At 37.9% G+C, this 144,179-nt stretch overlaps 2 protein-coding genes, 1 long non-coding RNA gene and 2 pseudogenes across 3 annotated transcripts; 1 reads left to right on the top strand and 4 right to left on the bottom strand.

Moving 5' to 3' along the window:
- Positions 1 to 13,539: 13,539 nt before the first annotated feature.
- Positions 13,540 to 69,712, bottom strand: LOC125963068 (uncharacterized). Its single transcript, XR_007474829.1, has 3 exons — positions 69,586 to 69,712; positions 68,272 to 68,337; positions 13,540 to 13,663 (listed from the first exon to the last, which is right to left on the bottom strand). It is a non-coding gene; the product is annotated as an uncharacterized LOC125963068 (long non-coding RNA).
- Positions 69,713 to 118,124: 48,412 nt separating this feature from the next.
- On the bottom strand, positions 118,125 to 119,913 carry LOC125963060 (melanoma-associated antigen B1-like). The gene has a single exon (XM_049704800.1). The coding sequence runs from the start codon at positions 119,868 to 119,870 to the stop codon at positions 118,824 to 118,826; it is 1,047 nt and encodes a 348-aa protein (XP_049560757.1). The 5' UTR covers positions 119,871 to 119,913; the 3' UTR covers positions 118,125 to 118,823.
- Positions 119,914 to 128,134: 8,221 nt separating this feature from the next.
- On the top strand, positions 128,135 to 128,786 carry LOC125963107 (ubiquitin-conjugating enzyme E2 D3-like; annotated as a pseudogene).
- A 1,944-nt stretch (positions 128,787 to 130,730) lies between these two features.
- Positions 130,731 to 135,544, bottom strand: LOC101285837 (melanoma-associated antigen B4-like; annotated as a pseudogene).
- Positions 135,545 to 138,278: 2,734 nt separating this feature from the next.
- On the bottom strand, positions 138,279 to 139,310 carry LOC125963108 (melanoma-associated antigen B3-like). Its single transcript, XM_049704951.1, has one exon. The coding sequence runs from the start codon at positions 139,308 to 139,310 to the stop codon at positions 138,279 to 138,281; it is 1,032 nt and encodes a 343-aa protein (XP_049560908.1).
- Positions 139,311 to 144,179: the final 4,869 nt, after the last annotated feature.

Genomic DNA, 144,179 nt, shown 5'->3' on the forward strand with positions numbered 1-144,179 from the left:
AACAGCATCCTCCCAATACTATTTCTCCTTAAGGGTTTGAAGTTCAGATATGATGAATTTCTTGACAGTGTGAGGAGTGATTAAGTGGAATTTTGTGGTGCCTCGGACTTCTGCATCCTTCTCTTCCCCTTGAATTCTCTGCAGCTGTAGGTGCTTAAGCAGTTCACCTATATCATTTATCAGAAACAGTAGCTGTTGTACCCCATAGAAATATTAGTTCACAATCCAAACAATGAAACACTTGAGGTAAAATTATACTGAAAGAAGAAAAATATTAACTGCAAAATGGGTACAGATGGACTAAACTTTCTAAATAAGCAATATAAATGTAGTAAAAGACATAAGGGAATATATTAGGAATACAAGAGAAAAATAAGAACTAGTAATAAAAGAACAAAGGGGAAATATTAATATGAAAATGTAACAGTAGATGACCCAAGATAAATAGTAGGATGTACACAACTGAAGAAACATGTGTGAATTTAAAAACCAGGTTGAGAAACTCTCCTGATAGGAAACAGAAAAGAATTAAAATTATAAAAGGAAAGGTAAAAACATATGAAAGAAAGATGTAGAAATTCCAAAATCCAAATAATAGGAATCCTGGATAAAGAAAAATAAAAATTAGAAATATTTGAAGAAATATTGCATACATATTTCATGAAATATAATTCTGAAATATATCTATAGATTTAAAAGGAGCAATAAACAATGCCAGATTGAAAAATCCATTGAGTGACAGAGATTAATAAAGAAAAACAAAGTTTTACCAAAATTTAGTAAAACTGAATACCCAAGACAAAGAAAAATTTGTAAAGATCTTTTAGTGAGAAGGAATAGATCCATAGATAGCATTAGAGGCCTTAACTAAAGAATTTTCAAGATGAAATAATGGACGATTTTTAATGATTCAAAGAATAGAAAATTTAAACATGAAATCTGTCATTCTCAATGAAATTATCATTAAAATGTGAGATCATAATGAAAATAGTTTTAGGTATCACAAGACCACAGAAAATTTGCCACATAAAACCCACATAAAACAAATTTTCAGTAAATTATTTAAATAAGAAGAGAAAAAAATCTCTAGTTATTACTGTAAGACATATGGCACTAATTTTGAACAAATATCTTTATTAAATTGGCTATTTAAGAATAAAGAAATAAAAATATACGTACATACCTAAGAGGAAAGACAGCATATGCATAATAAACCAGCCTTAAAATTTATAAAATATTAACACAGTAGCAATATGAGAGGTAGCTGAGACTCCAGGACATGAGAGAATGAGAAAATTCTCAGCTTTTAACCATTATATAGATCATTTTTTAAGGTTTGTTGTTTAAAGAGAAACAAACTCAAAGAAAATGGAATGTTTGAATGTATAAAGATAGAATAAAGCTATAATTAAATATTAATAACGCCAAAAGCTGGTGTAGGTATACAGATACAATCACATTTAATAATAAAATTGCCAAAAACTATAACAATTCTGAATACGTACTGCAGCGGATACCAGATGATGCCACCAGATCCTTCATCCTCCGTACCAAAACACCTCATTCCCCAGCTCTTGGGAATATCAGTAGCTAACAGCTTTCAGTTGAGTCCATCATCTTATTATTACCCTCAACTGAGGAGTGTTGCCTTGCCTGAAGTCACGCTCACATTCAATGACTGGTCAAGGCAAGAATATAAAGGCCTGGTTTCCTTTCCCAGTTTGTATCTACCCTGGAGGGCTCATCCCTCAGAGCTCCTTTTGGGATTGACTTTGTTCTTTGTTGTGACCGCATCACAGCCTACCTTCTTCCTCTGCTAAATACTTAGCTCAGCCCTCCACAGACAATAATAGTAAGAGTAATTCCTGAGTGGTAATCTCCATCTCACAGTCTCCTTTCTAGGGCACCTGAATTGCAACACCTGGTGCCTGGATTATTGCCAGAAAGCAGAAACTAAGGTGGTATTTTGGAACGGATCACCTGCAGCTCATCTAGCAAGGAGAACATCACTGGTGGAAGATGGAACACCGATAGCACCTGGCACATGGAGGCATGCCAGTGTTTACAACTTTCACTCATGGTGAACTGGAATGGTGTACCGTAGAAGGACATGCCCTAACTAGGGTAATGTATCAGGCATATGATAAGTATAGACGAAATAACAGTTATAAGAATAGTGTAAGTAGATGGCTGTTTCTGGGGGCAATGAATTCTTGAAAGAGATGCAACCAAAGGCTGAGAGTAATTAACACAATTGAAGGGTAAGTGTGAAACTAAAAGGGCCTTATTAGCAGCATTAAAAAAGTATTTCATTTCCTGCTAGAAGAGGGGAGAACAAGTTTGGCACTGAACCTACAGCCAAGAGTAGCAGAGCTTGAGGTATATTTGACTTCTCAACCCAAACAAGTCTGCTGTGCCAGGGTCAAGCCCCTCACTGAAAAGAGTTGGACCCTAAGTATGATATGGGAGACATCTAAATTGATACACTTGAAAATCTTGAATCTCCATATTCCCTTGAGTCCTTTGGGCATGCAGAAGAGGCCCACTCTTTCCTGTTAAAGCCTATCACTCCCACTTTCCTTGATGATTATACAGAGGCCTCTGCCTTGCAAGCAACATTTGTCCCCTTCAGAATTTATCTCTACCACTCAGGCTGGCCTCTAAACCAAAAACTGGAGTTAAGTTTTATTACGAGCTGGCCAGAGAAATGCTGGGTCTCCTTCAGAAGAAAGAACATATCCCAAAGGAGCTGCATGGCTGCATGGTCTAGGCAATATATACCAGAAAGAGCCAGAAAGGTACTTCTTGAACTATATCCTGATTGTGCTAGATGAAGGGTATAGGAGGGCTGTACATAAACTTGAATAAGAAAGAGTATATTTCCCAGAGTATATAATTTAAAATCCAATGGAGGACCCTGGAAAAGGTACTAACTTGCTGCTAACATGACTCTTAGAAGTTTGGAAAAGTTCACTTGGGTCACAGGAAGTGAAATAGAAATGCCAGAACTGCCATGAGAGAGAGAGGAAGAAGGTATCAAAGTCTCTGAGAAGAGGACATGCTAGAGTGGTGTGCTATATAAGGATGGGAATATCACCAGATAATCTTATTATATGAGGAGCTCAGATAATATTCTGTTTATCAGAGCAGCAAGGAATGCTCTAGTAAGATAGGCAACTGTATCACTGTGAAGCTCAGTGGTAGCTATCCTCATCAGCCAACGCTGATGCCAGGAGATTCTGTTACTGAAATGACCTACCTGAAACAATGAGGATGACAGCTTCCAAAATAAGAGACCACGTGATGGTGCTTAAACATCAGAGGCAAGGTTGGCACAATTATTTGAATAAACAGCAAAGTCAGAGTGACAGCAAGGGTGGCCTGATCTACAGAGATTTATAGAGATAGTTATTGGAGTGTGACATCCTTAGAGGCAAGAAAGATGAACAGCAAATAAGGTCATTGACCAATTTATAAAACTACAATAAATAAAAGATGGATAATCAAGAGACAGACCCACTACAGGTCATGATTCTTTGCCTAGTTGCTGAAGCAGAACCAGTTTTTAGAACAGAAACCCCTTGACTGAAGGAGAATCTGGTTGCCAGAATAAAGGCTTCTGTAACAAGGGAATACAGTAATTATTCTCCTAGTCCTTCCCCCAAAAGGCCTATGTCATTTTACTTAGGTAACTGTGCACTGGGAAAAGAAACATTCAAATAATTCACGTACTCTTGGACATGAGGACTGAGTCTTTATTGATACTTGGAGACCTGATATATCATCACACAACCTCTGTTGCAGAAGTATATAGGGACCAGGTAATAAATGGAGTTCTGTCCCATTCAGGCTTAGAATGTTCACTAAGTTCAAGGACCCACCTAACAGTCATTTTCTTACTCCCCAAATGTATGTTATAAATGGACATACTTGGGCAGTGGCATAAATCCCATATTAGTTTTTTTTTTTCCTCCCTCAGGAGTAAGACCTATTAGACTGAGGGGCCTATAAAACTTCCTCCACCACCTCCCCGCAACCAGCCAGCTGAGATAGTAAAATACATAGATATAGACACAGATATATGCTCATATAAGTGCATATATAAAACATCTGGGGGGAATGCAAGTGATAAGCACCATATATATACTATATATATATATATATATATAGTGTATATATATATATATATATATATATATAGAGAGAGAGAGAGAGAGAGAGAGAGAGAGAGAGAGAGAATATATATATACACACATAAAGGTTTCAGTTGTTGTGGTTCCCATATTTCAGTTTATTCAACAGTCTGGACCCTCAACACCCAGACAGATTCTAGATGATGTGTTAGTGAAGTATAACAAATTCAACCAAGTATCAGCCCTAATTGTAGTTGTTCATACAGGTATACTTGCTAAACCAGATTAACATAGTCACAGTACACGTGGCCATTAATCTGGAGAATGCATTCTCTTTCATCCCTATCAGAAAGAGTTCACTTTTATTTGGAATCGAAGCTCTCCTACCCACTGTTATAAAATGGTCAAAGTAGGACTGGACCATCTGGACATGGTGCAAAACACCATATTGGTCACCCATATCAATAATATCATGTTAATTGCACTAGATTATAAAAAAGTGGCAAGTACTTTGCAGGTGCTTATAAGGCATATGCCCTCCACAGGGTAGAAGATAAACTCCATGAGGATTCAAGTTCTTGGCATATCAGTAAAGTTTGAAAGGGTCCATTCGTTTGGGGCATGTTGAGGCTTCTTCTCCAATGTGAAGAACAAATGCTTTCATCTTACACATTGCACTACTACCAAAGTAGCACAGTGCCCCGTATGCTACTTTGGGTTCTGGAACCAACATATAACATGCAAATAGCAACCACAAGAGAACTGTAGTAGTAATACAAATAATAAATAGACATTAAAAATATTACTTAAGGTAAAGTGGCTTGTTTTATATTGATAAAAGGGTCAATCCATCACAAAGATATAGTCATTGTAAACATATATGCATCTGCTAACCCAATACCAAAAAGATGAAGAAAAAACTGGCAGAAATGAAAGGAGAAATGGACAATTCAGCAACAAGAGTTGAAACTTCAGTACCCCACGTTCCATAATGGATGGAACAACTATATAGAAGAAGATAAACAATAAAATACAAGACTTGGACAACACTATAATCCAAATATACCTAACAAATAATGGGATTTATCCCAAAATGCAATGATGGTTCAACATACAATAATCAATTAAAGTAATACACTTTATCAACAGAATAAACAAAGAAAACACCTGATCATTTTAATTATTGCAGTAAAAGCATTTGACAAAATCCAAAACTCTTTCATGATTCAAAACAGAAACTCAACAAGTCAGGAATAGAAGGGTACTTCTTCAACCTGTTTAAGGGTACCTATAAAATATCCACAGCTAGCATCATACTTGATGATATAACAGTTAAAGCTTTCCCACTGAAAATAAGAACAAGACAATGATGCCTACAGTTGCCACTTCTGGTCAACCTTGTATGAGAGGTATAAGCCAGGGCAATTAGACAAGAAAAATAAATACAAAGACATCCAGATCGGAAAGAAAGACATATAACTATCTGTATTTGCAAATGACATGATCTTGTATACAGAAAAATTCCAAGGAATACAATAAAAGGCTTTCAGAACTAATAAACAAGTTAAGCAAAGCTACAGAATAAAATATCAACATATGAAAATCAATAACATTTCTATACATTTGTAATGAAAAATTTTAAATGAAATTAACAAAAATTCCATTTACAATAGCATCAAAAGTAATAAAATGCTTAGGAATAACTTTAACAAAAGAAGTGCAAAACTTGTACCCTCTAATAAACTACAAAATATTTGGAATAGAAATTTTAAAAGATTTAAATAAATGGTATAACATGATCATAGATTAGAAGACTTAATATTGTTAATTGTCAATACTCCCCACATTTATCTATGATTTCAAGGCAATCCCTATCAAAATCCAGTTGACTTCTTTGTAGAAATTAATAAATTGATTCTAAAGTTTATACAAAATTGCACAGGACCCAAAATAGCCAAAATAAACTTGAAAAAGAATAACCAAGGTTCACTCACACTTGTAAACTTCAAAGCTTATTACAAAGTAACAGTAATCAAGATAGCGTTGTACTGGATTAGGATATATAAATAGATCAATGGAATGTAATTAATAGTCCAGAGATAAACTCACATGTCTATATTCAACTGATTTTCAACAAGTTTACCAAGACCATTCAATGGAGAAAGAATAGTGTTTTCAACAAATGGTACTGGGGCAACTGGACAGCCACATACAAATGAATGAAGTTGAACACTTACCTCCTACCATATATAAAAATTAACTCAAAATAGGTCAAAGACATATAAGTAAGAGCTAAAACTACAAAACACTTAGGAGAAAGCACAGGGGTAAATCTTCATGACCTTGGATTTGGCAATGGATTGTTAGATATGTCACCAAAAGCACAAACAGTAAATTAAATACATATATATGTATAAATAAATAAAATGAGCTTCATCAAAGTTAAAGACTTTTGTGCTTCAAAGAACATCATCAAAAAGTGAACAGGCAACCCACAGAATGGAAAAAAAATATTTGCAAATCACATATCTGATAAGCAACAGTTATCTAGTATATATAAAAGCCTCATAAAGCTCATTAATAATAAAGAAAAGCTGTACAATTCAAAAATTGCAAAGAGACAGATCCAAAAAAATATTACTGTTATTTATGTCAAAGAGTGTTCTGCCTATGTTTTCCTCTAGGACTTTTATAGTATCCAGTCTTACATTAAGGTCTTTAATCTATTAGGGAAACAAAAGCAAAACTAAACAAATGGGATCTAATTAAACATAAAAGCTTTTGCACAACAAAGGAAACCATCCACAAAATGAAAAGACAACCAACCGAATAGGAGAAGATATCTGTAAATGATATGACTGATAAAGGATTGATATCCAATATATATAAACAGCTCATACAACTCAACATACAATAAAAAAAAAACTAGATTAGAAAATGGGCAGAAGAACTAAATAAAAATTTTTCCAAAGAGGAAATGCAGATGGCCTACAGGCACATGAAAAGATGCTCAATATCACTAATCATCAGGGAAATGCAAATCAAACCCACAATGAGTTATCACCTTATACCTGTCAGAATGCTTATCATCAAAAGAACACAAATAACAAATGTTGGCAAGGATGTAGAGAAAAGGGAGTCCTCACACACTGTTGGTGGGAACGTAAATTGATGCAGCCACTGTGGAAAGCAGTATGGAGGATTCTCAAAAAACTAAAAATAGAACTATCGTAGGACTCAGCAATTCCACTCCTAGGTTTATATCCAAAAAAACTCAAAAAAACAAAACCAAAAACATTAATTTGAAAAGATACGTACATCCTAATGTTCACAGCAGTATTATTTACAATTGCCAAGGGTATGGAAGCAAACTAAGTGTCCATCAGTAGAGGAATGGATAAAGAAGATGTGGTATATATATACAATAGAATAATACTCAACCATAAAAAGAATGAAATTTTGCCACTTGCAGCAATATGGATGGTCTTGGGGGACATTATGCTAAGTGAAGTAAGTCAGACAAAGACAAATATTGTATGATATCACCTATAAGTGGAATCTAAAGAATGCAACAAACTTGTGAATAAAACAAAAAAGAAGCAGACTCACAGATACAGAGAGCAAACTAGTCATTACCAGTGGGGAGAGGGAAGTGGGGAGGGGCAATACAAGGGTGGGGGAAAAAAGGGTTTTTATGGGATTATATGAAATGATGTGTATGAAACTTTTGAAAATTTTTTTTGAATTTTATTTATTTTTTAATACAGCAGGTTCTTATTAGTTATCCATTTTATACATATTAATGTATATATGTCAACCCCAGAAACTTTTGAAAATTTTAAAGCACTATAGAATTTAAAGAATCTTGCATTCAATAAAAATATTTTTTAAAAATATAAATAAATAAATAATTGCAAAGAATCTGAATGAATATTTATCCAAAGAAGATATAAGAAGGCCAATAAACATACAGAAAGGTGCTCAACATTATCAGTTACCAGGGAAACGCAAATCAAAATCGCAATGTGATACCACTTCACACCCACTATGATGGGTATAATCCAAAAAGGGGAAAATAATATGTGTTGGTTAGGATGTGGAAAAATGGGAACCATCATCCACTGCAGGTGAGAATGTAACAAATCTGACAGTTTCTCAAACAGTCAAATATAGAGTTACCATATGACCCAGCAATTCCACTCCTAGCTATAGATCCAAGAGAAATTAACATTCATGGCAGTATTATTTATCTTGGTGAAAAGGTGGAAACAACTCAAATATCCATAAACTCATAAATGGATAAACAAAAGTGGTATATCCATACAATGAAATATTACTCGGTCATTAAAAGGAATTAAGTACTGATACATGCTACCACATAGATGAACCTTCAAAACATTATGCTAATTGAAAGAATCCAGTTACAAAATATCACATATTATATGATTCCTTCTATATTAAATGTCCACAATAGACAAGCCTATAGACACAGAAAGTAGACTAGTGGTTGCTTAAGGCTTGGGGAGATGGGTGAATAGAGGGGTAATAGCTAAAGGGTACATGGTTTCTTTTTTTACTGTGGTAAGAAACATATAACACAAAAATTTACCACTTTAACCATTTTAAATGTATAGTACAGTAGTGTTAACTATATGCACTATGTTGTGCAACAGATCTCTAAAACTTTCTCATCTTGTAAAACTGAAATTCTATATTCACTGATATCCATTAGAAAACAACTGTCTCTTCCCCCTTCCTCTTCCCCATGCAAAACCTGTCTATTTTCTAATAGTTTGACTACTTCAGATACCTCATACATGGTTTCTTTTTGAGGAGATGGAAATGTTCTAAAACTGACTGTGGTGATTTTGCACATATCATTGTTGAATATTCACATCAAATTGTATATTTTGATTAGGTAGATTGTATGGTATGTGAAGTAAATCTGAATAAAGCTGCTAAAAAAACTGGAATATTAGCAAGGGAGACTAAGCAAGGCACTCAGAGTACCTCCAAATCCTCCCAAATAGCACCATCTTATTTTTCAGAGTCCTATTTTTATCCCTATATCTTTCACTTAAGAAACATGGTGAGGCTATGCAATCAATCTGTATTGTAATTCAATAACCCACAGAAATAGACTTTGTACATGATTTTTTCTTGTGCTAATCTGAAATCTTTGAGTTAATGTCTTTTGAGGACTAATGATAATGGTGCCATGAGCTGGGAATTTAAAAAACAGTGAACTTATAATTTTCTTTCTTTATGGTCTTCATTACAGTTAGAAGCAGCCAGTCTCAACACTGTACCTGTATTCTTTGAACTTTTCATTAAGATCTATCACAGAAACTATGTGGTCCATCAAGGTTAGTAGATAAAGAGAGAACTGGCACTCAAACAATTAGACTAAAAAGCATTCATATTAGAACACAATAAAAATTCTAAGTAAACATAGATATCAATTTAAAACATCAGTAGGCCTTTTTGAAATAAAAAAATGTTTAATTTTTCTGCTTTGTTTAGCTAACAGTGCCATGTGTCACCCAGTTGTCTTTCAGACAATCTCCAGATAAAAGATAAAAGACCATTAAATCAGCCAGTGGGGCGGGGAATGGACTTCGTCAGAACACCAGAAGGCTGGGATTAGAAATATTGCTCAAGGAAAGCCTACGGTCTTCCTTTAGGAAAGTGCATTCCCTTTCTGATGCTGAATTTGATCCAAGAACAGAGAGAGCGCAAGGTTAATAAAAATTTCCTTAAACAGAAGTGTTTCACTTGTTGGTGTAAGTTATTTCTGTTGGTGACTCAAGACCTGAATCAAAAGGGGCAGTTTGATAGCAAGAATTGATCTTACCTTGCACAATCCATGTCACCAGCATCCGTGTTCCTTTTGTGAGGGACTGTGGGGACCAAGATAAGTTATGCTGAAAATTGCTGCATCTGCTTCTACCCTAAGCTGCCACTTCACATCTGATAAGAACTTGTACCTTGAGAAAATTAACTTGGAAAGTAAACCTTTTACTCTGAGCGTATGATTTTGTTTGCTACCAATCCATAACACACCCAATACCCTGATCCTAAAATTTCACATATTATCCATTGAAGTGTTTACTCAGAACTCTGTGCATATTAACTTAAATTTGATTTTTATAAAATCCATTCACAATGAGTTCAAGCAAACATTTATAATTGCTTGTCTTTTGCAGAGAGCCAAGTGTCACTCTTTGCCAGCTGTTAACCTCAGGCCAGACCAATGTAATTAGTTTTGGTAATTACTTCTAGTTCTTCAGGAATAATTGAAATTATTCCATCCTTACTTCACTCTAGAATTAAATTGATTGATTCTTCTTATGTGAGAACTTATGACCTTTAAGTCTACCTACTCACAGTATGTTCCATAACTAATGAAATATACTTTTTCAAGTCTTCCTTCTCTATAGAAAAACATAATAATCAAAATGCTCCAAAGCACACTTAACTCAGACATTCAAGTATATTACTCATATCGAGGTTATTAGTTTTAAATATTTCTGGTTTAATAAGTTTTTACTTGTCTGCTGGGATAGTTGCTCTCTCCCACACATGTGAATTTTGGTTTAAGAAATGCATGAATAGTGATGGATGGCCCTGAGAGCCTCAAGTTTTGTCAGGGTCTTTCAGTGTCAATGAACATGTGCTCATGCAAGCAACAAAAATGTCAATTTCAACTTCAAATAGTCTCTGAAATCAGTAAGTGCATAATCAACATATAACCATTAGTTTTTTCAGATTATTTTTCCCTCATTATTCTTGGAATGGTATACAAAAGTACTTAATAATATTGATTTTGGTGTCAAACATAACAGAGTTTTCTAGTCTCTTCCACTTATTAGCTGTTTTGCCTTGGGCTAATTACTCAATCTTTAAGCCCCTAATTTTTTATTTGTGCAATTGGAATAAGGCCTCATATCATTTTTTATTGATTAAAGAAGATAATAAATATAACAGTAATCTAAACATCAAAAGCATACAAAAAAAACAATTCAAAAACAATTAAGAGTATCCCTTAAAGAAAAGAGTATAGTGTAATTGAAGGATGGTTTGCTTTCTTTTGCAATGCTTGGAACTAGAATTATCTACAGGAGTCTCAAGTTGGTAATATCATAATGATACAATCTATGTGACAAATCTATAGAAAAGATGGTATAGAGCACAAAAGACAATCACTTTAATGTCAAAGGACTCTCTGGAAGCATATATTGCATTTTTTCAATAATTTGTGTTTTCCTAAGTAATAAGTGCTCTTAAATGTGTAATGGCAAGTGTATATGTATGTACATATCTACACCCACATTTGTGTATAAAAACTGTGGACTATTTTGAAGTTAAAATATCAATACCATAAAATATATTTTAATTTGGAAAAGATAAAGTCCAGATATTCAGGGAAAAATATGTCCCATTTTAATAATTATTATTAAGTTTTAGAAAGACTGGGGAACTAAGTTCAAATAACCAAGAACAGCAATTGATTCTTGTTAATTTGAGAAAGTAAGCTGTTTTATTCTCTAAGAAAGCCAAATTACAGCTGTTGGGTTTATTTCAAGAAAACCCCTATGCATTTGTTACTACCATTACCATTACTGAAGTAGAAATGAGAGATCAGTCTGTTACATATCATGGAAAACTTACTTGGAAAATGAAGGTGCTTATTAATTGAAAATGCTATGTCATGTTCATTGTGACACCAATGTAAGAGCCAACTCTTTCTAAGTTAGTCTCTAAATTTAATGTAATTTCATTAAAAAAATCTCAACAAGAGGTTTATGGAACTTGCCTAATGGATTCTAAACTGCATAAGGATAAAATAAATATCTGAGAGTAGCCACAGTCAACTTGTTGATGAATAAGGACTAAGACTATCCTACTATTAGTAAGTATTGCTATAAAGCTATAGTAATTAAAACCGTGTGCCATTAGCACAGGGGTTGTAACCCTTAGTCAAAAGAACAGAATAAAAATAGCCTGGAAGCATATCCAATAGCAACATGGGAACTCAAAATATGGCAAAAGTCACATGGAAATCACTGGAAAACTATGGATATTTCAAACAATGATGATGGTAAACATGACTGTTAAGGAATAATAGGGTTTTACTTCCTACTACACACAAGAATAAATTCCAGAAGTATTAATGACTTAAAGAGGAAAAACTCAATTTTTAAATTATTGAAAAGCACACAAGACTAGATATCAAAAGATTTGAGGCAGTTTTAACTCTGAAGTTAGCAACTATGAAATCTTACGAAATTTTTCAACTTATTGAGCCTCACTTTAGTAATGGGAAAATATGTTTACTTCATTTATCTAGGATTTTAATAAAACATGATTTGAAAAATTATATTTGTGAATTGAAAATCAACCACTTTATTTGGTAGTGATATACTGACAGAATGAAAGAGAAATTCTACAAATAAAATCATCTATATGGTCTCCGTCTGTTAGTTTACATGTGAAACAGTATTATAACATTTGTTCCAAATAGCCAGTGGGTATGTTCATAGACTAAGGGGTAGGATTTCTTCACACCACACTCCAGTAGAGATACCGGCTTAAAAAATCTTAATATAATGCTCAAAAGAAAGATGTATTTTTTAGGGCGCAGTGAGTGACAAAAAAATGTAGTGTCAGAAATTGCCCACTCCTCAGAGTATTCAAATTGGTCTCCAGGCACTCTTTGCAAAGTCTAGGATTCCTTCCTTAAAATAGTTACAGTTGGTTGCAGCAGTTTTGAATGCCCCCAGAGCATGGCTTGACTATAAGAATCCTGATTTAAGAATTTAATTTAAAAAGACATTCTGGAGAGCAGCCATGTTTCAAAATATCATAGGAAAACTGAGATGCCCACTTCTGCTGCCCTAGTCAGTGGCCAGTGTCCAACCTTTTTACAGATTTTTTTTTCCCCACTGCTTCTTTCATGACTAGCAGGAACCTGTTGTACACTGGTCCATTTCACCAAGATTGTGACCCCAAAATGAGAGCTCATGCTTATTGGCTTATTAATTCTTAAGGTGAGCTTGTCAGAAATATTAGACTATATTTCTCACTCACTCTTTCTTGTCAAAGCACATGTAATGAATATTTTAAAGACAAGAAACATCTACCAATAATTACAAATAAAAAAACTGTTTTACGAAATAACTAAAATGTAGCACAAGTAAAGTTCAAGCAACTTGTTTATGCAATCCAAAGATGATGCTTCAAAGGCTACTCTCTTTCCCTCTCTCTATAAATAAAGAGCAAACTTCCCATGATGGCACATAATGCCATCGTTATTCTGACCTAATGACTACTCAGCTATAAACTAGTATCAGATGATGCAGTAATGCAATTAAGTTTACTCACATGTCATACTCACCTCAGAAGACACTATTTACACTCATCAGAATTAAGAAATGCTGAAAAACAGTATTAGTCCAACTGAAATTTGACCTATTTTATCCATATTCCAAAAGATGTAACATTTTCATGGACAGGTGACCCGATTTAAGCTGAAATTAAAAACAACAAGCAATAAGCCAACAGCTGTTTATTAAATCTATTTTTCTCAGCATGGTACTGAGATAGGTGATAAAGGGTAAACATATTTGCTTTCAATCCATGTTGTCAATGTGCTTACAATCTATACATAAAACGAAAAAAATCTAAAATGCATGAAAACATATAAAACGTCTATCTCCTTATTAATTTTTACCTGAGCTACCATATAAAGAGGTTCTCTTCCCAATACACAAACCCATGCTTCCTCCAGTGTTCTCCATTTTGTACAGTTCGAATGCCTTTTTCTTATTTGCTTTATTGGCCTAAAATCTTGCACTAGATTTTTTTCATTTTTAAAATTTATTTTCCCCAGCTTTATTGAGATATTTGCATATAGCATAGATTTTGGTGTGACTGGCTTTCTCATCATTCATACTTTGACTAAAATGTCATTATATCAGAAAGTTCTTCCTTGACCATATTTTCTAAAGAAGCACCCCATCTACAGTTTCTTTTATATCACCTACTTTAAAACACATATTTAATTATCAATTATATAATGTATATGATTTATATAATACACAGTTCTGTGTATATATATTTTGTATACATATGTTAAATATATATTCAAACTTACAAAAATTACAAGAATAGTACAAGACACCTCCAGATATTCTATACCCAGAGTCACAAATCGTTTATATTTTCTCCATCTGTTTTATTGTTATCTCTGTAAAATCATACATAGAGACACCTTACTTTTTTTCTGTACCACTTGAAAGTAACTTTGGGACATTTTCCCTTTATTCATAAGTACTTTAATAGGTTTTTCTAAGGAAAAAAGGACTTTCTTTTATACAATGATAGTATGGTTATGAAAGTCAATAAATTTTAAATTGAGAAAACAGTATTCTAATGGTGCGATGGAGCTGGATGTTTGTTACATTTTTAGGAATTTTTCAAGCTCTTTGTTAAAGTCTTGGTAGCTTGAAATCAGCCATTGTGGCAATATACAGTCCATGGAAATTGACAAACACTAAGATTTAGGGCTTCTATTTCAGAGTTTCCATTTAATAGCATACTGCTAATAGTATCTACCCCAGAGCCCATATTCAAATTTTGTCAATTTTTCCCATATTGTCCTTTAGAGCTATTTATTTTTTTCTGCCTTAAGTTTGATTCAGGATCACACATTGCATTTATTGCCATACCTCTTTACTCTGTTTTACTCTGGAATACTTCCTCAAACTTTCTTTATGTTTTTGACCTTGACATTTTGGAAAGTGTAGTTATTTTGTAGAATATACTTAGTTAGGGTTTGTTGAATGTCTCCTCATGATTAGGCTAGGTTGTGCACTTTGTGGAAGAATACCACAAACGTGCTGTTTTATCTTTTTCAGAACATCATTTATAAGATACACATGAGGATAATGGTAGCCTAGAAGAAAATTGATAATGGTAGTCTAAAACATATGGTTAAGGTGATGACTGCTGGGATTTCTCCCTGAAAATTTACTATTGCTTCTTATAATTAATAAGAAATCAGGGGCTTCCCTGGTGGCGCAGTGGTTGAGAATCTGCCTGCCAATGCAGGGGACACGGGTTCGAGCCGTGGTCTGGGAAGATCCCACATGCCGCGGAGCAACTAAGCCCGTGCGCCACAGCTACTGAGCCTGCGCGACTGGAGCCTGTGCTCCGCAACAAGAGAAGGCCGCAACAGTGAGAGGCCCGTGCACCGCGATGAAGAGCGGCCCCCGCTCGCCACAAGTAGAGAAAGCCCTCGCACAGAAACGAAGACCCAACACAGCCAAAAATAAATAAATAAATAAATTTATTAAAAAAAAAAAAAAGAAAAGAAATTTATGTGGAGCTACTTTAAGACTACATAAATATCCTCATGCTTATCATCATTTTATCTATGAGTTTCAGCATTCATTGGTGATTTTCTAACTTCATATTTTTTCCTATATTTAGAATTGAAGAGCTATATTTAGTAAAGAACTTCCCTTATCATTCATTTATTCACTCATTAATTCAGTTATTTAATTATTCATTAATTCAGTAATGTGTATATATATCAGTATATTTTTTATTTTATTCATGTTATCACTTTTAAGATCACAATTAATTTTGAGGTATGTTTTGCTCCAGATTTGGGAACTGGGATCACCTTAAAGTGGTTCCCAATGAGATTTGAGCAATTTCTTACTTTCTGAAACAGAAATAAATTCTGGGTTCATTTTATACTTTTCCTGTCCCAACCATAGAATCAGGCATATCTTTAAGTAACCCTGGTAACATCTGGAGCATGGAATTTAGAAATCAAGATCTGGGAGCTGAGTATGTTCAATGCTAATGATGTGTCATTGCTTCTATGCTCTCTCAGTAAACAGATAAGAAATACAAATTTATATATTTTTCTATGTGTTATTTACATCTATTTCTCAATCTATATATATATTTCTCTCTCTCTCTCTCTCTCTATATATATATATATATGTATATACATATATATCTACACAACTCTATATAATTAAATGAGTATATACTGATCTCTCCAAATCTAATCTCACAGCACAGAGCATATTCAAGTCTTCCCTCTTTCCATGTATGTACATCACTTTCTCAAAAATGAGAAAACTAGCTTTCATTATGTTCTATACATTGAGGAATTCCTCAAGGACAAAATATACATAAATTAGTTCAAGAATAGGTACTCAGGAGACCTTCAAGATGGTGGAGAAGTAAGACGTGGAGATCACCTTCCTCCCCACAAATACATCAGAAATACATTTACACGTGGAACAACTCCTACAGAACACCTACTGAACACTGGCAGAAGACCTCAGACTTCCCAAAAGGCAAGAAACTCCCCACGTACCTGGGTAGGGAAAAAGAAAAAACAGAGACAAAAGAATACGGATGGGACCTGCACCTCTGGGAGGGAGCTGTGAAGGAGAAAAAGTTTCCACACACTAGGGAGGCCCTGCATGGCAGAGAGGGAGGATCGCGCGGGGGGGAAGCTTCGGACCCATGGAGGAGAGCACAGCAATAGGGGTGCAGAGGGCAAAGTGGAGAGATTCCCGCACAGAGGACCGGTACCGACCAGCACTCACCAGACTGAGAAGCTTGTCTGCTCACGCGCCAGGACAGGTGGGGGCTGAGAGCTGAGGCTTGGGCTTCGGAGGTCGGATCCCAGGGAGAGGACTGGGGTTGGTGGCGTGAACACAGCCTGAAGGGGGCTAGTGTGCCACGGCTAGCTGGGAGGGAGTCTGGGAAAAAGTGTGGACCTGCCGAACAGGCAAGAGACCATTGTTTCGAGATGCATGAGGAGAGGGGATTCACAGCACCACTTAAATGAGCTCCAAAGACGGGCGCAAGCCACAGCTATCAGTGCAGACACCAGAGACGGGCATGAAATGCTAAGGCTGCTGCTGCAGCCACCAAGAAGCCTGTGTGCAAGCACAGGTCACTCTCCACACCTCCCTTCCTGGGAGCCTGCGCAGCCCGCCACTGCCAAGGTCCCGTGATCCAGGGACAGCTTCCCCAGGAGAAAACACGGCGTGCCTCAGGCTGGTGCAATGGCACGCTGGCCTCTGCCACCGCAGGCTCGCCCCACACTCCGTACCCTTCCCTCCCCCCCAGCCTGAATGAGCCAGAGGCCCTAATCAGCTGAGCCTTTAACGTCCTGTTTGGGCACGGAAAAGACACGCTCAGGCGACCTACATGCAGAGGTGGAGCCAGATCCCAAGCTGAGCCCCGGGAACTGTGAGAACAAAGAAGAGAAAGGGAAATTTCTCCCAACAGCCTCAGGAGCAGCGGATTAAATCTCCACAGTCAACTTGATGTACCCCGCATCTGTGGCATACCTGAATAGACAACAAATCATCCCAAAATTGAGGCGGTGGACTTTGGGAGCAACTGTAGACTTGGGGGTTTGCTTTCTGCATTTAATTTGTTTCTGGTTTTATGTTTAACTTAGTTTAGTATTTAGAGTTTATTATCATTGGTAAATTTGTTTATTGATTTGGTTGCTCTCTTCCTTTTATTTAACATATATATATATTTTTTCCTTTTGCTCTTTTTGTGAGTATGTGTATGCTTCTTTGTGTGATTTTCTCTGTATACATTTGCTTTTACATTTGTCCTAGAGTTCTGTCCGTTTACTTTTTCTTTTTTTTTTTTAACTATAGTTTTTAGTGCTTCTTATCAATGGTGGATGTGTTTTTTTGTTTGGTTGCTCTCTTCTTCCTTTCCTTCTTTTTTTACTGCTTTTTAATTTTCTTATTTTTAATATTTTTTAACTTAATAACTTTATTTTATTTTATTTATTTCTTTTTTTCTCCCTTTTCTTCTGAGACATGTGGCTGACAGGGTCTTGGTGCTCCGACTGGGTGTCAGTCCTATGCCTCTGAGGTGGGAGAGCTGAGTTCAGGACATTGGTCCACCAGAGACCTCCGAGCTCCACATAATATCGAATGGCAAAAGCTCTCCCAGAGATCTTCATCTCAATGCTAAGACCCAGCTCCACTCAACAACCAGCAAGCTGCAGTGCTGGACACCCTATGCCAAACAACTAGTAAGACAGGAACACAACCCCAGCCATTAGCAGAGAGGCTGCCTAAAATAATGATAAGGTCACAGGCACCCCAAAACACACGACCGGACACGCTCCTGCACAAAAAGACAAGATCCAGCTTCATCCACCAGAACACAGGCACCAGTCCCCTCCAACAGGAAGCCTACACAAACAAATGAAACAACTTTACCCACTGGGAGCAGATACAAAAAACAACAGGAACTACAAACCTGCACCCTGCGAAAAGGAGACCAAAACACATTAAGTTAAGCAAAATGAGAAGACAGAGAAACACACAGAAGATGAAGGAGCAAGGTAAAAACCCACCAGACCTAACAAGTGAAGACGAAATAGGCAGTCTACCTGAAAAAGAATTCAGAGTAATGATAGTAAAGATGTCAAAATTTTGGAAACAGATTGGAGAAATACAAGAAACGTTTAACAAGGACCTAGAAGAACTAAAGAGCAAACAATGATGAACAACACAAAAAAATGAAACTAAAAATTCTCTAGAAGGAATCAATAGCAGAATAACTGTGGGAGAAGAACGGATAAGTGATCTGGAAGATAAAATACTGGAAATAACTACCGCAGAGCAGAATAAAGAAAAAAGAATGAAAAGAATTGAGGACAGTCTCAGAGACCTCTGGGACAATATTAAATGCACCAACATTTGAACTATAGGGGTCCCAGAAAAAGAAGAGAAAAAGAAAGGGACTGAGAAAATATTTGAAGAGATTATAGTTGAAAACTTCCCTAACATGGGAAAGGAAATAGTCAAGTCCAGGAAGCACGGAGTCCCATACAGGATAAAACCAAAGAGAAACATGCCAAGACACATAATAATCAAACTATCAAAAATTAAATACAAAGAAGAAACATTAAAAGCAGCAAGGGAAAACAAAAAATAACATACAAGGAAATCCCCATAAGGTGTAAAGCTTATCTTTCAGCAGAAACTCTGCAAGCCAGAAAGGAGTGGCAGGACATATTTACACTGATGAAGGGAAAAACACACAACCAAGATTACTTTACCCAGCAAGGATCTCATACACATGTGATGGAGATATTAAAACCTATACAGACAATCAAAAGTTAAGAGAATTCAGCACCACCAAACCAGCTTTACAACAAATGCTAAAGGAACTTCTCTAGGCAGGAAAAGACCTACAAAAATAAACCCAAAACAATTTTAAAAATCGTACTAGGAACATACATATCAATAATTACCTTAAATGTAAACGGATTAAATGCTCCAACCAAAAGATATAGACTGGCTGAATAGATACAAAAACAAGACCCATATATATGCTGTTTACAAGAGACCAACTTCAGACCTAGGGACACACACAGACTGAAAGTGAGGGGGTGGAAAAAGATATTCCATGCAAATGGAAATCAAAAGAAAGCTGGAGTAGCAATTCTCATATGAGACAAAACAGACTTAAAATAAAGACGATTACAAGAGACAAAGAAGTACACTACATAATGATCAAGGGATCAATCCAAGAAGAAGATATAACAATTGTAAATATTTATGCACCCAACATGGAGCATCTCAATAAATGAGACAAATGCTAACAGCCATAAAAGAGGAAATGGACAGTAACACAATCATAGTAGGGACGTTCACACCCGACTTTCACCAATGGACAGGTCATTCAAAATGAAAATACGTAAGGAAATACAAGCTTTAAATGACACATTAAAGAAGATGGACTTAATTGATATTTATAAGACATTCCGTTCCAAAAGAACAGAATACACTTTCTTCTCAAGTGCTCATGGAACATTCTCCAGGATAGATCATATCTTGGGACACAAATCAAGCCTTGGTAAATTTCGGAAAATTGGAATCATATCAAGTATCTTTACCAACCACAATGCTATGAGAGTAGGTATCAATTACAGGAAAAAATCTGTAAAAATTACAAACACATGGAGGCTAACAATACACTACTAAATAACCAAGAGATCACTGAAGAAACCAGAGGAAGTCAAAAAATACTTAGAAACAAATGACAATGAAAACATGATGAGGCAAAACCTATGGGATGAAGCAAAAACAGTTTTAAAAGGGAAGTATATAGCAATAAAATCCTACCTCAAGAAACAAGAAACAACTCAAATAAACAACCTAACCTTATACCTAAAGCAATTAGAGAAAGAAGAACAAAAACCCCAAATTAGCACAAGGAAGGAAATCATAAAGATCAGATCAGAAATAAATGAAAAAGAAATGAAGGAAACGATAGCAAAGGTCAATAAAACTAAACGCTGGTTGTTTGAGAAGATAAACAAAATTGATAAACCATTAGCCAGGCTCATCAAGAAAAAAAGGGAGAAGACTCAAATCAATAGAATTAGAAATGAAAAAGGAGAAGTAACAGTGGACACTGCAGAAATACAAAGGATCATGAGAGATTACTGCAAGCAACTATATGCCAATAAAATGGACAAATTGGAAGAAATGGACAGATTCTTAGAAAAGCACAACCTTCCGAGACTGAACAAGGAAGAAATAGAAAATATAAACAGACCAATCACAAGCACTGAAATTAAGACTGTAATTTAAAATCTTCCAACAAACAAAAGGCCAGGACCAGACGCCTTCACAGGTGAATTCTATCCAACATTTAGAGAAGAGCTAACAACTATCCTTCACAAACTCTTCAAAAATACAGCAGAGGGAGGAACACTCTTCAAAAATATAGCAGAGGGAGGAACACTCCCAAATTCCTTCTGTGAGGCCACCAACACCCTGATACCAAAACCAGACAAAGATGTCACAAAGAAAGAAAACTACAGGCCAATATCACTGATGAACATAGATGCAAAAACCTTCAACAAAATACTAGTAAACAGAATCCAAAAGCACATTAAAAGGATCATACCCCATGACCAAATGCGGTTTATCCCAGGAACGCAAGGATTCTTCAATATATGCAAATCAATAAATGTGATAAACCATATTAACAAACTGAAGGAGAAAAACCATACGATCATCTCAATAGATGCAGAAAAAGCTTTCGAGAAAATTCAACACCCATTTATGGTAAAAACCTCCAGAAAGTAGGCACAGAGGGAACTTACCTCAACATAATGAAGGCCATATATGACAAACCCACAGCCAACTTTGTCCTCAGTGGTGAAAAACTGAAACCATTTCCTCTAAGATCAGGAACAAGACAAGGTTGTCCACTTTCACCACTATTGTTCAACACAGTTTGGAAGTATTAGCCACAGCAATCAGAGAAGAAAAAGGAATAAAAGGAATCCAAATCGGAAAAGAAGAAGTAAAGATGCCACTATTTGCAGATGGCATGATACTATACATAGAGAATCCTAAAGATGCTACCAGAAAACTACTAGAACTAATCAATAATGAATTTGGTAAAGTAGCAGGATACAAAATTAATGCACAGCAATCTCTTGAATTCCTACACACTAATACAGAAAAATCTGAACGAGAAATTAAAGGAACACTCCCATTTACCACTGTAACAAAAATAATAAAATACCTATGAACAAACCTACGTAAGGAGACAAAAGACCTGTATGCAGAAAACTATAAGACACTGATGAAAGAAATTAAAGATGATATAAATTTGGAGAGATATACCATGTTCTTGGATTGGAAGAATCAACATTATGAAAATGACTCTACTACCCAAAGCAATCTGCGGATTCAACGCAATCCCTATCAAACTACCAATGGCATTTTTCACAAAACTAGAACAAAACATTTCACAACTTGTATGGAAACACTAAAGACCCCGAATAGCCAAAGCAATCTTGAGAAAGAAAAATGGAGCTGGAGGAATCAGGCTCCTAGACTTCAGACTATAGTACAAAGCTACAGTAATCAAGACAGTATGGTACTGGCACAAAAACAGAAAGATACATCAATGGAACAGGATAGAAAGCCCAGAGGTAAACCCACCCACATATGGTCACCTTATTTTTGATAAAGGAGGTAAGAATATGCAGTGAAGACAGCCTCTTCAATAAGTAGTGTTTGGAAAACTGGACAGCTACTTGTAAAAGAATGAAATTAGAACACTGCCTAACACCATACACAAAAATAAACTCTAAATGGATTAAAGATCTAAATGTAAGGCCACACACTATAAAAGTCCTAGAGGAAAACATAGGCAGAACACTCTATGACATAAATCACAGCAAGATCCTTTTTACCCACCTCCTAGAGAAATGGAAATAAAAACAAAAACAAATGGGACCCAATGAAACTTAAAAGCTTTTGCACAGCAAAGGAAACCAAAAGCAAGACGAAATGACAACCCTCAGAATGGGAGAAAATATTTGCAAATGAAGCAACTGAGAAAGGAATAATCTCCAAAATCTACAAGCAGCTCATGCAGCTCAATATCAAAAAAACAAGCAACCCAATCCAAAAATGAGCAAAAGACCTAAACATACATTTCTCCAAAGAAGACATACAGATTGCCAACAAACACATGAAAGGATGCTCAACATTACTAATCATTAGAGAAATGCAAATCAAAACCACAGTGAGGTATCACTTCACACCAGTCAAAATGGCCATCATCAAAAAATCTACAAACAATAAATGCTGGAGAGGGTGTGGAGAAAAGGGAACCCTCTTGCACTGTTGGTAGGAATGTAAATTGATACAGCCACTATGAAGAACAGTATGGAGGTTCCTTAAAAAACTAAAAATAGAACTACCATATGACCCAGCAATCCCACTACTGGGCATATACCATGAGAAAACCACAATTCAAAAAGAGTTGGGCTTCCCTGGTGGCACAGTGGTTGAGAGTCCACCTGCTGATGCAGGGGACACAGGTTCGTGCCCCAGTCTGGGAAGATTCCACATGCCACGGAGCGGCTGGGCCCGTGAGCCATGGCCACTGAGGCTGCACATCTGGAACCTGTGCTCTGCAACGGTAGAGGCCACAACAGTGAGAGGCCCATGTACTGCAGAAAACAAAAAAAAAGATTCATGTACCACAGTGTTCACTGCAGCTCTATTTACAATAGCCAGCGCATGGAAGCCACCTAAGTATCCATCGACAGATGAATGCATAAAGAAGATGCTGCACATATATGAATGGAATATTTCTCAGCCATAAAAAAATCGAAATTGAGTTATTTGTAGTGAGGTGGATGGACCTAGAGTCTGTCATACAGAGAGAATTAAGTCAGAAAGAGAAAAACAAATACCATATGCAAATACATATATGTGGAATCTAAAACGAAAAAAAATGGTTCTGATGAACCTAGGGACAGGATAGGAATAAAGACGCAGATGTAGAGAACGGACTTGAGGATACGGGGAGTAGGAATGGTAAGCTGGGACGAAGTGAGAGAGTGGCATGGACATATATACACTACCAAATGTCAAATAGATAGCTAGTGGGAAGCAGCCGCATAGGACAGGGAGGTCAGTTCAGTGCTTTGTGACCACCTAGAAGGGTGGGATATGGTGGGTGGGAGGGAGACTCAAGAGGGAGGAGATATGGGGATATATGTATATGTATAATGGATTCAATTTGTTATAAATCAGAAACTAACAATGAAAAAACACAGACGAAAGAGTTATAGCAAGGCATATATGCTGGCTTAGGTTGTGTGTTAGTAAGGAATTACCATTGATTGTGGTAAAAGATATTGGAGATAACAGGGAGTTAAGATAGAAGTTTATTTCTGACTCACACAATAGAGGTTGGAAGTAAATATTTCAGAACTTGTATCTTTGGTGTGCATCATCAGTATGAAAAGGAACATACATTAGTAAATACTTTCTGAGGGGCAGAATTTACCTCAACATAATAAAGGTCATACATGAAAAATTTACAGCTAACATCATACTCAATGGTGAAAAACTAAAATTTTTTCCTCCAAGATCAAAAACAAGACAAAGAGGCCCCCTCTTGCCACTTCTATTCAACATGTTACCGGAAGTCCTAGCCAGAACAATTAGACAAGAAGAAAAGTAATCCAAATCAGGAAGGAAGAGAAGTTCTCTCTCTTTGTAGATGATACATTCTTACATGTAGAAAATGCTAAAGGCACCACAAAAACTGTTAGAACTAATAAATTCAGTAAACTTGCACGGTACAAAATCAACATATAAAAATTAGTCATATTTCTATACATTAATAACAAACTATCCACAGAAGAAATTGAGAAAACAATTTCAGTTCCCATATCATCAAAAGAATAAACTTCTTGGGACTTCTCTGGTGGCGTAGTGGTTAAGAATCCACCTGACAATCAGGGGACACAGGTTTGATTCCTGGTCCGAGAAGATCCCACATGCTACAGAGCAAGTAAGCCCATGCACCACAACTTCTGAGCCTGCACTCTAGAGCCCGTGAGCCACAACTACTGAGCCTGCGTGCCACAACTACTGAAGCCCACGTGCCTAGAGCCTATGCTCTGCAACAAGAGAAGCCACCGCAATGAGAAGCTCGTGCACCACAATGAAGAGTAGCCCCCACTCGCCACAACTAGAGAAAACCCGTGCCCAACAATGAAGACTCAACAAAGCCATAAATAAATAAATAAATAATTTTTTTTAAAAAGAATAAACTTCTTAGAAATAAACTTGACTAATGAGGTAAAACTCTTGTACACTGAAACCTACAAAACATTGAAAGAGATTAGATACAAATAAATGGAAATACATCCTGTGTTCATGAATTAGAAGATTTAACACTTAAAATGTTCATACTACCCAAAGTGCTTTACAGAATCAATGCAATAGCCATTACATATCAAAATTTTAAATTCATTTTTTGAACTTATCCCATAAAGATAATCACAAAGCACATAAAGATGTATTGTCATCACAATGTTTTAGAATGGGGAGAAATTAAAAACAATCTGTGTCCATCACAATAGTACAATGGAATAGTGTGTAGTCATGAATGTGTTTACGAAGTTGTACATTAACATATTAAAATGTTCACAGCAAAAAAAAAAAAAGAATAGGTAACTCACACAACTGTGAAAAGTACACCTACAACTACTAATTAGACAATGATAATAATTTTTAACAGTTCTGAGGTAAAATTTACACAGTCCAATGCACATATATTCAATATACAAATTAATGAGTTTTCACAAATTTATGCAGTTATTTATCATCCTCAAAAGCTTCCTCCATACAACTTCCAGCGACCACCTCCAGAAGAGTCTTCTGATTTTTGTCATAATAGATTACTTTAGATTATTCTAAAATTTCACATAATTAGAAAAATACAATATGTACTTCTTAAGCCCAGCTTCATTTTCTCAGCATGATATCTGCTAGCTTCATGTACAGTTTTTACATACATATATATATATATATATATATATATATATATATATATATATATACACACACACACATAGTTCATTCAATTTTAAATGTTGAGTAGAGTTTATGGATTTTCCTGTTAGTGGCCATATAGGTTGCTTTCAGTTTCTGACCATTTTGAATAAAGTTGCTATGAGCATTTATGTGTAATTCTTTTTATGGACATATATTTTGGGTTCTCTTGGATAAATACGAGGGTGCAGATTTGTGGAGTCATAACATTAAGTGTATGATTTTTTTTTTAATTAAGCTCTGATGTTAGCTGTGAGCTTTTCATAAATGATCATTATTATTTTGAGGAAGTTTCTCTCCTATATTGTTGAGTGTTTTTATTATGAAAGTTTAATTTTATCAAATTTTTTTTCGGCATTGAGATTATAGTTTTTGTCCTTCCTTCTGTTCATATAGTGTATTACATTTATTGATTTTTGTATGCTGAACCATCCTTTCATTCCAGAAATAAATCTACTTGGTAAGGGTACATAATCATTTTAATATGTTATTGAAATCAGTTTGCTATTATTTTGTTGAGGATTTTTGCATCATTATTGATCAGGAATATTGCAGTTCTGTAGTTCTCTTTTCTAGTAGTGTCTTTGGCTTTGGTATCAGGGTAGTGCTGACCTCATAGAATGAGCTTGAAGTGTTCTCTCCTCTTCAATTGTCTCAGAGAGTCTTGGGAAGATTGGTGTTAATTCTTTAAATGTGTGGCAGAATTCTCTGGTGAAGCTATCTGGTCCTGAGCTTTTCTTTGTTGGGAGGTACATAGTATGGGTTTTGACAAATGTATAATGTAATGACATGTATTCACCATTACAGTATCATACAGAATAATTTCCCTGCTCTAAAATTCCCCTGTGATACAACTATTTATCTCTCTTTTCCTCCCCTGGTCCCATCCCTGGAAACCACTGATGTTTACACTGTCTTCAGAGTTTGGCCTTTTCCAGAATGTAATATTTTAATTACACAGTATGTAGACTTTTGAGATGGGCTTCTTCCACTTAGCAATATGCATTTAAGGTTTCTCCTTGTCTTTTCATGGCTTGAGCGCTTATTTCTTTTTATCACTGAATAATATTCCTTCATATGGATGCATAATAGCTTGTTTATTCATTCACCTATTGAAGGAACTATTAGTTGCTTCCAAGTTTTGGAAATTATGAATAAAGCTGCTATTAACATTCATGTGCAGGTTTTTGTGTGGATGTAAGTTTTCAACTGATATGAGTACATACCTTGGAGCATGGTTGCTGGATCATGTCGTAAGTTTTGTTTAGTTTTGTAAGAAACTGATAAAACATATTCCAAAGTGGTTGTACCATTTTGCCTTCCTACCAGCAGTGAATGAGGGCTCTTCTTGTTCTACATCCTCACCAGAACTTTGCATTGTCAGCTTTTAGAACTTCAGCCGTTTTAGACGTGTGGTGGTATTTCATTGCTGTCTTGAGTTGTATTTCCCTAATGCCATATGATGTTCAGCATATTTTCATATGCTTCATTTCCATCTGTTTAACTTCATTACTAAAGTGTCTGTTCAGATCTTCTGCCTACTTTTAAACTGGGAAGTGTCTGTTATTGTTGAGTTCTATGTGTTAATCGTATATTCCAGCTACAAGTACTTTGTCAGATATGTGATTCAGAAACCTTTTCTCCCTGGGTCTGTCTTCTCCTTGACAGTGTCTTTTATAGAGCAGAAGATGCTAATTTTAATAAAGTCCCACTTATCAATCTTTTCTTTTATGGATTGTGCTTTTGTGTTGTTTCTAAAAACAACATCACCAAACAAAAGGTCACCTATATTTTCTCTTTTATCTTCTAGAAACTTTCTAGTTTTGCATTTATATTTAGGCCTATAACCTATTTTGAATTAATTTTTGTGAAAGATGTTAGCATCTTGAGTAGTTTTTTCATATGCTTCATAATTACCATTTGAATAGCTTTCTTGGTGATGCATATATATAGGTCTTGTGAACATTTTTATTGCTTTCTTTGTTTTTTAATTATGTAGTTTAAACCATTTTTATATATTATTGTTACAAGAACTTTGTCAAATATATGTTTTGCTAGTATTTTTTCTCAATATGTGGCTTGCCTACTCATTTTTAATAGTATAATATCATTTGATAAGAAAAAATTTCATGAAGCTAATTTCTTTTTATTTTATGATTACTATTTTCTTTGTCCTGACTGAGAAATATTTACCTCTCTCAAGGTAACAAAGACATTCTCTTATAATTCTCTTAAAGTTTTAACTTTAACATCTAGGTGTCATGATTCATCTCAAATTAATTTTTCTGTATAGTAGCACTTGAGGTTTCATTTTTGCCGCCCTATGACTATCTAGTTTTGCCAGAAATATTTATTGGCAAGTCTTTGCATTCCCCATTCTATTGTTTTACTTCCTGCCTTGAAAATGAATTATCAGTATGACAGTGGTTTATTTCTGTACTATTCTGTTGCAATTAAACTCTTTATATGCCCTTATGCCAATATTGCACTGTCTTGATCATAGTTGCTTTGATGCCACACATTATAAAGTCTTGTATCACTGTTATCCTTTTAAAATACGGTTTTGGCTATTATAAGTTCTTTAAATTTTCATATAAATTTTAAAATCAGTTTCTCAATTTATATTTATAACAGCCTCTCTCTCTCATTGACCCTGGGCAACCAGTAAGCTACCTATAATATTTTTCTTCTGAAGAATGTTATTCAAATGGAATCATACACTATGTAACTATTGGGATTGGCCTTTTTAACTCCTCATAATTTCCTTACGATACATCTAAGTTGTTGCATATACCAATAGTAGTTACTTTTTATTTTTTAGTAGTATTCCATGGTATGGACATAGCACTGTTTGTTGAACCATTAACCAATCGAAGGACATTTTGGGTTTTATTTTCTTTCATTTTTTGGCTATTATAATAAAACTTCCATAAACAATTGAATTGTGCATAGGTATTTGTGTGGACATAGCTTTTACTTCCACTTCTCTGGGACAGATGTCTAGGCGTACACTTGCTGGTGCATATAATTTTACATTTAGTTTAGTTTTTTTTTTTTTTTTTAATGAAACTACTCAACCACTTTCCAGAGTAGCTTTACCAGTTTAAATTCACTCCAGCAATGAAAGAGAGACTTAATTTCCCCACATCCTTGAAGGCTTTGGCTTTTTTACTAAAATTTTTTTTGTAATGATTCTAGTAGGGAATGGTGTTGTCTTGTTATGGTCTTAATTTGCGTTGCCTTAATGGTGAGTGATGTTGGCCATCTTTACATGAGCTTATTTGCTATTTGCATACCTTATTCAATAAATAAGATATATCTCTTCACTTTCTTTGATCATATTTAATTTTTTACTGTTGAGTTTTGTTTGTTTGTTTGTTTGCGGTACGCGGGCCTCTCACTGTTGTGGCCTCTCCCGTTGCGGAGCACAGGCTCCGGACGCGCAGGCTCAGCAGCCATGGCATGTGGGATCTTCCCGGACCAGGGCACAAACCCATGTCTCCTGCATCGGCAGGAGGACTCTCAACCACTGCGCCACCAGGGAAGCCCTACTGTTGAGTTTTGAGGATTCTTCATATGTTCTATATGTGAGTTCTTTATCAGATATGTGGTTTGAAAGTATTTTCTACTAGTCTGTTATATGTTTTTTCATTCTCTTAAATATGACTTTCACAGAGAAAAAGTTTAAAATTTTAATGAACTCCAATTTAGCTATTTTTTAATGGATTGTGCTTCTGCTGTCATGTTTAAGAACTCTTCACCAAGCCTAGATCTCCCAATTTTTTCCTAGGGTATCTTCAAAACATTCTATACTTCTATACTTTACATATAAATCTACTATCTATTTTGAGTTAATTTTTGTATAAGATGTGAGGTCTAGGATGAGACATTTTTCCCACTGTTGATATCCAAAATGCTTCAGCAACGTTTGTTGAAAAGATTATTCATCCTCAATTGAATTGATTTTGTGTCTTTGTCTGACTGACACTGAGTGCTGCCTCAGACACCTCTAGCTCAGGTGCAGCTCCCCACTAGGGTGAAGGCTGCATCTGCTGAGGAGAGTGTACAGCTGGGGGTGGGGCACAGCCAGCTCAGACCTGGCACTGCATCTGAATGGGACAAGGGAGGCCTTTACTGGTGCTCATGGAGGCTGCAGATCAGGAAGTGTCTCAAGCTCTGAGTGGTGTGTGGGGTTCACATCAGCGAGTTCCCTGGCCTGCACTGGGCATTCACTCCAGCTCCTCTTACTCCAGTGCTGCTCCTCTCTGGAGCAAACATGCCATTGCTGGGAGGGAGAAGAGCTCAGACTTGGAGGGAAAGAAACCAGCTCAGACTTGACCCTCATGGCTTCTGCCTCAGTACCTTGGGACATGACCCCACCCCTGATAGGGTGGTGACAGCCACTGAGCATAGGAGAAGCCCTGCTCACACCTAGCTCTGGATCTAGCCCCTCTATCTCCAGCCCTGCCTCCCAGCAAGGTGATAACTGCCAGAACTCCCTGAGGGAAGACGTGACCCACGTTCACTTCAGATCCATCTCTCCCACCAAACCACTAGGCACACAAAGACTGCATACAGAGATTCCCACACAAGCTCACTCATTCAAGACCTGTATAGGTAACTGTTTAACCTAATTTCATAGAGACAGAGAAACTTAAGCAAAATGAGACGACAGAGGAATTTGTTCAAAATGAAAAACAATAAAAAACCATGAAAAAAAGTAACTAATAAAACAGAGGTAAATAATTTACCAAATAAAGAGTTCAAGCACTAGTAATAAGAATGCTAACTGAACTAGAGGAAAGAAGAGATGAACACAGTGAGAATTTTAAAGGAACTAGAAAACATAAAAAAGAACCAGTCACAGCTGAAGAATAAAACAACTTTAATGAAAAACACATTAGAAGGAATTAACAGTAGACTAACTGATACAGAAGAACACATAAGTTATCTCCGGAAGATAGAATAATGGAAATCACCCAATCAGAACAGTAAAAAGAAAAACAAATTTAAAAAATGAGAACAGTGTAAGAGACCTCTGGAACAATATCAAGTGTATTAACATTCACATTATAGGGGTCCCAGAAGGAGAAGAGAGAGAAAAAAGGGTGGAAAATGTATTTGATGAAATTATGGCTGAAAACATTCTGAAACTGAAGAAGGAAACAGATACGCAGGTAAAGAAAGCACAGAGCCCCAAACAAGATGAACCCAAAAAGATCCACACAAAGACATATCATAATTAAAATGGCAAAAATTAAAGAGAAATTCTAAAGGCAGCAAGAGAATAACAAAGAGTCACATACAAGGGAACCCCCATAAGGTTATTAGCTGATATTTCTGCAGAAAATTTGCAGGCCAGAAGGGAGTGACATGATATAACTGAAGTGCTGAAAGAAAAACCCTACAACTTAGGACACTCTAACCAGCAAGATTATCATTCAGAAATGAAGGAGAGATAAAGAACTTCTCAGATAAGCAAAAACTAAAAGAGTTCATCAATACTAAACCAATCCTGAAAGAAATGTTAAAAGGTCTTCTCTAAGCGGAAAAGTAAAAGCTACAACAAGAAGTAAGAATTTATAAGGAATGGGGATTCCCTGGTGGTGTAGTGGTTAGGAATCTGCCTGCCAATGCAGGGGACATGGGTTCAAGCCCTGGTCCAGGAAGATCCCACATGCCGCAGAGCAACTAAGCCCATGCGCCACGACTACTGAACCTGAGCTCTAGAGCCTGTGAGCCACAACTACTGAGCCCGCATGCCACAACTACTGAAGTCCGTGCACCTACAGCCTGCGCTCTGCAACAAAAGAAGCCACCGCAATGAGAAGCCCATGCACCACAACAAAGAGTAGCCCCCACTCGCCACAACTAGAGACAGCCCGCTCACAGCAATAAAGACCCAATGCAGCCATAAATAAACAAATAAATAATAAATAAATAAGAAAGAATTTATAGGAATGGAAAAAATCCTGCTAGTAAAGGCAAAGTATAATAAAGGCAGTGGATTAACTACTGAAATAAGATAGTATGAAGATTAAAAGAGAAAAATTGTAAAATCAATTATAACTAAAACAAACAGTTAAGGGATAAACATGATGATGTAAAATATGACATCAAAAACACAAAATGTGGGGGAGGAGTAAAAAAATGTAGCTCTTTTAGAATGCATTTTAACTTAAATGACTATCAGTTTAAAATGAGTAGATATAGTTATAGTAGATATAGTTTTAGTTCAACACGAATCAAAAAATCCACAATAGATACACAAAAAACAGAGAGAAAGAAACACAAGTCTCTTCAATAAGTGGTGCTGGGAAAACTGGAAAACTACATGTAAAAGAATAAAATTAGAATATTTTCTCACATCATATACAAAAATAAATTCAAAATGGATTAAAGACCCAAATGTAAGAGTGGAAATCATAAAAACTCCTAGAAGAGAACAAAGGCAGAACACTCTTTGACATAAATTGTAGCAATAGTTTTTTTGGATCTGTCTCCTAAGGGAAAGGGAACAAAAGCAGAAATAAATAATGGAAACATAATTAAACTTAAGAGCTTTTGCACAGCAAAGGAAACCATAGACAAAATGAAATGACAACTCACTGAATGGGAGAAAATATTTGCAAATGATATGATCGATAAGGGGTTAATATATGAAATATATAAACAGCTCATACAATTCAATATCAAAAAACAAACAACCTGATTTAAAAATGGGCAGAACATAGTGCTGCAGTGAACATTGGGGTGCACATGTCTTTTTGAATTATGGTTTTCACTGGGTATATGCCCAGTAGTGGGATTGCTGGGTCATATGGTAGCTCTATTTTTAGTTTTTTAAGGAACCTCCATACTGTTCTCCATAGTGGCTGTATCAATTTACATTCCCACCAACAGTGCAAGAGGGTTCCCTTTTCTCCACACCCTCTCCAGCATTTATTGTTTGTAGATTTTTTAATGACGGCCATTCTGACCAGTGTGAGGTTATACCTCATTGTAGTTGCATTTCTCTAATAATTACAACACTATTTACAATAGCCAGGACATGGAGGCAACCTAAATGTCCATCAACAGAGGAATGGATAAAAAAGATGTGGTACATATATACAATGGAATATTACTCAGCCATAAAAGGGAACGAAATTGGGTCATTTGTAGAGACATGGATGGATCTAGAGACTGTCATACAGAGTGAAGTAAGTCAGAAAGAGAAAAACAAATATATATTAACGCATATATATGGAATCTAGAAAAATGTTATAGATGATCTTATTTGCAAAGCAGAAATAGAGACACACACGTAGAGAACAAACGTATGGACACCAAGGGGAGAAAGGGGGCGTGGGATGAATTGGGAGATTGGGATTGACATATATACACTATTGATATTATGTATAAATAGATAACTAATGAGAACCTACTGTATAGCTCAGGGAACTATGCTCAATGGTCTGTGGTGACCTAAATGGGAAGGAAATCCAAAAACAAAGGGGATACCTGTATATGTATAGCTGATTCACTTTGCTGTACAATAGAAACTAACACAACATTGTAAAGCAACTATACTCCAATAAAAATAAAAATGGGCGGAAGACCTGAAGAGACATTCTTCCAAAAAAGATATACAGATGGACAACAGGCACATGAAAAGATTCTCAAGAAAAATGCAAATTAAAACCACAATGAGATGTCACCTCACACCTGTCAGAATGGCTATCATCAAAAAGCCCACAAATAACAAATGTTGGGGAGGATGTGGAAAAAAGGGAACCCTCCTACACTGTTGGTGGGAATATAAATTGGTTCAGCCACTATGGAAAACAGTAAGGAGGTTCCTCAAAAAATTAAAAATAGAACTTCCATATGACCCAGCAATTTCACTCCTGGGTATATATCCCAAGAAAACAAAAATAATAATTCGAAAAGATATATACACCCTAATGTTCACAGCAGCATTATTTACAATAGCCAAGATACGGAAGTAACCCAAGTGTCCATCAACAGATAAATGGATAAGGAAGGTGTTATATATATATATAACATCTTAACATTGTAATATATTATATATATATATATAACATCTTAACATTATAATATAATAGACACAGAAATATACTCACCCTTACAAAAGAATAAAATTTTGCCATTTGCTCAACATGGATGGACTTGGAGGGTATTATGCTTATTGAAATAAGTCAGACAGAGAAAGACAAATACTGTATGTTATTACTTATATGAAGAATCTAAAACATAAAACAAACAAATGAATATAAGAAAACAGAAACAGATTCTCAGATATAGAGAACAACCTACTGGTTACCAGTGGGGAGAGGAAAGTGGGGAGGGATAAGATACTGGTAGGGGATTAAGAGGATTAATTGTACTTAAGGGGATTAAGTACAAACTACTATGTATAAAATAAATAAGCTACAAGGATATATTTACAGCACAGGGAATATATCCAATGTTTTATAAAAACTTTAAATGGAGTATTATTTATAAAAATATGGAATCATTATGTTTTACAACTGAAACTAATATAAATTGTAAATCGACTATTCTTCAATTAAAAAAAAAGACTTCCTCATAGAAGCATGTTGGCTATTTTCCAAGTATTTGGAATTTTTCCTGTTATATTTCTATTTGATATCTAGTTTGATTCCATTGTGGACAGAGAACACACTCTGTATTATTTCAATTACTTTAATTTTGTTAAAGTTCATTCTGTGACCCAGGATATCTTCTACTTTGGTATATATTTCATGGATGCTTGAAAAGAATGTGTATTTTGATGTTGCAGGGTGAAATACTCCATAAATATAAATTAGATCTTTTCAGTTGATGGTATTGTTGTGTTCTTCTATATCATTGCTGATTTTATGTTTTGTCAACCTGGTGATTGTTAATCCAGGGGTACTGAAGTCCCTAATTATAATTTTGGATTTGTATATTTGTCCTTTCTGTTCTATTAGTTTTTGATTCATATATTTTGTGGTTCTCTTGTTTGGCATATACACATTCAGAATTGCTATATCTTCTTCTTGGTGGACTGATCTTTTTGTCATTATGTAATGTCCTGTCCCTATCTTTGATATTTTCTTTGTCTTAAGTCTACTTTTCTGATAATATACCCACTGACAGTTGTTTTTGATTATTTGCATTCCATTCATTCATATATATATATATATATATATATATATATATATATATATATATAGAATGAGATACTTGAAGTCAAGAAATGGTTGGGTCATTTTTTAAAATTTTTTATTGGAGTATAGTTGATTTACAATGTTGTGTTAGTTTTAAGTGTACAGCAAAGTGAATCAGTTATACATATACATATATCCACTTTTTTTTAGATTCTTTTCCCATATAGGACATTACAGAATACTAAGTAGAGTTCCCTGTGCTATACAATAGGTCCATATTAGGGCTGGGTCATTTTTCAAATCCACTTTGACAATCTCTGTCTTTTAAAGGTATATTAGATTATTTATATTTACTGTAATTATTGACATGTAGGGCTTAAATCTGCTGTTTTATTTTTCATTTTCTGTTTGTTTTCTCTCTCCTGGCTCCTGCAGATTTGCTGAACATTTTTTTTAGAATTTTATTTTTATTCATCCATTTTTTTAAAGTGCATATATCTGTATAGAATTTTGTGTCTGTATAGAATTTTGTGTGTGTGACTGCTACAGGCATTACATTATTAATATATTCTTCCTCAGTCTCCTGGTGTTGACATTTCACTAGTTCAAGTGTAGTGTAGAACTCAAAATTATTCCTGGGTGGACTTCTGCTTCTGGAGAAATGCAGTAGATACACTATTCCCTTTTATTCTCATTAAGCACAACTAAAACCCCTGGGCATTACATATAAAACAAACATAAGAAAATACTGATAGCTGAGAGAAGAAGGCAGACTGGCCAGGGACCTTGGAATTTGCTATGGACTAAACTGTGTCTCTCCCAAATATGTATGTTTAATCTCTAACCCTCAATGAGAATTTATCTGGTGAAAAAATCTTTAAGGAGGTTATTCAGGTTAAATGAGGTCATAAGGGTGGGGTTCTAATATGATAGGACTGTGGCCTTATAAAAAGATTGAAGAAGATTGCTCTCTCTCAATCTCTGTGTCCTTCTCTCCCTCTCTCTGCCACATGAAGACATAGCAAGGTGGCAGCCGTTTGTAAGCCAGGAACAGATCTCTCACAAGAACTTGGCCATGCTGGCACCCTAACCTCAGACTGACTCCCAGTCTTCAGAATTGTGAGAAAATAAATTTCTGTTGTTTAAGCCATCCAGTCTACAGTATTTTTTATGGCAGCTTGAAACAACTAATATAGGGCCTGACTAACGACATGGTGAAAGGAATCTTGGAATATAAGAAGGAAAAACAAAAAGAGAAAATATATGGTTAAATAAAATTAAATAGACTTTCCTTTTCCTATTGAGTTTTCTAAATTATGGTTTTGGGTGAAGCAAAAATCATAAGTGTCTAATGTCGCTCTCACTGTATGTAGAGGAAATATTTGACAATTATATTATAAATTAAAGAGAGCAAAATGAGGCACTGTAGCCTTCATTTTTAAAATAACAGCTTTATTAAGATATGATTCACATACCATATGTTGAGGAAATATAATTAAAAATAAAATCTGTTAACCCAAAAAACTTCTCCACAAAAATAGAAGAGAGAGAAAACTGTTTTAGTATTGGATAAGCATTAAACTATGATGTGATGCATATTACAGGCAATCTGCTAAAAGACTGCAAAGACAGAAAGAATTTTTATCCTTTTATATAGCCAAGCAGATACATCCCATTGCATACGTTTTCTCCAGATAAATGATAAATTATTCCTCAATTAAAAGAACACTGCGGCCCCATTTGTCACACGATTTATTCTAAGCTCTCCTCGTTATTGGGGTAGCCACCTGTATTTATTAATTACCACTAAAAAGGAAAATAAACTACTCATATCTTTATGATAGGAGGTAGATTCGTAACTTGGAGCCAGGCACCAGCTAAAGTTAAGCTCTTATCTTCCCATGGAAAATAGGAGATATGGGTGCTATCTTCTGTAGAGATTACATTTCAAAGCCATGGCTGCCAAGTTTTGAGAAAAATACTTCTGGGTTGTAATGCTAGTGAGGAGATTATTTAGCTTTTAAAAATATTCACACACCTGTCTAAGTGGCAGAGGGAGAATTCACAATTATTTATTTATTTATTTAAGTAAACGTTCTAAGAAAAGGGAAGGGCTAGAATCTCTTTTCCTTTTTGTACTAGGTGGAATTAAAGTTCGTTTTTCTTACTTTTGTGTTTGCCATATACATCTGATTCACTCATTTAAAGTGCACAGTTTGATAGTTTTTAGTTTGTTCACAGCAATTAAAAATCACCACGGTCAATTTAGAACATTATCATCCTCTAAGAGAAGCCAGTTCCCCATTAGCAGTCACTCTCCATTTCCCTCTCAGTGACCCTCCCAGACCTAGGTGACCACTAATCTACTTTCTATATACATTTGCATATTCTAGACAGTTTACAGAAAATAAATCACACAATACGTGGTTTTTATTACTGGTTTCTTTCATTTAGCATAATGTTTTCAAGGGTCATCTTTTATTTTTAATTTTTTATTGAAGTATAGTTGATTTACAACATTATGTTAGTTTCAGATGTATAGCAAAGTGATTTGGAGATATAGATAGATAGATAGATAGATAGATAGATAGATAGATTTTAATTCTTTTCCATTATAGGCTATTACAAGGTATTGAATATAGTTCCCTGTGCTCTACAGTAAATCCTTGTTGTTTATTTTATATATGGTAGTGTGTATCTGTTAATCCCATACTCCTAATTTATCCCTCCTCCCCTTCCCCTTTGGTAACCATAAGTTTGCTTTCTATGTCTGTGAGTCTGTTTTCAGCTTTGTAAATAAGTTCATTCGTACTATTTTTTAGCTTCCACATATAAATGATGTCACATGATATTTATCTTTCTCTGTCTGACTTATTTCACTTAGTATGATAATCTCTAGGTCCATCCATGTTGCTGCAAATGGAATTATTCTTTTTTTATGGGTAATATTCATATATATATATGTGTGTATATATATATATATATATATACACACACACACGCATACATACCACATCTTCTTTATCCATTCATCTGTTGATGAACACTTAGGTTGCTTCCATGTCTTGGCTATTGTAAATAGTGCTGCTATAAACACTGGGGTGCATGTATTTTTTGTCTCTTTTGGATATATGCTCAGGAGTGGGGTTTCTGGATCATATGTTAACCCTATTTTTAGTTTTTTTAGGAACCTCCATACTGTTGTCCACAGTGGCTTCACCAATTTACATTCCCACCAACAGTGTAGGAGGCTTCCCTTTTCTCCATGCCCTCTCCAGTATTTGTTATTTGTAGACTTTTTAACGATGGCCATTCTGACCAGTGTGACATCATACCTCATTGCAGTTTTGCATTTCTCTAATAAGTAGCGATGTTGAGCATATTTTCATGTGCCTGTTGGCCATCTGTATGTCTTCTTTGGAGAAATGTATATGTAGGTCTTAGCTGCCCATTGTCTTTTATTGGGGTGTTCTTTGCATGTTTGTTTTTGTTTTTCACATTGAGTTGTATGAGCTGTTTGTATATTTTAGAAATTAAGCCATTGTTGGTTGCATCCTTTGCGAATATTTTGTCCCAGTCCATAGACTATCTTTCTGTTTTGCTTATGGTTTCCTTTGCTGTACAAAAGCTTATAAGTTTGGTTAGGTCCTGTTTGTTTATTTTTCATCTCTTTTGCCTTTAGAGACTGACCAAAGAAAACATTGCTACGATTGATGTCAGAGAATGTTTTGCCTATGTTCTCTTCTCTTCTAGGAGTTTTATGGTGTCATGTTATATTTAAGTCTTTAAACCATTTTGAGTTTAATTTTGTCTATGGTGTTAGGGAGTGTTCTAACTTTCTTGATTTACATACAGCTGTCCAGCTTTCCCAAAGCCACTTGCTGAAGAGACTGTCTTTTCTCCATAGTGTATTCTTGCCTCCTTTGTCAAAGATTAATTGACTGTGGGTGTGTGGGTTTATTTCTGGGCTCTCTATTACATTCCATTGATCCATAAATCTCTTTTTGTGCCAATATCATGCTAGTTTTATTACTGTGGCTTTGTAGTATTTTCTGAATTCTGGAAGGGTTATACCTCCAGCTTTGTTCTTTTTCCTCAGGATTGCTTTGGCAATTATGGGTCTTTTGTGGTTCCATATAAATTTTAGGATTATTTGTTCTAGTTTTGTGAAAAATGTCATGGGTAATTTGATAGTAATTGCAATAAATCTGTAGAGTGTTTTGGGTAGTATGGTCATTTTAACTATATTAACTCTTCCAATCCAAGAACATGGGATATCTTTCCATTTCCTTGAGTCATCATCAATTTGCTTTTAAATGTTTTAGAGTTCACAATGTATAAATCTATCACATCCTTGGTTAGATTTATTCCAAGTTATTTTAGTTTTTGATGTCATTTTAAATGGGAATATGGTTTTAATTTCTCTTTCTGATATTTAATTGTTAATGTAAAGAAATGCAACAGATTTCTGTATATTAAATTTGTATCCTACTACCTTAATGAATTAATTTATCAGTTCTAATAGTTTTTGTTTGGAGTCTTTAGGGTTTTCTATATACAGTATCATATCACCTGTTATAATGATGACTTTACCTCTTCTGTCCCAATTTGAATATGTTTTATTTATTTTTCTTATCTGATTAATGCAGCTTCATCTTCCAATACTATATCGAATAGAAATGGTGAGAGTGGACATCCTTATCTTGTTCCAGAATTTAGTGGGAAGGCTTTCAGCTTTTCACCATTGAGTATTATGTTGGCTGTGGGTTTGTCATAAATGGCTTTTATTATGGTGAGATATGTTCCCTCCATACTCACTTTGAGAAGAGTTTTTGTCATGAATGGATGTTGAATTTTACCAAATGCTTTTTCTGCATCCAATGAGAGGATCATGCAGTTTTTGTCTTTTTGTTGTTGTTGATGTGGTGTAGCACATTTATTGATTTGCATGTCTTGAACCATCTTTTGGACCCTGGAACGAATCCAACTTGATCATGCTGTATGATCCTTTTTATGTGTTGTTGGATTCTGTAATTTTCTTTTTTGGTAGTGTCTTTGTCTGGTTTTGGCATCAGAATGATGGTGGCTTCATAGACTTTGGAATGTTCCCTCCTCTTCAATCTTTTGGAAGAGTTTGAAAAGGACAGGTATAAGTTCTTCTTTGTATGTCTCGTAGAATTCCCCAGTGAAGCTATCAAGTCCTGGACTTTTGTTTGCAGGGAGTTTTATTATTGTTAATTATTATTATTACAGATTCTGTTTCACTTTTAGTGTTCAGTCTGTTCAAATTATCTGTTCCTTCTTGATTCAGTTTTGGCAGGCTGTAAGTTTCTAGAAACTTGTCTACTTCTTGCAGGTTTTCTATTTTGTTGACATAGAACTGTTCATAATATTTTATAATTTTTTGTATTTCTGTGGTATCAGTTGTTATTTCTCTTTTTTTTTTTTTTTTTTGCGGTATGCGGGCCTCTCACTGTTGTGGCCTCTCCTGTTGTGGAGCACAGGCTCAGGACACGCAGGCTCAGCGGCCATGGCTCACGGGCCCAGCCACTCCGCGGCATGTGGGATCTTCCCGGACCAGGGCACGAACCCGTATCCCCTGCATCGGCAGGCGGACTCTCAACCACTGAGCCACCAGGGAAGCCCTCATTTTTTATTTTGTTCATTTAGGTCCTCTCTCTTTTCTTCTTGGTGAGCTTGTCCAGGGGTTTGCTTATTTTGTTTATTTTGTTTATCCTTTCAAAAAACCAACTCTTGGTTTTCTTGATTTTTTTCAATTGTTTTTTAAATCTCTATTTTATTTATTTCCTCTGTGATCTTTATTATTTCTTCCCTTCTGCTGACTTTATTATTTCTTCCCTTCTGCTGACTTTAGGTTTTATATGTTCCTTTTCTAATTCTTTTAGGTGGTATGTTAGGTTATTTGGGATTTTTCTTGCTATGAACTTCCTTCTTATGACTGCTTTTGCTGCATCCCATAGATTTTTTATGGTCTTGTTTTCATTGTCGTTTGTCTCCAGGTATATATTTTTTTTATTTGCTCTTGATTTCATCATTGACCCATAGGTTTTTCAGTAGCATGTTGTTGAGTCTCCATGTAATCGTTTTTTTTGTTGTTGTTGTTTTTTCTCATTTTTCTTTCTCTGGTTGATTTCAAGTTTCATGTCTTTGTGGTGAGAAAAAGATAATTGAAATAATGTCTATCCTTTTAAGTTTGTTGAGGCTTGTTTTGCATCCTAGTATGTGGTCTATCCTAGAGAATGTTCCATTTGCGCTTGAAAAGAGTGTGTATTTTGGTTTGTTTATTTATTTATATGTAGTGTCCTGTAGATATCAATTAAGTGTAACTTTTCTATTCTATCATTTAGGATCACTATTGCCTTAAATGATTTTCTGTCTGGAAGATCTGTCCATTTATTTCAGTGGAGGGTTAAAGTCTCCTACTATTACTGTATTCCCAGCAATTATTCCCTCACATCTGTTAGTATCTGTTTTATAAATTTAGGTGCTCCTTTATCAGGTGCATATATGTTAATGAGTGTGATATCCTCTTATTGTATTGATCCTTTTATCCTTTTACGGTGTTCTTCTTTGTCTTTCTTTATGGTCTTTGTTTTAAAGTCAATTTTCTGATATAAAACCTACTCCTGCTTTTTTACCATTTCCATTTGGAAGAAATATCTTTTTCCATTCCCACACTTTCTTTCCTTTTAATTAATTTTTATTGGAATATAGTTCCTTTACAATGTTCTGTTAGTTTCTGCTGTACGGCAACGTGAAGCAGTTATAGATATACATATATCCCCTCTTTTTTAGATTTCCTTCCCATTCAAGTCACCAGAGAGCACTGAGAAGAGGTCCCTGTGCTATACAGTAGGTTCCCATTAGTTATCTATCTTATACATAATACTATATATATGTCAATCCCAATCTCCCAATTCATCCAACCATGCCTCCCTCCTTGGTGTCCATATGTTTGTTCTCTACAACTGTGTCTCTACTTCTGATTTGCAAATATGTTCATCTGTATCAATTTTCTAGAATCCACATATAAACGATATTCTACAATATTTGTTTTGCTCTTTCTGAATTCACTCTCTATGACAGTATCTAGGTCTATCCATGTCTTTTGCTCCTTTTTTGGGCCGAGTAATATTCCATTGTATATATTTAACACATCTTTATCCATTCTTCTGTTTATGAACATTTAGGTTCCTTCAATGTCCTGGCTATTATAAATAGTGCTGCAATGAACATTGGGGTGCATGTATCTTTTTGAATTATGGTTCTCTCTGGGTATATGCCCAGGAGTGGGAATGCTGGGTCATATGGTAGTTTTATTTTTAGTTTTTTGAGGAACCTCCATACTGTTCTCCATAGTGGCTGTATCAATTTACATTCCCACCAACAGTGTAGGAGGGTACCCTTTGCTCCACATACTCTCCAGCATTTTTGTTTGTAGATTTTTTGATGATGGCCATTCTGACCAGTGTGAGGTGATACCTCATTGTAGTTTTGATTTGCATTTCTCTAATAATTAATGATGTTGAGCATATTTTCATGTGTTTGTTGGCCATCTGTATGTCTTCTTTGGAGAAATGTCTATTTAGTTCTTCTGCTCATTTTTTCATTGAGTGCTTTTTTTTTTGATATTGAGCTTCATGAGCTGTTTGTATATTTTGGAGATTAATCCCTTGTCAGTTGCTTCATTTGAAAATATTTTCTCCCATTCATAGGGTTGTCTTTTTGTCTTGTTTATGGTTTCCTTTGCTGTACAAAAGCTTTTAAGTTTCATTAGGTCCCATTTGTTCATTTTTGTTTTTATTTTCATTATTCTAGGAGGTGAGTCAAAAAAGATCTTGCTGCAATTTATGTCAAAGAGTGTTCTGCCTAAGTTTTCCTCTAAGAGTTTTATAGTCTCTGGCCTTACATTAGGGTCTTTAATCCATTTTTAGTTTATTTTTGTGTATGGTGTTAGGGAGTGTTCTAATTTCATTATTTGACATGCAGCTGTCCAGGTTTCCCAGCACCACTGATTGAAGAAACTGTCTTTCCTCCACTGTATATTCTTGCCTCCTTTGTCATAGTTTAGGTGACCATATGTGTGTGAGTTTATCTCTGGGCTTTCTATCCTGTTCCATTGATCTATATTTCTGTTTTTGTGCCAGGACCACATTGTCTTGATTATGGTAGCTTTCTATTATAGTCTGAAGTCAGGGAACCTGATTCCTGCAGCTCTGTTTTTCTTTTTCAAGATTGCTTTGGCTATTTGGGGTGTTTTGTGTTTCCATAAAAATTGTACATTTTTTTGTTCTAATTATGCAAAAAATGCCACTGGTAATTTGATAGGGACTTCATTAAATCTGTAGATTCCTTTGGGTAGTATAGTCATTTCACAATATTGATTCTTCCCATCCAAGAACATGGTATATCTGTATATCTGTTTGTGTCATATTTGTTTTCTTATATCAGTATCCTATAGTTTTCTGAGTACCTGTCTTTTGTCTCCTTAGGTAGGTTTATTCATAGGTATTTTATTCTTTTTGTTGCGATGGTAAATGGGATTGTTTCCTTAACTTCTCTTTCAGATTTTTCATTGTTAGTGTATAGGAATGCAAGAGATTTCTGTGTATTAATTTTGTATCCTGCAACTTTATCAAATTCATTGATAAGCTCTAGTACTTTTCTAGTGGCCTCTGTAGGATTTTCTATGTACAGTATCATGTCATCTGCAAACAGTGACAATTTTACTTCTTCTTTTCCAATTTGGATTCCTTTTATTTCTTTTTCGTCTCTGATTGCTGCAGCTAGGATTTCCAAAACTAAGTTGAATAATAATGGTGAGAGTGGGTATCCTTGTCTTGTTCCTGATCTCAGTGGAAATGCTTTCAGTTTTTCACCATTGAGAATAATGTTTGCTGTGGGTTTGTTGTATATGCCCTTTATTATGTTGAGGTAGGTTCCCTCTATGCCCATTTTCTGGAGAGTTTTTGTCATAAATGGGTGTTGAATTTTGTCAAAAGTTTTTCTGCATCTATTGAGATAATCTTATGGTTTTTATTCTTCAGTTTGTTACCATGGTGTATCACGTTGATTGATTTGCGTATATTGAAGAATCCTTGCATCCCTTGGACGTATCCCACTTCATTGTGGTGTATGATCCTTTTAATGTGTTGTTGGATTCTGTTAGCTAGTATTTTGTTGAGGATTTTTGCATCTATATTCATCAGTGATAGTGGCCTCTAATTTTCTTTTTTTGTAGTATCTCTGTCTGGTTTTGGTATCAGGGTGATGGTGTCCTCCTAGAATGAGTTTGGGAGTGTTCCCTTTTTAAGAATTTGTCCATTTCTTCCAGGTTGTCCATTTTATTGGCATATAGTTGCTGGTAGTACTTTCTTATGATCCTTTGTATTTCTGTGGTGTCCACTGTTAGCTTCTCCTTCTTCATTTCTATTTAATGATTTGAGTCCTCTCCCTTTTTTTCTTGATGAGTCTGGCTAAATGTTTACCAGTTTTGTTTATCTTCTCAAAGAACGAGCTTTTACTTTTATTGATCTTTGCTATTGCTTCCTTTGTTTCTATTCATTTATTTATGCTCTGATCTTTGTGATTTCTTTCCTTCTACTAACTTTGGGGTTTGTTTTTCTTTCTCTAGTTACTTTAGGTGCATGGTTAGGTTGTTTATTTGAGATTTTTCCTGTGTCTTGAGGTACGACTGTATTGCTATAAAGTTCCCTCTTAGAACTGCTTTTGCTGCATCCCATAGGTTTTGGGTTGTTGTGTTTTCACTGTCATTTGCTTCTAGGTATTTTTTGATTTCCTCTTTGATTTCTTCAGTGGTCCATTGGTTATTTAGTAGGATGTTGTTTCGCCTCCATGTGTTTGTGTTTTTTACAGTTGTTTTCCTATAATTCATTTCTAATCTAATAGCATTGGGGTTGGAAAAGATGCTAGATATGATTTCAATTTTCTTAAACTTACCAAGGTTTGATTTCTGATCCATGGTGTGATCAATCTCTCCTGGTGAATGTTCCTTGTGCACTTGAGAAGAAAGTGTATTCTGCTGCTTTCGGATGGAATGTCCTATAAGTATCAATTAAGTGTATCTGGTCTAATGTGTCATTTAAGGCTTCTGTTTCCTTATTAATTTTCTGTCTGGATGATCTGTCCATTGGTTTAAGAGTGGTGTTAAAAATCCCCCACTATTACTATGTTACTGTCTATTTCCTCTTTTATGGCTGTTAGCATTTGCCTTATGTATTGAGGTGCTCCTATGCTGGGTGCATAAATATTTACAATTGTTATATCTTCTTCTTGGATTGATCTCTTGATCATTATGTAGTGTCCTTCCTTGTCTCTTGTAACAGTCTTTATTTTAAAATCTATTTTGTATGATATGAGTACTGCTACTCCAGCTTTCTTTTGATTTCCATTTGCATGGAATATTTTTTTCCATCCCTTCACTTTCAGTCTGTACGTGTCCCTAGATCTGAAGTGGGTCTATTGTAGACCACATATATATGGGTCTTATTTTTGTAACCATTAAGCAAGTCTGTGTCTTTTGGTTGGAGCATTTAATCCATTTACATCTAAGTTAATTATCGATATGTATGTTCTTGCCATTTTCTCAATTGTTTTGGGTTTGTTTTTGTATGTCTTTTTTTTTCTTCCCTTTTTCTTTTGTTCTCTTCTCTTTCATTTTTTTGCCAAGAGAAGTTCCTTTACAATTGTTGTAAAGCTGGTTTGGTGGTGCTGAATTCTCTTAGCTTTTGCTTGTCTATAAAGCTTTGATTTCTCCATTGAATCTGAATGAGAGCCTTGATGGGTAGAGTATTCTTGGTTGTAGGTTTTTCCCTTTCACTACTTTAAATATATCCTGCCACTCCCTTCAAGCCTGCAGAGTTTCTGCTGAAAAATCAGCTGATAACCTTATGGGGTTTCCATTGTATGTTATTTGTTGCTTTTCCCTTGTTGCTTTTAATATTTTTTCTTTGTATTATTTTTTTGTTAGTTTGATTAATATGTGTCTCGGCTTGTTTCTCCTTGGGTTTATCCTGTATGGGACACTCTGTGCTTCCTGGACTTGGGTGATTATTTCCTTTCCCATGCTAAGAAAGTTTTCAAGTATGATCTCTTCAAATATTTTCTCATGCCCTTTCCCTTTTTCTTCTTATTCTGCAACTGTTATAATTCGAATATTGGTGTGTTTAATGTTGTCCCAGAGGTCTCTGAGATTGTTTCCATTTCTTTTCATTCTTTTATCTTTATTTTGTTCTGCATCAGAGATTTCCACCATTCTGTCTTCCAGGTCACTTATCCGTTCTTCTGTCTCAGTTATTATGCTATTGATTCCTTCTAGTGTATTGTTCATTTCAGTTATTGTTGTGTTAATCTGTTTGTTTGTTCTTTAGTTCTTCTAGGTCTTTGCTAAACTTTTCTTGTATCTTCTCAATCCATGCCTCCATTCTGTTTCCAAGATCTTCGATCATCTTTACTATCATTAATCTGAATTCTTCTTCAGATAGATTGCTTATCTCCTCTTCATTTAGTTGTTCTTGTAGGTTTTTATCTTCCTCCTTCATCTGCAACATAATTTTTGTCATCTCATTTTCTCAAACTTACTGTGTTTGTGGTCTCCTTTCCGCCAGGTGCAGGATCATAATTCCTCTTGCTTCTGGTGTCTGCCTGCTGGTGGGTGAGGTTGGTCCAGAGTCTTGTGCTGTTACCTCCTTGATAGGGGGTTTGATTGTTGTGTTGATTACAGCCTGCCCCGGATATTGAATGTGGCCTCCCCTTTGCTCTGTGGTTGTCACTGCCCTGTCAGGGGCAGGGTCTGCTCCCTAGTTATTGGAATAGAGGCCCCCAAATCTGCTTCTTAGCTGTGTTTCTGATCTGTGGTGTGAGGTAGGCAGGGTTGGAGCCCTTCTGCTGGGAGGGAAGCCACTGAATATTCCTCCTCTGAAGGTGTTCACCTGTGGTGTTCTCCGTTGTGTCACCTTTCACCTGTTGTGCAAGCTCTCAGATTACACTGATGTTGGCACTGCTCTCGGCCCCACCTTAACTGTGGGTATGACAGCAATTGGCCCTGGTGTCTCTTAGACGTTGATTTCACCAGGCCACCAGAGTAGATCCACTGAAGTCAGGTCCCAGGATTGCAGTAATCATGGATCTGGACCTGTTGTGGGTGTTATGGGGGCAGCTCAGACTTTAGCCTGGCACCACCCCTACATGTATGTGCTCACAGAGTCTACAGCTGCTAAAGCTACGCCTGTCTTGGCTGCAGGAGCACTCATCCATTCAGATGTTTTGTAGGCACTGAGTTTTTACCAAGCCAGTCACGGGGGTGTCAATTCATGGTTTGCGCAGCTGTGAGGAGAGATTTCAGCTTTTATTCCTTGGTTGCATGGCCCCTGGGGCTTGGCTGTGGTTTTAGCCCCACCTCTACGTATGGGCTAGCCACATGGGTCTGCTCCAGAGATTGCCCTGGAGCACTTGGGTCTGCCCCGGTGAGGACAGGGCACGGAGGTGGCATGGCTGCCAGGCTGCCAGCAGTGACAGGTGTGCAGGGGGATTGGAGGTTGTGAGAGACCCACCCTCATCAGTGACAAGGCGTGCAGGGGAGCCAGCGGCCATGTGTCTGAGAGATCTGGCCCTGGTGGGAGCCTTTCCTAGCTCCTGGCCATGGGCACCTCCATTCCCTCACTTTCAATCTATCTGTTTTTCACCTTAAAGTGGGTCTCTTGTAGGCAGCATAGTGTAGGTTCTAGTTTCATTATCCAATCTGCCTCTCTATATTTCTGATTGGAACATTTAGTCTAACATTGACATTTAAAGTAATTATTGATAACTGTATATTTATTGCCATTTTAAACCTGGTTTTCCAGTTGATTTTGTACTTCTTCTTTGTACCTTTCTTCTCCTTTTTCTTTTCCCTTTTGTGGTTTGATGGTTTTCTTCTGTGCTTGAGTTCCTTTCTTTTTGGATTTTGTGAATCTATTTTATGTTTTTGATTTGTGATACGTTTTTTATTTGTTTTTGATTTTCAAGTATGTTAATCCATAACTCCATCTCCTTGCTTTCAACTGATAGTCACATGAGCTCAAACACATTCTAAAAGATGTACATTTTCTTAATCCCCTCCACACATTTTGTAATTTTGATGTCCTCTTTTATATCTTCATGTTTATTCTTTTGCTGTTCATTGTAGTTGTAATCGCTTTCACAGAATTTTTTTTGGATAGTTTTTTAATCTATATACTGCCTTATTTCAGTGATCTTCAATCCTTTTATATATTTGCCTTTCGTATTGCGATTTTCCCTTTCCTGTAGATTCTTGCTTCTTTTCTATTTGGAGAAGACCTTTCTTTAGGATAGGTTAGTATTGCTGTATTTGTTTAGTTTTTGCTTGTTTGAGAAATTCTTTATTTTTCTTATTCTAAATGATAATCTTGCTGGGTAGAATGTCCTCGGTTGCAGGTTTTCCCCTTTCAGGACTTTGAATATATCTTCCCATTCCTTCTGACCTGCAAAGTTTCACTAGAGTAATCAGCTAATAGCCTAATGGAGATTCCCTTGTAACTGACTCTGTTTTTCTCTTGCTGCCTTTAGAATCCTCTCTTGATCTTTAACTTTTGCCATTTTAATTATGTTAAGTCTCAGTGTAGGTCTATTTGGGTTCATCTTTTTTGGGACCCTCCGTGCTTCCTGTACCTGGATATCTATTTCCTTCTTTAGGTTTGGGAAGTTTTCAGCCATAATTTCTTCAAATACATATTCAACCCCCTTTTCTCTTTCTTCTCCTTCTGGGATCGCTGTTATGTGTAGATTGGCATGCTTTATACTATTCCATAGGTCTCATATGTTGCCTTCATATTTTTTCATTTGTCTTTCTCTCTGCTGTTCTGATTCGGTGATTTTAATTATTCTATCTTCCAGATCACATATTCATTCTTCTGCATTATTTAGTTTGCTATTTATTGCCTTTGCTTGGTTTTCTTTGTGGCAATCGAGTTGTCTAAGTTTGATTGGCTCCTCTTTATAGATTCTAGTTCCTTGCTACAATGATTTGCATTTCTATTGATACTCTTTCTTAATTCCTTCAGCAGTTTTATTATCTCCTTTTTGGACTCAGGGTCTGGTAGAATGGAGAGGTCTCTTTCATTCTTTGTTCTTTCAGAGGATTTCTGTTCTTTTAATTGTGACTAATTCCTCTACTTCTTTACTTTACTTATATTTCTCTGACTCTACGATTTTAGGAAAAACTTATTTACTGTGGGCCTGAAGGCCTGCTTTTATGTGGAAGCAACCCTATGTAGATTGTGTGAGTCTAATATTTTTGGTGTGAGGGCTGTTTTTGTTATGGATGCTTGCCAGGTCCTTTCCTCATGGTGTGTTTATCCTTATACCCTTTATAGGAGTGCTTATGGCACTGTGGTGACTAGAGCCTGCCCTGAACTTTGAATGGGGCCTACTCTTTGCTCTGTGGTTGTCACAGCCCTGTCAGGGGCAAGGCCTGCTCCCCAGTTGTTGGAGTAGAAGACCCCAGATCCAGTTCTATGCTGTAGTGAGAGGTAAACGGGACTGGAGTGCTCTGTCTGGGAAATGAGCTGCTGAATGTTCTTCCTCAGGAGCTTTCCACCAGGATGTGTGACCCTGTTACACCACCTGCTACCTGGTGTGCATGCCCACAAAGATCATTTTTGCTGGCACTGCCCTTGGGGACTGCCTCATCTGTGGGGGTGCCAATAATCGGCTTGGACATCCCTTATCCTTTACAAAGCCACTGGTGTGAAACCTGCCGAAGGTGTGCCTCAGTGCCTGCTCTGGGAGTGCTGTTAATCAGCTCATATTTCAGCCCGGCCTCCGAATGTGTGGGCCCACAAATTTCACTGCTTCTGGTGCCTGGACCTGCCTCTGTTGCTGGAGCACTGCTAATCAGCTTTGATGGCCCTCACGCGCATGTGCGGTCCTGATCCCAAAATCTGCGGGCGTGAGAACCTACCAAAGTCGTTCCCCCATGTCTGCATTTGGAGTGAAGGTGACTGGCTCATATTTCAGCCCTGCAGTCCCATGAGCATGCCCACAAAGTTCACAAAACCTGAGGCAACTGGAGCTGCATCCTGCTGTGAGCATGCTGATAATGAGGCTGCTATGGCAGACCCCTGACCCTCCCTTCCTGTGTTGACAATGGGACTTCTACAGTGGACCCAAGCTCAGTGCTGCATGCACCCCCAGTTGTGGAACAGGCCACACTCCAGGCCCTTGGAGCTGTCTCTGTGCAACCAAATGAGTCCTTTCCCAGCATCTGTCCACCGAAACCTGAGTTTCAGCACTTAGTCACTGCACACATCAGTAGGCATGTGACTCATGCCGGAAAGGGCAGCAACGTGGGAAAGACCATCTCTGCTGGTTTCTCTCTATCCTTCCAGGACTTCAGAGCAGCTCCTGCACTCTGCTCTCAAGCCTCTGAAGCTCCCTATCTGTCCCAGCAGACCTCCCATCCAGTGAAGGAGGTTCCCAGGATGAGGAACCTTTGCTTTTTCACAGCTCTTCCCCAGGAACACAGGTTCCATCCTGATTCCTCTTCTCACTTTTTCTTTGTCCTACCTAGTTATGTGGGGATCTTTTTTTCAGCTTTGCTTACATGAGATCTTCTGCAATCTTTCAGCAGGTAGTCTATGAGAACTGTTCCACACGTAGATGGATTTTTGATATATTTGTGGGCGGAGGTGAGCTCCACACCCCTCTACTCCACCATCTTTATCTCCTCTCTCAAGGTTCATCTTGGTTGTAACATATGTCTGTACTTCACCCCTTTTATTGGTAAATAATATTTTGTGGTATAGATATACATTTTGCATATCCACTATCAATTGATGGCAATTGGGTTATTTCCACTTTTTGACTATTAAAAATGCTGCTATGAACATGTATGTATGAGTTTTTGTGTGGGCATATTTTAAAATTTTTCTTGTATATATACCAAGGAGTGGAATTTCTGGGTCACATGTTAACTCTATATCTTTCTGAGGGACTGCCAATTGTTTTCCAAAGTGTCTGCATCATTTTATATGCCCATCTACCATATATGAAAGTTCCAATTTCCCCACATCCTTGTCAACATTTATTATTACCAGGATTTTTTATTTTAGCCATTCTTGTAGATGGGAAGTTCTATTTCATTGTGTCTTTTCATTTCCCTGGCGACTAGTGATGTTGAGCATATTTCCATGTACTTATTGCCTGTTCGTATATTTTCTTTGGAATATTGTATATTCAGATCTTTTTTCCATTTTAATTATTTGTCATTATATATTTTAGTTGTAAGATTTCCTTTTATACTTTATATACAAGTCATTCATCAAGACTTATTAGGATAATATGCTTTAAAAATATAAATGAAATTCAACTTTAAGACAGAAAAATTTACTTAATGCAAAAGAAGCCATTAAAATAGTGAAACAAATGTATCAAGGGATATATAGAAAATAAAAATAAACTGTCAGATTTACATCTGACAGTATAAGTAATAACATTGAAGATGAATGGATTAAATCCTCCAATCAAAAGGCAGTAATTCTCAGGCTGGATGAAAGAAACATAACATGATCCAACTATATGCTCCTTAGAGGAGACGCATTTTTTATTCAAATATACAAATAAACTGAAAGTAAAATAATAAAAGAAGACATCTGATGCCAAAAGTAACCATAAGCTAGTTTGAATTACTAGATTAATATCAGACAAAATAAATTTTAAAACAAAAAATGTTACTAGAGATGAACAGCGACATTTTATAATGAAAAAAATAGTCAATCCGTCAGGAATATATAACAATCATAAAAGTATATGCACCTAACTAGACAGTCCCAAAATACATGAAGACAAACAGAATGGAAGGGACTAGAAAACACAGAGGAGGCAGAACTGTGGGAGTACTGGAGATGGTGCCTGCAATTCTGGCCTTCCAGGCAGGGCAGTTGAGCCTACAGCCCCAGAGGACCTGGTAGCAGCAAGGGAGGCAGCACACACAACTCTGGCCTCCTGGCTGCAGTGGCACCCATGGCCACAGGCAACTGGGCAGCAGAGACAGTGGGGCCTGGGGCCCCATCCCTCCAGCCACTGAGGCACCCAGGACTCTGGTCCCCTATCCCTTGCAATGGTAGAGCCCATGAATGTTACATCACTGGACATGGAAGAGGTCCCTACACAACCCCAGATCCTCCCACCTATCCTTCCCCACCCCTTGCAGCAGCTAAGCCCGTGACTCAAGGTATCCCAGATGTGAGGAAGAGCCCACCATCCTGGTGCATCACACACTGACATCAATGACACTGGCAAAATCAAGGTACTAATGACCCTGGAGGGAGAAGGAGTGATAATGAGGGTGAGGGGCCACATCCCTGACAGAGGCAGTGGCGGGTTGACAGTGCCAACTCTCAAATATAACCAGAGGCAGCTCAGGTAAGAGACACCAAAAACATGTGCTATAGCATCACCTACTGTAAAACAAAAGAAAGACGTCTAATTTCTAACCTGTTGCTACTTCAAACATGCCAGCTAAGGAGCAACTCCAAGCACCATGAAGAACCACAGTAACACTGTACCACAGAAGAAAATGCCAATTCTCCAGAAACCAAACTTAAAATCATAGAATACTGAAAACTAATTGATAGAAAATTCAAAATAGCTGTCATGAAGAAACTCAATGAACTACAGGAAAACTCAGAAAGGCAGTTCAATGAGCTCAGAAATAAAATTAATAAACAGAAGGAATACTTTACCAAAGAGATTGAAAATAAAAAAGAACCAAAGAGAAATTCTGAAGCAGAAGAGCTCAATAAATGAGATGAAAAATGCATTAGAAAGCACTGGAAATAGAGTAGACCATATGGAAGAAAGAATTAGTGAGCTGAAAGACAGAAATCTAGAAATGATACAAGTAGAAGAGGAAAGAGAAATAAGATATTAAAAAATGAGGAAATTGTATGACAGCTATGCAACACTTTTAGGAAGAGCAAAATTAGGGCAATGAGTATCTCAGAATGTGAAGAGAGGGAGAAGGGAGCAGAGAGTTTACTTAAAGAAATAATACCTAATAATTACCCAAACCTGGTGAAGAAACTGGAATATACGACCTGGAACATACAAGTGCATGAAGCTAAGAGAACACCTAATTACTTCCATTCAAAAAGACCTTCTCTGAGATATATTAAAACTGTAAAAACCAAATTACAAAGAAAGAGTTGTAAAGGCAGCCAGGGATAAAAGGATGGCAACCTACAAAGAAATCGCCATTAGGCTATCAGCAGATTTCTCAGCAGAAACTCTACAGGTCAAGAGGTAGTGGAGTGACCTTTTCAAAACACTGAAAGATAAAAACTGTCATCTAATATTACTGTATCCAGCAAAGTTATCATTCAGATATGAAGGAGAAATAAAGACTTTGCCAGAAAAACAAAAGCTGAGGGAGTTCATCAACACTAGAACTGCCTTACAAGAAATGTTGAAAGGAGCTCTTCTACCAGAAAAAAAGGCACAAGTACACAAAACTTTGAGTAAGTGATAAATAGGAAGACAGAATCAGAAAATTGAAACTCTTTATCAGAAGAGGTGTTTAAACACTCTATAATAGTGTAAAGGTCAAAGGGGGAGAAAAGCAGAAAAAATAACTATATTTACTTCAATTTGGTAACAAACTCACAACATAAAGAGGGATACTTTGAGACAACAAAAACACAGAAGGGGAAGAAGAAAAGGACAGAACCAATATAGGAAAATGAAGATAAGACATATCAGCAGAAAAATGACTATTTTGAAATAGTCAAATGAAACTTTTTTATGCAAACCTCATGGTAACCACAAAACATAAATTTAGAGCAGAGACACAAAACATAAAAATGAGGAAACAGAAAAATATCAGAGAAAACCATGAAACCAAAATGGAAGGCAGAAACATAAGGAAAAAGGAAACAATGGAGATACAGAGTAACCAGAAAACAAAAAATAAATGCAGTGCTAAATCCCCATCTATCAATAATCACCCTAAATGAAAATGGATTGAATTCACCAATCAGAAGACAGAGAATGGATGGATTAATTAAGAAACAAGTCCCAACTATATACTGCCTCCAGAAGACTCATCTCAGTTCTAAATACAAACATAGATTAACAGTGAAGGGATGGCCCATGATACTCCAAGCAAATGGCAGTCAAAAGAAAGTGGGTGTAGCCATACTCACATCAAACAAAATAGACTTCAAGCCAAAAAAGGTAACAAGAGACAGAAGTGGACAGTATATGATGATAAAGGGGACGATTCATCAAGAAGACACAACAGTGGTAATATATATGTACCTAACATAGGAGCACCAAAATATATAAAGCAATTATTAACAGACCTAAAGGGAGATATTGAAAGCAGCAGAATAGAAGGAGACATTAACACATGTCCCTTACATCAGGGATAGATCATCCAAACAGAAAGCCAACAAGGAAACAGTAACCTTAAATGAAACATCAGACCAGAAGGGTTTTATAGATTTGTAAAGAATATTCCATCCAAATGCAGCAGAAAAAACATTCCTCTCAAGTACACATGGAACTTTCTCAAGAATAGACCATATGTTGGAACACAAAACAGGTCTCAATAAATTTAAGAGACTGAAGTCATACCAAATATCTTTTCCAATCACAAGAGTATGAAACTAAAAATCAACTACGAGAAGAAAGCTGGAAAAATCACAAATATGTGGAAACTGAAAAACATTATGCTACTGAGCAAGTTTGGGTCAATGAAGAAATCAAACAGAAATCAGAAATTACTGGAAGACAACTGAAAATGAAAATACAGCATACCAAAATCTATGGGATACAACAAAAGTGGTACTACAAGGAAAGTTTACAGCAGTAAAGGCCTACCTCAAGAAACAAGAAAAAACTCAAACAATCTCACCTTACACCTAAAGGAACTAGAAAAAGAAGAACAAACGAAGGCCAAAGTCAGCAGAAGGAAGGAAATGATAAGGATCAGAGCAGGATTAAATGAAATATAGGCTAAAAAGACAGTAGAAAAGCTCTATGAAACTAAGAGTTTTTTCTCTGAAAATTAAAGAAAATTGACATACTTTTAAGTAGACACACTAAGAAAAAAGAGAGAAGGCTCTGATCAATAAAATCAGGAACAAAAGAGAAATAACAAATACCATAAAAATATAAATGGTTATAAGAGAATATTATGGACAGCTAACTGTCTTCCAACAAACTGGACAACCTAGAAGAAACAGACACATTTTTAGAATCGTACACTTTCAAGGAATGAATCTTGAAGAAATATAAAATGTGAAAAGATTGATTACTAGTACAGAGATTGAAACAGTAATCAAAAAGCTCCCTCAAAATCAAAAGTCCAGGACCAGATGGCTTCACAGGTGAATTTTACTAAATATTCAAGGAAGATTTAACACCTATCCTTATCAACTATTCCAAAAAATTGAAGAGAAAGGAATGCTTCCTAACTAATTTTACAAGGTTACATCACCCTGATACAAAACCAGGCAAAGACATGACATAAAAAGAAAATTACAGGCCAAACTCTCTGATGAACATAGATGCAAAAATCCTCAACAGAATATTAGCAAACTTAATAAAACAATATATAAAGGATCACACACCATGATCTAGTGGGATTTATTCCAGGGATGCAAGGATGGTTCAACATCTGAAAATCAATCAGTGTGATACACCCCACTACAAAATGAAAAATAAACACCATATGATCATCTCAATAGATGCAGATAAAGCATTTGACAAGATTCATCACACATTTATGATAAAAACTCTCAATAAGTAGGTATAGAAGGAACACACCTTAACATAATAAATGCCATATATGACAAAAACCCAGCTAACGTCATACTCAATGGTGAAAAACTGGAAGCTATCCCTCGGAAATCAAGAACAAAACAAGGATGTCCACTCTCACCACTCTTATTCAACATAGTACTGGAAGTCCTAGCCAGACCAATCAGGGAAAAAAAAAGAGATAAGACATTCGAATTGGAAAGGAAGAGTAAAACTGTCACTATTTGCAGATGACATGATTTGATATATAGAAAACCCTAAAGACACCACAAAAATTATTAGAAATAATAAATGAATACAGTGCATTTTCAGGATACAAAATCAATATACAAAACTCTATTTTGTTTCTTTACACTAACAGTGAGCTATCAGAAAGAGATATTAAGAAAACAATCCCATTTACAAGCAGAATAAAATACCTAGGAATAAATTTAACCAAGGAGATGACCAACCTGTACATTGAAAGCTATAAGACATTGTGGAAGGAACTGAAGAAGACACAAATAAATGTAAAGATATTCTGTGCTCAAGAATGGGAAGAATTAATATTGTCAAAATGTCTCTATCACATAAACAAATATACAAATTCAATGCAATACCTACCAAAATACCAAGGACATTTTTCACAGAAATAAAACAAAAACTTCTGAAATTTACATAGAACCACAAAGACCTGAGTAGCCAAAACAATCCTGAGAAGAACAAACAATGCTGGAGGTACCACACTTCCTGATTTCAACTATATTACAAAGCCATAGTAATCAAAACAGCATGGTCTTGGCTGAAAACCAGACACATAGGTCAATGGGACAGACCCAAGAACCAAGAAATAAAGCCACACATATATGGACAATTAATTTTCAACAAAGAGCAAAAAAAAAAAACATACAATGGAGAAAGAGTAGTCTCTTCAATAAATGGTGTTGGGAAAATTAGACATTCACATGCAAAAAAATGAAACTAGATCACTATCTCACACTGTATCCCAAAATTAGCTCAAAATAGATTATATATTTGAATGTAAGACCTGAAATCATAAAACTTCTAGAAGAAAACATAGGAGCTATGCTGTTTGACACTGGTCTTAGCAATATCTTTCTAGATATGTCTCTTCAGGAAAGGGAAACAAAAACATACAAATGGGACTACATCAAACAGAAAAGTTTCTGCACAGCAAATGAAACAGTCAAAGAAATAAACAGACAAGATACTGAATGAAAGAACATATTTGCAGAGGATATATTGAATATGGGGTTAATATTCAAAATATTAATATATAAAGAAGTCATAAAACTCAACAACCAAAACCACACAACCCTATTACAAAATAGGCAGGGGGGCTGAATAGACATTTTCCCCAAGAAGATATACAGATGGCCAACAGGCACAGGATAAGATGTTCAACATCACTAATAGTTATGGAAATGCAAATCATAACCAAGATCACCTCAGGCCAGTTAGATTGGCTTATTTCAAGAAGGCAAAAAATAACAAATGTTGGTGAGGATGTGGAGAAAAGAGAACACTAACACACTGTTGGTGGGAATGTAAATTGGTGCAGCCACTATGTAAGGCAGTATAGAGATTCCTCAAAGAATTAAGAATAGAACTACCATATGATTCAGACATCCTATTTATTTATTTATTTATCCAAATAATTCAGAAACACTAATTTGAAAAGATTTATGTAGCCCTAAGTTCATCATGGCATTATTTTCTACAGCCAAGATATGGAAACAACCTAAGTGCCCATCAATGTATAAATGGATAAAGAAGATGTGGTATACACACACACACACACACACACACACAATGGAATACTACTCCATTCTGGGATGGAGTTCCAATGGAATACACAATGGAATACTACTCCATAGAAAAGATGAAATCTTGCCATTTGCAACAACATGGATGGACCTTGAGGGTATTATGATAAGTGAAATAAGTTAGAGAAAGACAAATACCATATGATTTCACTCAATATGTAGAATATAAAAAGCAAACAAAAACTGCAAAATAAATGAACAAACCAAACCAAACAAAAACAAACATGTAGGTGCAAAGAACAGAGTAGTGGTTTTGAGAGGGGAACAGGCAGAGGGGAGAGAAAAATGGGTAAACAGGATCAACTGTATGGTGACAGATGGAAACTAAATTTTTGGTGGTGAGCATGCTATCGGGTATACAGAAGTAGAAATATAATGTTGTACACATGAATTTTTTATAATATAAATGAATGTTACCTCAATAAAAAATAAATCTAAAAAAACACTCAGCAAACTAGGAATAGAAGGAAACTTTCTCAATCTGTTAAAGGGCATGTAGGAAGAACCCATAGCTAACATCATAGATAAACCTTTGGGATCTCATTAAGGCAAAGCCTTCTTAGACATGACATGAAAAGCACAAGCAATCAGAGAGAGAAGATAAATAAATTATACTTCTATATGAAACATTTTACTCTTCAGTATACCCTATCAACAAAGTGAAAAACCCACAAAATAGGAGAAAATGTTTGCATTTTATATATGTCTTGAATGTGTAGCTTTTTTTCATCAAATTTGTTTTTATTTTTTCTAATACTTTTTTTCTGCTTGTTCCTTTTCTTCTAATTCTGATACATCCATTATTCATAAATTGGTATGATTAATAGTGTCCCATATTTTGCTGAAGTTCTGTTCATTTTTCTTTCTTTTTTCTCTCTGTCCTTTGGATTCCATAATCTCTATCAATCTATGGTCGGAGTCACTGACTTTTTCTCTTGCCAATTCAAACTGACTGTTGTGACCCTAGTGAATTTCTCATTTCAGTTTTTTATTTACAACACATGAAACTGAATTTGGTTTTTAAAAATAATCTCTATCTTTTATTGATATTCTCTATTTGATGAGATATTGTCATCAAAACTTCCTTTAGTTCTTTGCCTGTGATTTCCTTTAGTCCTTTGAATGTATTTATAATGACTGCTTTGAAGTCACTGTCTGTTAAATCCAACATCTGGGCCCTGTCATAGGCGCTTTCTGTTGCTGTTTTTTTCCCTATGTATGGCTTACATTTTCATGTTACTTTGCATGCCATCTAATTTTTTTTGAAAACAGGACATGTTAAATAATATTGTAGGAAATCTGAATATTCATCCCCTCCCTGGATCTTGTTAATTTCATTTTTTTTAAAGTGACTTGGCTGGATTTTTTTAGTGACATCTCTTTCCCCTACACTGTGGAGTTTCTGATGTTGTTCCTTAGCGGGTTCAGCTTTGGGCATGTTCAAGTTACCTTAGCATGACAGTGTTTTTTGTAGGGCTTTCTTAGACTGTCTTTTTCCTGCTCACTATATGGTCTTATCTCACTCAACTGTTAGACTCTACTAATTGTCAGTTGATTGTTCTACAATAGTGAATTTTATGTGTCAACTTGACTGGGACATGGGGTACCCAGATATTTGGTCAAACAGTATTATGGGTGTTTCTGTAAGGAATCATTTTAAAGAGATTAACATTTAAATTGGTATACTGAGTAAAGTAGATGGCCTTCCCTAATGTGGGTGAAACTCATCCAATCAGCCAAAGATCTGAATAGAACTAAAAGGCTGATCCTCTCTCAAGTTAAAGAGAATTCTTTCTAGCTGACTATAGCCAAACTAGTATATCAACTTTTTCCTGACTTTGAACTTGAACTAAAACATCAGCACTTCCTGGGTCTCAAGTCTGCTGGCCTTTGGACTGGAACTACACCATTAGCTCTCCCGAGTCTCCAACTTGCCAACTCACCCTGCAGATCTTGGGATTTGTCAGCCTGCATAATTGTGTGAGCCAAATTTTCATAATCAATTTCTTTGTACATATATACATTCTATTGGTTTTGTTTCTCTGGAGAACCCTGACTAATACATCCTCTATTGTTTTCAATAATGCCTTTGGGCATAAAATGTTAAACAATCTGATCCAATTAAACTTGAGTCCCTTTGCAAAAGCAGTTTTTGTGGTCAATTTTTGAATTTTATTGACTCCAAAAAGACTTTCCTTATGGATCTTTTTTCCTGGATTTTCTGATAAATTTCTTGGCCTACAATTAAATTTGTTACCCTCATGGAGTGACCAGCCTCTTCTTAATTGCTTACCACTCAAACATACATTGTTTCTGAGATAATTCCTAGCTTGCAGTTTCCCACACCCTCTCCCAAATAAACTCAGTTCCTTTGGGGAACATTTGACAGATGTTGGGGAAAAGGGAGTCCTGTTTTCCTGGCCACACCACTAAGAGTGGAGCTTCCATTATGCTAAGCTGGGAGGGGAGTTGGAGCAGGTTGTGGCTCAAGGGCCAAAGAATCTAGCTGTTCTTATTGAGATTTAGTAAAGTTTCTTAAATCAACATCTCTTCATTTAATGTACGTCCTTAGACTGTTTTTTTCTTTCAGCATTTAAAATATATCAGTTGAATATTTTCTGGATTCCATTGTTTCCGATGAGAACTAAAAAACATTCATATCATTACTTTCTTATATATAATATTTCATCTTATTCTGGCTGTTTTCAAAATTTTTTCTTTACCTTGGGTTTTCTGTAGTTTGGCAATGAAGTGTCTATTATTTAATTATATTTATTATCCTGTTTGGATTTTGCTGAGCTTCATGGATCTGTAAGTTCGTATTTTTCACTAAATTTGGGGAACTTTTATCCATTACCTCATCAAACATTTACTCTGCCCATTTTCTCTCTCTTTTCTCATAGAGAGTCAAGTATACATATGTTAGACCGCTTAAAATTTTCCCATGTCTTATTAAAGTTCAGTTTTTCTTCTCAGCATTTAAAAAAATAAATTGGATACTTTCTATTTATATGTATAAAAGTACAATGATACCCTCTTCTTCTACTTCCATCCAACCCATCCAGGATAATTTTCATTATAGATATTGAAATTTTCAGTTCTACACTTTCCATTTAGGCCATTTTTTAGTTTCCATTTCTATATTTTTCATCTGTTCATTCAAAATGACTTTATTTTTAAAATCTGTATACATATTTATAATAGCTATTTTAAGGTCCTGTGTGATCATTGAAACTCCTTACTCATCTCAAATTTTATTTTGACTATTATTTTGGAAATGAGTCACTTCTTTGCACACCTATTAATTTTTTATAGTGTTCTGTGTATTTTAGATTTTGTATGTTGAGAGTCTGGATTTGGATTTCTTCCTTAAGAGATTACTGAGATTTGTTCTGGCAATCAGTCTATTTACTAGTGGATCAGAAGCTTTTAAGGCTTGCTTTTAAGCTTTATTACAAGAGGTCTAGTGTAACTGTTTCTCAAGGGTTTTAGCACCCCAATTCCTAAAGTGTTGTTATTCTAGGGCAATCACTGAATGCCACCAGTGTCATTAAGGTCTCTAAAATCCAGCATGACAAAATTTCTGTGCCTTATAGCACTGTGTGATTTAGTGAATAGCACTGTACTTCCAGTAATTCAACAACTGATTATAAAAAGAGAACCAAGTGACATGTCTCATGCTGAAGGTCAAGATAGAGAAATCAAAAATGAGTGAGAAAAAATGAAAATAAGTTAGAAGTTACCATAATCAAACATGCCCAAAGAAAAGGTAATACAACGTCCACAATATTTGTTTCTGTGCCCATTTATAGAGAGCATTGGAATTACAGCAATTAAATAATTTCAAAACAACTTACACTATGTGTATATATATATATATATATATACACATATATATATATAAAATATAAAAGTCTATCAATTTAAATACATTTATATATATAATTTATATATAGGAATATAGACTATTTTTAGTAGTTTTAGGTTTACAGAAAAATTGAGCATAAAGTACAGAGTTCCTATTTATCCCTCCTCCCTGTCCCCCCCAGTTTCCCCTATTTTTACATCTTATAATATTGTGGCACATTTGTTAAAATTAATGAATGAAGATTCATATATTTCTATTAACTAAATTCCACAGTTTATACTAAGTTCATACTTTGTGTGATGATTGGTATCCACCATTACTGTGTCATATATTCACTGCCTTAAAAATCCATTGTGCTCCACCCATTTATCACTCCCTCCTTCCCCCTAATCCCTGGCAACCACAGATATTTTTACTATTTCCATAGTTTTCCATTTTCCAGAATGTCATATAGTTTCATATTGGCTTCTTTCACTTAGCAGTATGCATTTAAGGTTCTTCTTTGTCTTTTCATGGCTTGATAGCTCATTTCATTTTATCACTGAATAATATTCTATTATATAGATGTATCACAGTATTTTTTAAAAATCCATTCACCTATTGAAAGACATCTCTGTCACTTCCAAGTGTCAGCAATTATAAATGAAGCGGATATAAACATTAGTGTGAAGGGTTTTGTGTGGATGTTAGTTTTCAACTCACTTGGGTGAAGACCAAGGAGTATGATTGGGGGATTGTATGTTACAAGTGTATTTAATTTTGTAAGAAATTCTTAAACTTTCTTCCAAAGTTGCTGTACCATTTTGCATTCCCACCAACAATGAATGAAAGTTTCGACTGCTCCCCATGTTTGCCACCTTTGATGTTGTCAGTGTCTGGATTTTAGCCATTCTAGTAAGTTTGTTATGGTATCTTATTGTTGCTTTAATTAGCAACTCCTTAATCACATATGTTGTTGAGCATCTTTTCACATGTTTATGTTCCATCTATATATCTTCTATTGTGAGGTGTCTGTTCAGATTTTTGTCCAATTTTTAATTGGGAAGCTTATTTTCTTGGTGTTTAGCTTTAAGTGATAATTGTATATTCTGGATAAAAGTACTTTGTCAAATATGTGATTTGCAAACATTTTCTCCTAGTTTGTAGCTGTCTTTTCATTCTCTTAACAGTGTCTTTTGCAGAGTAGTTTTCAATTTTAATGAAGGCCGACTTTTATACTATTTTTTCTTTCACGAATCTTGCTTTTGGTGGTATATCTAAAAAGTTATCGCCGAACTCAAGGTGAAAACTACATTTTAATAGGCTGCTTTGATTTTGCTTCTTGTCATGCTCATTGTTTTCAATCAAAAAATGTTTTTACCCTCTAAATCTTATGGAATATTTTGAAAGATTTGAACACCTCTTAAAATATTTCAAGAGTCAAATGTTACTTCATAAATGTTGAATTTAAGCTAATAATAATAAATATTTTAATTTATGTTCTCTATAAATTTAAATAATTAAGGATGCCTTTATTTTTTTATTATTTGAAAAAATGAGAACAAATGCAACAAAACTACAAAAATGTATTGTAAACATTTCTTGAATCCTAAAAAAATTAAACTTGAATAGCATATATTTAATGTAAAGTAACTTTTTTGAAATAATGCTGAAATTCACTCTCATGCTTTTTTCATTTTCACTGTTATGACTAATTATATGAGGAAAAAATAAATTAGTAGAATAGATTGAGATTAAATGGTTTATATATATTCCCCTCTCTTTGGAACCCCAGGCTCACATTTATAGCATTAGAAAGTGCTTTCATTTTGCAGTCCAGAAGGGGATTTACAAATTACAAATGAAATACTCTACTGCCTGCTGAAGGACAGCTATCTCAAACATGTAAAAGGTTCAGCAGGCTGGCAAGAAAGTTTTATATGAAGATGCTTTGAAATCATAGTAAAAAAAAAAAACCTCGGGCTTCCCTGGTGGCGCAGTGGTTGAGAGGCCGCCTGCCGATGCAGGGGACATGAGTTCGTGCCCTGGTCTGGGAAGATCCCACATGTCACAGAGCGGCTGGGCCCGTGAGCCATGGCCGCTGAGCCTGCGTCCGGAGCCTGTGCTCCACAACGGGAGAGGCCAAAACAGTGAGAGGCCTACATACCGAAAAAAAAAAAAAAAAAAACCTCTAAAATTTGAGGAATATATGTTTAATTGTTTAAAATAGGATGCCTTCAAGATGTATATTTATCAGAGATCATGATCATTCTAATATTGTGTTGGAGGATTTGGTTTTGTAAGACCTGTATGCAGAAAATTATAAGACACTGATGAAAGAAATTAAAGATGATACAAACAGATGGAGAGATATACCATGTTCTTGGATTGGAAGAATCAACATTGTGAAAATGACTCTACTACCCAAAGCAATCTACAGATTCAGTGCAATCCTTATCAAGCTACCAATGGCATTTTTCACAGAACTAGAAAAAAAAATTCACAATGTGTATGGAAACACAAAAGGCCCTGAATAGCCAAAGGAATATTGAGAAAGAAAAACAGAGCTGGAGGAATCAGACTCCCTGACTCCAGACTGTACTACAAAGCTACAGTAATCAAGACAATATGGTACTGGCACAAAAACAGAAATATAGATCAATGGTATAGGATAGAAAGCCCAGAGATAAACCCACGCACCTGTGGTCAACTAATCTATGACAAAGGAGGCCAAGAAACATACAATGGAGAAAAGACAGCCTCTTCAATAAGTGGTGCTGGGAAAATTGAACAGCTACATGGAAAAGAATGAAATTAGAACACTCCCTAAAACCATACACAAAAATAAACTCAAAATGGATTAAAGACCAGACACTATAAAAGTCTTAGAGGAAAACATAGGAAAAACACTCTTTGTCATGAACCTCAGCAAGGGACTTCCCTGGTGGCGCAGTGGTTAAGAATCTGCTTACAAATGCAGGGGACACGGGTTCAATCCCTGGTCCGGGAATATCCCACATGCAGCGGAGCAATTAAGTCCGTGTGCCACAACTACTGAGCCTGCACTCTATGCCCGTGAGCCACAACTACTGAGCTCACATGCCACAACTACTGAATCCCACACGCCTAGAGCCTGTGCTCTGCAACAAGAGAAGCCACCACAATGAGAAGCCCATGAACCACAACAAAGATTAGCCCCCACTCGCTGCAGCTAGAGAAAGCCCGTGCGTAGTAACGAAGACCCAATGCAGCCAAAAATAAATAAATTAAATAAATAATTTTTTTAAAAGTACTCTTCTTTAAAAAAAAAAAACACAGCAAGATCTTTTCTGACCCACCTCCTAGAGTAATGAAAATAAAAACAAAAATAAACAAATGGGACCTAATTAAAATTAAAAGTTTTTGCACAGCAAAGGAAACCATAAACAAGACAAAAAGACAACCCTCAGAATGGGAGAAACTGTTTGCCAGTGAAACAGCGGACAAAAGATTAATCTCCAAAATATACAAACAGCTCATGGAGCTCAATATCAAAAAAAAGAACAAACCAATTAAAAAATGGGCAGAAGACCTAAATAGACATTTCACCAAAGAAGACATACAGATGGCCAAGAGGCACATGAAAAGATGCTCAATATCACTAATTATTAGAGAAATGCAAATCAAAAATACAATGAGATATCACCTCACACCAGTCAGAATGGGCATCATCAAAAAAAATCCATGAACAATAAATGCTGCAGAGGGTGTGGAGAAAAGGGAACCCTCTTGCACTGTTGGTGGGAATGTAAATTGATACAGCCACTATGGAGAACAGTATGGAGGTTCCTTAAAAATCTAAAAATAGAACTACCATATGACCCAGCAATCCCACTACCAGGCATATACCCTGAGAAAACCATAATTCAAAAAGAGTCATGTACCAAAATGTTCACTGCAGCTCTATTTACAATAGCCAGGACATGGAAGCAACCTAAGTGTCCATCAACAGATGAATGGATAAAGAAGATGTGGCACATATATACAATGGAATATTACTCAGCCATAAAAAGAAACGAAATTGAGTTTTGTAGTGAGGTGGATGGACCTAGAGTTTGTCATACAGAGTGGAGTAAGTCAGAAAGAGTAAAACAAATACCGTATGCTAACACATATATATGGAATCTAAGAAAAAAAAATGGTCATGAAGAACCTAGGGGCAAGATGGGAATAAAGACACAGACCTACTAGAGAATGGACTTGAGGATATGGGCAGGGGGAAGGGTAAGCTGTGACCAAGTGAGAGAGTGGCATGGACATATATACACTACCAAACGTAAAACAGATAGCTAGTGGGAAGCAGCCACATAGCACAGGGAGATCAGCTCGGTGCTTTGTGACCGCCTAGACGGGTGGGATAGGGAGGGTGGGAGGGAGGGAGACACAAGAGGGAAGAGATATGGGAACATATGTATATGTATAACTGATTCACTTTGTTATAAAGCAGAAACTAACACACCATTGTAAAGCAATTATACTCCAATAAAGATGTTTAAAAAAAATCCTTTACTTCAAATGGTACAAAGATATTTAGATCTACGAACTCTACAGGAACTTACTCTGCTGGGATTACACACATGTATTGTCTTTCTGCTTTTGTCAAGATATAGGATTAGAAGCCAAAGTTAACTAATTTTGGAAATATTAACTTACCAAGATTTTAGATTGCGCAGCATTTAATATTATAATGATCTATTTTCATTGTATAGATCAGTGGATACAGAAAACTTCAGAAAAAAGGAGAAAGAGACAAACACATTTCAGTCTCTCTCTGAACTGGGAAGACCTGACATCTAAATGTCCTACACATACCCAAGGCTAACTTATCACTGCTCCCTCTCCTGCACCACATACAGGGCTGATGGTTGGCACAGGAATTATCTACTGAAACTTTTTTCAAAACCCCCCTCTTTCATTCTCATCAGAGAAATTGTACACATGGCACTTGTATGTTAAAATATCACCCTCAAGTTTCCTGATAGAACTGAGTCTGAATTAGGAGGTAATTTTGCTTTGCTTCAATACTGGGTAATTTTGCTTTGGATTGATCCTGATTACCTATTTCTGATGACCTTCAGTCCTCAGTCTGCTTTAGTATTTGCACCAAGTGCTGGTTTTGAAATTACCTATTATCTTGGTTGCCTTAGCACACTTAAAACATGCTACTCTTTTTAGGGTCCCAGAAGACCATGTAAAGTTAACGTCTTGTCTACCAAAGTTCTAAGTGTTGACACAACAGAATTCGCCACCACTCTACTTTATGCATCTGTCAGAAGAGATCTCACTGGTCATCTTATGAAGTACCCACACTTTTCAGGTAGATTGATTTTCATTGCCAAGATTTGCACTCAACTACCTGACCTAGTACCTATCCTATTTTACAGAATAGGTCTAACCTATTCTGTCTCATTTTGCTGTGAGAGAGAATGCTGAATTTTGACAGAGTGCAAGCAGGGTGATATTAAAGTATGAAACTATTACAACTCATGACCTTCCTAAAACTATAAAACACAAACATTCTAGAAAAGACTTTCTCCTTTATTTGTACTTCTTCATTAAATTTTGAAAATTGCTTTCCACAGAATTCTATCTCAACTATAGTCAACAGCCCCTAGAAACTAGCTTTTTGTATGACTGAAATAAATAAATACATAAATGAATGAATAAATAAACAGTTTTGGCTTATGTCATAATTTACATGAACTACTTACTAATATTCAGTTTATATTTGGTGGGTCTTCAGATTAATATTTCTACCTTCCACGTGACCCGAAGTTCAGCTAGCACCTCTGTTATCAATAACAGCAATATTCTCATAATTTTCTATAATTTTGATTGTCAGTGTTTACTCACCTTGGCTTTTCCACAGTCATTACTCCTTTGAATAAGTGATATTTCATTCCATTTGGAGTTTATTCAAGTTGATTTTTCACTATGGTCTATAAAATTATATTCACCTTCCCTACCCAAGCCTTTAATTTCTCTCACTCAGCTCTGTATGTCTTTTTTGAGACTTAGTAATATGCTTTGGAGGTCAAAAGCACATAAATGTAGTTGCCAAATATTATCTTAATATATATAATTCAGTTCTTTTCCCTAACTTAATTATTCCTGCTTAGTCTGGTGATAAGGCCAAAGCCATTTACATAGTTCTGATTATCTATACATATATAGTAATTATATGTTGCATATATTATTTATTACATATAATATATAATTATTGATGTGTACATACAGTCAATTCTCATTATTCATGGATTTATATTTGTAAATTTTTCCACTCACTAAAATTTACATGTAACCCCAAAATCAATACCTGCAGGGATCTCACGGTAATTGGTCGACATGTGCAGAGCAGTAAAAAAATTTGAATCAACCAATGTGCATCTTCCCAGCTGGTATCTAACAAGGCCACACTCTGCCTTCTTATTTCAGCTCTCATACTGTAAACAAGTGTCCTCTTTGCAGTGTATTTAGGACCACCTCTTCCTTATTTTGTGCTTTTTTTTGGTTGGTTATTTTGTTGTCTAAAGTGGCCCCCAAGTGTAGGGCTGAAGTGTTATCTAATGTTCTTAAGTACAAGGAGGCTGTGATGTGCGTTATGGATAAAATAAGTATGTGAGATAATGTTTAAGCATGAGTCACAGAGCTATTTGTTGGGAGTTCAATGTTAACTGTGAATGAATCAATAATAGATATTAGATAAGTTATCTAATATAAACACACAGATACACATAAAACAAGGTTATTTATTAATTGGTTAACAAAAATGCTGTGACCAGAGGTTTGCAGGAACGTAACTCTATTTCACCTAGGAGCAACCTAACTCTGGTTTCACCTGAATTAATGGTATTCATTAATTCAGTGTTTGCATATACCTTATAGAATATAACTAACATGAATAATGAGAAGTGACCGTATACGCAGTGAGAACAAGACAAGTACCTGTGTCTTGGTTCATATCAGTTGCTGTGGATTCACCAGGGGAAAACAAAGTAATCTGTTTTCTACCTACAAATTGAGGAAAAGAATGGAAATCCTTAGAAATATGAGCTTTCCTTACAGCTTCCTACTTGCACTCCTTCTGACAACCAGTGAATAGAATTTGTGTTTTAGAATCATTAATGAGAAAAATTAATGAAAAATCATTAATGAGAAAATAAACTGTTTTAGCCCTGAGGTGGAGGAGAAGATTAAAGTTTTGAGTTTAAGAGACTGAAAAGCTCAAACTTGGGTGTGGCTTCCATGATACACATGGAAAGAGGATTGTGGTGGAAGGGGACTTATGCCCAGTTTACACACAGCAATCCAGGATGTGGCCAGGTCTCTAACGTGATAATGCCTGACCTCTGAATACTAAACATTGGTAGATTCAAAGGAAAAGATTTCCATGGTCGAAAGTGACAGGATACAATGGAGCTTCATGCTGTGAATCAGATAGCTAATAAAGGCTTGGACAAATAATCTTGGGAAGACTACAATAGCTTGAACATAAGAGACAGTTCTCCTTCTAAATTTTAAAATTTTCTTGTATTATTTCACATGCTGTTCAAGCCCTCCAGGACTTCTGTGTGGCACTAGTGTGTTCTAGATTTACCTGATTCAGAAAAAAAAATCTATTGTTCTGGAAAACTGTAGAGCAAAATTATACTTATGTATACTTGTGTCTCCATTTGCCATTTGCTCCTTGTTTTTTAAGTTTATTTTAGACATTTTTCCTTTGATCTCATCAACTTTTAAAGCCAATAAACTGGACACTTTTCTTGTTGAAAGTATAGAGAATGAGGATATCTAGCTGAGCCTTGACAACTATCACAGCTCTTGAGTGAAGTCTACACTTTCTTAGGGCTCCATACATACCAGTTTAAAATCAAGCACTTTTAAGTATATCTCATCTCCTCCAGTAAAAATACATAATGATGAAGTGTGTTTCTTGTAATTCTTTTCCCCCTTCGATTAGGACCAGCCCATTTCCTGGGTAAATTATTTTCTCACATGATTCTGCTCAATTTCTTTAGTGACAAACAGATGTTGCACAGTTTTAGCTAATGAATTCTTTCTATTGCTTGCATGTGAATAATTAATGTACAACTTCTTATTCCTACACTACAGCTTGAGAAAAATAAACTGTTTGGTCCCTATAAAGTCTACCAAAATAGAATGATAATGTTTTTATTATTTTCTTGCAAGTATTTATTTAATGTCATGATAACCTTAAAACATCCAGTATAGCCATTTTATTTGAATTCTTTTACTTACGGGAACATAGGCAAGAGGACATCCATCAAAATAGAGACAAGCCAAACCACAGGACTTAATCTTAATGCCAATTCTCCAGAGATTCATTTCTCTTGGTAAGTTGAGATAAACTCATTGTGCTTTTCTGTTGGGAAACAAGCAAGTTTTATACTAAGCAACTCGTCAAGGTGACCAAAGACCATACTGTGATAAAATTTTATTCTTTTGATAAGGAGCAAATACTTTAAAATATTTTGCATAAGCAAATTTTTGAAGTACCTACAAAATATATTAAATGTATGAAGTATTAACAATGTAATGGATAAACTTAAGCCCCGCAAGCCAGGTCTAAACTTTTTACTTTCTCTCTAATCTCAAAAGCAAATTTATATTTATATAAACAGTCACATATAAAAGTGGAAATAAATCGCTTTCTATGAAAAGTGTCAATAAACCAATATTTCATTACTATTGGTTTACATATTAAGAGGAGCTTTAGAAATAAATGACTTTTGAATGGGTACAGCTGGGAAATGCTCAAATAATCTAAAACACAATTTATTTTTTGCATATATAAACAATATGCAAGGAAAAAGTAGGTATTTTTGGTGACTTACAATGTACTATATAAAAGATATTTGCTTTAAAATGAATTTTTCTTGTTATTTTCCCTTTTCTTAATTTAAATTTATTGATTTATTTGAAGTAGCCAGGAAGGGATTGTGACATATCCATAAAGGATGAAAAATCAGTTTTTAACAAAACATATTTGAGTGAAATTATGAATGTATTTCATCAATGTTTCTTCATAATTGTTCTCTAATGTTTTAGTTGTACCAATAAGAAATTAATGCTCATTTACATAAATTTACATGTAAATTTATACGGCACTTGATCAGCACAAAAATGTTTTCAAAAATAAACATGGAAACTATAGCCAATAGTCCAATATAATATTTTAAAACATTCTGAATGTATATATTTATATAGAATGCATATTTATATATAATATATACAAATGTATATATGTATATATAATGCATATATATAATATTCTGAATATGTGTGTGTGTGTATATATATATATAAAACAAACTAAATATGGTCTTACTCATATAACTCATTGCCTGAATAAATACCATAATATGTTACATTGTGTTAAAACCATAACTACCAATAAAACTAGCAATTATTTCATCAAATTAATCTCATATTTATTTTGTGACTGTGCTAGGGCAATTTAGGCTACACAGAACAGCTGGAATTCAATTTGTGCAAGGCCACCTCTTTGAGCAAATTTGTTCTCTGTAGGCCTCTCAGGAGTATGTAAATGCTGGTGCATGGGATAAGATTATTTTATCCAACAGAGTGCAAAAAAAGTTTCCTTGGCTTCTCAGAATTGCATTTTAAACGCACCCAAAGAACTTTCCTTTGACAAATCAAAAGACTTCTCCCAAAGACTTTCCAATCACTAATGTCTCTGAACCTGGCACTGTTACCAAACATCCCTGCATAAATTTCACATACTTTCATTAAAATGTATTTGATCATTAGGAAATTCTGTTTAACCAATATATCAATTTAAACCTGCAGAACAATCTCTTCAGACTCTTTAAAATATTGTAGATAATTAAATTGGTCAGTTGTCAGAAACATATAAAGTTTCTATAACGACAGTCAACAGTTAAAGCTGTTCAATAATGGTATAGGTTTGGGGGGAAGATAAAACAGTAACCACCTTGTCACTTGTATTCAAGCAGAACCTGAATGGTTGTCTACCAGGGATCCACTGACTGGATATTAAATGCTATTATTTCCAATTCTATGATTATATAATTACATAGTAAGGTAGATTATAAACAGGACTAACTTTCTTGGATTAAAATATAAATCCTGAGCTTTAAAATAGGTACTAGTCTGCATTATTGTCGTAAATAGGCACACCAGAGTCACTATTATTGTCCCTATTTTGGGAAGGAAGTTCTCTCTACTGCTTTCAGGGGGATTGTGGCTTATTCTCATCTCCCCCCCACAAAAAAAAATCAAAAGAATTTACTTGAAAAGTATATCCATTCTATTTCTTGCAGGTTTCTCTCTTGGTAATGTGAACCACCACCCATGTCTTCCTGCCCTTTTTTCCTCCATGATCCACATTCCTTTTGAAAGAGTTTTTATTAAGCTGAGCATTGATCCTTAGACTAGGTCATGTCTTTACTCAGCAGTGTTTTGCTAGTTATTTTGACCTGTAGAGAAAAAAATACATGTTAGAGGGGCTTGAATTTGACAAGATAAACTAAAGAGGCTTACTTGAGGCCCCTAAACATGTCAGTGGTATGCTAAAACATTGTTTGTGCCAGATAATTTTGTCCACTATATTGCGCTGATAAAAGTAGTGACAAACCGAAGGCAAAAATCAACCACAACTGGCAGCTGCTGGAGTTCAAACATGAACTGATAACCAAGAAAGGACAATGAGTGATTTACTTATTGCCTTTTATAATATATACTTTATTTTGTATATAGCTAGTTTACCTTTTCTCTGTAATAAGGTGAATATATTTTTTCCATTTTGATTTAAACTGTACATGTCTGTAATTAATACAAAAGTATAAGAATGAATCATGGGCCCATTATGCACTCTATGAAGAAAAGAAAAAGAGGAATACTAGCATTAGCATATTGGCTCTATAATCAGCACATGCAACGAAATCTTACAGTTATCTATAGGCATTGAACAAACATCAGCCAGCAGGCCTGGCGATAAATGCATATTCTTACCTCACCTATCATTTGCTTGCTGCTCATGGGGTGTTTTAAGGAGAATAGGCAGTGAGATATTACAGAATTGGAGGATTTGATGTAAGAATACAGAACCCATACTTTTTAATTTATAATAAAAGAAATATAAAAGGTTAAAATGGAGAAAGTGGGAGGTTGATAATTTTGATGATTTCTCTTTTCAACTTAAGGACCTCAGAAAATTATTTGTGAAATGCTCTTAATCTAAGTCAGTGATTCCAAAAACTGGTTCCTGGATCAGCAGCAACATCATCACCTAGCAACTTATTAGAATAGCAAATTCTCCCTAGCCACACATCTGCAGAATAAGAATATCTGAGGGTGAGGCCCAGGAATCTGTTTTAACAAGCCCTCCAGGTGATTCTGATGTACTCTCACGTTTGAGAACCACTGTTAAGGTGAACAAATAATGCTTCGTAACAGTTTAGCTTTTCAGGGATGTGAGGCACAATAAACTAATATCAAACTGAGGATTTTAAACTTTAGGTCTCAACTTCTTTCTCTATGATAGTTTCCATATTATTCCAAAATCTACATACTGTATAAGAAATAGTGATGAAATTAATGCTTCAACCTCACCCCCAAAGAGTAAGCCTCCTTTTGACCACCTTCATCTATTTCCCCTCACCCCACCCCCACCTCTGGCAACCACTGATCTGTTCTCTGTTTCTATTAGCTTGGGGTTTTCTTAGATTCCACATATAAGTGAGATCAAACAGTATGCCTTTCTCTGTCTGACTTATTTTACTTAGCATAATGCTAATAATACTTGTTACCATATATTGAAAGTTGCTAAGAGAGTAGATCTTAGAAGTTCCCATCTCACACACAAAAAAGTAACTATGTGAGGTGATGAATGTGTTAACTTATTGTGGTAAGCATAGTGGAAAATATACATGTATCAAATCATTACGTTGTACACCTTGACCTTACGCAATGTTATATGTCAATTACATCTCAATAAAGCTGGGGGAAAAACAACAGTGTGCCCTCTGAGGGTATGAGTAAACTGCTGGGTTAACTGTGCAGTTTGCTATCAGCGTAATTCCTTTCAAACAATTCTCGGCTATATAATGACCAAGGTTGTAGTCTAGATATTATACCATTTAAGGCACAGGTTTAAATAATTCATCTCTGTATAATTACAACTTGGAGTAATTTCTGAAGGATCAAATATCTACTTCTACTTGTGGAGAGCTAGCTTGAGACAAAAGATCCAGATGATGAGCATCAGAGGGTATTCATTCATTTTTCTCTTAGTCCCCTTTAATTTTTTTCTTTATCTATATATTTAACCTGACATGGGTGGAGGTAACTAAATACTTATAAGTACTACAGAAATCATGCACACAAAATATTCTGAGCACTTCTGATAAAGAAGTGTATACATTAACACATTAACTACTCTTTTCTTACCATATCTTTAATTGGTAATACAACATAGATATTCCAATTCCATGTACAATATGAATTTATAATGTATGTATTTTCTGTGTTCTATGTAGTAAACAAATGTACCCGCTATAGAATGTAGCCAAGTAAGAAGGCTTATAATTGGTTTTTAAGCTTCTTTGAAACTAACCATCTCTTTGTGTCCATTTTTTTCCAGAAGTGTCCATACACTTCTTTCAACCTTTTAAAGAAATTTACCAAAATAATTTTGGTCATATTTCTAAAATTAATTTGGCAGCTTTTTGCAAGTATGGTTGGAACAAAAGGATAACACAAAAAAGAGCACACCATACACAGCAAATATCAGAGTGAGAAAAATCTGCATGTGGTAATTCCATTTGCATGTAACTGCTAAAAGAAAAAAAATGTGATTCATTCTCACTCCTGGTTTTCTCTTTTTTTTAAGATTTTTTCTTAATGTGGACCATTTTTAAAGTCTTTACTGAATTTGTTATAATATTGCTTCTGTTTTATGTTCCAGATTTTTTGGCTGTGAGGCATGTGGGATCTTAGCTCCTTGACCAGGGATCAAACCCACGCCCCCTGCATTGGAAGGTGAACTCTTAACCACTGGACCGCCATGGAAGTCCCACCCCTGGTTTTCTATCCTCATGAAAGACAATTTAGAAATTACTGGTTCCCTGTTATAAAAAATAAAGTCCTGCTGAGAAGACGTTCTTCAGAATGACCTGGAGGCTTATTTTTGGCAGGTCTCTGATAATCATTTCACCTTGACTTCTCCCAATCTTCTTCCTTTTTTATTATTACTAAGACACTTTAGTATATCACCCTGACTTTTGACTTTCTTCAACTATTCTGGCCCCAGAAGGACTTGTGTAGCTCAGTTTGTTTTGGTTCTGAGTGCTACATTAATGCTTTGGGCACTCCAGTTAAACTTTAGCCATGATGGTAGACATCAGACTTGTTCTTTTAGGGATTTCACTTTTCTTAATACCCAAAGTATAAAGAGAGGAAATCAAACAGGGGAGTCTGTATGTCACTATGTATTACAGGTTGTTTTCCCTGGAGCCTGCTTGACTTCGGAGCCTAGCATTCCTGCCTTCCTGCCATTCGTTTACTCTACTGTTTTGTGAAATTTAAAAAAAGTAAAAACAAAAAAGGCAACTCACATATTTCAATAAGTATACTTACATATGAGTGTAAATATACATTTATTACATGTATATTTAATACATACTATTACATATGAATATGAATATAAATATATATTTTTGCCTTAAATCTCGAGTACAAGAAAGCAGATTCTATTTACTCTGGTCTCTATAAAATTGGAAAACACTGTAGTGCAACTTTAACAAGCTCTATGCTTAAAACACTAACAGTATAAGTGACTTATGAGTGAAACTGAATATGTTATCTATGCACAATATAATAGACTTCTGCTGGTTAACCAATGGGATGACTAAGCATGTGTAGAGGGCACCTGCAAAGCAGAGGCACCTAATACAATATTTGGATATTATATAGTATTTGCTATATTTTAAAGTTCTAATTTAGTCATCAATTTAAAAGTTAGACATTTTTGGATACTTGTAAATTTATTTTATGGTTTAATTTCTTAATACCTCATAGTGGCATGTTGGCAGTAGGGAATGAGAGCAGTTGGCAAATGATATCAATAGTATTTTAGTGCTTATAGCTTCTAACATACTAATCCATCTCTGGACAAAATGTAACCAGTTTATTCCTATCTAGCTCTCTACTCCATGAACTCATTTTCCAAGGAAAAATAAATCAGATAGAATACTCTAAAGTTGAGAAATAAAAATGGAAATATATACCACATTAACCATATTGAATTTCTACTTCTCAAAAAACATGAGGTGAGGATGATACGAAGGTATTTTTTTCATTACAGGCTACTATTTTTAAAGGATTTACACCCGTATGTGTATCCATTGCTTAACTTTTTGTCATGCTTGTGAAGTTCTCAGTTTGTGGATTGATTGGTTTATAGATTTGTTGTTATAAATTTATAAACAGAAAGCTCCTAGAGTCTGAGATAGGTCATTTAATTTACCTCAGACAAATCTCAAAAAAGGAATAACAGTAGTAACAGCAAATGTTTACTGATTTATTTCTATGGGCTAGTCATGGTACTAAATATTTTGCTACAGTATCTTATTTGATCTTCAAAGCAGCCCTATATGCTCATGAAGAAACCAGTATGAAGAGTTCATACAATGTTTACTGTAAAGAAGAGTTGCACCTGAGGTTTTTACCCATACAGACTGGCCGCAGCACCTATGAATTTCAAGTAAGGGGCTTCTTTCAAAGGAAATCTAGTTAAATATTCTATATTCAACATGTAAATATAAACATACTTTGATTGTCATTTTACCTATCATCAGTATCATGTGGTAGATTCTCCCAGATACTGCACTCCTTTTCCTCAGAGTGAAAGGTGACCTTAGTCCAGAAAGAACTTTAAGAAATCACCTCTACATCATTCTATAATACCTAACTCATATGCCACCTTATTGGTGAATTGTACTTTTCAAAGATAGCTTCAATGACAAGTATCTTAACTTATATGCTCTCCTTAAAATTTAAACTTGACACTCCTCCATCAAGAAGTGGAGTATGTGTTTCCCCCATGAACCTAGGTTGACTATTAACTGCCTTGATGAATATAATTTGACAAGGGTGATGATGCATGACTTGCAATGCTAGGACATAAAAGGATATGTGACTTCTGTCTGGTTCTTTGTTTACTCTGTCTCTCTCTCTCCCTCCCTCCCTCCCTCCCTCTGTTCTCTCTATCTCTAGCCATTCCTTCAGAATCCTGAACCAATACATAAGAATTTCAGCTACACTGAAACCACCATGCTGCACAGATCATGGAGAGAAATCCCATAGACACAGAGATAGCTGAGGAGCCCCAACTCTTCCAGTCCCAGCTGTTCCAGCCCTGCCAACTCAGGCACTAAACACAAGAGTGAAGAAGCCTCCAAGATGACTCTAGTCACAGCCACTGTCTGACTTCAGCTTTCTGAGATACCCTGAACAAGAAGCACTCAGTTTAGCACCCCTTGAATTCCTAATAATTACTGTTCTAAACCACTAAGTTTGAGGGTAATTTTTTATAGAACATTACATAAATAGAATAACCTCCTTTGCAAATCCTCCACAGATCCCTCCATTAGACAGCATTTTATCAATCAGATAGCGTTCTTCCCATATAGATTTCCTAAAGAAGACAATGCCAGTTTAGAATGCATAATTAGGCACATTTTACTAGGCGGACATGTAATGCTGGTGGAGAACAAAAAACAGAATTGGTTGAAAATTTAGAGCTTGTAAAGTCACTGGAGCTGCATGGAGCTTGAAGAAGCATAATAATTAATGCTTGCCATGGCACTGCATGAAGAAACTCAGTGAGACGATTTTAGAGAAAGGTTAGACTCTGAGAACTGACCAGGATCTTTGTAGAAGAAAGAGATTGGATAAGGAAAATGCATGCGAAAAAAATCCAGAAAATCTGCTGAATCAACTCTACTTGGTACCAAGGCAGATTTAGTTTTTTGTTCACAAAATGAATAAAAGAAATAATTCTGGCCTAAGAATTGAGTAAGAAGTATAATAGAAATAACCATGGATTTTTTGATGATGGCCATTCTGAGTGGTGTAAGGTGATACCTTATTGTAGTTTTGATTTGCATTTCTCTAATAATTAGTGATGTTGCACATCCTTTCATGTGTCTCTTGGCCATCTGTAGGTCTTCTTTGGAGAAATGTCTATTTAGATCTTTTGCCTGTTTTTTGATTAGGTTGTTTGTTTTTTTGATATTGAGCTGCATGAGCTATTTGTATTTTTTGGAGATTAATCACTTGCTGGTCGATTTGTTTGCAAATATTTTCTCCCAGCCTGTGGGCTATCTTTCCATTTTGTTTATGGTTTCCTTTGCTGTGCAAAAGCTTTTAAGTTTCATTAGGTCCCACTTGTTTATTTTTGTTTCATTTTCATTACTCTAGGAGGTGGAACAAAAAAGATCTTGCTGTGATTTATGTCAAAGAGCATTCTGCCTATGTTTTCCTCTAAGAGTTTTATAGTATCCAGCCTTACATTTAGATCTTTAATCCATTTTGAGTTTATTTTTGTGGATGGTGTTAGGGAGTGTTCTAATTTCATTCTTTTACACGCAGCTGTCCAGTTTTCCCAGCACCACTTACTGAAGAGACTGTCTTTTCTCCATTGTATATTCTTGCCTCCTTTATCATAGATTAGGTGACCACAGGTGTGTGGGTTTACCTCTGGACTTTCTATCCTGTTCCATTGATCTATGTTTCTGTTTTTGTGCCAGTACCACACTGTTTTGATGACTGTAGCTTTGTAGTATAGTCTGAAGTCAGGGAGCCTGATTCCTTCAGCTCTGTTTTTCTTTCTCAAGATTGCTTTGGCTGGGCTTCCCTGGTGGCGCAGTGGTTGAGTCCACCTGCTGATGTAGGGGACACGGGTTCGTGCCCCAGTCCAGGAAGATCCCACATGCCACAGAGCGGCTGGGCCTGTGAGCCATGGCCGCTGAGCCTGCACGTCTGGAGCCTGTGCTCCGCAACAGGAGAGGCCACAACAATGAGAGGCCCACGTACCACGAAAAAAAAGAAAGAAAGAAAAAAAAAGATTGCTTTGGTTTTTGTGTTTTTTTGTGTGTTTCCATACAAACTGTAAATTTTTTTGTTCTAATTCTATGAAAAATGCTGTTGGTAATTTTATAGTGGTTGCATTGAATCTGTAGATTGCTTTGGGTAGCAAAAAATCTACAAACAATAAATGCTGGAGAGGGTGTGGAGAAAAGAGAACCCTCCTACACTGTTGCTGGGAATGTAAATGGGTACAGCTCTTATGTAGAATAGTATGGAGGTCACTTAAAACTAAAAACAGAGCTATCATATGATTCAGCAATCCCACTCCTGGGCATATATCTGGAGAAAACTGTAATTCGAAAAGATACATACACCGCCAATGTTCATTGCAGCACTATTTATAATAGCCAGGACATGGAAGCAACCTAAATGTCCATCGACAGATGAATGGATTAAAGAAGCTGTGGTACAAATATACAATGGAATATTACTCAGCCATAAAAAGAATTAAATTATGCCATTTGCAGCAACATGGATGGACCTGGAGATTGTCATACTTAGTGAAGTCAGACAGAGAAAGACAAATGTCATATGATAGCACTTATATGTGGAATCTAAAAAAATTGTACAAATGAACTTATTTACAAAACAGAAATAGAGTCACCAATGTAAAAAACAAATGGTTACCGGGGGGAAAGGGGGGGAGGGATAAAATGGGAGATTGGGATTGATATATACGCAACTACATATAAAATAGTTAACTAATAATGACCTACTGTATAGCACAGGGAACTCTACTCAATACTCTGTAATGACCTATATGGGAAAAGAATCTAAAAGAGTGTGGATTTATATGTATGTATAACTGATTCACTTTGCTGTACAGCAGAAACTAACACAATATTGTAAATCAACTATACTCCAATAAAAAGTAATTTTAAAAAAAAGTAATAAAAAAGAAAGGACCATAAAAGCTGGAGTCTTTTGGCAATTTATAATGCAAAATAACAGGATAATATTAACTGAGGGGACCATATACAGATGAGGAAATTGAAGTCTAGAGATATTAATTAAATTGCTTGAAGTGATGCAGAATCTGACCTTGCTTACCTTTCTGGGTCCTGATTCATAGCCCCAGAACTATCTTTGAGAGACTAACTTAGTAGGTTGCCTTTCCAACTTAGCTTGAATTGGGAATTTAGGAGTGAGTCAAGCCAAAGTTTTGAGTGTGAGCTTAACTTTAGAAGTCAAAGCAACAAATGCAATGCCAAATCTGGAAAGAAGGGAGAAAATAATTCATGAAAGACTAAACCAACTAAACCAAGATTCAGAAATGAGACTGGAGTAAAAGTAGGGTATAATCCAGAGAAGAGGGTAATACTACAAACTCATGGGTACTCTCCAAGCTCATGTACACACATTGATAAATAGGTACCATTATGGTATATCTGTTAGCTGAAAGATAAGCTATCAAGATAGTCAACCAAAAAACTAGAAGGAGAGCTGAGACTGGAATCCAGCTTTCCTAAATTTGAAGAAATTATTATGGATGATGTTAAAACCCAAGACTAAGAGTGTGGATTTTTGTTTGCAAATCTTTGTGGCCAACCTTTTTTTGCTTTATATTTTTATTATTTTTCATGGTCCCATGTTAAACTATTTACCATGCATAGCTCATCCTTGAATAAGAAGAGACTTACTTATATAGACTTACATATAAAGAAATAATGAGATTAACCTAATAAACATTAAATTTTGGAATATAAATTTACCATATGACCCAGCAATTTCACTCCTGAACATTTATCTCACAGAAATGAAAATTTACATCCACAGAAAACTGTACATGATTATTTATATAAGCTTATTTATAATGATAAAAAGCTAGAAACAATAAAAATGTTCTACAATAGGTGAATGGCTTACAATCTATGATATATCCATATCATGGGATACTACTCAGCTTTAAAAATAAATGAACTGTTGATACACAAGTTGGACATATCTCAAGGGTGTTATGATGAGTAAAAAAAGACAACCTCAGAAGGTCACATACTGTATGATTCATACATAGCATTCTAGAAATGACAAAATTATAGAGATGAAAAAGAGATTAGTGGTTGTCAGGGGTTAGGAATGGTAGAGGGGAGCATGATAGGTGTGACTATAAAGGGATAGCCTGAGGTAGATCCTTGGGATGATGGAATAACTATTCCATAACTATTAACTGTGTTAGTAGTTGCACATATCTACATGTGTGAAAAAATGGCACAGAACTCTACACTCATTGTACCAATGTCAAGTTCCTGGTTTTTATTTTGTACTATATTTGTGTAAGACATAACCATTAGAGGAAACTGGATGGAAGGTACATGGGACCTCTCTGTACTATTTTTGCAACTTCCTGTGACTTTACAATTATTTCAAAATAAAAAGTTTAAAACTGTTTAGAAACACACAGGAGTTGTTAAAATAAATCAGCAATTTTTAATGCTTTTTGTGTCAATAAGGAGCGAGGGAAGCAAATGGAAAATGGACGTATGGAACAAATTTGTCCCATCAGGTTCCTTTTGCAAACTCAATTCTATTGCTCTCTTCATTGTCTGCTTTCAAATGCAAACATCTTAGTTTATTCTTTATAAGGGCTCGTCTTCATGACAACAAAACCCTACTCATTTCATTGAAAAACAATCAATACCATCAGGTGAGGATCATGAAGATTATATGGCCGACTCTGTTAATGTATAAATGTGTACTCGTTTGAATGTGACTTCCACCAGAGTTTTGAACTTGATCTTCAAAACCCAGTATATTTTTAATTTGCATTTGATGCCATGGGATACCACAAAAAAACTCATTGACAATTCGTAACTTCTGTGAATACAGTGTTAAATTAATTTGTCTAACCTTCGTTAACTGTTAAACTTGCAGTCTTCTCTGACTAGGTTTGCATCAGAAGCATCAATTTGAAAAGAGCTGGCTCAGTTTTTAGCTCTGTTGATGGTAGAAGATTAAAAATCCCTATGAGTCAAAACCATCTACGCTTTTAGGATTATTATCATTATTATTATTTTGCCATCACTGTATTTTCTCCCTGAAGCAGCTGAGAAAATAAAAGTGCTCTTCAATTAATTTACCAATAAAAACACAGAAGTGACTTTGGAGCCAAAAGACAACCACAATAATGTTTCAACTAGCAATTCTCAAACACTGAGACATCTGTTACGATTCTTAACAGAGCATGGTAAATGTAGATAAACCATTTCAATGTTACATATTGTTATGCATAAATTAGCGTAAGGAGTAGATGGACATGTTCAGTTTTAATTACATTACTACTATGAGGAAAAAGAAAAAAATATCTAAAGGTTATTTTTGTTTGATTGAATTAGTAATACTCAGTTCAATTTCAGTCTTTTCCCTTTATTAATTTTTTAATTTAGTATTTTCCTTCTCTCTTTTAATCTATAAGTACGATTTCACCTTCCTAGTCTACAAATTACCCATAGACAGCATATATACATATATTTGAATAATCATGTATCTTAGATGAAATATAGTGTTTACTGCTTCACTTCACAATAATTTTTAATGTTGCTGAATGTACATTTAACTGCACCTAACCAATGCATAATATACATCCTCATTTTATTTTACGTTTCCCTACAAATGGACACTTACTTTTCATAATGCTCTATTGCCACCATGAATACAGTAAGGAACACACATATATGTCCCTATATTGACTGATCCTTTAATTTCTCTTGGATATATTTAGGATGGGATTGATGTAATACGTTGGGTGACTATGTATCCCAGTTTATCCAGAATAATTCCAGTTTATGCCAATTATCCTAAAATAGTTTTGAAGTGTCACAGTTTGTATGAAAAATTATAAAATCATTCTAGACATAGAATGTGTGCATACTTAAATGAGTACTTTAAAAAAGTCTCTCCACATTAGCTCTAACATTTTGTACTCCTTCCTTCAGAACATGTGGGTTCTTATTTCAACACATTCCATCAAGATTTAGCATTAGCTGACTTTCAGATTTTTGCAACACTGATAGCTATAAGTGGTCTCTCTTTCTATTTTAATTTCCTTTTTTCCTAATTGCCACTGAGATTTGATTGCACTTGTATTTATTTAGTTTTAAGCCTTTTAGGATTTTCCATTTGTGAGTTAACTACTTACTGCTTATGCCCATTTTACATTGGAAGTTCTGTCTTTTTTATAGCCTACATATTTTTTCTAGAAACTTGTATATTTTTCTTGCATTTTTATTGAGATATAATTGACATACACAACTGTATACATTTAAGGTGTATAGAATAATGATTTGCCTTACACATATGATGAAATGATTACCACAATCCATCATCTCCTATAAAAGAAAAAGAAAAAAAGTATTTTTCTTTGTGATGAGAACTTTTAGGATTTATTCTCTTGACAACTTTGACATTTAACATACAGCAGTGTTAATTATGTTTAGTGTGTTGTACATTACATCCCTAGTACTTATTTATCTTATAACTGGAGGTTTGTACCTTTGATCACATTTATCCAATTCCTCGTCCTTCAATCTTGCCTTTGGTAACCACAAATCAGATCTCCTTTTTTTAATTGAATGAAAGATTCTTTAAATTCTATAGTGCTTTACAATTTTCAAAAGTTTCACACACATGATTTCATATAATCCCATGATAACCTTTTTTCCCCCCTACCCCTATATTGTCCCTCCCCACTTCCCTCTCTCCACTGCTAACCACTAGTTTGTTGTCTATATCTGTGAGTCTGCTTCTTTTATGGTTCACTCTCTAGTTTGTTGTATTTTTCAGATTCCACATGGAAGTGATATCATACAAATTTGTCTTTCTCTGTCTGACTTATTTCACTTAGCATAATGTCTTCCCAAGTCCATCCATGTTGCTGCCAACGGCAAAATTTCATTCTTTTTATGGCTGACTAGTAGTCCATTGTAATGTATATACCACATCTTCTTTATCCATTCATCTGTTGATGGGCACTTAAGTTGCTTCCATACCTTAGCAATTATAAATAATGCTGCTATGAACAATGAGGTGCATTCATCTGTTCGAATTAGTGATTTGATGTTTCTATACATTTCAAAATGATCACCACCAGTCTAGTTACCACCTATCACCATACAAACACATTACAATATTGACTATACTCCCCACACTGTACACTTCATCCCCTTTACTCATTTATTTTGTAATTGGTAGTCTGTACTTCTTTATTTTCCTCACCTATTTCATTCATTCCCTCCACCCCTTCCACTTTAGCAACTACCTATTTGTTCTCTGTATCTATGACTCTTTTTCTGTTTCTGTTTTTTTGTTTTGTTTTGTTTTGTTTTTGGATTCCACATATAACTGACATCATACGTTATCTGTCTTTGTCTGACTTATTTCACTTAGCATAATACCCTTTAGGTCCATCTATGTTGTTGCAAATGGCAAGATTTCATTCTTTTTTATGGCTGAGTCATACCCGTTGGGTGTATGTATGTGTGTGTGCACACCAAATGGTCTTTATCTATTCATCTATCAATGGGCATTTAGGCTGCTTCCATATCTTGACTATTATGAATAATGTTGCAGTGAACATGGGGAACTAATTCATATCTTTTCGAATTAGTACTTTTGCATTCTTTGGGAAAATATCCAGGAGTGGAATTGCTGAATTGTATGGTAATTCTATGTTTAATTTTTTGAGAAATCTCCATACTGTCTTCCATAGTGGCTGCATCAATGTACATTGCCAACAATGGGGCACGGGGGCTCCCTTTTCTCTACATCCTCCCCAACACTTGTTATTTGTTGTTTTTTTGATGACAGCCATTGTGACAGGTGTGAGGTGGTACCTCCTTATAGTTTGATTTGCATTTCCCTGATGATTAGTGATGTTGAGAATGTTTTCATGTGTCTGTTGGTCATCCTTATGTCTTCTTTGGAGAAAATGTCTATTCCATTCCTTGGCATATGCTTTTATGCTTTTAATCAGGTTTTTTTTCCTTGAATGTTGAGTTTTATGAGTTCTTTGTATATTTTGGATATTAACCCCTTATAAGATGTATTTTTTGCAATAATCTTCTCCCATGCAGTAAGTAAGTAGCCTTTTCGTTCTATTGATGGTTTCCTTTGGTGCAAAAGTTTTTTAGTTTGATGCAGTCCCATTTGTTTATTTTTGCTTTTGTTTCCCTTGCCTGTGTAGACATATCAAAAAAACATATTGCTAAGATCAATGTAAAAGAGCCTACATATAAATACCCTTAAGTTTTAGATATTACAGATACTCTTCTCAGTCTGTTATACATTTGTAAGCATTGCATACAATGTTCTTTATTGAAAAAAACTCTGTAATTTTTGATGCATTCAATCAATGTCATCAAAATTTTGAGTATTTTCTCCTGTTTAGAATATTATTTAAGAATTTCACATCCATCCCTAGCTCACAAAATCATTTTCCTACAAGTTAGTTTATTGTTTCAAAATTTCTACATTTCATTTTCAGATCTTTAATCCACCTAAATTTTTTTTTTTTTTTTTTTTTTTTGTGGTATGCGAGCCTCTCACTGCTGCGGCCTCTCCCATTGTGGAGCACAGGCTCCAGAGGCGCAGGCCCAGCAGCCATGGCTCACGTGCCCAGCCGCTCCACGGCATGTGGGATCTTCCTGGACCGGGGCGCGAACCGTGTCCCCTGCATCAGCAGGCAGACTCTCAACCACTGCACCACCAGGGAAGCCCCACCTAAAGTAAATTTTTAAATAATGGTAAAAGTTAGAGGTAAAATAATTTTTCTCTATATATTGACACAGATTTCCAAAACCAACTAACAAACAATGCAACACTTCCACACCAGTTTGTGGTGGCCACTTTATATTAATTTTCTGTATGTACACAACACTGCTTTTGAGCTTTCCATTCTATTCCATTCCATTGCTCTACCTGTGCATTCATCCACCAATGTCACATTGTTTTGTTTTATATTTTGCTATGACTTTGTAGATTGCTGTGATATATATTGTAGAGATCCTCTATTCTTGGAACTTAAAATTTTTTTCCATAAAAATTATTTATGTGTACATAATATGAATTCTATAATAAGGATTTTAAGTGCATCAAAACTCCATCTCTTAATATAGATGTGGAATAGAAGAAGATCTTGTACTGAGCAACTTTACTAAACTCTCTTGTTAGTGCCAATAGCTTACCTAATATTTTGTTCAATTTTTATATAGATAACCACATTATCTATATTATGAGAATATTTGAGGGTATTTTTAATTTCTTTCTCTTTTAATTCTTATAATTCTGGGCTCTACTTCTTGCATTGGCCAGGACCTCCAGTTTTATATCAAACAGAACTGACAGGAATTATGTTCATGTTTGAAATCTTAAAGGTGTCAGTTTTAAAGATTTTACAGTTGTTCCTTTGTTTACTTGTTTAAATATGATTTTTTTTTTTTTTTTTTTTGCAGTATGCGGGCCTCTCACTGTTGTAGCCTCTCCCGTTGCGGAGCACAGGCTCCGGACGCACAGGCTCAGCGGCCATGGCTCACGGGCCCAGCCGCCCCGTGGCATGTGGGATCTTCCTGGACCAGGGCACGAACCCGTGTCCCCTGCATTGGCAGGCGGACTCTCAACCACTGTGCCACCAGGGAAGCCCTCAATATGATTTTTAAATATATAGTTGAGTTTTTGTTTTATGAGAGCTCTTATTGCAGTGAGCAAATTTCTTTTTGATCATAGTTTTTGTTTAAGAAAGGAAACACTGAGGTCTCTGTTGTCATTTAAAGTAATAACCATTTATCTATTGGTTTGAACATATTAATCTTACATTAACCTTCTTTATTCTTTCTCATATGTATTAATTTCCAAGAAAAATAATTTAAAATTTTAACTATAATTGTTGATATACCATTTCTCCTTATATTTTCAAAGTTGTTGCTTTGCATAATTTGAGGCTGTATTATTTGCATATATACTCATCACTATCTTACTTTATTCATCTCTATCCCTGTTATGCCATTTTCCAAATCATTCTCCATTTATATAACCCTTAACAAATTCAATTCCATAGGTAACCAGCAATGTCAGTTCCTGAGGATTCAAATATGTATGCCAAATTGATTATCAATTTTGCCAACTATATCAAAACCAAATCAATTTCCACTCATCCATCTGTCTCTCAGCTTTCAAAATTGTGTTGCTGTTTTCTTCTTTTCTGTGCTACACTCTTTGTCTTCTTATATCTTTGAAAAAAATCTTTACCATTTAAAAAATGTATGCAGAATATCAGGAGGAAGAATTATTATATACAGTTTTTTCAATATGCTATTAGTTTTAGTTCAGGCTGCTATAACAAAGTCCCATAGACTAGATGGCTTCTAAAAAACAGAAAATAATTTCTCACAGCTCTGGTGGCTGGAAGTCTAAGATCACGGTACTGGCATAGCTGGGTTCTGGTGAGAGCCCTCTTCCCAGCTGCAGACTGCTGTCTTCTCCATGTGTCCTCACAGGGCAGAAAGGGAGCTAGCTAACTCTCTCACCTCTTCTTATAAGGGCACTAATCCCATTCATGAGAGCTCCACCTTCATGAACTAATTACCTCCTAAGTGTCCACCTCCAAGCACCATCACAATGGGATTAGGGTTTCAACACATAAACTTTAGGGGGACATAAACATTCAGTCCAGAGCACTGGTTTACCAGGAAGCCCCCATAGTTACTTTTTCCAAATGTGCTCCTCCTGTCATCTTTAGTTTTTATTTATTTCCTGGACTTTAAATATACTAATATTAAAATTTCTAATTTTATCCTCTATTTGTCTTACTTTTTATTTCCCATTTTTATCCCTTCCTTTTATTCCTCCTGAGAGATATGCTTGAATTATTCTTCCATTTCCTTATTTTTCATTCTCTTCTGTGTTTCTTTAAACTCATTTTTTCCCCTCATTTTAACTCATATTCTTTCTGGTCTATCGAATTTTATATTTCTGTTTGTTTTGCATTGTCTTTCTTTAATAATTCCTGGGTTCTTCATATATAGTATTGTTTTTCTTTTTGTTTTTGTTTTGTTTTGTTTTTTTGGCCTATGGGTGTATATTATCCCTGGGTATTTCTACCTTGTCTGATAATGTAATGTGTAACTGCAGGGAAGTTTGATAGCATAGAGCCTAACTTGAGACCCTTCTAGAGTTTAGGAAGGGAAGCATTCCCTTCTGGGCTGCTTTTATGCTTCAAACATCATAATCAGAACTAAATATGTCAGGAAAAATGATAAGATTGCAAGCTAATTTATCTTGTTTCCTGCAAATGGTCCCTTTGACCACAGATGCTATGCTGAGCAGAGTTCTGTGGAGAGGAGAACTTGGAAAAGGAGACTTGGTAAAGGAGACTTGGAAAATTATGATTTTGGACTTTAAAATATTTGTGAGAGTATCTCACTCTTAGTGTTTGCCTTATTTTGAGACTTATAGGTGCCATGATGATTTTTCATTGTTTTAACAAATTTTGTTCATTTACATTTTTTCCCATGATGGTCAAAGTACATTCTCATTGTGGAAAATTTGGAAAATCTGGAATGCTTAAAGAAGAAAATCAAATGCTCATGAAAAGCAAACCCAAAGATTTTGCAACTGAATAATATACTACACTCTACTTAAAATGATGCAGATAATTTGGAGTACTTCCCTATGTCATTACATTTCTCCAAATTACATATGTAATTATCAATATAAGATGCATAATTTCAAAGAAATATATGTAATTTAACAATTATATTATTGGTGAAAATGTAGGCTTTTTCCAAATTTTACCATTATAACTAATGTAGTAATGCTTTTGTATACAAATATTTGGCAATAGTGCTATTATTTTCTTAGGAGACATTCCTAAAATTGAAATAGTATTAAAGTGTATGAGTTGCTTTATAGACTTTTTGTATAACAAACCCAGAAACACTTTTGCCCTTATATGCAAATTATAGAAATTGTTAATAAATTATGTCTTTTTTTTTGCAATGAATCTAGATGTCTACTCAGAATGTTTCCCAACACAGCCATCAACTTGTTTGAAATAAAACATTTAAAGATTATTTTTAGTCTAAATTGTTAATTGAGGACCTAAATTGACGTTTTACAAAATATTCACCAATTTTTCAATATTTTAGTAATTAATCCACATTCCATCCCCATTCTTGGTATTTCTGCTATAATTATTAAGTTCTTATATATGTTTAGTACCATCCCTTTTTGACTATATATAGTGACCAATTAATTTTCCTTGTTAACCTTGCATAAATGATCCACTGCTTAAAATAATGCAGTTTTATAGTACATTTAAGTGTTGATTTAGTCACATTTTTGTTACTCCTTTTCTCTAAAGTAGTCTTGGCTGCTTCTTTTTTCTAGCAAATAAAAGTTAGAACTAATTTGCTAGTTTCTGAAATTGACTCAATTGTGACTTTGATTAGAATTGCTTATTTAGAAAGAAATTCTGTTATTTGTTTATCCATGCTCCCATACAAGAACATGTTTCCATGGGAAGCCATTTTTCATGTTCAAATGATGTATCTCAATACATTTTTACATTTCTATTATTCAAGTCATTTATACTTCTTTTCAGGAGTAGCTATAGTTATATTCTGCGTTGTTAGCATAATAAAATAATTATCTATAATATTTTCTAAATAGATTGCTTATATCAAAACACTAAATTTAGTATATTTATCAAATGCTATCAAGCAAAGGTTCAATAAGTTCTACAGAACCCAAATGAGATAAGTAAAATGGAAACATATCCCATCACACAGTACATAATGGTAATATTGTTACAAATCAAAACAAAAAAAAGAGAGAAAATATTAAATCCAGAGAAAAGAGATACATTACTTTCAATGAAGCAACAATAACAAAAATTCCTCATTGACTTCTCAGTAGGAAATACAGAAGTCAGAATGGGTTTATATCATTAAATTACTGAAAGAAAATTATCTAGAATTCTGTATTCAGCAAAAATAATATTAATAAATTATGAAGGTATGACGAAATTTACACATGAACAAAAACTAATAAAATTTGTCACCAGCAAAAATAATCTAAAGGAAATATCAAAGAGTACTATGTAGGCAGAAAGGTAATGTTTCTTTCAGAAATTTGAAGATATAAAAAGTACTAAAAGAGTGGAAATATAAATGCGTGGGTAAAAATCTGTATATGTTGGTCACATGAACAATAATTGTGCTTTATTTGGGGATTTAAAATAGAAATAGAATAAAACACACAAAAAAGCAGGGATTGGATACATTAAGGTAAAAGTTTTTAAGGTCTTCTAAAAAGTGGTAAAAATTTAAATTTATTTTATAGTTGGAAGAGCCCAGGATGGACTCATTATCCTAGACTGAAATCTCTAGGGTTCCAAATAAAATACTTTTCAATTACTCTAAAATAATAAAAGCATCATGGAGAGAAAAGGCAATAAAAAACAGGTAAGACAATTAGAAAACCAGTTAAAAATGGTAGATTTAAATTAAAATATATAAGAAATTACATTAAATAAAAATGTATTTAATCATCGAGTTACAATACAAAGGTTGTGTCATACTGGATATATACACAAACGTGTTACTCACCCTCATCCTAACTTGTTAATGCTGCATGGGGGTAGAAGCCCAGGCTTTCTACATGGTCTCCACTCACTGCTGGGCATGGGAGGGGTACATCCTTACTGCCAGGTGAGGGTGGAAATCCAGGCAACCCACTTGGTCTTCATTGACACTACTCTGTTGGAGAGAGGAGAGGGCACCTCATTACCAGCATACAAGGATGGAGATCTAGGCTCCCTATTTGACATAGCAAATACTGTGGGTAGGGGGAGGAATGTCATGTTACCACTGGGCAGGGGTGTAAGTTGTGGATAAATATCTACTGATACCATGATGATAGGGAGAAATAGTGGCACCTTGTTACCACTGGGTAAGGGTGGAATTCCAGGCTCTCCACTCAGTGGTATTTTGACACCACTCCAACAGTGAGCTGTTGTTACTGATTCTTGTTACTGCCTGGTAGTGAGTAGAAGTCTAAGCTCCCCAAGTGACCATGAGGTTTGGCTAGGAGGGGTTTCTCATTGCCTCTGGGCAATGGTGAAAGTATAGACTCTCTACTTAGCCTCCTCTGAAACCATCCTGGTGGGGAGAAAGAGAGGCATCTTGTCATTGTAGGGTGAATGTGGATGTTCATGTTCCATATTCATCCTTTGCTGACAGTAATGGGAGAGGCCATGGTGTTTGGCTGAAGTAGGATAGTTACTGTCAAAAAATGTCTCTGTCATATTACGATTCCCATTTCCAGATCCATTGCTAAGAAAGAGCAAGCATCCCTTGAGGCTTTTTGTTTTAAATCATTGTTCACTGGTATTTCTGAGTTGTGTACTTCTCCACCACCCAGTACAGAATATATAGGCAGCAAAAGAAAACCCAGGAAATGTGCTGTCATTTCATTTCTTAAAGCCCAAGATTTCTAGCCAGTCCATCTTCTTTATCTTTCAGAATTTTCTTATGTTTGTTTTATATATAATTGCTAGGGCTTTGGGTATTATTTTCATGTACATAGCAGGGGAAATAGGAAGACCCGGAAGACCATAAACTTTTGCTTTCTTAACATCTAGTATTTTTTTTTCATTTTGTTCAGAAAATGAGACCTGTGACATTTCTATTTTTTAATACAGTAAAATTTGTTGTTGCATCATTTATGAGTGTTTTCCCATATCTTATCAGTACTTCCATTACACCTTTGCTTATTGCTATTTCCATGTTTTATGACACATTTTAGTGAGCTCTGTAGTTTGTCTTTTTACTTCTTAGACTTCCATAATTTTTCTCATTCATTTCAATATTTCTGATTATTTTTTCTTTTAATACATCTAATTACACAAGTAATTCAAAAATTCACAAATGTACTCCTGGTTTAAAAATATAAACAATACAGATATATACAGAGCAAAAGAGAAATGTCCATCTTCAAACTCCACCTGTAATTATACATGTAACCATCTTTTCATGATCTTTTCAGTTTCATCAAATATAATCATCCTCTATGTTCATTACCTTTCTCACTTTTTTCTTGAAGAACTTCCTATGTCAATACATACAAATTTAACCTTTTAAAATTCTACATTGTAACTCAAAGTACCATGTTTTTAAAGTGTTATCTTCTAAGATAATGCCTTTTACATGTATCTTTGAAATTAAATTCAATATAGTTTATACAAAAAGGGAAATATATTGCTTTGCGTAACTGAGAAGTCCAAAGATGAACTAAGGCATGGCTGGATGCAGAATCTTAGGCAATCTTAACAACGTCTATACCTATCAGTGTTCTCTCCATCTGAATATTGTGCTCATTCTCAGGTTGGGAAAGACACCCCTTCAAAGCCTCAAGTCCACAACCTCTCATTACTTTCTCTCAATAAAAATATATAAAATTTCATGAAAGGCCTTTAGGTAGCTTTAACTTGGATATATGCTATCTTGTGTTAGGAAGTCTGGGTCATAATCATCAACACCCAGACTAGGACCACATGCACTAGGGAACTAGGGTTTGCATCAAGAATGGATTGTTGATAGACACAAATCCAAAACAGTTGATCAGAAAGAGAAAAACAAATACCATATGCTAACACATATATATGGAATCTAAAAAAAAGGTTCTGAAGAACCTAGAGGAAGGATAGGAATAAAGACACAGACGTAGAGAATGGACCTGAGGACACAGGGAGGGGGAAGGGTAAGCTGGGATGAAGTGAGAGACTGGCATGGACATATATACACTACCAAATGTAAAATAGATAGCTAGTGGGAAGCAGCTGCAGAGCACAGGGAGATCAGCTCAGTGCTTTGTGTCCCCCTAGAGGGGTGGGATAGGGAGGGTGGGAGGGAGATGCAAGAGGGAGGAGATATGGGGATATATGTATATGTATAGCTGATTCACTTTGTTATAAAGCACAAACTAACACACCATTGTAAAGCAATTATACTCCAATAAAGATGTTAAAAAAAAGAACAAACAGTTGACCAGCAGAGTATTTTTGTAAAATTCTTAAAGTGATTTATTGAAGCAAAAATGCTGATAAGTGATTTTCACATTTCCAATTTTGATATATTCTATCAATTTACCTTCCCCAAATGCTTTATCCATTTACATTTCCATCAATAATGTAAAAGAGTGTATGTTTCTCCATATGTTTGCAAACACTGTACATACTTAATCTTTTAAAATTGTGCCCATCTACTGGATAAAACTGATATTGCTTTGTTGTTTAACTTTCCCTTTTTCTGATTACAAATTATATTAAACATAGATATGTATAAGAGGAATAACATATTTCTACTTCAGCAATATTTTAATTTTACTATTTCTACCAATGCTTCCAGTGATTATTTTATAAAGCATTTCTTCTTGAGGGAGATGCAAATCAGATGTTTTTTAAAAATTCACTTTAGAAAATCAATTTTAGAGATTTGTTCTTTAAGTCTCCATGAAAAATCTCTCTTTTCTGTGTGCCTTGTTAGATGATTTCCCTTGTATTGCAAATCCTTGAGTAAGGAGGGGTGTACACAGTCCTAGTAGACACTGCCATATTTTGCTTGTAGAATCTTATTTCCACATCTAAAACTGAGAAGTGTGTTTCCAGTATTGATTATTTATATAACTAATGCAGTTCTATAGGATTGTGGTGGGATTTTTTCCTCTCCACATAGTTGGTTCCCTGAATCTTTGAGAGATGGAATGTATAAAAATAAAATTATTTAGATACACTGTAATCAGAGATCTTTCTGTCTTTTCTTTCGTCTCTAATGCTCTATTTCTGGGAATTGTATCTCCCAGGATAACACCTACAATGGGCAATACTTCCTCTACTACTTTTTAAAATTAACAATGACAAAAAAGGTTCATGTCAATCACTTTTAGTAACAACCCTGCCTCCCACAGCAAAGGCATATTTTGGTAATGCTTTGTTGGACCTCTCTTGGATACTGTCATTCTTCCTAATATATGGCCATTATACGCTTAAAATAATTTAACAAGGTTTTAACTAAGATAGCTGGCACCATGTTGATGTACCTTTCACATATTTTCATATATATACAATATAAATATATTTTCAACATGTATATAGAGGCAAGCCTGAGTATGGTGGAAGAAATGAGAGAAGGACTCTCAAAGCATAATTCTGGACCTGCTGAAGAGGCAAGAGATTTTTTCTTACCTCTTTGTTTCCTGGTGCTCGAGGAGAGGGGATTAAGAGCACTGCTTAAAGGAGCTCCAGAGACAGGCGCGAGGCGCGGCTAAAAGCGCGGACCCCAGAGATGAGCATGAGACACTAAGGCTGCTGCTGCCACCACCAAGGGGCCTGTGTGCGAGCACAGGTCACTATCCACACCACCCTTCCGGGGAGCCTGTGCAGCCCGCCACTGCCAGGATCCCGGGATCCAGGGACAACTTCCCCGGGAGAACGCATGGCGCACCACACGCTGGTGCAATGTCAAGCCGGCCTCTGCTGCTGCAGGCTCACCCCGCACTCCGTGCCCCTCCCTGCCCCCAGCCTGAGTGAGCCAGAGCCCCCGAAACAGCAGCTCCTTTAACCCCGTCCTCCCTGAGCAAAGAACAGACGCCCTCCGGCGACCTACACACAGAGGCGGGGCCAAATCCAAAGCTGAGCCAGTGGGAGCTGTGAGAACAAAGAAGAGAAAGGGAAATCTCTCCCAGCAGCCTCAAAAGCAGCGGATTAAAGCTCCACAATCAACTTGATGTACCCTGCATCTGTGGAATACAAGAATAGACAACGAATCATCCCAAATTAAGGAGGTGGACTTTGAGAGCAAGATTTATGATTTTTTCCCCTTTTCCTCTTTTTCTGAGTGTGTATGTGTATGCTTCTGTGTGAGATTTTGTCTGTATAGCTTTGCTTCCACCATTTGTCCTAGGGTTCTAACCATCCGTTTTATTTTTGTTTTTTAAATTTTTTTCTCTTAATAATTATTTTTTTATTTTAATAACTTTATAATATTTTATTTTATTTCACTTTATCTCCTTTCTTTTTTTCTTCATTCCCTTCTTCCTTCCTTCCTCCCTCCCTCCTTTCTTTCCTTCTTTCTTTCTATCTCTCTTTCTACTTCTACTAATTCTTTCTTTCTACTTTTTCTCCCTTTTATTCTGAGCCGAGTGGATGAAAGGCTCTTGGTGCTACAGCCAGGAGTCAGTGCTGTGCCTCTGAAGAGGGAGAGCAAACTTCAAGACACTGGTCCACAAGGGACCTCCCAGCTCCACATAATATCAAACGGGGAAAATCTCCCAGAGATCTCCATCTCAACACCAGCACCCAGCTTCACTCAACGACCAGCAAGCTACAGTGCTGGACATCCTATGCCAAACAACTAGCAAGACAGGAACACAACCCCACCCATTAGCAGAGAGGCTGCCTAAAATCATAATAAGTCCACAGACACCCTAAAACACACCACCAGACGTGGACCTGCCCACCAGAAAGACAAGATCCAGCCTCATCCACCAGAACACAGGCACTAGTCCCCTCCACCAGGAAGCCTACACAACCCACTGAAACAACCTTAGCCACTGGGGACAGACACCAAAAACAACGGGAACTACGAACCTGCAGCCTGCGAAAAGGAGACCCCAAACACAGTAAGATAAGCAAAATGAGAAGACAGAAAAACACACAGCAGATGAAGGAGCAAGATAAAAACCCACCAGACCTAATAAATGAAGAGGAAATAGGCAGTCTACCTGAAAAAGAATTCACAATAATGATAGTAAAGATGATCCAAAATCTTGGAAATAGAATGGACAAAATGCAAGAAACATTTTTTTTGTTTGTTTGTTTGTTTTGTTTTCAACTCATTATTATTTTTTTTTAACATCTTTATTGGGGTATAATTGCTTTACAATGGTGTGTTAGTTTCTGCTTTATAACAAAGTGAATCAGTTATACATATACATATGTTCCCATATCTCTTCCCTCTTGCGTCTCCCTCCCTCCCACCCTCTCTATCCCACCCCTCCAGGCTGTCACAAAGCACCAAGCCAATATCCCTGTGCCATGCGGCTGCTTCCAACTAGCTATCTACCTTACTACGTTTGTTAGTGTGTATATGTCCATGACTCTCTCTCGCCCTGTCACAGCTCACCCTTGCAAGAAACATTTAAAAAGGACCCAGAAGAACTAAAGATGAAACAAACAACCATGAACAACACAATAAATGAAATGAAAAATAATCTAGACGGGATCAATAGCAGAATAACTGAGGCAGAAAAACGGATAAGTGACCTGGAAGATAAAATAGCGGAAATAACTACTGCAGAGCACAATAAAGAGAAAAGAATGAAAAGAACTGAGGACAGTCTCAGAGACCTCTGGGACAACATCAAACGAACCAACATTCGAATTATAGGGGTTCCAGAAGAAGAGAAAAAGAAAGGGACTGAGAAAATATTTGAAGACATTATAGTTGAAAACTTCCCTAATATGGGAAAGTAAATAGTTAATCAAGTCCAGGAAGCACAGAGAGTCCCATATAGGATAAATCCAAGGAGAAATACGCCAAGACACATATTAATCAAACCGTCAAAAATTAAATACAAAGAAAACATATTAAAAGCAGCAAGGGAAAAACAACAAATAACACACAAGGGAATCCCCATAAGGTTAACAGCTGATCTCTCAGCAGAAACTCTGCAAGCCAGAAGGGACTGGCAGGACATATTTGAAGTGATGAAGGAGAAAAACCTGCAACCAAGATTACTCTACCCAGCAAGGATCTCATTCAGATTTGATGGAGAAATTAAAATCTTTACAGACAAGCAAAAGCTGAGAGAGTTCAGCACCACCAAACCAGCTTTACAACAACTGCTAAAGGAACTTCTCTAGGCAAGAAACACAAGAGAAGGAAAAGACCTACAATAACGAATCCAAAACAATTAAGAAAATGGGAATGGGAACATACATATCGATAATTACCTTAAATGTAAATGGACTAAATGCTCCCACCAAAAGACACAGATTGGCTGAATGGATACAAAAACAAGACTCATATATTTGCTGTCTACAACAGACCCACTTCAGACCTAGAGACACATACAGACTGAAAGGGAGGGGATGGAAAAAGATATTTCATGCAAATGGAAACCAAAAGAAAGCTGGAGTAGCAATTCTCATATCAGACAAAATAGACATTAAAATAAATTGTATTACAAGAGACAAAGAAGGACACTACATAATGATCAAGGGATCGATCCAAGAAGAAGATATAACGATTGTAAATATTTATGCACCCAACAAAGGAGCACCTCAATACATAAGGCAAATGCTAATAGCCATAAAAGGGGAAGTCAACAGTAACACGTTCATAGTAGGGGACTTTAACACCCCACTTGCACCAATGGACAGATCATCCAAAATGAAAATAAATAAGGAGACCCAAGCTTTAAATGATACATTAAACAAGATGGACTTAATTGATATTTATAGGACACTCCATCCCAAAACAACAGAATACACATTTTTCTCAAGTGCTCATGGAACATTCTCCAGGATAGATCATATCTTGGGTCACAAATCAAGCCTTGGTAAATTTAAGAAAATTGAAATCGTATCAAGTATCTTTTCTAACCAAAACGCTATGAGACAAGATATCAATTACAGGAAAAGGTCTGTAAAAAATACAAACACATGGAGGCTGAACAATACACTACTTAATAACCAAGTGATCACTGAAGAAATCAAAGGGGAAATAAATACCTAGAATCAAATGACAATGGAGACACGATGACCCAAAATCTATAGGATGCAGCAAAAGCAGTTCTAAGATGGAAGTTTATAGCAATACAATCCTACCTTAAGAAACAGGAAACATCTCGAATAAACAACCTAACCTTGCACCTAAAGCAATTAGAGAAAGAAGAACAAAAAAACCCCCAAAGTTAGCAGAAGAAAAGAAATCATAAAGGTCAGATCAGAAATAAATGAAAAAGAAATGAAGGAAACGATAGCAATGATCAATAAAACTAAAAGCTGGTTCTTTGAGAAAATAAACAAAATTGATAAACCATTAGCCAGACTCATCAAGAAAAAAAGGGAGAAAACTCAAATCAATAGAATTAGAAATGAAAAAGGAGCAGTAACAACTGACACTGCAGAAATACAAAAGATCATGAGAGATTACTACAAGCAACTCTATGCCAATAAGATGGAAAACCTGGAAGAAATGGACAAATTCTTAGAAATGCACAACCTGCCAAGACTGAATCAGGAAGAAATAGAAAATATGAACAGACCAATCATAAGCACTGAAATTGAAACTGTGATTAAAAATCTTCCAACAAACAAAAGCCCAGGACCAGATGGCTTCACAGGCGAATTCTATCAAACATTTAGAGAAGAGATAACACCTATCCTTCTCAAACTCTTCCAAAATATTGCAGAGGGAGGAACACTCCAAATTCATTCTACGAGGCCATCATCACCCTGATACCAAAACCAGACAAGGATGTCACAAAGAAAGAAAACTACAGGCCAATATCACGGATGAACATAGATGCAAAAATCCTCAACAAAATACTAGCAAACAGAATCCAACAGCACATTAAACGGATCATACACCATGATCAAGTGGGGTTTATTCCAGGAATGCAAGGATTCTTCAATATACGCAAATGAATCAACATGATACACCATATTAACAAACTGAAGGAGAAAAACCATATGATCATCTCAATAGATGCAGAGAAAGCTTTCGACAAAATTCAACACCCATTTAGGATAAAAACCCTGCAGAAAGCAGGCATAGAGGGAACTTTCCTCAACATAATAAATGCCATATATGACAAACCCACAGCCAACATCGTCCTCAATGGTGAAAAACTGAAAGCATTTCCACTAAGATCAGGAACAAGACAAGGTTGCCCACTCTCACCACTCTCATTCAACATAGTTTTGGAAGTTTTAGCCACAGCAATCAGAGAAGTAAAGGAAATAAAGGGAATCCAAATCAGAAAAGAAGTAAAGCTGTCACTGTCTGCAGATGACATGATACTATACATAGAGAATCCTAAAGATGCTACCAGAAAATTACTAGAGCTAATCAATGAATTTGGTAAAGTAGCAGGATACAAAATTAATGCACAGAAATCTCTGGCATTCCTATACACTAACGATGAAAAATCTGAAAGTGAAATCAAGAATACACTCCCATTTACCACTGCAACAAAAAGAATAAAATATCTAGGAATAAACCTACCTAAGGGGACACAAGACCTGTATTCAGAAAATTATAAGACACTGATGAGAGAAATTAAAGATGATACAAATAGATGGAGAGATATACCATGTTCTTGGATTGGAAGAATCAACATTGTGAAAATGACTCTACTACCCAAAGCAATCTATAGATTCAATGCAATCCCTATCAAACTACCACTGGCACTTTTCACAGAACTAGAACAAAAATTTTCACAATTTGTATGGAAACACAAAAGACCCCGAATAGCCAAAGCAAACTTTAGAACGAAAAACGGAGCTGGAGGAATCAGGCTCCCTGACTTCAGACTATATTACAAAGCTACAGTAATCAAGACAGTATGGTACTGGCACAGAAACAGAAAGATACATCAATGGAACAGGATAGAAAGCCCAGAGATAAACCCACGCACATATGGTCACCTTATCTTTGATAAAGGAGGCAGGAATGTACAGTGGAGAAAGGACAGCCTCTTCAATAAGTGGTGCTGGGAAAACTGGACAGGTACATGTAAAAGTATGAGATTAGATCACTCCCTAACACCATACACAAAAATAAGCTCAAAATGGATTAAAGACCTAAATGTAAGGCCAGAAACTATCAAACTCTTAGAGGAAAACATAGGCAGAACACTCTATGACATAAATCACAGCAAGATCCTTTTTGACCCACCTCCTAGAGAAATGGAAATAAAAACAAAAATAAACAAATGAGACCTAATGAAACTTCAAAGCTTTTGCACAGCAAAGGAAACCATAAACAAGACCAAAAGGCAACCCTCAGAATGGGAGAAAATATTTGCAAATGAAGCAACTGACAAAGGATTAATATCTAAAATTTATAAGCAGCTCATGCAGCTCAATAACAAAAAAACAAACAACCCAATCCAAAAATGGGCAGAAGACCTCAATAGACATTTCTCCAAAGAAGATATACAGACTGCCAACAAACACATGAAAGAATGCTCAACATCATTAATCATTAGAGAAATGCAAATCAAAACTACAATGAGATATCATCTCATACTGGTCAGAATGGCCATCATCAAAAAATCTAGAAACAATATATGCTGGAGAGGGTGTGGAGAAAAGCGAACCCTCTTGCACTGCTGGTGGGAATGTAAATTGATACAACCACTGTGGAGAACAGTATGGAGGTTCCTTTAAAAACTAAAAATAGAACTGCCATATGACCCAGCAATCCCACTACTGGGCATATACCCTGAGAAAACCGTAATTCAAAAAGAGTCATGTACCAAAATGTTCATTGCAGCTCTATTTACAATAGCCCGGAGATGGAAACAACCTAAGTGTCCATCAACTGATGAATGGAGAAAGAAGATGCGGCACATATATACAATGGAATATTACTCAGCCATAAAAAGAAATGCAATTGAGCTATTTGTAATGAGGTGGATAGACCTAGAGTCTGTCATACAGAGTGAAGTAAGTCAGAAAGAGAAAGACAAATATCGTATGCTAACAAATATGTATGGAATTTAACAAAAAAAAATGTCATGAAGAACCTAGGGGTAAGACAGGAATAAAGACACAGACCTACTAGAGAATGGACTTGAGGATATGGGGAGGGTGAAGGGTAAGCTGTGACAAAGCGAGAGAGAGGCATGGACATATATACACTACCAAACGTAAAATAGATAGCTAGTGGGAAGCAGCCGCATAGCACAGGGAGATCAGCTCGGTGCTTTGTGACCGCCTGGAGGGGTGGGATAGGGAGGGTGGGAGGGAGGGAGACGCAAGAGGGAAAAAACAAAACCAAAAACAAAACAAAACAAAAAAGCCAGAGCCTGACCTCAAAAATAAAGTATACTTTTAATTATAACCATCTTCAGCATAAATGGCTAAAATTAATTCCATCACTTCAATATTTCTATGTGAACTAAATGTAACTGGTAGAAAGGAATTCAGTTACTGAAGCACATTATTTCATTTCCACAGTGGTTTCTATAATGCTGCTTATTATAAGGGCATAGTTTTGTGGGTTTTTTGGGCAAATTGCTCCAGTGTATAGTTATTTTTTCCCTCTTTTAGTATCAGATATACTTAAATGTAGAAATAGAATGACTTCAAACCATCAATTACTTTACCTTATCGTCTCTCCACAAGTGAATGGTTAGCAGAGAGAAAAATAAAAAATAATATATATTAACTTTCCAAAAGGAATGTGCAATATAAAGTATGGCCTACTTTTAAATGTCTAACTTTCCTATGCTAATGTCACTATAGGGAAAAAAATACCAGTTCATCCATTGTAAAAAATGATAACTTCTTAAGCCTCATTACGATTATCACATTTATTTGTAACTTCATATGTTATCCTACCATTGTGAAATTAAACGTATTTTTAAAGGCATCTTTTTTTTTTTTACATTCTTTTTCCCTCTTTGAAATGGTATTGCAATAGAGGTATCTGCAATGGAATACACAGTCCCTTTCCCAGAAAGACAAATGTTTGAATTAATATTTGAATTAAGTGGGAAGCAGCCGCATAGCACAGGGAGATCAGCTTGGTGCTTTGTGTCCACCTAGAAGGGTGGGATAGGGAGGGTGGGAGGGAGATGCAAGAGGGAGGAGATATGGGGATATATGCATATGTATAGCTGATTCACTTTGTTATAAAGCAGAAACTAACACACCATTGTAAAGCAATTATACTCCAATAAAGATATAAATATATATATATTTGAATTAAATTACATTCATTTTGTCTCTATCGTGTTTTATAACTTTATCACATCTCCTAAATCTGGCCATCTTCCTGATTCTGTGGGTTATCATCAACAGCCAGAAGGAGACACATTGGGTCTCTTGATCCTTTATTTCTTGGACAAAGATGGAGAAACGTAAAATTATATCCTCAATATTGAAACAATTTTCAAACCAGGAAAACCATCTCTTCTTTGGTTTTAGATAGAGGAGTTAGGAGAATTGGGGAGAGCATAACTGGGTGCTATCATTTGCAAATGGTACAGTGGCTGGTGGTGACCCTTCCAGAGGGCAACGTGGGGCACATCCACCTGCTAGAGATTGCCAATTCCCATTTTGACTGAAAACTCTTAATTCATGTTGCCGTCAATTGCCATAGCACTGTGGTCGGCTCAAGGAATAGTGCAAGTTGCTAAAAATTAGAAATAAATATGTTGAGGAATGAGTGAGTCATTATTCAAGCAAGCATAACAGGAAAATGCAGATATTGAATGAGTGGAGAATAAATGTTAAGGGCTTTGCCTGAAATGAACAGAGTCCAAATCCTAGCCCTGCAACATACTATCTGTATAAGCTTTAGCAGTTCCCTTAAATTCTATAGTCCTTACCTTTTTCATCATGAAAATGGAGTTAATAATTGTACTGCTGTGTAGGCTTATAAGGAGAATTAAAAGTGAGAATATATGTTAAGGGTTTAGCTTAGTACCTGGTATACAGTAAGCACTCAGCAAATATTTGCTATTATCATTACTGTTCTTACAAAGAATCCCTAGATCTATGCAAACTCTACATTGAGATCCACATGGAGTCAAAATTCTGATGTTTAACTCCCCATAAAATAGGCCTGTGCCGTCTTTGTTTCCTATGTCATCTCTCACATCCTTTTGTCCATTGTGACTGATTAATTGCTGCCTCTGTACATTGCTGGTCTTACATCTATTTCGATGGGAATAATTCATTTTCTGCCTATTTAAATACTGCCCAACCTGCAGGGCTCAGCTCATACTCCCTCTTCCACAAAGCTTTTTCCCTGAACACAGAATCACAGAATGTTAACATAAAAATCTCAGTACTGTGGGATATCCAGAAATGTGGGAATTTCAGTGCTACAACTGATACAATCCAGGGAAACTGAGACAAGTCAGTCACTGAAAAGCTAGAAGAGATCCCAGAAATTATCTAGATCAACCTTCTCAATTTACTGACCTGAAAACAGAGTATCTAAATGACTAAACAAAGTAAGTTAACTGGTTAAGTGATTTTGTGACAGAGTTGGGGCTGGAATGTAGGCTTCCTGATTGCCTGTGACTTCTTCTAGTTTCCCCCAAACTACTATGATAATTACAATATGTTTTAAAGGGAAGCATAGGTACATGAGGCAACATGGAAAATTGCAAGTAAAAATGTCTTAGTTTGAATCCAGGCCCTGCAATTTACTAGTAAGTAAACAGGAGCAACTGATTAAACATCTTCAAACCTCAGTTTTCCCCATCTATAAAATGGGATAATATCGGGCTTCCCTGGTGGCGCAGTGGTTGAGAGTCCGCCTGCCAATGCAGGGGACACGGGTTCATGCCCCGGTCCGGGAAGATCCCACATGCCGTGGAGTGGCTAGGGCCGTGAGCCATGGCCGCTGAGCCTGAGCATCCGGAGCCTGTGCTCCGCAACGGGAGAGGCCACAACAGTGAGAGGCCTGCGTACCGCAAAAAATAAAAAAAAATTTAAAAAAAGGTATAATACCTACTTCAAAAGTTCTTGTAGAGATTAACCAAAATCTTATATATTTTTATAAATATACAAAAATTTCTCTTCATACTTCTTCATTCTTTCTTCCCTTTTAATGTCACAGATTTATGTAGAACCTTTCTGTGTCTAAAGCCTATCCAGTATGTGTGCAACCCCTTGAAGCAAGCTATTGGCTAGTTTTATGGATGAAAAAATAGGCATCACAAGACATCAAGTAACTTCTTTCGGTTCACTCAGTGTAATCAACAGCATCAGGGTATAAATCAAAATATTCTGATTAATAGTCCAATGCCTTTTAATTTTACTATCTCTCTGTAGTTTCTTTTTCTTCTCATGTGTGTGACTTATGTCTCCACCCCTACTGGGGCCAGGGCCTTTGATGGCAGAACCATCCACTGAGCATCAGTGTGGTTAAATCGACCTTTGAGTTTGGCAGTGTGTTCAGGGGTCTCAACCATAAATTTCCAGAGTACTTTCTGCCCCACTTACTTTGCAGAGAAGTTATGAGGATGCATAGAAAGTATAAACATGCATGTGATTTTATAACTTATTAAATGCTACACAAATATAGGGCATCTCCCCCATGACTGGCATTCAATCACTTCTCGCTGACTGAATTATGTGGTTTATAGTTAGAACTGGAGAGATGAGAGCAGAGTCAGATTATCTTTATATCTTTGTTTTGGTTTTAAGAAATAAATAACAGCTTTCAACTTTTATCCAGCCTCTTCTGAAACATTAAATTCTAACCCCAGAGCAATGCTCATGTGCTCCCAAATCACAAACTAAACATTAAGGAAAAAAAGGCAAAGAGCATTCTTTTGTATTACCGAGCTCAAGCACCCCCTGCCCTGTCAGACATTTCACACCTGTAGTGTGTTGCCTTAAACAGTTAGGTGGGATTTTACATGCACATGTGTTATCTTTCAAGGTAAATTCTAAACTTCTTGAGGGCACAACGTTTATATATATATATTTTTTCATTTTTATTGCTCACGTCACCCATTATAACGCCTTGCAATTCCTAAGGAATAATCTTTATTATTGTTGTTATTGTTGTTGATTTTTTTCTACTTGCTAATTCCTCACGGGGAAGTTGAACTAAACTCTGCTTATGTTTCAACTCTCAAAGCCTAGAAATTTGCTGTCTCTTTGTTTCTCCTTTTGCCAAATGTCCCAGCCATGCATTTCGTCTAGCATCCCCATGCTGCCCTCTAAGGACCGTACCATCTACCTTTGGTCCCGTGGATGCGGTCCCACTTGGGAGAATGGCAATGGTAGGGACAAAGATCTATTTGTATCAGGGAAAAGCAAGAAGCCATTTGGCTGCTTCCTGAATCTTGCCACATAGGCAGACACCTATTTCCTTTATGCCTAAGGCCAACTCTTCTTGTTAGAGTTAATAAGCAGTGGGTGCTGTTTGCACTTACTTATCCCTGAGAACTTCACCTGGGCAAAAATGTGCTCATATCATCCATGAAGCTGATGATTTGCCCAATAATGTGTGCATGGAGTTTTCCACTCTGCCTGAGTAAAATTAAAGAGGATTTTTCAGCTGCAGCCTGGGTATGGATACCTGGCAACTCCCATAGCATCACTAATGAAAGAAAGCTTGTCTTTGCATGCTGTAACTACATTCCATTGTCACATTTCACATTTGGAGTTTCAAGTTCATCACCTATGAAAAAAAGTGAGAGCGATAACTGTTCTTCCTACTTGAGACAGTGTTTATTTTTTATGAGGGTCAGATGTGTGACAAAGCCCTAGAGTAACACAGAACACATCCTCCACCTTTGATGACAGATATCAGATTGGACCTGGAAAGAGTTTCCTAAAATAGTCCCCTCTCTAATGCTGCTTTTCAATCTTTAGTCCATGGGGGCATGAAGCAGAATCAGATAGGAAAGATACAATATTTCCAGTTTTAAAGATCTCTTGTCCACAAGATACAGCATCTGTCTAAATAATGTATTTCTGTACAATCCCAGGAGCAGTCTTGCACATTATCACCGGATCCACTTCATTACCCAGTTATTTTGTACCTTCCCAGGCTGTTAGTCAAATCACCCTGCTGCCTAGCAAGTTTCTGATTAATCTGGATTTCACTAATTACCCTGCAGTCACATGGAATGGACTAAACTGTTTAAAGTATTCTTGTGCTGCAGTTTTCATAGAATCTGTTGCAATGAAACTACAATTTCTTCCCTGATAATGAGTCTTTCCATAGGAAGAACAGCCAGGAACTGTATTTTAATTCTTCCTCATACAATCTTTCTTTCAGGTAAATATATTTCATCTAGGAAATCAGAGGTGTTTAAAAAAAAAAAGGATACCTGAAAAAGTTAAGGAATCAGGCTCGTGTTGCTGCTCCAGTGACATGACTGGGGAGAAATAAGGTGCCAGTAGATCGGATTCAAAAGAATAATAAAATAAATGCTAAGAGTCAAGCCCTAAACCCAGTTCCAAACCTACAAACCTCTGATGATTATCTTCCAAGAAGCAACACTGCCACCTGGCTGTGTAAGATCGAGAAACGATGCTGATGCTTTCCTTTTCTAACCAAATCCTCCAGACATTCAATCTACTTCAGGATTCTCTAAGTAGGACTCTGGAAGATTCCTATAGTAACCCCAAGAATACAACGTGCTAGGGCACAAATCAGAGTGGGATAACTGGAAAATATCTCAAGGTCCATCTAAAGTACCATTTAAAATTCATGAAAACGAAGCTCAAAATTAAATCCAAAAGGTACTACAGGTCTCAAAACTTGAGGAAGAAAAGATTGGAAAGGGTGCATAAAAGCAAATGCAGGGAAATCAGTAGTTAGAAGGCAAAGGAAGCAATCAAAGAGAGATGATGGTGAGGACAGTTTATTGAAAATTAAGACAACTAGGAAGATTTTTAACTAGGAAGATTTTTAAACTAATATTTAACAGTAGAATCAACAGATCCTGATTCTTGGTTATAGTTTGGGAGGGTAATGAAGAAGAGGAATGATGCTTAGGTTTCTGATATTAGCAACAGGGTAGATACTAGGGCCATTTACTGAAATGAGCCTTGAAAGAGACTCTGGTTTGGGGGAGAGCCCCGAAGTTGTTCTGACATATTGGGTTTCAAGTGCCTGTCGTGATTCGAGGAGACTGTTCTTTGACAGTCTGTCTAGAAGGTCTTAAAAATGATCAGTTTAAAATTAGTTAAGGTCAGTTTTCAGCTATGGTAGAAGTGAATTATTTTCCTGTAGTCACTGAAAGGACATGGCATTATCTTCTGATCCAAAGCTAAGGTGGCTGCTGGAAGAGACTAAGAAGGATGGACAGAAGCCTAGAACGCGTCCAGTGAATGTCAAAGGAATATTTTGGCAGAAGCCAATTAGGAGACTATGAGAAAAGGAAACTAGTATTTATTAAGCTTTTGCTATAGGCCAATTGCTCAGCGTAGTTAATATGTTAGATCATTTTAATCCTTAGCCCTAGAAGACAGGCACTATTTCTCCATTTAACATTCTCTACTTGGTTAACTATTATTTCATCCATCCCAGAGTCTAATATCATTTCTTCAGGAAAGTCATCTTTAACCACTATACAATGATCATTCTTCTGTCATTAACTTCAATGGCACCCTGAGTCCCCCCTTTATTATATGCATCTACTTATTAATTGTTCTATATTTATTGTATCTGTCAGGTTAGTATAAGTTACAGTGTTGTAACAAATATTCCCCAAATATTAGAGGCTTTAAACAGAATTTTTTTCTCACACTGTGTATTCAAAGCAGAGCAGCAGGAAGGTCCTGCTCATGGGCATTACTGATGGATTCATGCTGACAGTAGTTCCAATAACTTATGGTGTTGCTTTCTCAATATGTATTAATATTTCCATGATTGCTACACTGGGGGAAGTTATGGCTTGAGAGTTGAGTACTGGCAACTAATTGCCTCTTCATGTAAGTGACATATATCCATATTTCATCTAAACAAAGCAAGTCACAGGGCAAAATCCAACTTTAAAGGGAGAAGGGAAGTGAAATTTTCCTATTTGCACAAAGTAGAGAAAACGAATACTGGCAAATAATAATTTCTAGCATACTCAACTTTCCCACTGTACTGTAAGAGTATGTTTTGTTCACCTTGGTATCCACTAGTATATCGACTGGCATGTAGTAGGTACTCCAAACTATTTATTAAATGAATGAAAGTGTCAAAGCTGGTATGCAGATGCCAGACTGTCTCCAAAACTGATGTTCTTTCCACTCTACCATGCTAAACCACAGATATACATTGTACTGTTTCACTTCCATCTCCATAAATTTCCTAATGTATAGTTGGCTCCCAAAGTTGTTTTGGGGTTTTTAAACCTTTTTTCTTCCAAAAGGTATGTATGTTCATTATTATGTGATGATAGAAACATCCATTTTCATTCCCTTTGAGTTTGTTCTAATTTAACAGGTCACCTGGGATGAAATTTTCAGGATCATAACCCGAGTATAAATGATGCAAAATATTAGAAATAAGATAAAAACTACACGAAAAGAGCTACGACATACAGACAGGAAAGGCCACATAAGAAAAAATGATATTTTGTCAGGGTTTCAGAAAGAGCTCAGAGGCAAAGCTGGTCAGTTTGTTACTTAAATTAATTAATTAATTAGGCTAGCAAAGTCTAGTGAGTGAGAAAATTATGTTGCCAGGACTAAGGTCTTTTACAATTATTATTTTACCAAACATTTATTTTTGGCATCAACTGTATGTCAGACATTTTGAGGCACTGGCAGTATGATCTTCCAAGTGCAGAATTCTTTCTCGAATTTGTTTAGTGAATGGCAAGTATTTCATTATGACTAGATGGTGCTGGTGGGTTCATAGTTGTGGAAAGGAGGCTAGGGCCAGGACAAGAGTGGTCTTATATGACATGCAAAGGAACATATACATTGTCCTGATTCACAGTTAGTGATGTTAAGCATAAGAGTCACAATCTAACTTGTGTTGTATAAAGATGACTCTACTGTGTGTGTGAAAGATGCGTTCAATGGGGGCAAGGATGGAATCACAGACAATAGTTGAGGTTATTCACTAACGTGGGGGAGAAATTAAGAGATACAAATTAAGGCAGTAGCAGTGGAATGTGGAGGATGGGGTAAATTTGAGTAATATTATCAGGCTGTGATAGGTTGAATAATTGGTCTCAGTTCTTCACTTCCCTGAAATAATTACATATATACACCTATCCTATGGCTTCATGTTGGGCAGCGTGTACTTTGATGCCACTGACATTAAGCTTGACATGTGACTTGCTTTGGCCAATATAATGTTAGTGGATATAATGTGAGCAGAACCTTGGCATGTACTTGCTGTATTTGGCTTGGTCCTCTTGGGCTCCAGTGATCTGCCATGAGAAAAACTAAACCCTGGGAAGTTGCTGTTACTTCATCCTGGGCCTCAGAATGAACACATGTGGGGTAGATCTAAACCAAATCTACAGACCACAGCCTGAAGCAGAGTTGTCCACAAACCCCACACACCTGTGATTTTGAGAATATGTTTATTGTTGGATGCCAATACATTTTGGAGTGGTTTATTACACAGCATTATTTTGGTGATAGATTACTAAGACATATATAGATATGCTAGATCTCAGTAAAAGACTAAAATGTCTGAGGGAGATGTAGGGGATTAATGGTGATTCCCAGCTTTCTGGAATGGGTAACTGATAGTATCGTGGTGGGATTCTCCTAGGGGAAAGGAAAGAGGAGGAGCAGGTTGGTGAAGATAAAATTATGAGTCTAGATTTGTGACAGATTTCATTTTAAGTACCTGACAGACATCTAAGTGGATGTGTCTTATAGGATTCTGCCAGAACATCACAGTTGAGGAGATAATCATGTGAGGCATTTAAGCAACCAAGATCCCTGTACTACAGGACTGGTCTCATAAGATGTGAGGTCTAGAAAGTCTGGAAATTTTGAATTGAGAGATATCAGCATCCAGACAGTGGTTGAAGCCATGGGAAAGAATGAGGTCTTCCAGGAGTGTTTATACAATGAAAGCAGAGGAGAGACAAAGACATTAATACTTAAGCATGAGACCCCAAAATGGAAGACCACAAGAAGAATAAGAAGAAAGATCAGAAAGATGAGAGTAAAACTGATGGTGAGTAGAATTCCAAAAGCAACCTGGAAGAGTATTTCAAGCACAAAAGGGTAGCCAACCATGTCAAATGCTCTAAAGTAGGATAAAGATCAAAATGTGCTTGGAGTTAAAAAGACTAAATAGCATAAAGAAGTCATTTTTAAAACATGTAGGATTAACTTAAACCTACTCTAAATCCAAGTGAATTTTCAGTTCGAATTTGGCAAAGAAATTTTAAAAGCCAACTGAAAGAATAAATATAGCAAATAGCTGCTGCATTTTGAAATGTATTTTAAGTGTTTAATATTAAAACAGTATTATATTGGTGTCACAATAGACATATCAATAAAACAGACTCTAATTTGTATAAAAATTTTAAGTTAGAGAAATGGTTGCACTCATAAAGTTATATATAAAATGCACAAATCAGGGACTTCTCTGGTGGTCCCTTGGCTAAGACTCTGCACTCCCAATGCAGGGGGCCTGGGTTCAATCCCTGGTCAGGGAACTAGATTCCACATGCCACAACTAAGAACCCATATGCTGCAACTAAAGATCCTGCATGCCGCAATGAAGATCCCGCATGCCACAACCAACACCGGGCACAGCCAAATAAATAAATAAAAAAAATTTTTAAATGCACAAATCAATGTACAGAGTAATCACTTATATTAGAAGAATAATACATGGTAATATATTTGCAAAGTATTATTTTAAAAAGAAAGAGACCTATCTGTTTTATGGCAGGCACTTTATTGCAATTCTATAATATATATTATTGTCATAAATGTATGTATTTCTGAAAGAAAATGCATCAAATTATTAATAATGATTCAACTGAACTGTTAGTAGTTAACTGTTATCTTTAGGGGATGGAATTATAGGTGATAGTTCAATTTCTGTATTAAACTTTTTAAAAATTTCATATGTACCGTAGTGGACATATATCACTTTTATTAAAAATAGAAAATAGTAGCTATGTGAGGTGGTGAGTGTGTTAATTAGATTGATTGTAATGATTATTTCACAGTGTTTTGACATTTTACATATAACAAAACATCGTACACCTTAAATATATACAATTCTTATGTGTCAATTATACCTTAATAAAGCTGAAAAAATAAACATTATATTTTAAAGTACCCAATGAATTTATCACCCAGGAGATCCCTAGTGGTGGTAGTGAAAGGAGTTTCAGTGAAGAAGTAAGAAAGATGGACAGATGTGTTGAGAAGTAAAAGTGAAGGAATTGATAGATCAGTGTAGACCACTGATTTTAATGTAACTTGGCCACCTGGTTAAAAATAAACTTAAAAAATTTCGTGGCATGGTCAAGAGTAAATGTAATAGCATTCTATTTGTCTCAGGGTTCTAGCTGGACTATTACAGTAGATCAGGTAATTAGGCAAGGTCTTTGAGCAGCCAGTGTCCCTGTATAAAAACAAATGCACTCGACTCACAGGACAACCATTCAGGTGATTCACAAGTAAACTCTTGATTTTAATTTGATATGCTTCTAAAAAAATCTGGATATCTAAAAAATCAGATTTGCTGATCACCTAGAAGTAGCACACAGGAAGGAACTGCTAGAATTGTGAGAAACAAAGTTTAACAATAAGTAAGGGGACAAAGAACTATGACTATCAGGAAAAGAAATAAGTAATTTCAAGATATTGATGCTGGTCAATATCAGAGTTGTAAGTTCAATTAACTAGGATGGAAACCACAGAGCTCTGAATAAGAGCATTGGTAAATAGGGACAGAGAGGATGAAGAAGTGTTTAGGAAGGATATTTGGCGGGACTCTTCCATTTGTGTATGGTGGTATATTAGTTAGGGTTCTTCAAAGAAACAGACCAATAAGAGATCATATACACATATATATATGGCAAGTCTGAAATTCATAGAGCAAGCCAGTAGGTTACAACTCAGATGTTACAGTCTTGAGTCCAAGGTCTGTATAGCAGGGCAGGCATACTGGAAACTCAGGCAGGGTTTCTGTGTTGCAGTCTTTTTTTTTTTTTTTTTTAATACTTACATATTTATTTTGGCTGCGCCGGGTCCTCGTTGTGGCATGCGGGATCTTTAGTCGCGGCATGGGAACTCTTAGTTGCAGCATGCATGTGGGATCTAGTTCCCTGACCAGGGATCGAACCGGGGCCCCCGGAATTGGGAGCACGGAGTCTTAGCCACTGGACCACCAGGGAAGTCCCTGTGTTGCAGTCTTGAGGCTGAATTCCTTCAGGAAACCTCAGTCCTTGTTCTTGGGGCCCTCAACTGATTGCACGAGGCCCAGTCACACTATGGGTGGTAATCTGCTTTACTCAAAGCCAACAGATGTAACTATTAATCACATCTAAAAAATACCTTACAGTGGACATCTAGACTGATAACTGACTAAACAACTGTGCAGCACAGCCTAGATAAGATGGCGTACAAAATTAAGAGGTGGGAATGATAGGGAGGAATCTAGACTTGGAAATACGACGCTGCCACTAACTGGGACAAAGAATACAGGAAGAGGACGAATGAGGTTGGGAAAAAAAATAATGTGTTTATATTTTTTCACATTGAGTTTGAGATATCCTTGAATCAGTCATCGTTGGATTTATGTTTAAAGCTTTGTGGGTAGGTCAGGGCTTGGGATAATAGATCTGGAAGTTAGCAGCAGATAGTTTGCAGTTGGAACTGGAGGAGTGGATGAAGGTACCTGGGGATAGTTGTGGGGAGAAAAAAAATAGTGGACCAGATATGGTAACTTGGGGAGCACCAGTTCCCCAAGGGGTGACGGAAAAGAAGTCCATTGAGGAGGCAGAGAAAAAACAGGTTGAGAAGTAGAAGAACCAGGACAGGGCAGTGTCTTAAAAACTGTAGAAGACAGTGCTGTGCTCGCCAAACCCAATTCTATATTCCTTCTTCTCAGGCACATGGAAAGCTCCATTTTTCAGACCCCTTGAGGCTAACCGAGGATTTATGACTGGTTTCAGCCAATGAAATGGGAGAAGAAGTGATGGGTTTGGCTGAATCAGAGAAGAGCCCTTTAGAGACTCTCTGCCCACTCTCCCCTGCCTCAGTGAATAGGTAAGCCCCAGAGAAAACCCCCAAATGCCCCTCCCTCCCCCATACCCATTGAACATGTAGTGTGGTTGAGAAATAAACCTTTGTTGTGGTAAAACACTGAGATTTCAGGATTAATTTGACACTCTAACATAACCTAGTTTATCTTGACTAATACAGAAGCCAAGGCAGCAGAATATTTTGCAAAGGAGAGAACAGTCACAACAGTCTCACATGCATCAGTGTTCCAGAACAGAGACCCTTCCATGGATTCCCAAATGTGGAATAATTAAGCCAATAAGTCCAAACAATTTAGGGGGTCTCTCAATCATAACAGTCTGACAGGGAACCTGCATTGTCTTTTGGCTTTAGCAAACAAATGTGCTCATCAGATCAATAAAATGTAGAGTTAACTTGAATTGGACATTGACATCACAACACATATACACATTACAGTGTACTAGTCTTGTGGTTTGGCTTGAAATCTTGAGGTGATGACATAAATTCTGATTGAATTATCTTTGCCTTAGTTCTCCATTTATGTTTTGCAAAAAGAGTGGTCTCAATATTTCCCCTTAGTACAAGAGACCCCAATTTATAAACAACTTTATCCTATATATTTAGTTATGAAGTTGATTGTTTAGCGTTCTGGGTGCCCTTTCACAAGTGGAAAGAAATGATAAAGGATGATTAGCTTCCCAGGCCATATCCCACCACCTACAGTGCAGCCAGACTAGAAATGCGTATTATTCCAGGACATATTTATGACTTATGTTATTGATTCTAATCAATGAGAAGCAAACTAAATGTCATTTTACATAAGGCACAACAATAGAGTCAAGCAGGAAGCTGTGCCAGATATATATGCATTATACTTGAAAAAGGAGAATTCCAAATTCCAAAAGTACATTGATGTAAAATAAAGGAGGTCCAACTGGCCTAAATGCACACATCTAATCATAGATTCCACATATTTGTATAAATAAAAATGAAATCTCTGATGAGACTAGTAATTATGACACAAAATGTTCCAGCTACAAAACATTAAGCTAAAAAAATCACTTAAAAACTATAAAATATACATGAAAACAATGCTTTGATTAGGCAGCATTTCCAATGTATTCTGGTCCTTCTTCCACATATTACTCTCAAATGAGATCATCACAATCTCTTTTCTTCTCAGATTTATAGAAATTACATTAAGAGGTATCCTTGGATACCAAACAATCCTTAAATCTCACTTAGTCCAAGATGTGGTCAAAGCTGAGTTCCTCAGTTCTTCACTGCTTAGCTATTTACTAATGATAAAACATAAAATCTCTCTCTTTTGAGTTACCTCATTTATCCTATACAAATGGGGAGTGAAGTATTAAGGCTAATAAATTTTTCTGATAACCATGGCTTGTATTTAAACATTAATACTTTTTATTGACCTAATTAATATTAATGGAAATCATCCGATAGTGCTTTAGGGACTACAGAGGTGACAGATTTCCTCTCAGAGGTTAGTATTTCTACATTGTAGTTTTTAAGTGTTAAGGTTATCTATAGGGCCCATATTCTTCCTGTATTAAATGTCAATTAATCCTTCAATGAAAACTCAGCAAAATGCTTTGATAATAAAATAATAGTTAACACATATATAACGCTTATGAATTCGTGGGCACCGTGCTGAATGCCCTACACTTAATTCACAAAATAATCTTATAGTTAGGTATTATTACCATCACAATTTTACAGATAAGAAAAGAGGCACAAACAGGTTACGGAATTTACCCAAGATTACACAACTAGTAAATGGTAGCGCTGGGATTGAAAGACCAGGTGTCTGGTTCAGGAATCTCATGCTCTTACGTACTACATATCGCCTTTCTAGATGGTGCGAGATAAACGTGCTCCAGAACTATGTTGAAACTCATGAACTATCAGGAACTTATCCTCTGATATAAAATTTCTCTTTATCAATCCACCAGCTGGAGAGAGAATAGTCTATAGGTAATCTTTTTGTTTTCATTCTGTAGGAGAAATAATCATGCGTCACTTCACTCTTCTTTTGTAAATTATTTGCTTATTTTTCCCATTTTAAAGGCTTCCCTAACATCTGTAATTAGAATTTCCCATGCCTTTTGAAGTTTATTTTTCTTAACCTTAAAAATATTTTTAGGAATAGTATGTGCTCCCTGTGGAAGACAAAGAACATAAAAAATTAAAATATGAACTGCTAGCCCTTAATGTACTTATTAGTAAACTTCCACTGCCCAATGAAGAGCCACAAAACGTAGCATCCTAACACAACAACTGTTTGTTCTCACAGATCTACAGGTTGGCTGAGGGGCTCTACTTCACGCTGTAGCTTAGGACCAGAGGGCTGGCTGGGACCTTTTCTAATGGTGATGACAGTTTTAAAACGTGAGGTGGGTCTTATAAGTGCTGTCACAGAAAGATCTTGCAATCACTTCCATTAAGTTACAAGAGCAAGTCACAGAACAATATGTACACTGTGGCCCCTGTGTGTTAAAAATTCAACATATTTTTGTAGCACATCTATGTACAAAGAAGCCTCAAATCAGCTTTAGAATGACACACACCAGACAGTTAATTGTGGTTACTTTTGAAAAGGGGGCTGAATTTTCGAGCAATGTTGTAAGGCGGGAGATTGTGATTTATGTGTGTAAGAAGTTTTTATAAGAAGACTATATATGCTATGATTAGCTCTGTCATTAAAACATTTAAATGAGCCTAAGAGTAGAAATAGTAGTTGTGTATCACTCGGATTAAGTAACTGCTAACTGATGCAACAGAGAAGACCTGATATCTGAATGACTTAACACAACAAAAGTCTGTTTCTTGTGTACATAAAATCTGATGAAGGTTGGCAGAGGCTCACCGCTCACAGATGACTCCGAGATCCTGGCTATGTACGTCGCGTGGCTCCACACCTCAACACGGGCTCTCTCTGTTTGCTGCTGAATGGAAGAGAAAGCACAGAGGTGCCATACTGACTCCCTCGTGCCTTGGTCTGGAGGTGACCCTTCCTAATTACAAGTGGACTGGGAATATAGTCTCCCCAGGAACCCAAGGAGAGCAAGACAGGATGTGGATGAGGTTTGCAGTCTCCCATAAACTGGTGTATAGTGTGTGCTCAATAAAGAGCAACTACTGCAATTGCTTATGACAACAACCCTCTTAGTTAGTTGGAGGAGTTTCTGAGAAGGCCAAATTTACCTTGAAATTCACCAAGTTTTTCTTGTGCATACTATGTAAGACATGTTTTCAAATACAGGATTCCATCTAATTTCCAAAAGTACCCTGTACATCTCAGCAGAGAGGGCTTTCACCAGTACCTTTCTGCATTGCCAATTGCAATAACCTGTGAAATCTCAGTAGGCTGGGAATTTTCTCCTAACTTTTGGTTGCATGGTCAAAATCATAGCCACCCATCACCTGACTGAACATACCTGAACACCCGAACAGGTGCCATTAAGCATATTGAACAAACAGCATCTCCCCTGGGACCGATACAGACAAGGACTACTGGGAGGATGGTGAATTACTTTTCCTTGTTATTCAAAGCTAGCATGTCTGCCAAAGAACCATTTTCCACCTCCGAGAAGGACTCCAAGATGGGTTTTTAGGAATTCAGCCTCAGCAGATGTTTGTTTACACAGTGACTTCCTTGGTCCCTCCTCCTTTACCACTTAGGAAGAAGGCTTTGGTTTTGGACCCCTTAATTAAGTTCACTCATCAGTGTATGGATTCAGTGGCCAGATTCAAAGAAGACACTTCATTAAAATCCTACTGCAAATATCACGTTGTTTCAAACAAGGCCTCCCTAGCCTTGGGGTTATAAGCCAAGGCCCTGTAGAGTCCATACCAAATCAGAGTCTCGTCACCAGCAGGCTTGCAAACACTGAGAATGTGGCGGAGGCACCCAGTGGGGATGAGGAGGTGTGTAAACGTCACTGTCTGAAGTGAACAGATACATGGAAAGGGCAGCTGCTGTCCCAGGGGTCCACGGTGACGAACGGGATCTGCGGGGAGTCGGGATGCTCCGAGTCAGGGGAGGGCAGGACATATGGGCTGTCCGTTCCTCTGGGAGCTGAGTGCAGCCTCCAGAGGAAGATGCAGAGAAGAGCTGGCCAGCAGGTCAGCTTCCAGTCTGGACACGAGGGCACACTGGGGAAGACCCAGGGGCAGGGCGCTGTGATGCCGCAAAGTGCTGGGACTGGACCCCCGTGCCGGGACCGGGGCAATCAGCTCTCAGGGAAGCCTGGGGCGAGGGGCAGGAGGATCCTAGGTAAACGAAGCCCACAGACAATCCCCAAATGGTGTCTGATTCTCATGTTCACCTTCCTTCTTTAGGCCTGCTTTTAATATTTTGGCTACAAGTTCCTCTTTCTTATTGCCTGAGAGACGTCACGGAGCAGTGAGAGGAGAAATGGATTAAGAGACAGAAGGGCTGCCTCAGGCTGGGAGGAGTGGAACAGTATGGGCTCTGGAGGAATTCAGACCGGGCTGTACTCCCGGTTCTGTCACTTTACCAGTCCGGAGAATACTGCAAGTTCTTTGTCTGCCAAGTGGGTTTGATAAGCCTCATCTTATAGAACTGTCGGAACATATGTGATATATGTAAAGCACCTGGCACAGTAGCTGGCGATGTCTGGGTCTTTCATGCATGGCAGTTATTATGATGCTTATTTTCATACCAGAAGAGACTGGTCTTCTCTGTCCTAGAGATACCCTCATCTCTAGGAATTTTTCATTTTATCCAGGAGATGTCAGAGACTATGCAGGCCTCTAGGACAAAGAAAGCTGAATTAACCAAAGTGCTCCTTAGCAAGTAACCCTGAGTACATTTTCCCTATCAGAGAATATGTTGTTTCATTTGTGGAGGCAGGGGTTCCACCAGGATGCAAATCAAACCTTATAGAATTTGTGTCAAGGACCAATAATTCCCCTGCCTCCCAAACCCGTCCCCCCAACCGATTTTCATGTGTTTCATCACCACCAAAATCTGGGCCCATTTAGGAGTTCTGCCAGATTACACTCAAGACAAACAAATCTCATATATTAACGCATATATGTGGAATCTAGATAACTGGTACAGTTGAACCTCTTTGCAGGGCAGGAACAGAGACGCAGACATAGAGAACGGACATGTGGACACGGGGGAAGGGGGGGTGGCATGAATTGGGAGATTAGGATTGACCTATGTACACTACCATGTGTCAAATAGACAGCTAGTGGGAACCTGCTGTACAGCACAGGGAGCTCAGCTTGGTGCTCTGTAACCACCTAGATGGGTGGGGGGAAGTCAAGCAGGGAGAGGATATATGTATACATGTAGATGATTCACTTTGTTGCACAGCAGAAACTAACACAACATTGTAAAGCAATTATACTCCAATTAAAAAAACCCGATAACTAATTAATGGAGCGGGCTGGGGCTCCTCCAGCCCAGGGCACAGAGTGCCAGCACAGGGGCTTCTCAGCATCCCACCACAAAGGAGACAATATGCATAAAACACCTGGTTTGTTTGTGCACCGTGTTCACCTGCACTGGGGCAAAAGCACTGGACCCCTGCTCACCATTATCACAGCCTCATCTAGCCCACCATGCAGCCAACTTAAAATTACCTCCCAAGGAGGGATTTGCAAAATAACCAAACCTCAAAGTGTTCCGGCTAAGAGAATTTATACTTCACTGCTCTCATCTGGACTCTCTCCCCACCATCCTCACTGGGTTTTTCCATCACACCACCTTCCTTATATAATAGCTGCTCTTATACTCTCAACATCTACATGCAGGTGCAGGGTCTTTTTTATCTTAGCATCATCACTACCAGCACAGAACCTTCCAAAGAGCAGATGCTCAATTACAGATGGGAATCAATGAGGCACTGAGTGAGGAATGTAACTTATTACTATCTAATTTTGTCGGCATTCTTGAATAAGCTAAGGACATCTAGGTGTATATCTTTGAATTTTCCAAAGAGAAAGACAAAGGTGAATAAGACAAACCAAAATTTGACTAAACTTTACTTTGCTTTTCATTTTAAAACCACAGCATTCTTTCACATTTCCAAGAAAATTCCTATTCCAAAGCCATATTATCTCAGTCCAGAACCCCAGAAACATGCAAGGAGTTTTCACATCGTACTACACGGTACCTAAACTCTTACGCTTAAACCTGATAAACAACAACAAATATGTGATCCATGTCATTTATAAACTTGGATTCTGAATCTAAAGAAACATTCTAGTGAAAGAAACATTTGAAAGATACTAGTGTAAAACAGGAACACAAAGAAGATATACATTATGAGCTTTCCAGCCCCAGCTTAGCCTCTCACTACTGAAAAGGTTGGCAGCGTTGGTCAAACACAAAGTGAAGAAGCTGCCTCAGACCTCACTAAGGGTGGGAGGAACTGCTAGACATGACCTTGGAAGGCGCACTGGCCTTGACTCGAGTACCAGCCCTGGCTGCAGCTCGGGCTCGGGCTCGGGCTTGGGCTCTCTCTTCCTCATCTCTCAAAGCCTTTTCATAATGGGCTGGAAAGGCACTGGGGACGGTACCAGTGATCCTGGCCACAAACTCCAGGACTTCCATCTTGGTGGTTTCAGCGCGGGCTCTCCGGCCCCACAGGAACTCATAGCGCGGGGGATCGCTGTCGCACACCTGACGACACACCAGGTACTTTTCCTGCACCAGATCTTCTGTGATAAGCTTCCTGGGCTCCCCAAAGATTATGTGACACCTTCCAACATAAACACCCAAAACGTTCAGGTATTTCCAGATCTCCTCCTCAGAGGCGCGGTCGCCACGCAAGAAGATCACACCGAGGAGAAGCATCAGAAGCCCATTCTTCTGAAACCGCCCGCCACTGCTCTGACGCCCATCATCGCTGACATGTAGCTTGCTGACAAGGGTATAGGAATCACCACCCGGCTTGACTTCCTTCAACTCAAGACCAAAGATCAGCTGAACGCACTCAGCAGCTCTCCTGAGGATCTCAGGGAACTTCCCCTTGTACCTTTTGTTCACAAGCTTCAGCAAGTCTGCCTTTATAATGGGCTCTTCCATTGTATACTTCTCCAGCAGGAATTCTATCAACATTCCCACCTTCTTGATCAGAGGATCTCTCTGAAAGCTCTCACCGGAGGCTGAGGCGCGGGAGGAACTTTTCCTTGCCTGAACCGGGCCCTTGGCACGCACATCAGATCCTGGGCCTGAAACCCCTGCAGCACGAGAGCTAGTGGCTGGGGCTCCCTGAGGCTCCTGGCGAGTGCCAGCAGCAGGGGAGCTCGGGGGAGTACCCCGAGAAAGAGAAGAGGAGCACGAGGGCGACTCTTCTCTCTGTGCTGCAGTGGCCTGAGCACCCCCGAGATTCTGGGTCTCCCTCCGGGCCTGGTGGCGCTTCTCACGGGCACGGAGCTTACTCTTCTGCCCCCGAGGCATGACTATGGGCAGGGACAGCAAGTGGGGGAGTGGGCAGGAGAGCAGGTGATGCTGGAACCTGGAGGAGGGAAGGTGAGAGGGTGTGAGCACCTTCAGCAGGGAGGTCCCACCCTGACTTGAAGAAGGCCGCTCTGCACGTTTCCTTGAGGGCACTGCTCTAGGAACCACTAGGCTCTTGTTCTTGGTCAGCCTGTCCCCTGAGAACCCAGGGTAAGAAGCGAGAGTGAGTGAGCCTCAGGCTACAGCCTGCCAGCCCTGCCTGTGGCTGACGGCGGTGACCACAGATCCTGGTAGGGTAGGCCCTCTCTGGGTTCCAAGGGTCCCTTTCGTTCACAAACAGGATTGTCACATCGACTCTTGGTAGGGCCGGGACCTCTTTCCTGTGCTGCTCTAAAGGTGACACCTCAAAGCTCCCTGGGGCCCACGAGAAGGAACTGAGTCATGGACACTGTCGGGGTGCACAGCGCTGACACTTCTGTGGGAGCTGCTCTGTCCTGAACTTGTTGGTCCTCAACCATTCAGCGTCCTCATCTTGTCGATACCAAGGGTCTGGGACCCCTCCTGCTGCCCCTGGTGCGGCACCTTCAGACGAAGGATCTCGTCTCCCTTAGAAATGATACAAAGAAATGAGGAGCCTCCGCCTGACAACCATGCTCCGGGCCTTCAAGGTCTGAGCAGAGGCCTGGGCAGGACTCTTTATTATGCCTTTGATTCGGTGGAAGGGGGGTGTGCTACCTTCAGTCGTCATTCACAGTCCCCACTGGGTCTCCTCGGAGGATCTGGGGGCTCCTTTCTCTCTTGACTTGAGGACATTTCCTCACAGTACGGCCCACAGCTCCCTGAGACCGAACAGTGGAAGTGACGATGGCCTTACCTGGCCACAGCGCCCCTAGTCTCCAGAGGCTGAAAGCTGCAGCAGGCAGGCTGAGGCCCTATAACGTGTGGTCCTCCCTCACGGTCCCCATTTCTCACTCAGGGGAGGGTCTATGGTTCCTCCCTCTGCTGACCCATCACACCAAGATGCTGACTTCCCTGTGAGTTCCGAGTGGGGAACTGATGGGCACTTGTGCCTCACATCTGTGCCTGGGGGCGCCTCTAGGAATGACAATGGAGAGGGACTCTGCGCGGTCCCCGCTGGCACGGGGTGGACTTCCCCCCACAGTCCTCAGCATCTTCTCCGTGAGTCCTGGCAAATCCCGGAAATCCTCCCTCCGCTGATCTGAGTTCGCTTGCATTACATTAAGATTCTCACCTTCCTGAGATCCCCAAGATGAAAGAAAGGGTGAGCCACTGCCAGTCACCCCCGTCCATGCCCTCCCTGGGTTGGTAGCAGGGGCTGGACTCCACGGGACCCCACTGTTGCGGCATCGTTGGCCTCTTTCGCCCTCACTCAGACGGCATCTACGCTCCTCCCTCAGCCCACCTGAGTCTTCTGGCCTCAGATCAAGGCCCACATCTGCCTGGGTCCCTGGGGCCCGAAGTGAGGGGTGACACATCAGGGTACCTCTACCTGGGGTGTCCCAGGGCTGAGGGGGGTGGGAGTTTGTGGGCCCCCACTGCTTTGGGTGGGTGTGCATCTACATCATCCCTCAGTGTCCTCACCCTGACGCACAGCAGGACTTGGACATCCTCTGTGTCTTGGCTTGACGTCTATCCCCTCATACTAAGGCCCCCAACTCCCCGAGACCCGCTAGAAAGAAAATTTTCTTGTCTCTCTAGCTACAACTGTGTGTGGACTTGCAATGCTGACAGGCAGGAAGAGATTCTGTGGCCCTCAGTATTGTGGTGTAGGTGGTCCCCTCAATTCTCAGGGTCCTCTCCTTGGTTCCTGGCATTACCTGGAAATCCTCTGGCTGCTCACCTGAGCCCATACTCCCATCAAGGACGTTCCTCACCTCCCTGCCATGGTCCGGGAAAACATGAGTGATATTCATCAGGTCACCATGCCTGAGTCTCCCTCCCAGGTCTGAGAGTAGGGATGAGATTCTATGTGGTTCACTTCTTTCTGGGTGGGGCTCCCTCACGTTCACTCGGTGTTACCACCTTGACTCTCGTTAGGAACCAGGCTTCTTCCCTATGTTGAATGAGGCCTCTCCCATTAAACCCAAACCCTGACGTCCCTGAGACCACCCTTGGAGGAACTGAGAGGGCAATTCAGCCTGAGAGCTCTAAACCTGGCTTCCCAGGGTGAAGGCAGAGGTGGCACTTTGTGGGGTCTCCTCTGTTCTGGGGGAGTCGGTTGTCTCATTCCTCACATAGACTTTGTGCCTTGACATCGATCATGGCCTGGGACTCCCCTTCTTCTGCTGAACCGGGAAGCCAGCCCTTAAAGCAAGGCCCTCATCTCCCTCAGACCCCACAGGCAGAAGTTAGGGGGCACCTGAGCCTGCCAGCTCTGCCCTGGGCCTCCCGGGGCTAACGGCAGGGGCGGCATGAGATGCAGCTCTCTCCACTGTGTATGGAGCAGTCTCCATTTCCTCACTCAGGATCTTCACCTTGACTCTGCACCCTGCCTGGGACTTTGCCCTCTGCTGACGTGAGCCCATGACCGTCAGAAAAGGTCCTCATCTTCCTGGGACCTGAGCTTACAGTCAGAGTGAGCCTCATTCTGCCAAAGCTGATCTGGGGCTCGGCTACACCTGGTAACAGCAAGGGTGGGACTCTCCGACCCCACTGTTCTGGAGTTGGTGGCTCCCTCAGTCCTCATTCAGGACTCTGGCATCCAGTCCGGGTAGGGTTTGGGATTCCTCCCTCCACTGACCCGAATCTACATGCCTCAGACCGCAGCTCTCACCTCCTTGAGTAGCTAGAAGAGAAGTCGGGGGCTCCACATCCCGGCTACCTTATCTGGGGACTCCCAGGTCTGAGAGCAGGGCTGCTGATTTGTGCAGTTCCCTGTTTTCACGAGAGGTCTGCTTACTAACACTGATGGTCCTACCTCTGCTTCTTTTAGGGCCAAGTCTCCTCCCTAAGCTTAATGGGGTTGCCTTATCTATCCATCCACCCATCCATCCATCCATCCAACCAACTACCTCTTGTTTTACATTTCATACCCTTTACGCATTTACTTCGTAACTGGTAGTTTGTATCTCTTAACTGTCCTCACCTAATTTCTCTCCTCCCCCAACCACGTTTGCTCTCTGTATCCATAACTGTTTCTGTTCTGTTGTTTGTTCATTTGTTTTGTGTTTCAGCTTCCACGTGTAAGTGAAATCATACAGTATTTGTTTTTCTCTGTCTGACTTATTTCACTTAGCGTACAGAACACCCCCTTGGTCCACGCCCCCGCCCTTTCTTTTTGGCCGCACCATGTGGCACGTGGGATCTTTGTTCCCCCACCAGGGATCGAAGGTGCGCCCCCTGCAGTGGAAGCGAGGAGTCTTAACCACTGGACCGCCAGGGAAGTCCTGCCCCCTTTCCATAAAGGCCTTTCTCTACCCGAACGTCCCCTAGCCCCCAACCCCACTTCCCACCCCAGGCAGAAATGAGGGGTTCTCTCAGCCTGAATTACTCTAGGGCATCACGCGAGTGAAGGCGGGAGGGGGCCCCGTGCAGTCACGCCTTTCGGAAGGAGGGACCCTCGTCAGCTCTGAAGGTCCCACTTTTCACCTGCTGGGGACAAGACTACACCCTTTGCCTAAGAAGCCGCCCCCTCTAGACAAAGGCCCTCCACTCTCTGAGGCCCTCCAGACGGCAACTCCTCTGGCATATACGTCAGATCAGGGTCCCACGCTGCTGATGGCAGGCAGGGGCGGGAGGCGGGGGGGTTACCTTTGTTAAGTGGGGAGAGGGGAGGGAAGGTCCCTTCAGGCTACATTCAGGTCCTCACCGTGGCTCCGGACGAGTCCTGAAAACCCACGCTCGGACGAACAAACGCCGCGGTTCCCGGTCGGGCTCCTCACTTCCGAAGCGGAAATCCGGGGGAGCCGCATCCGGCGCTGCGTGGGGTCTCCGAGGGCTGACGGTAGGGGCGGGACTCTGCGGGAACGCCCACTGTTCAGGGGTCAGCGGTCCCTGTGTCCTGCTGGTGCCGTCTATCAGAGCCCGGGACCCCTCCCTCTATGGTCCTGGGTCCTCCAGCCTCCGAACCAAGCCCTCACCTCCCCGAGGCCCTAGTGGGGGGAAGTCAGGGCGCTGCTCCGACCATCTCTGCCTGACAAGACGGGCGCCACCCTGTGAGCCTCCCTCCTTGGGGGAGAGACCCCTCATTAGCACTGAGGGTCCTCACCTTGACTCTGGTTATGGCCAAGACGTCCCCCTCTGCAGAACTGGAGTCTGATCCTGCTAGATGAGGCCCTTCCCTCCCTGAGATCACTCGGGTGGAATGAGGGGATGACTCAGCAGTAGCTCTTCTGGGTCTCCCAGGGCTAAGAACTGTACAGAATTCTATTTGGCCCCCTCTGCTTTTGGGGGTCCCCTCATAACACTCAGCATCGTCACATGAATTCTTGTTAGGGCTCAGGTCTCTATCTCTCTCTCTGCAAAACTGAGGCCAACCCCATTAGACAGAGACCCTCACCTCACTGAGACTTTCCAGGCTGAAATCAACCTGACATCTATGGCCAGAGCTTCCCGGGGATGACAACATCAGAGATTTTTCCGGGGCCTCCTTTTATGCTGTGCGTGCTACCCTTAGTCCACATTCAGATCCTCACCTTGACACATGATCAATCCTGTAACTCCACTCTCTGCTTTCCTGAAGCTGCTTGTCTTACATCAAGGTCCTACTCTCCTAAGAATTCCAAGTTAAAAGTCAGGGTGATCCTCATATGACCACAGTGAATTAACAGACTCATGATCAGCCTCAGGCTGGGAGGAGTGGAATGGCGCGAGCTCTGGACAAATTCAGACCAGAGGTCCAGTCCCAGCCATGTGACCTATTAGCTGTGTGAACTCAGGTCCATCACCAAGCTCCGTGAGCCTCAGGTGAAGTGGCTTTGTTAAGCCCTATTTTGCAGGGCTAGTGGCATGCAGGTAATGTATGTAAAACACCTGGCACAGCGCCTGGACCACATTGAGACTTTACACAATGTCTGTTTTTACCATGATTATGATTATTTTGGCTGCAGACGATACCACCCACCCTGAAGGAATTTTTAAATCCAGGAGATATCAGAGAATATGTGGCATTCTAGGACATGGAACACCAAATCAGTCCAAAGTGCTGTTTACAAAGAATCTTTAATTTCCCCAATAAATCAAATATGAAAATTACATTTTCCTTCCAACTGAATGAAATTCAAATATTCTAGAATTTGCTTCCAAGACTAACTCTTTCTTCCTTCCAAGCTGCCCTTTCATCTAAACAACCCCTATCGTCATTAATTTTACCGTCACCGAAAACGTACACCTCTCGTAGACTTTGCGGAATTACAACCAAAAAAAAAAAAAAAAACTGAATGCGAATGCCCTTTTAATAGAATGGGCTCTGACTCCTTGTCCCCCAGCAAAGAGTATCAGCCCACTGGCTTCTGAGTTTCCAGTTTCAGACTACTGTCACCTTTATTTCAAAGACACTCCTTGGAGATGATGTGCATAAAACACCTAGGTTGTGCACTGTGTTCACCTGCACTGGGACAGGAGCACGGGGCACGTTCCATCCCTGCCCTGGGTGGAGATTTCTCTCTGGTTTACTCATGATTTCAAAGTAACTGTTAAGGGCAGTTTTCCATTCCAGGCTTAAGTCTCTCAACTCTGAGACCCACCATCTGAGGGTCTGACCCCTGTTCAGTGTTTCCACAGCCTCACTGGCTGGCTCACCATACGGCCTAACTTAAAATTATCTCCCACTGCAGGACTTTTATATTGTCCTAAAGTCTCAAAGTGCCTTGCATCAGGACATTTACACTAGACTCCTCATGAGGAACCCCTCAACCCCCACTTCTTACCCCTGATTTTTATTGGGCCTTTAGATCTTCGTTCACCAGCTGCTTTCTATGAATGCTGCTCTTAGACTCTAGAATTCTACAGGCAGGGGTTGGGTCTATGTTTCTTAGCATCCCCAGTACCATCCAAAAGCCTTCTGAAGAGCAGACGCTAAATTGATATTTGAACAATTAAAGATCAGGGCTTCCCTGGTGGCACAGTGGTTAAGAATCCGCCTGCCAATGCAGGGGACACGGGTTTGAGCCCTGGTCCAGGAAGATCCCACATACCGCGGAGCAACTAAGCCCGTGCGCCACAGCTACTGAGCCTGTGCTCTAGAGCCCGCGAGCCACAACTGCTGAAGCCCACGTGCCACAACTACTGAAGCCCACGTGCCTAGAGCCCGTGCTCTGCAACGAGAAGCCACCGCAGTGAGGAGCCCACGCACCACAATGAAGAGTAGACCCACTCGCCGCAACTAAAGAAAGCCCTTGCAGCAACCAAGACCCAACGCAGCTAAAAATTAATAAAAAAAAAGAGCACGTGTGCAAGAAGGCAAAATACTGTGATTTCACTTCTCCCACATTCTTAAATAAGCTAACCGAATCCAGGTATATATACTTCAATTTTACAAAGAAAGACTAAAAGGAATAAAACAAACCAAGAAGTGAATACCTCTTCAGTTTTTTTTTCTGTATCTCATGATCACACAGACTTTACTGTGGAATAATTTCCTTTTTCACAAAAAATCCATATTCCAATTTTCCGAATGACAAGAAATGATTCGAGGATTTCCAGTTTGTGTTACATAATACCAAAACTCTTATTTCTCAACCTGATAAGCTGCACTAAATGTGTGAGTCATGTCATTAATAAACTTAGACTCTGAAGCTAAACACATCTTTAATTGAAAGGAACAACATTTAAAAATAGAAAAAAGAAAAATCTCCGATTTGTGCATATTGTCTAGGAACACAAATATATTATATGTTGTGTTCCCATGAGCCACACCTTGGCCCTCCACTAGTTGGAAGACTGACTGCTTTCTTTAAATACAATGTGAAGTATCCGCTCAGCCTTCACTAGGGACCGGAGGAGCTTTGGGACATGCCCTGGAACACCCACTGGCCAGCGTAGCAGTATGAGCCCTGGCTGCAGCTCTGGCTCAGGCTCTCTCTTCCTCATCTCTCAAAGCCTCTTCATACCAGGATGGGAAGGCACTGGGCTTGGTATCATTGACATTAGCCCCAAACTCACACATTCTTTTATATATCTATATCCATAACTATCCTGGAAGCACCCCATACTAGTTTACAAAGATCATGCTCATTCTTTTTTATAGCTACATAGTATAGTGCTCCACTCTGTGAATATACCATGTTTTTATCAATTAATATATTCACGGACATTGCAGTATTTTTACATTGTTGTGGATGTGCCTTCGGGGTTAATTTCTGAAAAATTGGAGTTACTGGCTCAAATGTAAATGCATATTTCCTTTTGTTGTATCGCCAAATTCTGTTTATGTTCTAATCTCGTTCTTTGACGTGTAGCTGTCCAGCTACACGTCAAAGAATGAGATTAGAACATTCTCTAACATTACATACAAAAATATACTCAAAACCAATTGAAGACCTAAATATACGAGTGGAAACCATAATGCTCCTAGAAGATAACATGGGTGGAACACTCTTTGACATAAATCATAGCAATATTTTTTTAGATCTGTCTCCTAAAGCAAAGGAAATAAAAGCAGAAGCAAACAAATGGAATATAATTAAAGTTAAAAGCTTTTGCACAGCAAAGGAAACCACTGACAAAATGAAAAGACAACCTGTGGAATGGGAGAAAATATTTGAAAATGATATGCTCAATAAGGGGTTAACATCCAAAATATATAAACAGCTCATATAACTCAACAGTTAAAAAAAACCCCAAATAACCCAATCGAAAAAATGGGCAGAAGACCTAAATAGACATTTTTCCAAAGAAGACATACAGGTGGCCAACAGGCAAATGAAAAGATGGTCAACATCATTAATCATCAGATAAATGCAAATTAAAACTACCATGAGGTATTACCTCACACCTATCAGAATGGCCATCATCAAAAAGAACAGAAATAACAAATGCTGGCAAGCACGTGGAGATCTGTACACTGTTGGTGGGAATGTAAATAGGTGTAGCCACTGTGGAAAACAGTATGTAGGTTCCTCCAGAAACTAAAAATAGAGCTACCATATGACCCAGCAATTCCACTCCTGGGTATGTATCCAAAAGAAACAAACAAAAAACAACAACCCCACCCCCTCACTAAGTTGGATGGTCTCCTTCAGGTTCTCGATGGTTCTCTGAGTCTAAGGGTTTCCACCGCTCATCTACCCTTCCCCCCAGCTTCGTCTACATGCCTCTGACCCCACCCTCCCAGTCCAACCTCTCTGTTTAGTAAGAAGGTGCCTGTGTCTGGCAGAGCCAGGATAGGATGAAAAGACAGTCCTTCCCAGCCGCCCGGATAATCAAGAGTTTTGACCGGATCTTTGAGCACACACCAGGACTGTGAGGGGCCAGAGGAAAAGCACAGACTATGGTGCTGAAAGGGATTAATAAGGAACTTAGTGATTTGGCCCGTGACCCTCCAGCACGCTGCTCTGCAGGTCCAGCTGGGGACAATATGTTTCATTGGCAAGCCACAATTATGGAAGCTAATGAAAACCCATATCAAGGTGGTGTATTCCTTTTGACAATTCATTTTCCTACAGACTACCCCTTCAAACTACCTAAGGTTGCATTTGCAACAAGAATTTATCATTCAGACATTAACACTAATGGCAGCATTTGTCTCAATATTCTAAGATCACAGTGGTCTCCTCCTTTAATTGTTTCTAACGTTCTTTCATCCATTTGTTCACTGCTATATGATCCAGACCCAGATGACCCCCCCTAGTGCCATAGACTGCATGGATCTATAAAACAGAGAGAGAGAAGTACAAAAGAATTTCTCAGGAACGGACTCAGAAGTATGCCAGGTATGCTACCTTAAAGTCAGAATAACCTGCATTATAGCCAGAATAAACTTTAAATTACTGTTAAAAAGGAAAAAAACACTAATTCGAAAAGATGCACGCACCCCAATGTTCATAGCAACATTACTGACAATTGCCAAGATGTATATACCACATCTTCTGTATACACACACACGCGTGCGCGCACGCGCGCACACACACACACACACACACACACACACAATGGAATACTAGTCAGCCACAAAAAAAGAACGAACTTTTGCCGTTTTGCAACAACATGGATGGAGTTGGAGGGTATTATGCTAAGTGAAATAAGAGATAGAGGAAGAAAAACGCTGTATGATACCACTTATATGGAGAATTTCAAAAATAAAGCAAACTAGGGAAATATGACAGACTCACAGATATAGAGAACAAACTAGTGGTTACCAGTGGGAAGAGGGAAGGGGGAAGGGCAGGGGAAGGATAGGGGATTAAGAAATACAAAATACTATGTATAAAATAAATAAGCGGGTTTCCCTGGTGGCGCAGTGGTTCAGAGTCCGCCTGCCGATGCAGGGGACACGGGATCGTGCCCCGGTCCGGGAAGATCCCACATGCCGCGGAGCGGCTGGGCCCGTGAGCCATGGCCACCGAGCCTGCGCGTCTGGAGCCTGTGCTCCGCAACGGGAGAGGCCACAACAGTGAGAGGCCGGCGTGCCGCAAAAAAATAAAAATAAAATAAAAATAAAAATAAATAAGCTACAAAGATATATTGCACAACAAACAGTATATAGCCAATATTTTATAATAACTGTAAATGGAATATAACCTTTAAAAATTGTGAATCACTCTGTTGTGTACATGAAACTTATAAAATATTGTACATCAACTATACCTCAATTAAAAAAGATCTACTCTCTTAACAACTTTCAAATATACAATACAGTATTATTAACTATAGTCGCCATGCTGTACATTACAGCCCCAGGACTTCTTTATTTTGTAAATGGTTTGTACCGTTTGGCCATTTACACCCATTTCATCCATCCTCCACCCCACACCTGTGGCAACCACCAATCTGTTCTCTGGGTGTTTTTTTTTTTTAAATTTCCACATATAAGTGAGATCATATAGTATTTGTCTTTGTCTGTCCCTCTGTGTTATTGCAAATGGCAGGATTTCCTTTTGTTTTTTTTAAATGGCTGAATAATATCCGAGGGAGAGTGAGAGTATGACTGTGTGTGTGAGTGTGTGTGTATCACATTTTCTTTATCCATTCATCCATCAATGAACACTTACGTTGTTTTCATGTCTTGGTTATGGTAAATAAATGAATATGGGGGGGTGCAGATATCTTTTCAAAAAAGTTGTTGTTCTCTTTTCCTTCAGATAAATTTCCGGGAGTGGAATTGCTGGATCGCACGGTAGTTCTATTTTCAATATTTTGATGAACCTCTATACTGTTTTCCATAGTGGCTGCATCAATTTACAGTCCCATAAACTCATATTTTCTTGAATAATTTAAGCACATCCTAAATGCAAAAGGTATATATCTTTTCCTGACTTTAAAAGGTGTATATCTTTTAAATTTTGGAAAAGAAAGACTGAATGGAGTACACCAAACCCATAGGTGAACAATTTTAATTTGTTTTCTCTATCTTCTTATCCTATTTTACTGGGGAGTTCTTTTACATTACCAAGGATATCCCTATTCCAATTCCATGCAGTCTTGCTCTGGATCACATCGATGATTTAAAAATTTTCAATTTGTATTTCAAAAAACAAAATTCTTACTTCTAAATCTGATAAAGAGCAATAAGTGTGTGCCCATGTCATTCATAAGCTTGTTCTGAATCTAAATAAACTTTCTTTTGAAAAGAAGATCACTTGAAAATTACCAAAAAAATAAGCCAACAGGAATTTATGCATATCAGGAACACTGGTTAACAGGCTTTACCAACCACAAAGTGAAGAATCGGCCTCTACCTCACTAAGGGTGACAGGAGCGACTGGATGTGGCCCTGGAATGTGCACTGGCCATGGCAGTAGTGCCAGCCCTGGCTGCAGCCCTGGCTCGGGCTCTCTCTCCCTCATCTCTCAAAGCCTCTTCATACCAGGATGGGAAGGCAGTGGGGACCCTATCATCGACCTTGGCCAAAAACTCCAGGACTTTCATTTTGCTGGTTTCAGCTTGGGCTCTTGATCGCTGTCACGCATCTGATGATACACCAGGTATTTTCCTGCACCAAATCTTCTGTGATAAGCTTCCTGGGCTCCACCAAGATGAAGTGCCTCTTTCCATCAAAAACACCCAAAACATTCAGGAATTCCCAGATCTCCTCCTCAGAGGCGCGGTCGCCATGCAAGAAGATCACACCGAGGACAGGCATCAGGGGCCCATTCTTCCGAAACCGCCCGCCACTGCTCCGACGCCCATCATCGGTGAGATCTAGCTTGCTGACAAGGGCATAGGAATCACCACTCGGCTTGACTTCCTTCAAGTCAAGGCCGCAGACCAGTTCCATGTGCTCAGTGGCTCTCCTTAGGATCTCAGGGAATTGTTTCCTGTACATTTTGTTGACAACCTTCAGCATGTCTACCTTCATGATGGGCTCTTTTATATTTCTGCAGTAGGAATTGCATCAACATCCCTGCCTTCATGGTTAGAAGGTCCTTCCGTAAGCTCTCAGTGGAGGCTGAGGCTTTAGAGCGACGTGCACTTTCTCATCTTGGCTCTTGACATCTTTTTCGGACATTGTGCATGAAATAGCTGAGAAGTAACGATGGTGGATGTGGATCTCTGAGGCTCCTAGGAATGCCAGCCACCGGGGAGTCCAAGGAAACATCCCCAAAACAGGAGAGGAAGAGAAGGGGGACTCTTCCCTGCTCAGTGGTTTGAGCACCCTGGAGATCCTGGGTCTCACCCCGGGCATGCTGGCATTTCTCACGAGCACTGAGTTTACTCTTGTGACCCTAGGGAATGATGAGTGTGATCAGGAACAGCAGGCGGGAGTGTGGGTGATGCCCGCACTTGGAGGAGGGAGGAGGAGGGGGAATGAGATGATGTGAGGACCTTCAGCAGGGAGATTCCACGTAAGCTTTAACCAAGTCCATCTCTGCAGGTTTCCTTGAGGGCACTGCCCTAGGACTCTGCAGGGCTCTTGTTCTCCTGGTCAACCTGTCCCTGAGAACCCAGTGGAGAAACGGTGAGCCTTAGGCTGCAGCCTGCCTGCCCTGTGTTTTACTGACTAGGGTGACAGCATGGTTGATAGTGGGGCCACTTGTGTTTTTCAGTGCAGGGGGTCTTCTATGTTTAGCTTTAGGATTATCATGACAGCTCTTGGCAAGGCCTGGAAACTCCCCTCTCTGTTACTCTAAAGGTGACACCCCAAAGCTCTCCGGGACCCACAAGAAGGAAGTGAGAGGGGCACCTCAGCCCACCACTCTTATCAGGGGGAACCCAGTAGTTAAAGCTCTGTGGGTACCTCTCTGTCCTGAGCTTGTTAGATCCTAAGTCATCATTTGGAGTCCTCACTTGGATACCGCACAGGGTCATGGACTCTTCCTTTTGCTGACTGAGGGCTGGACCTTCAGACCAAGGATCTCACCTCCTTCCAGAACTCATAAAAAATGGGATGGGGATCCATGAAAGAAATAATTGATAAGCTAGATTTCATTCCCTTAAACTTCTAATCTGCAAAAATACACCAGCAAGAGAACAAGAAGATGAGCTACAGTCTCAGAGGAAATATTTGCAAAAGACAGATCTGATGAAGGCTTTTATCCAAAATATACAAAGAACTCTTAAAATTCAATAAGAAGGAAACTAACAACCCGATTAAAAAAATGGACAAAAGATATGAACAGATACCTCACTAAGGAAGATATACAGATGGCAAACAAGCATATGAAAAGATGCTCACCATCATGTACCATTAGGGAACTGCAAATTAAAATTACAACCAGAAACCACTACGTGCCAAAATCCAGAGGACTGACAGCACCAAATGCTGGTGAGGATGGGATTCAACAAGAACGCTTTCATTGTTGGTGGTGATGCAAATGGTATAGCCACTTTGGAAGCCAGTTTGCAAGCTTCTCAGTAAACTAAACATATTCTATACTGTTGGTGGGAATGTAAATTGGTCCAGCCACTATGGGAAACAGTATGGAGGCTCCTCAAAAAATCAAAAATAGGGCTTCCCTGGTGGTGCAGTGGTTGAGAGTCCGCCTGCCGATGCGGGGGACGTGGCTTCGTGCCCGGGTCCGGGAGGATCCCATGTGCCACGGAGCGGCTGGGCCCGTGAGCCATGGCCGCTGAGCCTGCGCGTCCGGAGCCTCTGCTCCGCAGCGGGAGAGGCCGCAGCAGTGAGAGGCCCGCGTACGTCAAAAAAAAAAAAACAAAAAATCAAAAATAACATACGATATTATCGGCAATCCCACTACTATCCAAAGGAATTGGAATCAGGACCTTGAAGAGATATCTGCATTCCCATGTTCATTGCAGCATTATTCCTAATAGCCAAGCTATGGAAGCAACCTAAATGTCCACCGATGGATGAATGGATAAAGTGTAAAGTATACATACAATGGAATATCATTCAGCTTTAAAAAGAAGCTAAAACTTCTCCAGCTATGACAGCGTGAACAAATCTAGAGAACATTATGTTCCAGTGAAATAAGCCAGACACAGAAGGACAAATACTACATGATGTCATTTATATGAGGAATCTAAAATAGTCAAAGTCAGAGAAGCAGAGAGTAGAGTGGTGGTTGCCAGGGGCTATGGAGATGGGGAAAATGAGAAGGTTTTAATCAAAAGTTACAAAGTTTCAGTTATGCAAGGTAAATCCTAGGGATCTACTATACAGCATAGAGTTTACAGGTAAGAATACTATATTGTACACTTTCTAACAGGTTAAATCTTATGGTAAGTGTTCTTATCACACACACAAAATAAAAAGGGTGGGAGGAAACATTTGGAGGTCATAGATATGTTTATGGCATAAACTGCGGTGACTGATAGTTTCACAAGTGGATACTTATCTCCGAACTCATCAATTTGTATACATTAAATACGTACGGTTTTTGTATGCCCATCCTACCTCAATAAATTGTTTTTTTTAAAAAAAAAACAACTAAACATACTCTTACCATACAATCTAGTAATCATGCTCCTTGGTATTTACCAAAATGAGTTGGAAACTTACATCCACACAAAAACCTGCACACCGATGTTTATAGCAGCTTTACTCATAATTGCCAAAACTTAAAAGCAACAAAGGTGTCCTTCAGCAGGTAAATGGATAAATAATGGAATACTGTTCAGTGCTAGAAATAAATATCAAACCATGAAAAGACATGGAGGAACCTTAGATGTGTATTACTAAGTGAAAGAAACTAATCTTAAAAGGCTACATGCTGCGTGATTCCAACTACATGACATCCTGGAAAAAGGCAAAACTATAGAAAAAGCAAAAAGACCAGTGGTTGCCAGGGGTTGGGGGCAGGGAGGGATGAATAGAGCACAGAGAATTTTTAGGGTAGTGAAATTACTCTGTATGACACTATAATGGTAGATACAAGTCATCATACGTTCGTCAGAACCCACAAAGTGTACACCACCAAGAATGAAGCCTAATGTAACTCTGGACTTTGTGTGCTAATGATGTGTCAATGTAGCTTCATAGATCGTAGCAAACGGCCCACTCTGATGGGGGATGTTGATAGTGGGGGAGGTGTGAGCTGTGTCGGGGAAGAGGGTACATGGGAACTCCTTGTACTTTCTGCTCCATTTTGTTGTGAACCTAAAACTGCTTTAAAAAAAAATAAAGTGAACTAAAAAAAAAAACTGATGGGGGGTGGTGGTTGTTGCTCAGCCTCACACCCTTCCCTGGGGATTTAAGTCTTGAGTGCAGGTGCAGGGCCAGTTTTCCCCTCTATGCAAGAGTGGGTGGGCCTCTCAGTCCTCACTCAGTTTCCTTGATTTGACTCCTGGCAGGGCCTGAGGCTCCCCTCTTTCTCGACCTGAGGACATTTCTTCAGAGAAAGGCTCTTATTTCCCTGAGATCCAATAGGAGGAGGTGAGGGTGGCCTTACTTGGCCACACCTGCCATGCCATGAGTGACAACTGTATCAGGCAGGTTGAGACCATATGATGGTGATCCCACTCAGGGTTCTAACTCAGTACCCTAAATCTGACTCACGTGAAGGCCTAAGACTCCCCCCTCTGCTGCCCTGGGACCTCCCCCTCAAACCAAGTTCCGCACTTTTCTGTGATCCCCGAGAAGGATATGAGGCCGTCTCTTCCTGACATTTACACCAGGATCTGTCACGGCAACAGGGAGGATTCTGTGAGGTCTCCGCTGATATGGGTTTGGTGGGCCCTGAACTCTTCAGGGTGCTCACCTTCCTCCTGGCGCACCTTGGAAATCCTATCTCTACTGACCTGAGTTGGCCAACCTCAGGCCAAAGTCTTCACTTTCTCAACCTCTTACGTGGAAATCAGGTTCAGCCACATCTTGCCAAGGCTGTCTGGGGACTCTGAGGGCTGACGGCAGGGTCAGGAGTCCATGGGACACACCGTTCGGGGGTGGCGGGTGTGCTTCCTTCATTCCTCATTCAGGGTCCTCACCACCACATGTGGCAGAGACTGGGACTCCTCCCTCTACTGACCTGAGCTCATCCTCCTAGGTAGGACTCACAAGTCCCTGAGAACCCTGAAGAGTAAGTGAGGGCATGCTCAGGCTGACAACTTTGCCTGGCATGTTGCTCTCCCCAGGCCACCCGTAAGGGGCCCTTCATCGTGGCTCCTGTTTCTTGATTAAAGGCTTCCTGGGAAAGGGCCCATCCCTGAAAACTCTTGACCGGTTTCCCTATTGCAAACCCTTCAGAGACTGGGTCTCCGTCCCAGGAGTGATGTGAAGTAGGGAAGTTGTAACACAAGGCAGGATGGATGTGCTGTCAAAGAAAAAAAATACATTGGTTTTTCCCTTCTCTTTACCAGCAAGACTTAGCCTTTTATGTAACTTCTCTTTGAATAGATTTAACTTCCAAATGCGAAGGGCTGTGCAGCATGATTTTCTGAGCCCCTGATCTTTTGAGGTTATCTGACTTTGGATATGTAGATGATCATACTGTCACTAAATATCTTCCTCTGCTTTCTTCACCCTTTTCAACTATTTTGAGACACTTATTGCTGTGCTTATGTATTCCCATCCAGTGTTTTGGGCACAGAGTCCTCCTTTTTATCACCTGAGATATATTTTGTAGTGAGTGAGAAGTAAGGTGAATTAAGGAACACAAAGTTGGCCTCGGGCTGGGAGGAATGGAAAAGTGTGGGCGTCAGACTTAGTTAGGCCAGGAGTCTAGTTCCAACACTGTCACTTAACAGCTGTGTGAAACTGAACACATTACCAAACTCTGTGAGCCTCGGTCTTTTCATCTGTGAAATGGGTTTGAGAAGCTCTGCCTTGGGGACTGATAGAATTTATATAATGCCTGTGAAGTGCCTGGCCCATTGCCTGGCCGGTACTGAGACTTTCAAGGATGCCAGTTCTTACTATGATTAATTTGTCCCCTGGAGTTTCAACCCACTACACTGAGATTTAACTTTCAATCCAGGAGATGCCAGAGAATAAGCAGGGCTCTAGGGCAAAGAAACCCCTATCAGGCAAAATCCTGCTTAGCAAGGAAAACTAGTATTTCCCTGTTAGAGTATGTCATTCAAGGTCAACATGAGGTAGACTTCCTCAGTAGATGCAACACGAAGCTCTAAAATGTTTCACGGACCTAAAACGTACCTCCCTCTCAGTTGCCCTTCTTTATAAACCACTCCCACTTTCATTCATTTAACCACCCACGAATATCTATTCCTTGCCTAGAGTTTGCCAAATTACAATCAAGATAACTTAATTTGAATGATTTTTTTTAGTGGAATGGGCTCTGGCTCCCCCAACTAGGGCAAAGAGTGCCAGTCCAGTGGCTTCTGGGCATCCCCCCTCAAGGGAGTACCACCCTTATTTCTCAGAAACTCCCTGGAGACATGACAGTGTGAATAAAACATCTAATTTGCATAGTGTTCACCTGCACTGGGACAAGAGCACAGGACACATTCTATTCCTGCCTCAGGTGATTTCTCTCTGATTTACCCACAACCCCAAAGTAAAAGGAGACCTCGAAGATATTGCAGGTTTGGTTCCAGACCCCCAAAATAAAGTGAATAGCACAATAAAGTGAGTCACAAGGATTTTTTGGTTTCCCAGTGCTCTTACAAAATTTATGTTTACACTATACTGCAGTCTATTAAGCGTGCAATAGTATTATGTCAAGGAACAATGTACATACCTTAATTAAAAAATACATTTTTGCTAAAAAATGCTAACCATCATCTGAACCTTCAGCGAGTCCATCTTTTTGCTGGTGGAAGGTGTGAAATATTGTGAGAATTACCAAAATGTGACACAGAGACATGAAGTGAGAATACGTTGTTGGAAAAATGGCACTGAAAGACTTGCTGGAAGCAAGGTTGACACAAACCTTCAATTTGTTAAAAAAAGAAAAGAAAAAGCACTATCTGTGAAATACAATAAAGCAAAGCACAACAAAATGAAGTGTGCCTGTAACTGCTAAGGGCAGTTTCCCATTCCAGGCTTTGTCTTTCAACTGTACGGCCCACCATCTGAGGATCTGGACCCTGCTCAAAATTATCAGTCTCATCTAGCCCACCACGCACCTAACTTATAATTACCTCCCACTGAAGGACTTACATTTTTCCCAAGGCCCACCACTGCCTTGCATCAGGGAATTTACATTCGACTGCTATCATGTGAAACCACCCCTTCTCCTTTCTTATCCTGTCTTTTCATTTGACCTTTTGGTCTTAGAGTATACATCACCATTTTCTTTATATGATAGCTGCTTCTCGGCTCTATAATTTTATGGTCAGTGGCTAGGTCTCCTTCTTCTCAGCTCTCACAGTACTAGCAAGGAGCCTTCTAAGAGCAGATGCTCAATTCATGTTTGGGGAATAAACGAGCCTGTGAGCATGAGGTCTAATTTATTATGATTTAATTCTACATTTTTGAATGAGCCAAGCACATACTGTTATTTCTAATTTTATAAAACAGAGTAAAAGGAATTAGTAAACCAAATATTGACCATCTTACTTTTCCTATACTATACTACATACAGTATACTATACTATACTTAACTTTTTCACATTTTCAAGGAATTGCATATTGCAATGCCATGTTATCTTCCACCAAATTACTAAATAAGATGGAAGTTTTCCCAATATGTTTTACAAAACAGCAAAACTCTTATTCTTAAACCTGATAAACAACAGTATGACTGATGTAATTCATAAACTTACATTCTAACGCTAAATAAAATTTCATTTAGGAGTAACGTTTGAAAAACAGCAAAAAACAAAGACGTATTTCCAAATTCCCCATACAGAACAGGAACACAAAGGTATTATACAGTGTTCCCTCTGTCACATCCAGCCCTACACTACTTGAAATATTGAATGCTCTCTTCAGCCACAAAGTGCAGAATTTGCCTCAGATTCTGTGTGGGAGGAGCTGGACAGAACACTGGAACATCCACTGGCTTGGGCTCTCTCTTCCTCATCTTTCAAAGCCTCTTCATACCAAGACTGGAAGGCACTGGGGATGGTGTGATTGACCTTGGCCAGGAACTCCAGGACTTTCATCTTGCTGGTTTCGGCATGGGCTCTCGGGCCCCACAGGAACTCGTAGCGCGCTGGATCACTGTTGGCCACTTGCCGGTATTCCAAATACTTCAGCTTCACCCAATCTTGGGTGATGAGCTTCTTGGGCTCCCCAAATATGAAGTGCCTCTTCCCAGCATAGACTCTCATCTTATTCAGGAATTCCCAGATATTCTCCTCTGTGGCACAGTTGCCCTTCATGAGGATCACAGCCAGAATGTACATCAGGAGACCGGTCTTGGGTAACCCGCTGCCACGGCTCATGGTCCCATCGTTGGGGAGAGCCATTTTGCTGACAAAGGTATAAGTATGCTTGGTACGGTCGACCTCCTTTAAGTCAACACCAAATAGCATCTCCATGCTGAAGGAAGCTCTTCTGAGGATCTCAGGGAATCGATTTTGGTACTTCTTAGCGATAAACTTCAGCATATGTGCTTTCCTAACAGGCTTTTTCATTTTATACATGTGCACCAGGAACTGCACCAACACACTCGCTGTCCTCCTTAGAGGGCCTTTTCGAGACCGCACGGCAGAGACGGGGGCCTGAGAGAAACTGTGCTTTTTCTTCATTTGGCCTTTGGCTCCTTTGTTTGATCTTGCGGGAGAAACACCTGCAGGATTAGTGGTGGTGGCTAGGGCCCTCTGAGGACTCTTGAGAGTGCTACGTGACTTAGCACCCGGCTTTCTCCGAGTAGTAACCCCAAGAGAAGGACATGAAGACGAGGCGGCTTCCTCCTCAGCTGCAGTGGCCTGAGCACCCGTCAGACCCTGGGTCCCACTTTGGGCCTGGCGGCGTCTCTCACGGGTGCGGAGCTTACTCTTCCGCCCCCGAGGCATGGTGACTGTGGTCAGGGACAAAAGGCAGGAACGCAGGTAGGACAGCGGGGTGATCTGGCAGAGATGCGAGAGGATGAGAGGGTGTGAGTGCCTACAGCAGGGAGGTACCACCCTGCCTTTAAGAGGGCCGCTCTTCAGGTTTCCATGTGGGCCCTGCTCTATGAACACACAGGACTCCTGTTCTGATCACCCTGTCCTCTAAGAACCCTGTGGAAATAATTAAAGTGAGCCTCAGGCTGCAGCCTGCCAGCCCTGCCTGGTGCTTATTGGGGCTGAGAGCAGCAGTGGGCAATTATCTAGTCCTTGTGGAGCCCCCTCTACTCTGGAGCACTGGGGTCCCCTCAGTTCATATGCAGGACCATCATATCAACTTTGGGCAGGGCCTGGGCCCCCTCCTCTGTGCTGCTATAAATTTCTACCTCAGACCCAGATCCTCGTCTTCCTGGGATACCTTAAGAAGAAGTGAAGGGGCACCTCAGCCTAGCACCCCTGCCAGGGGGCACCCACAGCTGACAGCTCTATGGGACTCTGTCCTGGGCTCCTTGGGGTCCTCAGTCCTCATTCAGGGTCCTTGCCTTGGGTCTCACCAATCTGATACCATCAGAAATAAAGGAGGGGAAACCCGGGAGCTGTGCAAACAAAGAAGAGAAAGGGAAATCTCTCCCAACAGCCTCAGGAGCAGCGGATTAAATCTCCACAATCAACTTGATGTACCCCACATTTGTGTAATACCTGAATAGACAACGAATCATCCCAAACTGAGGAGCCGTGCGGATGAAAGGCTCTTGGTGCTGCGGCCAGGAGTCAGTGCTGTGCCTCTGAGGTGGGAGAGCCAACTTCAGGACACTGGTCAACAAGAGACCTCCAGGCTCCACATAATATCAAACGGCGAAAATCTCCCGGAGATCTCCATCTCAACAACAGCACCCTGATTCACTCAATGACCAGCAAGCTACACTGCTGGACACCCTATGCCAAACAACTAGCAAAAAAGGTACACAAGCCCACCCATTGGCAGAGAGGCTGCCTAAAATCATAATAAGGCCAAAGATACCCCAAAACACACCACCAGATGTGGACCTGCCCACCAGAAAGACAAGTTCCACCCTCATCCACCAGAACACAGGCATTAGTATCCTCCACCAGGAAGCCTACACAACCCACTGAATCAACCTTAGCCACTGGGGACAGACATCAAAAACAACAGGAACTACAAACCTGCAGCCTGCAAAAAGGAGACCCCAAACACAGCAAGATAAGCAAAATGAGAAGACAGAAAAACACACGGCAGATGAAGGAGCAAGATAAAAATGCACCAGAACGAACAAGTGAAGAGGAAATAGGCAGTCTACCTGAAAAAGAATTCACAATAATGATACTAAAGGGGATCCAAAATCTTGGAAATAGAATGGACAAAATGCAAGAAACATTTAACAAGGACCTAGAAGAACTAAAGATGAAACAAACAATGATGAACAACACAATAAATGAAATGAAAAATAATCTAGACGGGATCAATAGCAGAATAACTGAGGCAGAAGAACGGATAACTGACATGGAAGATAAAATACTGGAAATAACTACTGCAGAGCAGAATAAAGAAAAAATAATGAAAAGAACTGAGGACAGTCTCAGAGACCTCTCAGACAACATTAAATGCACCAACACTCGAATTATAGGGGTTCCAAAAGAAGAAGAGAAAAAGAAAGGGACTGAGAAAATATTTGAAGAGATTATAGTTGAAAACTTCCCTAATATGGGAAAGGAAATAGTTAATCAAGTCCAGGAAGCACAGAGAGTCCCATACAGGATAAATCCAAGGAGAAATACGCCAAGACACATATTAATCAAACCGTCAAAAATTAAATACGAAGAAAGCATATTAAAAGCAGCAAGGGAAAAACAACAAATAACACACAAGGGAATCCCCATAAGGTTAACAGCTGATCTCTCAGCAGAAACTCTGTAAGCCAGAAGGGAGTGTCAGGACATACTGAAAGTGATGAAGGAGAAAAACCTGCAACCAAGATTACTCTACCCAGCAAAGATCTCATTCAGATTACATGGAGAAATTAAAACCTTTACAGACAAGCAAAAGCTGAGAGAGTTCAGCACCACCAAACCAGCTTTACATAAATGCTAAAGAAACTTCTCTAGGCAAGAAACACAAGAGAAGGAACAGACCTACAATAACGAGCCCAAAACAATTTAGAAAATGGGAATAGGAACATACATATCGAGAATTACCTTAAATGTAAATGGACTAAGTGCTCCCACCAAAAGACACAAATTGGCTAAATGGATACAAAAACAAGACGCATATATATGCTGTCTACAAGAGACCCACTTCAGACCTAGAGACACATACAGACTGAAAGTAAGGGGATGGAAAAAGATATCCCATGCAAATGGAAACCAAAAGAAAGCTGGAGTAGCAATTCTCATAACAGACAAAATAGACTTTAAAATAAAGACTATTAGAAGAGACAAAGAAGGACACTACATAATGATCAAGGGATCGATCTAAGAAGATGTAACAATTGTAAATATTTATGCACCCAACATAAGAGCACCTCAATACATAAGGCAAATACTAACAGCCTTAAAAGGGGAAAGCGACAGTAACACATTCATAGTAGGGGACTTTAACACCCCACTTTCACCCATGGACAGATCATCCAAAATGAAAATAAATAAGGAAACACAAGCTTTAAATGATACATTAAACAAGATGGACTTAATTGATATTAATAGGACACTGCATCCAAAAACAACAGAATACACATTTTTCTCAAGTGCTCATGGAACATTCTCCAGGATAGATCATATCTTGGGTCACAAACCAAGCCTTGGTAAATTTAAGAAAATTGAAATCGTATCAAGTATCTTTTCTGACCACAACGCCATGAGACTAGATATCAATTACAGGAAAAGATCTGTAAAAAATACAAACACATGGAGGCTAAACAATACACTACTTAATAACAAAGTGATCACTGAAGAAATCAAAGAGGAAATTAAAAAATACCTAGAAACAAATGACAATGGAGACATGACGACCCAAAACCTATGGGATGGAGCAAAAGCAGTTCTAAGAGGGAAGTTTATAGCAATACAAGCCCACCTTAAGAAACAGGAAACAACTCAAATAAACAACCTAACCTTGCACCTAGAGCAATTACAAAAAGAAGAAAAAGAAACCGCAAAGTTATCAGAAGGAAAGAAATCATAAAAATCAGATCAGAAATAAATGAAAAAGAAATGAAGGAAACAATAGCAAAGATCAATAAAACTAAAAGCTGGTTCTTTGAGAAGATAAACAAAATTGTTAAACCATTAGCCGGACTCATCAAGAAAAAAAGGGAGAAGACTCAAATCAACAGAATTAGAAATGAAAAAGGAGAAGTAACAACTGACACTGCAGAAATACAAAAGATCATGAGAGATTACTACAAGCAACTCTATGCCAATAAAATGGACAATCTGGAAGAAATGGACAAATTCTTAGAAATGCACAACCTGCCAAGACTGAATCAGGAAGAAATAGAAAATATGAACAGACCAATCACAAGCAGTGAAATTGAAACTACGATTAAAAATCTTCCAACAAACAAAAGCCCAGGACCAGATGGCTTCACAGGCGAATTCTATCAAACATTTAGAGAAGAGCTAACACCTATCCTTCTCAAACTCTTTCAAAATATAGCAGAGGGAGGAACACTCCCAAAATCATTTTACGAGGCCACCATCACCTTGATACCAAAACCAGACAAGGATGTCACAAAGAAAGAAAAATACAGGCCAATATCACTGATGAACCTAGATGCAAAAATCCTCAACAAAATACTAGCAAACAGAATCCAACAGCACATTAAAAGGATCACACACCATGATCAAGGGGGCTTATTCAAGGAATGCAAGGATTCTGCAATATACACAAATCAATCAATGTGATAAACCATATTAATAAATTGAAGGAGAAAAACCATATGATCATCTCAATAGATGCAGAGAAAGCTTTTGACATAATTCAACACCCATTTATGATAAAAACCCTGCAGAAAGTAGGCATAGAGGGACCTTTCCTCAACATAATAAAGGCCATATATGAGAAACCCACAGCCAACATCATCCTCAATGGTGAAAAACTGAAAGCATTTCCACTAAGATCAGGAACAAGACAAGGTTGCCCACTCTCACCACTCTTATTCAATATAATTTTGGAAGTTTTAGCCACAGAGAAGAAAAGGAAATAAAAGGAATCCAAATTGGAAAAGAAGAAGTAAAGCTGTCACTGTTTGCAGATGACATGATACTATACATAGAGAATCCTAAAGATGCTACCAGAAAACTACTAGAGCTAATCAATGAATTTGGTAAAGCTGCAGGATACAAAATTAATGCACAGAAATCTCTGGCATTTCTATACACTAACGATGAAAAATCTGAAAGTGAAATCAAGAAAACTCTCCCATTTACCATTGCAACAAAAAGAATAAAATATCTAGGAATAAACCTACCTAAGGAGACAAAAGACCTGTATTCAGAAAATTATAAGACACTGATGAGAGAAATTAAAGATGATACAAATAGATGGAGAGATATACCATGTTCTTGGATTGGAAGAATCAACATTGTGCATATGACTCTACTACCCAAACCAATCTACAGAGTCAATGCAATCCCTACCCAACTACCACTGGCATTTTTCACAGAACTAGAACAAAAAATTTCACAATTTGTATGGAAACACAAAAGACCCCAAACAGCCAAAGCAATCTTGAGAATGAAAAACGGAGCTGGAGGAATCAGGCTCCCTGACTTCAGACTATACTACAAAGCTACAGTAATCAAGACAGTATGGTACTG

The sequence above is a fragment of the Orcinus orca genome, chromosome X (assembly GCF_937001465.1).
Source record: "Orcinus orca chromosome X, mOrcOrc1.1, whole genome shotgun sequence".
In the NCBI taxonomy this organism is placed as follows: Eukaryota; Metazoa; Chordata; class Mammalia; order Artiodactyla; family Delphinidae; genus Orcinus; species Orcinus orca.

Excerpts from the sequence above, each read along its gene's own strand:
- LOC125963060 (XM_049704800.1), bottom strand. The coding sequence starts at position 119,870 with ATGCCTCGGGGGCAGAAGAGTAAGCTCCGTGCCCGTGAGAAGCGCCAC.
- LOC125963108 (XM_049704951.1), bottom strand. The coding sequence starts at position 139,310 with ATGCCTCGGGGGCGGAAGAGTAAGCTCCGCACCCGTGAGAGACGCCGC.